General features: G+C 41.2%; 5 protein-coding genes across 6 annotated transcripts in view; 1 reads left to right on the forward strand and 4 right to left on the reverse strand.

Annotated features, from left to right (window-relative positions):
• Positions 1–2,824: 2,824 nt before the first annotated feature.
• Positions 2,825–71,583, forward strand: LOC124643513 (mucin-17-like). The gene is given in 24 exon segments (XM_047182514.1): positions 2,825–2,958; positions 39,863–40,062; positions 40,599–40,865; positions 41,372–41,638; positions 42,173–43,000; positions 43,695–53,120; positions 54,036–54,299; positions 54,971–55,186; positions 55,927–56,250; positions 57,406–58,365; positions 58,837–59,118; positions 59,553–59,768; positions 60,820–61,608; positions 62,067–62,381; positions 62,714–63,055; positions 63,314–63,589; positions 63,952–64,224; positions 64,715–65,449; positions 66,470–67,192; positions 67,278–68,114; positions 68,527–69,084; positions 69,657–69,932; positions 70,620–70,641; positions 70,644–71,583. Coding segments are annotated over 23 exon segments (18,429 nt in total). The 5' UTR covers positions 2,825–2,958; positions 39,863–39,864; the 3' UTR covers positions 70,679–71,583.
• Positions 25,845–26,763, reverse strand: LOC124643514. Its single transcript, XM_047182515.1, has one exon. It carries the CDS (start codon positions 26,676–26,678, stop codon positions 25,851–25,853), a length of 828 nt encoding a protein of 275 aa, XP_047038471.1. The 5' UTR covers positions 26,679–26,763; the 3' UTR covers positions 25,845–25,850.
• Positions 71,584–76,199: 4,616 nt separating the features above from the next.
• LOC124643198 (probable endochitinase) lies at positions 76,200–79,997 on the reverse strand. The gene is made up of 4 exons (XM_047182079.1): positions 79,929–79,997; positions 78,234–78,452; positions 77,536–77,772; positions 76,200–76,686 (listed from the first exon to the last, which is right to left on the reverse strand). The coding sequence occupies exons 1-4, from the start codon at positions 79,995–79,997 to the stop codon at positions 76,489–76,491; spliced, it is 723 nt and encodes a 240-aa protein (XP_047038035.1). The 3' UTR covers positions 76,200–76,488.
• Positions 79,998–112,185: 32,188 nt separating this feature from the next.
• On the reverse strand, positions 112,186–130,054 carry LOC124643199. Its single transcript, XM_047182080.1, has 11 exons — positions 130,051–130,054; positions 128,828–129,006; positions 127,046–127,309; positions 124,959–125,049; positions 123,633–123,805; positions 117,877–118,053; positions 116,594–116,815; positions 115,806–115,982; positions 114,464–114,703; positions 113,019–113,253; positions 112,186–112,502 (listed from the first exon to the last, which is right to left on the reverse strand). Exons 1-11 carry the CDS (start codon positions 130,052–130,054, stop codon positions 112,186–112,188), a joined length of 2,079 nt encoding a protein of 692 aa, XP_047038036.1.
• A 1,661-nt stretch (positions 130,055–131,715) lies between these two features.
• Positions 131,716–144,179, reverse strand: part of LOC124643255 (E3 ubiquitin-protein ligase RNF113A) — a 13,581-nt gene continuing 1,117 nt past the window's right edge. The window contains exons 3-8 of one of the 2 annotated variants that reach the window (XM_047182154.1): positions 143,275–143,427; positions 142,814–142,941; positions 142,618–142,679; positions 134,315–134,492; positions 132,580–132,603; positions 131,716–131,887 (exon numbers count right to left, since the gene is read on the reverse strand). In XM_047182154.1, coding sequence (XP_047038110.1) covers positions 131,740–131,887; positions 132,580–132,603; positions 134,315–134,492; positions 142,618–142,679; positions 142,814–142,941; positions 143,275–143,427 — 693 coding nt within the window. In that variant the 3' untranslated portion in view covers positions 131,716–131,739. Of the gene's footprint in view, positions 131,888–132,407; positions 132,604–134,314; positions 134,493–142,617; positions 142,680–142,813; positions 142,942–143,274; positions 143,428–144,179 lie in introns of those variants that run through there. The other variant, XM_047182153.1, reaches the window with a different exon arrangement.

Consider the following 144,179-nt stretch of genomic DNA (forward strand, 5'->3'; position numbering starts at 1 on the left):
CTCTCACAAACAAATAAAAACGTAGATAAAACACATTTGAAATTTGTATTACGTCACGTTTAGGTACAATTTTTACATAGACGTGACGTCACGAGCTGTCACTCTCAATCTTTGTTGCGTTATATCTTAGTAAATATTTGATGTATTGTTAAAATAAAAGAATACGTTTCCAATATTTTTTGTCAATCAAGAATGCGGACTAATTAGAATCCTTATTTTTTACCCTGACCATAATATTGTCAGTGATGTCGGAGGCAGTTGCTATTTAGTACCTACACCAATAAATGTAACCTAAGTATTTTTTACTTTCAACCCTGACTATGTTCCTTTTGGGGCCCTTCGTGTACCAGGGACAAGATAACTCTTTCAATCCCGTAGTCCTAGCAGCTTTACACTGGAGGCCGTTCCCAGTATTCCATAGAGATATAATTTCACATTAACCCTCCGAAACACTAAACAAAGTATCTAAAGTATGGAACATGAAGTCCACAATATATTTAGAAAGTACCTACATACAAAAGAAAAATTGCATTGATGCTTGCCTGACTTGGAATCGAACCCACAACACCGTCCGAACCTAAGAGGTTGGCTCTTCACCCACTAGCTCACCATAACTTAAACTGCGACTGTCAAAACCACAAAAAAAACACTTTGTATTGCCACTAGAAAATACATTTTTACACCAAGCAACACAAAAACAAGTGTGGAAATACTTCAAAATAGAAAGTCAAAATTCAAGATAAACGTGCCAATACCAAGAAAACATAATTAATAAAGATTTAGCGACAATTTAAGTCATAACTAAATCTGGATGAAATTCCTATAATCTATATCTTTATCGGTAGTATCGTAATAAATAGTTAATACCGCAATAAAAATGGATTAATGTTATCATGACTCTGAACCTTTATTTTTACGAATACTTTGACATTGTAACTGTTATAATTAAAGTATTAATACACACTTCTAAATGTGTTAAAATTCTGAGCAACTTAGCTTAGTCATACCTAAGAGCAAGTGGTATCAGGCACGATAAACTGTAGGTCCCGGCTGTCATTGAACATTTTATCATTGCAGTCGTTACGGGTAGTCAAAAGCCAGTAAGTCTGACAACCAGTCTTGCTTATAAGTCTTGGTTGGCTTGAGTAACTGGGTTTAGAAGATCAGATAGGCAGTCGCTCCTTGTGGCACACTGGTATTCAGCTGCATTCAGTTAGACAGGAAGCCTACCCCAACATAGTAAACAGACTGCAGATTGTGTTAAAACGCCATTCCTTCTTCTTCTTTTGTGTCGATGACACATGTCTTACAGTGAGACTAGACTACCCACACTTTGTCAGCCCAGTATGCCGCCACAGCGAGAGCACGGCCGGATGCGCTCATTAGCTCCACCTGCGAACAAGTTTCAGGGCACAGTGGACATGCGATGAGGTGGGACATGGTATGAACTTGATGACGCCAGCGCCATTCCTAAAAATAGTGGAGAGATCAACGCTTTTTACAAATCATGTCAAATAAGTTGGCCCTTCTGAGTTTAGCTACTAATGACTACTCAACGGCAGAAATATAATACATTACTGCGCATGTTCAAGCTTCATAGTGGTATAGTAATATGACAAGAACTATAAAAGCCGTTGACATTCGTTATCAGCCATATTAGTGTTCGCTAATATTATTTTTCCTGACCATTGATTAATTATTTTCGTAACAAACACATTGGCATAAGCTGTTAACACCAGTCTTAACGTAAGATAATATTTTATTGTATTTTTATAAATAGGTTGTGGTTTAAACTATGATTATCTTGTAAATTATATTAATTTTATGACGCCATAAATACATAAATATAAGTTTTACAAGCTGAAGAGATTGTTAGTTTGGTGGAACGGTCGTAATCTTAAGAACTACTGGTCCGATTTATAGAATTCTCTCAGTGTTAGATAGCCCATTTATCCAGAAAGGAGAGCATCTGCCTAGTTTTTTCACAACTGTGTTGGGGTCGGCTTCCAGTCTAATCGGATGCAGCTGAGTACCAGTGAGCCACAAGGAGCGACTGCTTATCTGACCTCCTCAACCCAGTCACCTGGGCAACCCGATACCCCTTGGTAAGACTATTTGTCAGTATAACTGGCTTCTGACTACCCGTAACGACTGCCAAGGATGTTCAATGACAGCAGAGACCTACAGTTTATCGTGCCCTCGAAAATACAGTAATTGGTGTCCAAGACGTGGGGTTCGTGGAGTCGTTCCGTTAGGTACGAAAGTGAAACTACGGGCAGAAGCTAGGTCTTAATAACATGACCATTACTTAGGAAAGCTGAAGTAAAACCCCAACTTCATAATACCTTTTTTATAGGAAATCATCAAATGACTCCTCTTGCTGTGGGTGCACTGTGAGGGAGTGTCAGACTCTTACTGACTAAAACCCACCATGTTCCTTTAAGCCTTTTATGTACCAGCGCCGCGGTAACTCGCGCGAACAACCCCACAGTTCCGACAGGGAACTACATAGTACCTTTTTTTTTTTTTTGTTGTTGTCGCTGGGTAAAAAATGCTATTACGCATGCCCTTCCCGTCGGGGGACGGGAGAGGGTATGTGGGGCTCCCCGGTACAGACGTTCCCGGTATAGCCACTAATAGTTAAGTCTAGATTCTAAACCACGTTACTGAAATAATCACCAAAACGAAATTCTAAATCAGCATCGTCATTACAGATACGAAATGACTTGAAAATTATCTTCGACGAAACCCAAACTCCCTGTATAACGCGATAATTAAAAACGCGCGTATCTGACAGCCAAATGTCGATTATTAAATAACATATGTATTAATTGATATCAGATGTATATATGATTAGCAAACGAGTATACATACCATAAGAAATAATGTACGTGAAAAAATATAAATAATATTAGTGAAAACAAGTGATTTTTGAGGACTAATTCAGTTTAGGAAGCGGTGAGTGCCATTTTTTGGTGTATTTTTATAGTGAGTGACATACTGACATATATCATCTATACCTATACATTTAGTGCCCTTAAGTGCCCAAAACAAAAGAAATCCAAATAGTGCTCTTAGCATAGAAAATTTGACTTTGAAACGAGAGTTACAAAAAGTCTTTTGGAGACAGTTTTGAAGAAAAAATAGTTTACTTTTCCTGATCATAAAGACTAATTTCGCGTGATTTGTGCTATCTTACTTCTTTTGTTTAGTGAAAATTCTGACGCAACGTAAAAACTAAAAGTGAGTACCTATTTAGAATTTAGAACATAATTATTTGTACCTACGCAGGTTTTGGGGTGTAATGCATTGAACAAAATCTTAGAAGTAATTATACTAATCTTACTTAATGGATTTATTGAAAAGGACGTAGCTGTCATTTTTTATTCACCAACAGTACACACGAGACTGGACACACCAGTGTCCAGAATTAGTACCACTAGTAATAATAGTAATCTGTTTTTTTTTTTACCTCACAAATAAACTAAAGAAAATCACATTTGTGCTTTACTTTGTAATACAATTTAAGCGATTACCTTCTGTTGATTTTTGCTATCCTGGTACTCTTAACAAATAATTATTCAATATTAATACCATTATTTTAAGGTAGAACAATAATGTTTGTTAACAATACAATGGGGAAGAACGGTTCTCAGTAGTTGTTCGTTCAGTGGCCGATGATGTTTGTGACACCAAGTCTATAGTTCGGCCATTCAGAGAATGCGTTCCTGACACGTCGCGATTGAACTGACGACGTAACTTTGCAATGGCGTTGCAGTTACGATAAAAATATTTTTGCTGGTTGTTTACCGTTTTAACAATTGAGGAGCATTAAAACAACATTATTATATCAATAATCAATGAATGTAGTTACGTCGTCAGTTCAATCGCGACGTGTCAGGAACGCATTCTCTGAATGGCCGAACTATAGTTGGCGAAACATAAAAGTGATAAAATTTAAGTTTTGCTAACAGATGTACAGATAACGAAATAATAAGGTAGTAATTTTGAGTTTCACCAACTGGTCACGTGTGTGTCCAGTCTCGAGTGTCCAGTTAGTGAATCAGTCCAGTTACATTATATAGTTGAAGATTATCCGTTCAATTGTGTATTTGTTTGTTGGGTTAAACTCAGGAATTATCTTGCTTAGATTAGCCCGTTCCAAATGCCTGTTGGACCTTTCAGCGTTATGGCCAATCAATCAATATTGTTTGTGAAAAAACATCTGTAGGTACATTATGTCGCGAGTCCAAAGGTTGCAGTGTCGCGGACATGTTAGTAATGTTCGCGCGCAATGTGTTACTGTTTGCTACAGCGAGTACACCGCGAGATACATACATGACCTGTGCCGAACAGTACCGCACCAAGGGGGAATCTCGCTTTAAGATAGCCCATTTGTCCAGGAAGGCTAGTCTTTTTTGTATAAAATTTTTGCTTTTGAATACTTTCAGCATTTATCTCTCTTTACTCTTAAGTAGTAATGCGATTTGGCAATCATAACACTCATTATCGGTCTACCGGCCTTCACTTTCATAATATTGAAGATATCGTTTGAGCGTTATTGTTGTACTAGCTTCCGCCCGCGGCTTCGCCCGCGTAGAGTTCGGTTATATCGAGTTTCCAAGAGAAGTCTTCAAAAATCCGGGATAAAAACTATCCTTTGTTCTTTCTCAACGTCAACTCTACTTCTGTACCAAATTTTATTAAAATCAGTTCAGTGGTTGAGACGTGAAAGCGTAACAGACAGACGGACAGAGTTACTTTCGCATTTATAATATTAGTAGGGATTGATAAATATTAGCTTTACATAGTACCTGGCATTTCTTTCACTCTCTGGTCGGTAGTACATAATCATCACCCTTTTTTGTCGTCCCACTGTTGGGCTGCGGCCTCCTCTCACACGGAGAAGGATTGAGCGTTAATCACCACGTCCGCTCAAAGTTGATTGCTGATTTCAGACTTTATAGTCGAGATTACCTCAAGGATACACTTAGAGATTGCATAAAACCTAGAAAAGGCTACATTGGTACTATACTGACCTGGAATTGATCATGCGAACTACTAGACCACCACGGCTTCTCTCACTCCTCATCCTCTCTTCCTAGAATAACGTAACTTTTTATCAGTAAGATAAATTTTAATAAAATGTTCATACGCAGAATTGTATAAGTATAGACATGAAAAATAATAAAAAAAATATTTAAATAAGAAAAACATATACTCGTTGTTAGGTTTTCAGTGTTATATGTTATATACTGACAATCCTGATTAAAATACTCTTTACTCTTCAGTGAATTATCACTAGAGTAACCCTAAGTTAACCCCAACTTTTTATTTTATGTATTTTAACAGAAACATATCATTTGAAAAAACAAATAACTTAGACAATTACGGATATGTGATACAGTCTAGTGACCGACGGATGTCAAGAGGCCAAAGTTCGTTAGTTCTAGTACTTATAGAGGGTTCCGTATTATCCTTTGGATACGGAACTCTAAAAAAAGTGATGATTCACAATTAAATCATTTCAAAGAATAAATTTCCCAGATCAAATAGCTCGATTCGGATTGATTGTTCTAGATCAATATCAATTTAATATAATTGTACAATTCGTTGTTATTTTAATTGACTTATCATAATTAGTTGTCCTATATTTCGTGTTTAATTATAAAAAAAATATATGTTTTTGAAATTGATTATGATCTGATGTGTATCTGTATGCGTAATTCGGCAGTTTTGAACTTTGAACATAATGCATTTTTTTTAATATGTAAGGGGATGTCCCTTTTAAGCAATCATCATCTCCCGAGCTTTGCCAACTATATTGGGGTCGGCTTCCATTGATTTCAGAACATAATAATGACATCTCTATAGATTAGCTTTCTTATGTGTCATTACATTTTCTTTTTAAATAAGTATAAAATTGCGTAAGACTGCAAAGAGTAATTTCATAATGGATTGCAAGCTTAGAACGTGAATTACGTCATCTGCCTAGCCTTTTCCCAACTATGATATGGTTGGCTTCCAGTGTAATCGGATGCAGTTGAGTACCAGTGTGCCACAAGGAGCGACTGCCTATCTAACCTCCTCAACCTAGCTTAAAAATGGTCTCTTGTTTAACTAACCTTAAACAGATATAGACCGTTTTACGATCTGGACGGCTATTGTCAAAAATCAGCCAGCTGCGCAGAATATATTACAGTGCACAAGCATTTGCTTGGACACAGGTGCACTCACTATTCCTTCAGTCTCATAGCGCGATGTGACGGCAATCCGACACCGGAGAGAGATCAGGCGCAGGACCGACATTATTAACGTGCTCTCCGATGCACGGGTGTATCAATCACCAACTTCCAGACTACAGGCTGCTATGCTATGTGCGAAAAAATCGAATACAACGTTATTCTGGAAAACAAAACCCGCGATTTTAAAGTCACGTTTCCAACCAGTATGCATTATAATATAAGCAAAAACAATTATAAAAGTACTAGCCTTTTTCACGCGGTTTCTCCCGCGTACCGTGTTAACTACTGCCCGTACCGGGATAAAATATAGCCTATGTTACTCGGGAAGAGTGTAGCTTTCCAACTGTGAAAGAATTTTTAAATCGGTTCAGTAGTTTCGGAGCTTTTAGGGGACAAACAAATAAGAAATGTTTCTTCTTTATTATATAGATAGATAAAAAATACTATTACTAGCTAACGCGTAGGTGTAGTAATTTTCCCTTCTAATCGCTACGCTATGAGTAATTAATATTTTATCTATGATAAAGATATTTTTATCTTTAGTACAATCTTTTCAAATGTTTTTACCGTATAGATCCGGATTGCAATAGTTTTTTTAAGAATTCCGGGGTTTTTATTATCATTTACGTTGCTATCTGAGGACAGTACCCGGAAAAGTAGCCTTTCTTTAACTGTCTAAAGAAAACAATCAATCCCTGTAGCCGTTTTCCTGTTTCATCAACAGTCGTTGAATCATTCAGAGTCGGGAAAATGACTATAGAGGTACTGACTTGTGTCACTGATCTCACTCGCTCCTTAAGGGATTAAAATTAGCCTATACATAGATTATTCTGTCATCTATATCAGCTATATTACTGTCAAGTTTCATCAAAATCCATTCGGTAGTTTTTGCGTGAAAGTTAAACAAACATCCATATACTAACTATCGCATCTATAATATTAGTAGGATTTTGTACCTACCTTTTAAAACATGCCAAATTACTGAATTATCACTATCCTTATCCCAATTTAATTTGTGTTTTCTCCTTTCATACTCTTCTATCTGCCGTCATCTCACAAGTAAATTCTTTCTAGCCATGTCGAATGTCACAAATACTCAATATGAGTACATAACAATACAAAGAACTCCCTGACACATGAAACTTATCTGATAAACTGTAGATAGTAATGATCTTGCTGATATCTAAATATGACTAATTAATTTAAATGTTAATTATGACATAATACTCAAAGGTATTTGTAGGAGGAACTAGCTGTTGATCGCGTTTCGATGAAAATATTTTCTGACGTAAAAAAAAGGAGCCTGTCTTAGGCTTTATACGGTGTATTAAAAAACAGTCAGCGCCACAGACAGACGGATATACTTTTGCATTCATAATTGTACCTAAGTATACTATGTGTTTTTGCCATACCAAAGAAAAAAGTAAATTGCTGGGAAGTTTCTACCCTACCGTTTTACCTTCTCAGCTATAACACTAGGAAGTGGTAAAAAGTAATTTTGTAATTTAATATCGCGAAAAACTGCTATTTTGAGTAACACACGTTCAATCTTCTCTCAATCTCAATGTTTAAATGATTTCGACAGCAATTTTGAAGTATATTTTAATCCCTTCAGCCATTTAATAGATACCATTTGAACATCTTTGGCAGTCATTTCTGATAGTCAGAAGCCAGAAATTATGACAACCTGTCTAACCAAGGGATATCGGGTTAACCCCGGTAACTGGGTTGAGGAGGTCAGGCTCTATGTAGCACAATGGTACTCAATTGCATCCAACATAGCTGGGAAAAGACTAGGCAGATGATGAGTTTTTATAGCATTTTATTCTTACATCATAAAATAAAACCGACTCCCAAAAACACTGAAAAGCAAAAAAAAACTATTCTTAGGTGCATCGGCCTAGAATTCGGTGTCTAGTGGATGATTATATGTTTATTTCGCCACCGACTTCTAGGCCGATGCACCTAAGAATAGTTTTTTTTTGCTTTTCAGTGTTTTTGGGAGTCGGTTTTATTTTTTTGTAAAAAGTTTTTTATTTTTGGCTTTTCAGTGACAAGTATATCCGCATTAGATTATTGGAAAGTTCTTATCAATACGAATAATATAAGCCCAAACACAAGGTAGTTTACACATTTAGTTGACGAGTTCCCTCGACCTTCTCTGGTCTCCGTCATCAGGTCAGCTCCAAACCTTCACTGTTACAAAGGTCTCGTCAATACAAAGAATATAAGCCCAAACACGAGGTAGTTTACATATTCAGTTGTCGAGTTCCCTCGACCTTCTGTCGTCTCCATCATCAGGTCAGCTCCAAACCTTCACTGTTGCACAGTGTTATCAGACGTACACCTCATTGTGAAGTTTTTAACCTATGCATGCCTACAATTTTCGAAAGTTGCTCTCGATTTCTCAGGGTTTCTGATGATTATGGGACCAAATGACAAGCATACCCTTTCAAATAAAAAAAATATTTTTGAAATCGGACCAGGCGTCATTGAGAAATCGAGTAACAAACATAAAAAAAAATACAGCCGAATTGAGAACCTCCTCCTTTTTTTGAAGTCGGTTGAAAATGAGTAACTATTACAAGTACAGTTAGCCACATAGATAAGTAGATAAGCTTCCACATAGTAATGTTGATGTGTATCTAATTACGGCGTAATCGGACAATCTAGCGTTTGGCTACAGGCTGATGTTTTTATATAGGCCGTGTATTTATTTTGTTATGTTTACTTTCACGTTTCATAGTATTTTTTTTACGCAAACCTAGTATATGTGTTTATAGGTACATGTCTCTATGTTAAAGGTAGCTGTTACCTTTTTTTACTCGCGTCCCGAGGTAGGTATAAACTTCCCAGACGTTGATATAAAGTGGATTATTTGCTTTCTGAGGCTTATACTTTTTTGAATCATTTTAATAGCTTTGGCTGATAGCCCGACAGACAGAGTTTCTTTCGCTTTTATAATATAAGTAAGGACTAGCCTTAAAAAAGGGGAAGAGATGAAAATAGTCTATTGATCAGCAGCAACCATTAGTTTTTTATTTTGTTCTATAACTTGTACATACTAAGTAAGACCCATTTTGTCAAAAAATACCTTAGCTTCATGCTGAATTTCAACTTTATTGTCTACGAAATCTTGCATAATAATATAAACTCATTACTTGATAGTACAAAGGTAATGCGATCGGCATTTTCTCAGAATCCAAGTTAATATAACATTGTCATCGGATTACAATTGACAAAGTACCTGAAATCACGGCAAAATACTTTTTAAATGCGCAATAATTTCTATAATACTGAAAAACCAACCTAACTTTGCGGGTGGCGAAAATTGGAACTAAATGAAAATGTACGCATTTCCACAACTCTAAACCGTTCTCCTTAGCAAGCAGCGCCACTGGTATGTGTAAAGGTATGTTTGTGTAACTTAGGGTATTAAATGAAATTTCTAAGAAAAACAGATTATTGTGATAAACGATTAGATTTTGTTGGATTTCGTAATTTTTTGGTAACGTGTGTACAGTCAGCGTGAAATGTGGACTTGGCTGTTACTTACCGAAAGATTATTGTTGAATTTTATTTATGGAATATGTAGCAATACATTAAATAGCTAAAACAATTTTTTTTTCTTTCTTCTATTGCTATCTTTTGGAACAAAACTAGTATGATACATATACAAATACCTACCTACAAACATTGTTCTGTTGTGTAGCGAATTTTCGATTTATTTTGAGAATAATTAATTAAGAGCACATTATAATAAGAATTTCATTAATTATAGCACAATAAGGTAGGCCATAAGAAAAGTGGTAAGTATACAACTTTTGTCACCGTCTGTACAGTAAATATAATCACAGCAGAACACTAACACATTACTGTCTGATAACACAAGGAAACCGTGATATGGCAGACTTGCTGACGACTTCACATACAGGGTGTTCACTATTTAACATCATCATTTATGCTATTCTACCCTTTTTACCGACTGTTTTGGGGTCGGCTTCCAGTGTAACCGGATGCAGCTGAGTGTTATATGTTATGTTGTATGTTACAGCCTTTTTATCGTCCCACTGCTGGGCACAGGCCTCCTCTCACATGGAGAAGGATTGAGCATTACCAGTATGATAAATGAAGCAACTGCTTTTGACTGCCTATATGTTAACCCGGTCACCTGGGTGACACCATATCCCTTGTGATATCTAGTTATCAGATTTTCTGGATTTGTTGCTTCTGCATTTGTTAGCCAGGAAGTATTTAATTTATCCTCATCATTATCAACCTAAGTATGTAGTACATGGCTAAGTAATAGGTGCACAAGTCGTCCGCTGACATACATTTCTGACCTTGTGTTCATGGAACATCGTTGTAGGTGTAACGCTCTGGAGTGACATACTCTTACTGACTAAAATCCATCATGTTCCTTCTTAAGCTCTTTATGCAACAATCCCGTAGCGCCGCCAGGTCTTGGCCCTGGTGGAACCCACTGGGGTTTAACGACACTCTGTGTGACTTTCCTGACCTGGAACCAAACCATACCTCGACAAATAAACAAACAAACAAAACACTAAACACTAATGGCCTTGCTACAAAAACTTAAACATCTGTTTTACACTTGTCTAAGAAAATTTTGGCTGCTAAATGAACCATAATATATGTCAACGTTATAATCTGTCATTTTTTTACACAAGTCTTAAACCGACGTTTAAAAGTTTTTTTGGAAAAACGGTATACCTCGTACGTAGGTATAAAGTGGTTTTAAGGTTAAAATAAGACCTTGCTTGATAACACATTTTTCCAAAAAGTCGTACAATGATAGGTATCTATTACGAAAATTTTATAATTTCCTAAACAGATAATTATTGAAGCATTATTCATTTTAACCGTGAATGTGCAATCCGATTACATTATCCTTTATAGTTTAATGATTCTTAATATATGTAAAAAAATATTTTTCTGTTGGTTTTAATAATAAGAATCGGTTTAAACAGCACTTTTTGAACGTCAAAAACAAAAGACAGCCCCCAAAACGCCCACCCTTCACCACTTCCTATGTGTTTGTGCTGGGAAGAAGAAGTGGCGCTATAAACACCCAGCTACTGTATTTACAAGTATATTAAATAATATATGTGCATATAGTTTATAATATTAAAAGCGAGCAAAATCGATGCCAAAAATGAGTAGATATCACTCAAAATCCTAAATCAGTTATATAAAAATACAAAGATAATATTTTATTGTTTTAATACCGCAATAAAATACTCGGGGAAAAACAATGTTTTATTTCAATATTGCTTATTAATTTCTTAGAAAATACTGATAAACGTTGCATTCGAAATTGTTGAATAATTTTCTTTCTTTGACTGTCAAAGTGGCTTACAAAATGGTTGACTGAAAACTTTTTTTGGATAGTTAATTTTTGAGTGACTTTATATCTCTTTCAGTTACTTAGAAGTAAAGAAAAAAGTAGAAGTAACTATTGTTTTAGTGATAAAATAAGTGTATAAGTGGGTGGTTTTTATAATTAATTAAATAGGTAGTTTGTGAGTTAGTTAGCTGACTACCAACTACTACAGAGAGCAAGGTAAGCAATATATAGACAGAAAGTGATAGGTATACTAGCAGTATGACACAGTTGCGCTCCCGTCCTGAGGGAACGACTTCCCGTACCAGGATAAAAATTGTAATATATCTCTTCTCAGGATATAAGGATATTTATGTGGGTATGATTATACCTATTTTTTTTTAACGACGTCAAAAATCATCAAATGATCCCTCCCGCTGTGGGTCAGCAGCGGTGAGGGAGTGTCAGACTCGTACTGACTAAAAACCGTCGTGTTCCGTCATAGGCCTTTTATGTACCAGGGCCGCGGTATCTCTTTCGGACAACCCGCAGCCCCGGCAAGCCTTGGCCCTACTGGGCCCCGCTGGGATTGCTGACATCTCTTTGAGGAGCGCGTGGAACAACGCGCGCCGTCGACACGGGTCTGTCGTCTAAGCAGACAGAGGGACGATGAGCCACCCGAACTCACCGCTCACAGACCCACGCCTGCGGCGGCCGGGAGTCATCTCGCGACACCCGGCGCCCATGGTGTCTACCTGGTCCAGCGCGGCGGCCGGGATGAGAGGTGCGAACTGTCTGGCGTTCCGCCTCCTCCTTCTCGAGCATGACAGCTTTGCAGAAGGAGGCGACGGCATCCCATTCCCTCTCGCCCCGGACCATGGCCTGAACCAGGGCCGAACGCGAGAGGTCGCCGCCGCCCAAAGCCTCGACGAGGACCCGGCGGTGCCCTTGCCACGCAGGGCACACCTGGACTGTGTGGTCCACCGTGTCCTCGGGGCTGTCCGCATAGTGGTGACACCCGGGCGCCTCCTCACGATCGATTCGATGCAGGTACCTCCCGAAACAACCGTGTCCGGTGAGGACCTGCGTCATGCGGTACGTGAGGGCGCCGTGACTCCTCCCGAGCCACTTCTCAAAGAGGGGACTTACCGCCACTATGGTGGCGTGCCCTGGTATGATTATACCTAAATCGTTGATTTGTGGAAGACTTATATTTGTTGGGGATTCTGGATTATTTGAACTAGGTACTTACAGAGTTACGTGATTTAGGTTTTAATCAATAAATATAAAGTGTAAGTAAATGTTGGCTGGCACGTGATGGTTGTAGGTTTGAAAGCTCCTGATGTTCTCAAATGGTGTTTGAGTCTAGTGCGGTCTAGGGTTCAATGAACCATAGACACAATCAAACGCCATCTCTTAAATTATATTTTTAACACGTTTATATTTCCGCTTATAATTACAAAACGGAAGCATTCACTTCAAAAATAAAAATGATACATCGTAAATAAAATTAACATATTTTATACCATTCCGATATGCATCAGTAATATTAAGATATCAATCATTTTATAAGCACTAAAAAACATTAATGTTTTTAGCCTTTTTCTAGATGCAATCGACCGATGTTAGTGATAAAGTATAATTTTATTAACGCACAAAGAAGCCGCTATTAGTACTATCTCATTTAATTTAATGTATGCTAATTGATATTTGTGTTTATTTAAATTATTTAGAGATGGGATATTTAAAAATTATTTTAATTATTAAATCGAAAATGTGCTTCGGAGGGCACGTTAAACTGTAGGTCCCGGCTGTCATTTGATGTCCTTGGCAGTCGTTACGGGTAGGTAATCAGAAGCCAGTAAGTCTGACACTAGTCTTAGCAAAGGGTATTAGGCTGCCCGGGTGACTGGGTTGAGGAGGTCAGATAGGCAGTCGCTCTTTGTAAACCACTGGTGCTCAGCTGCATCCGGTTAGACTGAAAGCCGACCACAACATAGTTGGGAAAAGGCTCGAGAGATAATGATGATGAAATTAAATTGAAAGAAAAAAAAAACCGTTCAACCCAATACCCAAACTTTCTGGCTTTTGAATACCCAGTAGCGACTACCAAAGTTGTTCAAATGACACCTAAGCCCACTAATCTATCATGCCTTTTGAAACACGAAGAAACTCTTTAAAATTATTAGGTTACGTTTTTTTTACATGAAATAAAACAGTCGCACCTCTATAGTTGTTATCAATTACGAAAAAGTCTTCTGAGAATCAATATAAACCATAGATAAGAATCTCTATGATAAGACAAATACATTTTGATTTTTACCTTATTATCTTATAGTCATCTTCTTTTAAAGGTAATTGGATTAATTGATTTTATCGCAGTTTACATACAATGAATTTCAATTAAAAATATTTTATGCATGATAATGCGTTGTCTGAATAGTATATTCAAGCTTGCTTTTTTGGAGGGATAGACAGACATCTTTTTTTTTTTAAATAATTATTTTTTTTCAAATTACCGGTTTTGCCATTCAAGAGCGATTGCCTCATTTGATTAAAATATCACCTCTGCTTACTATTTTAAAACTATGTAGGTACCTATGGAGAGTTTTCTTTTCAAAATGACTAGCATCTTAGTACGCTAAAGTGCCAAGATTGGATGTAAATGATTTTCCCAGTAGGTATTATAAATAAAACAAACATGAATTTGAATTTCTAGGGTGCACCACTTAATTTTAACGATAATACAAAACCGTCATCGTTATATTGTGGATTACCATAATCGATCCACCGTTTTATCCCGATTAATGAGTGAAGTTTGACATTAGCTAATGTCTGTTTCCAATGTCTAATCTAAAAACAATTGATGGATCGATTAATTTAGCTTTTAAGTTTTTAAATTTTATTGCTGCTTGTACACAACTGTCGCAAGAGATCCTTACTAATATTGTAAATACGAAAGTGACTCTTCTTGCATATCGCGCTCCCACTACAAAACTACTGGACTTATTTACACAGCTTAGTTTTTGGTACACGCAATGTAAGCTTGAGCCTTTTTCCAATCCGGGATCCGGATTTTTTTCTTTATAATGTCGGGACAATGTCGGGACACCTTTTCACACACGGTTGGATAGCCCCATGGTAAGTTATTAATTAACTTGTGTTATGGGTGCTAACACAACTGATAAACTACATATAGCTACACACATACATATTTATAAATACATATTGTAACACCCAGACCACGGCCAACAAGCATGCTCATCACACAAATGTCGACCGGCTTGGTGACCATTGCGCCATAGAGGTCGTCAATCGTTCTTGATCCGGGTGTGGGAAGTACTTTCCTTGGGATGGCAATATTAAGCTCAGGGAAATTATATTGGTTATTTAAAGACTTCCTTGTTATGCTCCGCTTCAGTGATGTCTGATATTTGGCAAGAAGCCAGACAACCAGTTTTGCCAAGGGGTATTGGGTTGAGGAGGTCAGATAGGCAGTCGCTCCATGTGACACACTGATACTCAGCTGCATCCGGTTACACTGGAAAACCCCAAGAGAAACGGCTAGGCAAATAATTGTTCTTGAGGTGTACACACACGTTTTTCCTATCAATTAAAAACCACGTTTAATTAGTATTATCTAAAGAAATGTTATATTTAAATGATTTCCTATAAACTATGAGTCACATCCGCTTCAGATGATCAAAATTGCCGAACCGTGTAACATACATTAATTTATAAAAGATACGTAATAATAAAATTAACTTAGACGCATAATTTCATAATGTTTTTAATTAATTATGTACTTAATGTATTTATCTTATATCTGATCTGATTTTCATTGACAAGGTTTTTATTGCATTTGTGAATTTGTGTAAAAAGATGTGGCGATTATAGAGTTAGAGTACCTAGGAACTAGATGTTTTCTGTGGTTCCACCTGACTCTTGAGGAAACTTCTTCCAGCGACCGGGTAAAAAGTAGCTTTTGTTCCTAGGTATTTTCTCAGGCTCTAGACTCTAGACTATGTACCAAATTGATGGGTTCAGTAGTTTGGATGTGAAAGCTGGACAGACAGACAGTTATTTTCGCATTTATAAGTAAAGATCTAAAATAAAAAGATCTTTATAATATAAACCTTCTGTGTAAACTGTATCAATCTGTATTTTTTTGGCTTATCCAACGTTATTTTATTTATTTACTATGAACATTTTGGAAATAGGTACTTAATGTTTTTGGGGAACTGGGGACGGACCAAAAAGTCAATCAATCCTGCGAGTCGGACTCGTGTGCTAGAGTTTCGTACTGTTTTTTAGTACCGGGTAAAAAAATACAAGTCACGTATAAAAATATAGTATGTATTTTAATTGTTATTTATTTATCTAAACGGCAGTAGTGGGACCCGAAAAATTTGACAAAAGTCTAGGCAAATGAAGTAATATAAAGTTTTAAACTTGCAACCCATTATGCAATTACTCTTTGCACTCTCACGCAATTTTATAATTTAAAAGAAATGCGATGAGTCATAAGAAAGCTAATCAATACGTCATCGTTATATTCTGAAATCAGTAGAATCAATGTTCTTACACGATCTTAGGCAAGGCTGTTTTTATTATTTTCCTTAAAGAAGAAATAGCTTTACGTGACAGATTTTACAAATTCTTTCAATTTTTTAACAGCGGATTTGTAGAACCAACCTATGTACATGCGTTTTTTTTGCGATAAGAGATGATAATAAGATATGAACTGAAACTCAAAAAAGTTTACTCAAATTAGGATGGTAAATCAACACTTTCGGAATAAAAAAACGTCCACCCTTAGCCACTTCCTATGTGGTTTTGCTGAAAAGAAGAAGTGGTGCAACAAACTCCCCAGCAACATAATTTGTAATACTTAGATGATATAAATCGAAATTGATGTGAATAAGAATGTGGAAGGCTGGAGAGGCAGAGGTAGACCGAGGAAAAGATGGATTGATTGCCTGAAAGAGGACATGCAGCGGAAGGGAGTGGATGGAAGTATGACGTCTGACAGAGAGGAATGGAAGAAAAAGACATGTTGCGCTGACCCCAACTGACTTGGGAAGATGATGATGATGTTGATGAAATCAAAATTACGTATATAATTGAAAACCAATGGACAGAAAACCCACCATAGACACGTGTTACATTATTGTTCATACTCATAGATAAAATGCAAATTTATACAAAAAACACTCGATAAAAATCACCAACAAGTGAATTATATTAACTGTTTATAATCTTAAATCTTTAACAAATAATATTCATTTAGTCAATAAGATTATCTATTCAAAGTTGTCTACCTAATTGCTTAGGTAGTCAATTGATAGTGTTGGCCGTGACAAAGAAAACTGACATTCATAATGTACCTTACGTTATATGTGATTATATAAAAATGAAACCCGTTTTTCGTTGTCACGACATAACATGAAAACGGCTTAACCGATTTGGCTGAAAATTAGAGGGGAGGTTAACATAGACCCGGGAGAACGTTTTAGGATAGTTTTTGTCACCATCCGGTTACGGGACGCGGGTGAAACCGCGGACGAAAGCTAGTATATGTGATATAAAAGTTGCATCAAATGTTGTTGCGTTATATATTTGTAAAACATAATAAGTTTTGTATGAAGTTTTTACAAAATATTTTCAAGTTTTACGAATTTTAGCGGTCCTTGTGATCCTTGTAAGCTGCCTCGATGGTCTAGTGGTCGCATAGGGCGACAGCTGTGCATGAGGTCCCGGGTTCGATTCACGAGTGGCTGAAACCCCTTGTGGGTTCTAAGAAACTTTCACTAAACAGGCTCTCTTTTGTTTTGCTTTTCCAAAACCGTCCAGTTTTACGAAAAGAGAGCCCTCAAAATGCTTACCTACGTATCTGCTGGGACTACCCTACCCTGGCAACACATGTATGTTTTTGGTGTAACACCCCCGTGCCTAGGTGGGTATATCAAGCCGGCATCCCCGAATGCTACTCAGTAGCAGATGTTGTTATAACCATGTCAGAGGCCGTCAGGTGGATTTGAGAAAACTCTGACATTAGGGCTAGTTAGGTGATTAAACCTGCAGCTCACTCGATAAGTAGTGGGTCATCATCAAATGACTCCTCCCGCTGTGGGTGTCAAACTTTTACCTTATCAAGTAAAAGTGCACTCAAACTCAAAAATATTTATTCAAGTAAGGGCTGATTTTTCAATCGCCAGATAACTCCTATCTGAGGAATATTTTTAACGTTTTGACAGCTTTTATATGGAAAATATGTCAAACCGCCATATTTATTCCTCAGATAGAAGTTAACTGATGGTTGAAAAATCAGCCCTAAGGCAGATAAATCAGCACTTTTCGAACGTCAAAAACAAAAGACAGTTCCCTTCACCACTTCCTATATAAGCCAACCGATTTTCCATGAAGACTTTTGCATATTTATTTATCAAGTATTTTCAAAATAAGGTCAAAAAAGCCTTTGCCTTGAATTTGCAATAAAAATACATAACAGATTATCATGACCACTGTCATTACCACATTATCTACATTGTTTCATATTAAATCAGAGCTATTGAGGACAGGAAACTTCTACTAATATACTTAATATCCCACTAATATTATAAATGCGAAAGTAACTCTGTCTGTCTGACTGTTACGTTAACATAGGATAGTTTTTATCCCGGACTTTTGAAGAGGTCTCTTGGAAACGCGATATAATCGAACTTGACGCGGACGAAACCGTGGGGAAGCTAGGATGTATTATAAATGCGAATGTTTGTATGGCTGGATGTTACGCCTTCTAACAAATATGGTAGCTGAAGAATATACATACATAGGGACCTATATCATCATCATCATCATCATCATCAGCCTTTGTATCGTCGCACTGCTGGGCTGCGGCCTCCTCTCACACAAAGAAGGCTTGAGCGTTAATCACCGCGCTACGCTGCTCATTGCGTGTTGCTGATTTCAGACTTCGTAGTCCAGGTTTCCTCGAGATGTTTTCCTTCACCTTTAATCAGTCATTGGTGTCTTATACTTTAGAAAGTACATACAAACTTATAAAAGTTGCATGGGCATTAGCATGACCTGAAATCGAACCCACGCTCTTACTTGAGAGGTTGTTTCTTTACTTAACCCAAGTGAGAAAATAGCAGACGAAATCACAGGCTAAAACTAGTATATTACTAAAATGTGACACCAAAAACGAGTAATCATTTATCTACCAAAGTTACTTAAAACAGTGAATTGTTTAATATATTATTATCTTATGATAAAGTTTCTAAGAAATGTTTTTCGTTTAGGCGGGCTATATTAGGTTTTATCGGATACCAAAGTTATTAAGGACGTGAAATTATTAATAGTTTAATACCGACATTCCATTAAAATTATATTCGTTACGGCGCGAGTCCACAGCTAGCATGTGTTCGCGCGGCGGTTGCAGTGTCGCGGACATGTTAGTAATGTTCGCGCGCAATGTGTTACTGTTTGTTAACAGCGAGTACACCGCGAGATACATTTGTGCGCACACCTCTGTAAATGTATGTGTCTGAAAATGCGAAATCTGTAACCTTGTCGTTAGAATTGCATGTTTTTCCATCATTGAATTAGGGTTCAAACAGACCGGCTCGGAGAGCATCGGCGCGCATTTTTCTTTTCACACAGACCGGAGCTGATCCGCTGCGCGAGCATTAAAGAGCATGCAACTGGAGCCAAACGTCAAGAAAAAGTACACGATCGGAGCCGGTCGGCTACTCTTATTATTTCACAAGCTCCTTCCGTTGTTATTTGCGTTGGTACCTATAACTTTCGCAACATTTAGTAAGTTTATGGCAAAATATCTACCCATATCAGCATCTCACAAGCCTTTTCCCAACTATGTTGGGGTCGGCTTCCAGTCTCACCGGATGCAGCTGAGTACTAGTGTTTTACAAGGAGCGACTGCCCTATCTGACCTCCTCAACCCAGTCAGACTTTCTGGCTTCAAACCACCTGTCTGTCATTAATGATCTTATCTCAAAGGTGGTAGAGACAGTCCACAAAGATATTCCTAATTAAGGAAAATCCAACAGTACCTTTGATTGTAACAGTCATTATGACAAGCAAAAATTTTCGCAAATAATCACGATTAATCACCATTGTATTTTCTAAATATTGAAATAATTAATTAAAGAAAGCGATAAAATACTCTAAAGCTCCCGAGAAAACAAGGTATAGGATACCCAGATTTTTTTAAAATCATCAAATGACCCCTCCCGCTGTGGGTTAGCAGCGGTGCCCTGGTACATAAAAGGCCTACGACGGAACACGACGGTTTTTAGTCAGTAAGAGTCTGACACTCCCTCACCGCTGCTAACCCACAGCGGGAGGCGTCATTTGATGATTTTTGACGTCTTAAAAAATGATGTATGTATACTTTTGTATGCACCTTTTGTTCCGCAGACAAAATTCTATGAAAGTCTGTATGCGGTTGGAATCGTGAATTAATTCGCCTTGCGTATTATCTGGTACTTGATAGTGGAAGAACCGTCTTATTGAAAGAGGTTTCGACTTGTCGACATACATGACAAAGCAAGAAACAAAGTAGATTATAATCACTACCAGCCCAAAGTTACTCAAATCTGTCTAACGATTCGTAATAAAATGTGTACGCTACGGCGCGAGTCCACAGTTCAAAATTCAAATAAAAAATGGAGAAGGTTTTGATTTCATGTAGACCTATTACATGTACTGAAGAAACGTCAATAGATTTGTGCACGGTTCCAAAGAGTGGGTCTTATGGAGAAGAACCGACAAGAAACTCCACAGACATAGACTTCTTTTTAAAAAAGTGTTCACAATATTTTATAGGTTCTCGCGACGGTTGCAGTGTCGCGGACATGTTAGTAATGTTCGCACGCAATGTGTTACTGTTTGCTACAGCGAGTACACCACGAGATACATGACCTGTGCCGAACAGTGATGCACCAAGGGGGAATCTGGCCTTAGTAACAACTGTTCCGAGTAGTATTAGGGGACGCCCCGGTATTACGCATTTCCCCAGATGAGATAAGTCTAGTTATTTAGTGATATTTAGTGATAGTCTGTATCTTTTTCGTATGACAATGAATTGCTATTCTGTCTCGCTAAAATGGCTTGATTGATTTGGTTTGAAGTTAAAGTATACCCACATATTGCAGACTAAACAGTCGGCGGCCGGAAAAAATACTTTTTAAAGAAGAAGAATTCAATCAAAGTTTTTAGTCGGTTTTTATACCGGCCGAATACCATCGTTGGTATTCATTCCAGTCGCCCCTTGTGGCACACTGGTACTCAGTTGCATCAGGTTAGACTGGAAGCCGACCCCAACATAGTTGGGAAAAGGCTCGGAGGATGATGATGACCATTCATTTCCATACTGATTTATGAGCCCAAACAATCTATCGGCCGACTAAAAGCTTGTCGTGTGCAAGCACTCGAAAGTTCCAAAGAAGATTTAAATGATACGAGCCTGCACGAAAGTACCAAATTAAGAGCTGCTGTTTTCTACATAAATTAATTCAGCTAAGTACTTTCTTATTAATATTGCTACAGCCTTTTTATCGTCCCACTGCTGGGCTGCGGCCTCCTCTCACACGGAGAAGGATTGGGCTTTAATCACCACGCTTGCTCAATGCGGGTTGGTGATTTTAAACTTATATATATTATTCATTGTTTATTGAAATCCGTGATATCATACACATACTCCCAATCATTATCGAGAAGGATTAAAGTCTCATTACAATGAAGTAGAACAATTATTTTAGTTTAAAGTACTTAGATTAAAATATTAAGAAAATCTACAAATTAGGTAGGTACGCTAAGACTTTTCAGGGGAAGTTTTTTAACGATAAAGAGTTAAGTAACAAAAAAAAATGTCTATAAAAGTTATATTATTTACCTACAACAACAGTCACTTGTTATTATTTGAATAGAAGAATCAATTATTCAGACTTGGCTACAAAACAGCACTTTTTGAACGTCAAATAAAAGACAAACCTCCAGACACCGACTTCTAGAGAGCGATGGAAAGATGACTATTGTACATATTTTAGAAGCCGGTTGTTTTTTTAATTCTTTTTACTATTTTTACAAATACCTAACTGTAAACTATAGACTTATAAATAAACAGAACTTACTGTATAATTTACCTATTATATGTTCTTAGCTATTTTTTTTACGATCAGTTGTTGATTTCCTTTCACAGTGATAGTAGTCTGAAAAAAGTTTATTTTCAGTGTTTTTCTCGCAGTGGGATTTCGCAAAAAATCGTAAGTTTTAGAGCCCTGCCTCATTAGGACGCCAATGGCGACGTCGCCGGCTACGTATCCAAGCAGTTAATATTGAAATGTATGGAACCTAACTCACTTGGCGACGGTTTGGCAACGTCGCCAAATTGGAAGCGTGGCCACGAGCTACAGGTCCCTACGTGGCTACTGGCTACTCTGGCAGCTTGGCGACGTTGCCACTAATATGTACACGGTAAAGTGCACCTCCCTCACTCAGTCGCCAGTGTGGTCGCCAGTCAGCGTGCGATTTCTTCAGCGACGACGTAAACAATTGACGGCAAAGACGCCATGGCCACTCGAATTGGCGACCTTTGGATGCCAAAAGCAGCCAGGCCTGCGCCGCTGGCGACGTCGCCATGGCGTCTTAGTGAGGCAGGACTCTTAGAGTTTTGGAGACCCTTCAAACTTTTGAGCTGATAGCATAGTTTGTTTAGGTTCATAAATTAGTATTAAGATGAATAGTAGTCGGCCGATAACATAGTTTGTTTGGGTTCAAAACTCAATATAGAAATGAATTAAATAGTAGTGTAGCAGCAATGCAGGTAAAGTTGATAAATAAAACAGCAATGATGGTGTAAAGTAGAAGAGTATAGTATGTCGTATATTTTGTAAATACAGAACGAGCTTAAGTCTAAAATAACAGGGGCCGAAGTAGTGTTAACGCTCAAGCGAGAGCGTCGCGCGATTGTCCAATAAGAACGCTCTGATAAGACTCTGTGAGTACCTAAAAGAAACGAGACAGATGCGCGCGCGAGCGAGATAGCACGAACGTAAATATAACGCGTTCGGCGCGAGCGGTCTTCAATCCCATGTTGTGGGTGGTGTAGCGAAGCGTACCTCACAGTACCCCCCCCTTAGCGAAGCGTACGTTTGGCTTGCATACTCTGCCGGTCCTGGTGACGTAGGGTTGCTGTGAAGGTACAGGATCCACGATGCTCGGTGTACTCGTAGGACAGATAGTGTTTGGCGAATCATTTTCGTTGCAGATGTATGCCGGTTTCAGTCTATCCAGCGATATAACTGTCTCTCGATTCGGTAGCTGTATCTTGAAGAATTTTTCGTGTCTCTGTAGCACAGGATACGGTCCATCGTAGGGTGGTGTCAGCGGCGCTCGAACGGTATCGTTCCTCACAAAGACGTGTATGCACGTACCGAGGTCCTTATGTATGAAGGGACTGGCTGATGTTCTCGCGGTAGTGCACGAAGGTGAGAGTGACGTCATCGTTTGTGTGAGGCAGCGTACGTAATCTTCGTCCGACATGTTAATTGTAGTAGTCGGCGCGAAGAAATCCGATGGCACACGTAGCGTAGAACCGTAGGTCATTAGCGCGGGACTTAGGTTGTTGTCTTCACGCAGCGCTGTTCGGAGGCCAAGTAGTACGGTGGGAAGTTCGTCACTCCAGTTGGTAGTTGCGCCTCTAGCCATTAACGCAGCTTTTAGCGTACGATGCCAGCGCTCTATTTGACCGTTTGACTGCGGATGGTATGCAGTTGTACGTATGCGTGTAATGCCGAGTTTCTTCATTAGCGCGCTGAACAACGACGATTCAAACTGCCTGCCTTGATCGGTTGATATACGTAGTGGGCAGCCGAATCTCGCAATCCAGTTTTCATACAGCGCTTTTGCGACGATCTCAGCTGTTATTTCGCGCACTGGTACAGCTTCTGGCCACTTTGTAAATCTGTCCATGATCGTAACACAATATCGATAATCGTAAGATAGTCGAAGTGGGCCGACTATATCGATATGTATGTGTTCGAAGCGTTGAGATGGCGGGAAACTTCCTAGCGGCGTGACGACGTGACGATGTACTTTTGCTCGCTGACAGCCGACGCAGTTTCTTGTCCACGTTGTTACGTCTTTGTTCATGGATGACCAGAAGAACTTCGATGTCACTTGCTTCCTAGTCGCCTTGATACCAGAGTGGCAGAGATCATGTTGCGCTTTGAATGCAGCAAAACGATGTGCCGGTGGTAAGTATGGGCGAAGCGTGGACGTTGACATCTCGCACGTGATTGGTCGTTGCGTGCCAGGCAAAGTAACTGAGATGAATTTTAAATTCGGCTGCAGCTTCAATTGTTTCAGCTCATCGTCTTGATCTTGATCACGTGATAACTTGTCGTAGTCGATGTTTGACGGGCATTGTATTTCGTCAATAAGAGATAAGGCGTCAGCGACTGAGTTTTCTTCTCCCTTTACGTACACGATGTTCTTGACGAATTGACTGATAAAGTGGAGTTGTCGCTCACGTCGCTGAGTGTCGCTGCTACTTTGCGGCCTTGAGAGCGCATAGGACAGCGGTTTGTGATCAGTGTAGACGGTGACGTCACAGCCTTCGATGAGTCTTCGAAAATGTTTCACAGCCGCGTAGATCGCTAGTAGTTCGCGATCATACGTGCTGTATCGTGATTGCGTAGCACTCAATGTTTTGGAAAAGAATGCTAGCGGTTTCCAGGCTGCGTTGTCACGTTGTTGTAGCACCGCTCCAATGCCGTGGTCAGAAGCGTCCGTCATGATGCAGAGTGGGGTGCCGGCGATAGGGTGCGATAGTGTTGCACATTCCAGTATGCTTTGGCGGCATTTTTGAAATGCTTGTTCGGCGGCCGGCGTCCACGTGATAGGCGTTTTGTCATTCTTTTTCCCATTGTGCAGATATTTGTTGAGTTCACTTTGCATGTCGGCTTGATTTGGTAAACAATCTCTGTAGAAGTTCAGCATGCCCAGGAAACGACGAAGCTCGATGATAGTTTTCGGTTGAGGATAACTGGATATGACTTTTATCCGTTCTTCGGTTGGTTTTATGCCGTCCGCTGTTACTTCATAGCCGAGAAAATTGATTTTCGCCTGTGCAAATTCACATTTGTTTACGTTGAGTGATACGCCGTATTTGTTCAAGCGGTCAAGAACTCGATGCAGTAATTCCTTGTGTTCTTGTTCGTTATCTGAGTACAACAAGATATCGTCGATGTATGAAAAACATCCCTCGATGCCGCGCAGAACCTCGTGCATGAATCGTTGGAAAGTTTGACTAGCGTTACGTAGGCCAAACGGCATGCAGGTGAATTCAAACAACCCGAAGGGTGTGATGATTGCCGTTTTCTGAGCGTCTTCTTTGTTTATTGGTATCTTGTAGTAGGCCATTTTCATGTCGAGTTTTGAAAAGATCTTCTTATTGTGTAGTTGATAGGTGAAGTCTTGTATGCGCGGAATCGGGTATTTATCTGGTAGCGTGACTGAATTTAGACGTCTGTAGTCGCCGCACACTCGTAGACTGCCATCTTTCTTCTTTACCACATGGAGTGGGCTGGCCCACGGGCTCTTGGAAGGTTGACATATGCCCATTTCCATCATGCGTTCGAATTCGTCCTTAGCCGCTTTGTATTTGTCGGGCGGCAGGGGGCGAGCACGGGCGAAGACAGGTTGTCCCGTAGTCTCGATGTGATGCACGACGTTGTGTTTAGCGGGCGTTTTCAAGGACATAGGTCGCAGTAGATCTGGATATTGCTTGAGTATGTCTTGATATGTCTGCTTGTTGCTAAGTACGTAAACGGCTTGTTGCATCGACGAGATTTCTACGGCGTTTATCGATAGTTGTGTCACCTTGTCGATTAGCTTCTTTTGATGCAAGTCGACGAGGAGTTTGAAGTGGCGAAGGAAGTCAGCTCCGAGTATCGATGTTTTGACATCTGCGACTACAAATGACCAGCGAAATCGTCTTCTGAGGCCTAGGTCGATTTGTAGATCTTTCTCGCCGTAGGTATTGATTGGTGAACTGTTCGCGGCGTATAGTTTGTATGATGTTGGCGAACATTTCTTCTTATGTATTGGGGTGGCGGCTAGGACGGAGATATCCGCACCGGTGTCAACGAGGAAACGGTGATTCGTGTTGCGATCGAAGACACATAGGCGGTTACTTGTCGTAGTTACACCGACGTCCGCCACGGTCGGTGCCTCTTCTAGTTTTCCGACTTCTTTTGATTTCGCCTAGCGCACGGTGACACGCAGCGTCTTGCCTGATCTCCAAATCGGTAGTGGTAGTAACATACTCGATTGGGATCGTGTTGATGCCTTGCAGTGGACTTTGATCTTGAGCGGGAACGCTGATAACGGCGATGGTTTGGTCTTCCACGGCTACGAAGTTCGGAGATCTCGAGTGTCAGATTCTCGAGTTGTTTTGAGAGAACTTGTATCTGCGCGGACATGATTTTCTGGTTTACTGCCGCAGAATCTGGTTGAGATGAAGAGACAGCTGCGATATTTGCCGACTCGGAATATTCCATCATCTTGTCTGCCATTGCCGCGAGCATATCGAGTGATGAATCTGTGTTCACAGACAGCACAACTCGCATTTGCGGCGGAAGGTGGTTCATCCACTCAATCTTGATGCCATCTTCGGTGATCATGTTGCCGCCGAGTTCGCGCATACGTCGTAGCAACTGAGACGGTTTTTGGTTGCCAAGTTCCAATCCGCTGATGAGGTTCTTAAAGTTTTTCACCTCGGACTGCTCGTACACGGAGAGAAGGCGTTGTTTGATGGCCTCGTACTTCTTAGTTTCTGGCGGCTTGATCACGATGTCTGTGACATGTTGAAGGTCGGTCGGTTGTAGTTGGCCCAGGACGTAACGATATTTGTTTTCGTCACTGGTCTTCTGCGGCTCGACGACGGCTTCGAATTGAATGAACCACATGCGAGGATATTCACGCCAGAAGGGAAGGAGACGCGACTGCACGGAGACGACAGCGAGTTCTGTAGGCTCGCTAACTTCTTGCTTGTGTTCCATCATTTATCACGTCGGGGTCACCAAAATGTAGCAGCAATGCAGGTAAAGTTGATAAATAAAACAGCAATGATGGTGTAAAGTAGAAGAGTATAGTATGTCGTATATTTTGTTTTTTTTTTTTTTTTTTTTTTTTTTTTTTTGGTATGGCATCTCGCAGTTCAGCCTAGGAGGCCGTGTACTGCTTAACCGGACTTTTCCCTGTGGATGCCTAGAATTTAAGGCCTCCAGCCAGGGGCGTAAAGCAACTTATAAACTAAGCGACTGCGCTAAGGGTACCCCCTGTGGGGTCGGACCTCGGCTTAGGGCGTCGCTGGGGAGGCAGCAAAGGGACAGGCTGGATCATATGATCATTATTATTAAATGGGGAATTTAAAGCTACTGGCTCAGCTCGCGGGCTGGCTCGATGAGCAAGGGTCGGGAGGACAGAGAACGGGACGTCGCGGCGGACCTCGGCGGCGAGGTTTGTACGAACGCGGTTTGTGTTTGTGTAGGGTGCTAGTGAGTTTACTACTCTCTTGGAGGACAGTTATCTCATCGTCAGGTTCTAGAAGGGCATGCCTAGGGCGGCGAATCCTACTGATGCGGGAGGGAGTATAATTACTGGCTGACACGATAAGTGAGTTATCGTGTTTCTCAGCGCGTTCGAAGTACCGTATGGCGGCACGCTTCATATACTGGCGGATGGTAGGGATTTTTAAGTCGAGATGAAGAATCTCATTTCGAACATAATAGGGAGCTCCTGTGATTTTCCGTAAAGCACGGTTTTGAAGGGCCTGCATTCTGTGAAGGCGGCGATGGCTTGCCTGTGCGAACACAGGGCAAGCATACATCATGACGGGGCGTATGCACGATACGTAGAGGCGTAACTTGCTTTTAAGAGATAATTTGCTCTTTGAGTTGAGCAAGAAGTGCAATCTGCCGTACACAAAGGCTGCTCTAGAGCGCACCTTACGTATGTGCTCGGCGAATGAGAGGCGCTGGTCTAAGATTACACCTAGATATTTGGCATGCTCCTTCCAAGGAATCGGCCTACCAAACATGGTGACTGACGGGGGCGCGGGAGGAAGCCTACGGCGAGGGCTCGAAAAGAGTATGGCCTGGCTTTTGTCGGGGTGGAGTTCGATTCTCCATAGCCTAGTCCAGACACCTAAGGTGTTGCAATAGGCTTGGAGATGTCTCACTATGGCGGCTGGGCTGCGGCCTGAGCAGTAGATTGCCGTGTCGTCGGCGAATAGGGCTAATTGAACATGCTTGTTCTTAGGAATATCGCTAGTGTATAGCGTGAAGAGGATGGGGGAGAGTACCGAGCCTTGTGGGACGCCAGCTTTTATAGGGTGGGCCGAAGAAAGAGTGCCGTCTATGCGATAGCGAAAGGTGCGATTCGACAAAAAGTCTCGTAAGATGACGACGAGACGGTCTGGGACACCGAGTTGGTAAAGCTTGTAAATCAAGCCTTTGTGCCAGACTTTGTCGAATGCCTTTGCTATATCGAAGAGAATCGTACCGGTGAGTTGGCCACGTTGGAATCCGTGGCTCACACCTTCCACGATGCGGTGGACTTGTTGGACACAAGAGTGATGGGTTCGAAAACCAAACTGTTCTAATGGGATAAGACTCTTTGCTTCGACGTAATCTTTGAGACGCTTATAGATAAGTATCTCGTAGATCTTGCCGAACACATTGAGTAAACTAATAGGGCGATAGCTGGACGGGTCTGATTTTGGTTTACCGGGTTTGGGAATACCGATTACGGTTGCCTCTTTCCATGCCTGTGGGAACAGGTTATGGGTCATGGCGCAATTGAAGATCGCGGTCATGAGCATTACGAGGGAAGCGGGTAGGATTTTGAAAACTTTATTGGTTATTCTATCTGGGCCCGGAGCTTTACGGGGTTTGAGACGTTTGATGATCTCTGCCACTTCGTCTGGAGTGACGGGAGGCAAGGGATCGTCGGGGTCTTCTTGCGGTGGTAGGGAGGATCTGCGCTCGACCTCGGCTTCGACCTTTAGTAGGTGAGCCGGGTCGACCGGTTGGGTACTAGGCGAGCATTGAGCCTCGAGGCTGTCGGCCAGACATTCCGCTTTTTCATCGTCCTCGAAGGCGAGGGAATTGTCGGGGCGTTTGATCGGCGGGGTGGAAGCTACTTCATCGGATTTGAGTTTCCTTTGAAGCTGCCAGAAGGCTTGATGAGTCGGCTCGAGTTCGCTCAGCGTCTTGTCCCAGCGCGTTTGACGCATCTCAGCAAGGCGTTCCTTTACAGCACGCTGTAAGTTACGCATGTGAGACTTGTTAGCGTCGCAGGGAAAAGTACTGTAGGCACGGACAGCCGCGTTCTTCTCGGTCACCAGAGCACGCACGTCATCCGGGAGCTTGAAGCGATGAAAGCTCGTCGCTTCAACTCTACGTGAACACTTGTCCACGGTGGATTGTACGTGCTCGGTGAACGAGCCGATCGCGCCCGTCATGTCAGCGACTGAGTTGATTTCATCGGGAATTGATTCTAACTGGGCGGAGGAGGATTTTAAGCTTTCGCTTAGCATTCTCCAGTCCGTGACAATCTGGGTGGGAGGAGGGCGATCCGGGTCGAGTGGGCCTGAGCGCGAGGCTAGTTCCACAAGAACCGGTCTGTGGTCGGAGGTGAGCTCGTGTAGTACCTCGATCGAATGTAAACGTAAGTTTACGTTCTTGAGGAGCGCTACATCGAGAACGTCGGGAAGGTGGTCGACTATATTAGGAAAGTGAGTGGGATGCATCGGAGCGATGACATCGAAGTTGAGGGATTCACACTGATTGAATAGCAACCTGCCTCTTGGAGAAGTAGTGTTGCTATTCCAGGCGGGATGTTTGGCGTTTAGATCGCCTGCTATTATTACAGAGTCGCTCAGGCCTAGTAAGGCTCTGAGATCGTTCGTGAAAAGGATCGGGTCGTAGGACTGAAAGGATGAGGACGTGGGAGGGCAGTAGGCCGATACGAGAGTGATCGACTGGTGCTGGGACATGGCTAGTCGACAGATCGAGGCTTCAATGCAGCTTAAGTCGGGGGGAGTGATCTCTACACAATGTAGCGATCTTTTATAATAGATAAGCGTGCCGCCTTTGTGGCGTGTGATCCTGTCATTTCTAATTAACTTATAGTTAGCTATATTAGGGCCGCGTACACGCGGCTTTAGGAAGGTCTCTTGTACGAGAAGAATGTCTATCTTATGGGATTGTAGGAAGGCGGAAATCTCGTCGCGTTGGCCGAGAATACCGTTGGCATTATAATAGCCAAGCCTAAGGGAATGGGGTTTAATTTTGGATGTATTATCCATTTCTATTTCCTAAAGTGAGGCAGGTTTTGAACTGCCTGGGCGACGTCTGAATACTCCTGCATAACGGAGTAGAGTTTGATAAGGTCGCCATTGCTGGCGACTATCTCCCTCGAAAGTTGTTGAGCTCTGTCGCTCGTGAATACACTGAACGTGCTCAGTATAACGTTCATAGAACTGAGCGCTGATACTGGGCTAGAAGAGGGCGCGATCGCTTGCGCTTGCGCGGGCTTGGCGGCTATAGGAGCCGCGGAGGGCGCGGAGGGCGCGGAGGGAAGGACGGGAGGGACGCGAGGTAAGCTCGCGGGCGCCGCGGTGGGATTATTCACCGGGGCGGGAGTTGGCTGGGGCTGAGTTGGCCTCGGGGTTGGAAAGGCTCTCTGATGGTTGAGAGGGTTCCATGGGGAGGGCCGTTGTGGGCTGAGACGCTCGGGAAGTTGAGCGGTAGGTAGCCTCGCTGATGGGCTTTCCCTTAGCTGGCGGGCGTTTGCACGCTTGGCCAGCTTGGGAGACGTTTTTGGGGCCTTTGGGCAGCCGCGGTAGTTGGCGGGATGACCTGAGGCGCCGCAGAGTACACAGCTCGGAGGCTCGGTGCACAGAGTGCGGTCCTTGGGTCGCGGGCAGTCGGAGGTGCCGTGTTGGCCTAGGCATTTCACGCACCTAGGCTGGGCGAAACAGTTGCGCTGTGAGTGACCCCACAGTTGGCAACGGTGGCATTGGGATACAATGCCAGATCTATTTGGCTTCTCGATTGAGATGCCGGTTAAATTACACACCGATTTGATGTTAAAAATCGGGTGGATTTTAGAAGGACACGGCTCGCATACTACGAGCACCATGTCGAAGGCGTGGCCGCTGCGGGCGCGGTGCATCCTATGGACTTGCGTCGCAGGGATGTTTTGTGACTTAAGGTCACTTAAAATGTCATCCGAAGGGATTTCCTTCGGAATACGGGTAATGACGACCCGGAGAGGTTTTTCCTCGGGGAGGGAGTATGTGTGGAACGAAATGTTCCTCGCTCTTAGCGCTTTAGTTATCTCCCTATAGTCGTCTGACGTAGGGAGGACGATTTTTATACCGTTGCCGGTATTGGAGGCCGATCTGTAGTTGATCTTACGATCAACACACAGCTTGGACACTTCGGTCCATTTTGCCTTGTCCTGTAAGTATACAGGCGGCGGAGGTTTGTTTTTTGGTGCGCTTTTGGGCTTAGCGGCACCTTGGGAGGAAGCGACCTGCGAGGTCGAGGGTGACGGGGCGGGGGATGCTGTAGACACAGCGGGCAGGCTAGGGAGAGGAGATGCGACAAGGGCGATGGTCTTGCGCGCCTTGTCGTTGTTTTTGTTCTTTTTCCTCTTACCTCCCTGTACGACGGTGAAGTCGTCGTCGGAGGAAGAGGAGTCAGAGGGCTCGGAGGGTTGAGCATCCTCTGGGACGGGTGAGGCAGAGCGGGAGGACGAGGTGTCCATGCATTCGGCGTCGGCGTTTGACGCAGGTGCACTCGCCTGAGTTATTTCCATTGTCTGTGAGACAATGGGATTAGGAACAATGGTCGAGTGCAGCTGGGCATCGACCATTGTATTGGGGATTACCGTTTCCGCTAATGCGGCGGTTTTCTCCGAAGAGACGATTATAGGCTCAACAATGGGGCGCGACACAGCTGCGCCGGCCTCCTTTGTTGAGCCGTTATCGGTGATAATACAATAGCGCGCTAGGCGCGGGTCCTTGATATCAAGGTTGTTGATCATGTCGCCATATTTGGCGACAATGTCTTGGTCCTTGAGGAGGACCTCGAAGAAGAATTTATAGACTTCGGTAGTCATTTTCCCGTGAGGGAAGAGGGCTACCGAGCTAAAAGAGATGGGGGCCTAATTATAAAAACCTAAGACCTATTTCCTATCTCCCCGGGTGGATGGGCCCGGGGATGTGTAACCCTCCCTGCCGGGTATAGGCAGGGAGGTGAGTACCTATTGGTGAGCCCTAAGCTTGTAAACCGTTCGCCAGTCTTATTGTGCGAACGGGCCCTAGCCAGTCTAGTGCGAAGGGTATAGAGATACCCAACCGACACCAGGTGTGTAGCTGTGAAAGCAAACCAGATGCAAGGCACGACTAGGAGATCCCCCAAGGCCGAAATCCGAGCTCCCGTCCAATTGACTGCCTTGCCCTGAAGGGGTTCGGCGGGTGTGATTGGGTCAACACCCTCTCGGCTTCGTTGGCACCGTATGGTTTCAACCGAGAACCACGAAACTGTGGCTTTTACCCAGAAGGGGTCAAGTGAATTTACTTGACACAAACGTTTTAGAAACAGGATAATCGTCCGCCGCTTTGAAAAAAGCAGCTTTGGATTGATATATTTGTAGTCGGCAGAGCGACTACGGTGAGCGTTACGTCGGGCGTAACAAAGACAAAAGTCGTAAACGGGCGAGCGCAGAGCGACACGTCCGTACACGACGAGAGTCAGAAGCGGAGATGTATATTTTGTAAATACAGAACGAGCTTAAGTCTAAAATAACAGGGGCCGAAGTAGTGTTAACGCTCAAGCGAGAGCGTCGCGCGATTGTCCAATAAGAACGCTCTGATAAGACTCTGTGAGTACCTAAAAGAAACGAGACAGATGCGCGCGCGAGCGAGATAGCACGAACGTAAATATAACGCGTTCGGCGCGAGCGGTCTTCAATCCCATGTTGTGGGTGGTGTAGCGAAGCGTACCTCACAGTAGCCACATAACAACGATCAGGTATTTGGCTGGTATTGAACCGACTAAAAAGTTTGATTGAATTCATTACGTATATTTTTGTCATTGAACATCCTTGGCAGTCGTTACGGGTAGTCAGAAGCCAGTAAGTCTGACACCATTCTAACCAAGAGGTATTGGGTTGCCTGGGTAACTGGGTTGAGGAGGTCAGATAGGCAGTCGCTTCTTGTAAAGCACTGGTACTCAGCTGCATCCGGTTACACTGGAAGCCGACCCTGGACCGACATAGTTGGGAAAAGGCTCGGAGGATGATGATTCTTAAAAAAATAATTACCTCCTTCCTTTATTTCTCTTTTGTGCAAATGGCTAGGCGCGTATTTAATATACGATTATTTTTCTATTTATTTTATCACAATATCAGCTGAAGCCAGATAGAGGTCAATAGCCGATTTGTGAACTAGATTTTGAATTTCATTATTTTGTGTAAGGTCATTCACTCCTATTGTATTTTTTTCTTGTCTCTTGAGATAAATTGTTATCATAAAAAATATGGAAATTAGATATCTTAAATTTTATCAAATGCAAATTCAGTTGGCTGTAAAAAATGTGAATAATTGTAAAATTGGTAGGTACTCTAACAGCGTATTCATACTAGTGGATTTTCCACTCGGTTTTTCCGAGCAAAATCGCTCGGATCGGTAGAGCAAATAATTTACAAGTATTGGTGCTCAGCTTAAAACCGAGCACGCGATTATTATTTGTACTTTCTAAGTATATCTTGGACACCAATGACTGGGGAAAGGTAAAGGAAATCATCTCCAGGAAACCAGAATTTAAAAACTTTACACTCACGAATATACCTACCTAGATTAACTCCACAATATCACATACGTTTTTTTTTTTTCTTTTTCAAATCATGAAATGAATGGTTAGCAGCGGTGAAGGAGTGTCAGACTCTTACTGACTAAAACCGTCGTGTTCCGTCGTAGGCCTTATTGTACCAGGGCCGCGGTAACTCTTTCGAATAATCCCGGAGCCCAATAACACATACCTACGCTATTTATTTATCCGGATACGGAAATTTCAACTAGAAACCTCATTCATTTGAAGCAGTAACAATAAAAATGTGAACTAAAATGAGCAATAACAATAGGATTTAAACACTCAGCGTGCGGAAAAGTAGGATTAAAGTTATAAAACTTAAATTCTAAATTAGGCAACTGTTCGATAGGGATATAAAACAATATTTAATCTACCAACAGTCGAGCCAATCAAAATCCACTCTAAAACAAAACGGACGAATCACAAATTAGCAGTTTACAATTGGTTGAAAAATGATTGATGTTACAACGTTCGTCATCGAAAATTACGTATTTTTCTATGAATTACTCGTTATCTGATTTATACGAAAAATTCTATAGATAAACGTACAATAGAAGAATATTATTTACGTGTTTTTTGAAGACAAGGAGTGGCCATAATCTTGATATTAATACCTACGGTCGTTGGTTTTTGTACTTGACATTCGTACGTCGACCTAGGCCTTGTAAATGGGCCCCGTTATGTTTTGAACTGAAATAATTAATATTGGTTCTTCAGTACGTCAGCAGGTTGGGGTAGCCATGTTTAAAGATAGTTGCGTCAAAAAACTCTACGTAAATAATCTTAATTAACAGGTATATTAGGCTACTCATACGATTGAAGTCTACTTTAAGGCGTCCGTTGCAGCAGTCCGGTTTCAATTTTTGTATTGATTCAAAATCGCTTTGTAGTCTGACAGTTGTGTAGAGTAGAGTAGAGTTCTACTACTCGTATATCACCTGGGCATTGAGCAAGCTTGCTTGGGATCCTTTGTTCTTTAAAGTCTTTGTGTCCGTTGAGGAACTAAAAGGCTGAATCTATCTTTAGAAGCATTACTTCTACATAGAAGTCGTGGTGGCTTAGTGGGTAAAGGACCAACCTCAAGTATGAGAGCACGGGTTCGATCCCAGGTCAGGCAAGTACCAATGCAACTTTTCTAAGTTTGTATGTACTTTCTAAGTATATCTTAGACACCATTGACTGTGTTTCGGATGGCACGTTAAACTGTAGGTCCCGGCTGTCAGTGAACATCCTTGGCAGTCGTTACGGGTAGTCAGAAGCCAGAAAGTCTGACACCAGTCTAACCAAGGGGTATCGGGTTGCCCGGGTAACTGGGTTGAGGAGGTCAGATAGGCAGTCGCTTCTTGTAAAGCACTGGTACTCAGCTGAATCCGGTTAGACTGGAAGCCGACCCCAACATGATTGGGAAAAGGCTCGGAGGATGATGATGACTTCTACATACATACAACCTACAGACTGACATGTGTTGCTGGGGAGTTTGTTGCGCCACTTCTCCTTCCCAGCACAAACACATAGGAAGTGGTGAAGGGTGGGCGTTTTGGGGGCCGTCTTTTGTAAACTGATGTTCAAAAAGTGCTGTTTTACAGCTAGATTTTTAAAACGATTTTTGATTTTGTTTTTCATTTCATACTTATTATACTACAAAAAATAAAGAGAAATCATTTCATTTCTTTGGTTCCTAAAGGCTCCGAGACCACTGAACCGATTTTTATTAAATAATAATTCTTTCACTGTTCGAAACCTACACTTTCCCCGAGTAACATAGTCTATATTTTATAGCGGTTCGGGAAGTAGTTTTCTCGGAATGAAACCGCAGTATATAGCTAATATAGAGATATTATATTACTAAATCGCTTGACCGTTGAGCAAGCGTGCTTTGACCGTCAGGGTATCAGAAGGCCTTTGTTCGTTGAGCCAATAGTGATAATGAATAAAAATATAATATGCGTTGTAATTTATTTGGTGTTGGCGCAGCATATGTTCATCATCATCATCTCAGCCATAGGACGTCCACTGCTGAACATAGGCCTCCCCCTTAGATCTTATATGTTCACTATCACATAATTTAAAACATCAATTAGCTCGTAGAATATGGAGGCAAATGTCTTCCTAGATAATAATGAATAGGTATTCTTACTCCTTTTGACTTATTGTATTTATTTATGACCTACTTGTAAGTTTAGTATACGATTTGAGTCTCGGGTCCAATTCCCGAATCAGGCTGAAATCGCTATATGGGTTGGGCTGGAAGTTGGTGATTGATACACTCGTGCATCGGAGAGCACGTTAATGTCGGTTCTACTTGTGACCTCTCTCTGGTGGTGTCGGATTGTCGTCCCATCGCGCTATGAGAGGGAAGGAATAGAGTGCATCTGTGTCCAAGCAAATGCTTGTGCACTTTAATATGTCCTGCGTAGCTGGCTGACCTCCATAGAGAAAACAGCCGCCATTATTATCTTTATGTACCTATCAATGAAGCTGGAACGAAATTGTCTTAATCGATGTAGTTAAAAATGAATACAAGTGAGTTTTGTGGCAGAAACGACATAGGACGTTGGTAACCATTTTTTTGAAAGAGCATCAAATTATTTTGAAAAACTGCATAGACTTTGTATCGTCCCACTGCTGGGCTGCGGCCTCCTCTCACACGGAGAAGGATTGAGCATTAATCACCACGCTTGCTCAATGCGGGTTGGTGATTTCAGACTATATAGTCCAGGTTTCCTCAAGATGTTTTCCTTCACCTTTAATCAGCAATTAAAAAAACATCCGAAAACGTAGTGTCTAATCAGCCTTAAAAGGTTTTTAATATAACATGCAAAATTCTGATATAAGTGACGCGATTTGATTTCACGATAGTACCAAGTAGCTACCTAGATATATTAACTGATATTGAACGCGAAAATTTAATTGATTTACATATACTGGTAAATAAACATCAATTATTTTATCAAGAAACAGTTTTTTTTTTAAGTGCTCTAGTGGCAAGAGTGATGAAACGAATTTGGATTTTATTTTGAAAATATAAGTGATCTGAAAAGTTTAGTGATTTTTTAAGGTGAGTTGAGGTAACATAATTATAAATTATAAAAATAATGACACTTTTCGTTGTAATTTTATAATTCGAGAACGGTCTCACCTATCCAAACCAAATGTTTAGGCTTTGTTCGGACTATTTAGTAGATGGCTTATGAGAAGTTTGCACGAAATTGGTCGAGCAGTTTTTTATTTATTTAAGCACTTACCGGCTTGCTAGTTATTATATTACATTTTTAGTTTATTTCGGTAATAATAATGATTAACTTGTGTTCGAATTGTAAAGGAGAATAAGTAATTTTAATCAAACTTACCACTGCAAATGATTTTTAACTAAATACATTAAATATGTACCGTTATGCTTTTAGTAGGAAACAATTAATTTACTAGGCGTTTAATTTAAATAACATCATTAATATTTAGTCACAGTAAATTACAATAATTTGTTAATTTCCACATTAGTGTAAAACTATAGTTGAGATGGCGTTGTTTTTATAAATATTGAAATTGTTACCTACTTATTAAATAATTTGAACATAATTTTCATAATTAATAATTTTAATAACAACAATAGGCGTGACAGTTTAAAAAAATAGTGATTCTAATTTGTCCGTATTTTAGATTGGCGAAAAATATTGGTCACGTATTTTTTTATTTTAATAAAACATTTAATATTTATTAAGATAATAATACAATGCAGTAAATATTGAGAGGGGGTCCATTATTTTAGGGTTATCTAAAAGACTAGATCTAGAAGAAGGACTAATTACTTTTTTTCATTCGCCATGCATATTGTTTTACGAGTGAAATAGAAAACAAGAAAGAATATATTCATTCAATGACATAAATTTCTAAGTTTTAATAAGTGTTGTGATACTTAGCAAGTGTGTACGAATGTTATCTATCTGAACTATACGGATAATAAGTCAAAATGATATTATAAGAAGAATTGTGGACTACGGATTTAATCATTCATCTTAAATGTATGTATACCTTTTTTTTGTATATATATCTAGCCTGTAGTGTCCCACTGCTGGGCAAAGGCCACCCCATCTCGCTTCCACCCTTCCCGATCTTTCGACCGTGTCCACCAATCCGGACGATAGGCGTCTAGTTTGTTTCACTTTTTTTTTGTTATCTTTACTTTTTTAAATACTTGTACGTTTATTTACATAGATATTTACAATTTAAATGTAAAAAAAAACACTATATCTAAAACGCGTCAAAAAATTCATCCCCATCTCTGTCAACTGGGAGCGTACACCTACCCAAGAGGCTGGCAGCATTACCTCGTTGGATGGCCATGCTGATTCTTTGTATACTTTAACTAGTTTCCACCCGCGATTTCACCTTCTCCTTCCCGCACGTGGATAAAAAGTAGCCTATATTTTTTTATGTAAAAAGGAAATTACATTATATAATTACAGGCGAGTTTCATTAAATTCCATCTAGTTGTTTTTGAGTACATAACTTTAGTGTTTATAATATTACAGGACATAAATATTCAAATACTATTCAAACTACGGCAATTATTTCTCTATTCTTTCCATTTTTCCGATACCTGTTGTGTATTCATTAATTTATTTTATATTGATTAATATTGGTAGTGTAATAGTGAGTGCCATAAAACTAACAGTGCTTCGCTACGTATTAAATTAAAAAAATGTTACAAATAATGTGATATATAAAAAACCGCTCGACAGATTTTGTGAAAACTTCACATAAACCATTTACTCAATAGTCCGAACAAAGCCTAAACATTTGCTTTGGATAGGTGAGCCCGTTCTTGAGTTATAAAATTACAACGAAAAGTGGCATTAATTTTTATATGTCCCTATAGATTGTGACGGCACAGGGCATATTGGACCCCGTTTAATTTTTTATTTCTTTCATGTGATATTAGATGTAAAATATATAAATATTTAGTGCTAATGTGACATATAAATAACTCTATATTTTCCTTGATTTGTGTGGCTTTCGAGTGACTGTTTGTAATATTAACGGATTTCCGACTGAGGGAGGGAGTTCTTTTCCACACACTTGGGTAAAAAGTAATGACATACACTACTACTTACTAAGTAAATTTTGTTGCAGTGATGTTTTATAATACTCAGTTCAGTAGCTAACTTTTAGCGTAAAGAATAGCATATTCATTCGTTCACGTTTATAAATCGAGTCTTCTTATACCTATAGTAAATATAGGTACATTCTTTCACGTTTATATTGACCCTTCTTATCCAAACTAATATTATAAATGCGAAAGTAACTCTGTCTGTCTGTCTGTCTGTCTGTCTGTCTTTTCTTCACGCCTAAACTACTGAACCGATTTGTGTGAAATTTGGTACAGACATAGTTTGAAACTTGAGAAAGGACATAGGATAGTTTATATTACAAAAAAAAAATAATAAAATTATTCCGGACATATAGCGCCATCTATTGGTCAAATCAAAAATCTGCTGGTAGTCACTATTCCACGCGAACGAAGTTGCGGGCAAGAGCTAGTACTTATATAATAATAACTTTTTTGTACCCTAAAGGCTCCAAAACTACTAAACCAATTTCCAAAATTCTTTCACTGTTAAGCTACACTCTTCCCGAGTAACATAGGCTGTATTTTATCCCCCGGTACAGGCAGTAGTTCCCATGGGACTCGGGTAAAACCGCGGTAAACGGCTAACATGTGAAGGAAATCTTGACTGATCATTTATCTCTGAAATCAGGTTTATGATGTCACATGCGCATTTGTTATCTAAACATTACTATTGATGTTTGGGCGTCGACGTTTGTTTCATGGAAATATGATAGCAACGTTTAAAACGTGTAAATGTGCCAGCTATTTTTTTTAAGTACAATTATTTTGTTTACATACAAAAGAAACTGAAAACTACTAAAGGGCGTCGATAAATTGGTCCTTTTTAAATGTACGTATTAATTTTTGCTGTGAGGGTATTAAAAAACTTTTTACGAACAGCCCGTAGACTGGAAATTGGTGATAGATACACCCGTGCATCGGAGAGCACGTAAATGTCGGTCCTGCGCCTGATCTCTCTCCGGTCGTGTCGGATTGCCGTCCCATCGGGTTATGAGAGTGAAGGAATAGAGAGTGCACCTGTGTCCAAGCAAATGCTCGTGCACTATAATATGTCCTGCGCAGCTGGCTGATCTCCTTACATAAAAGAACAGCCGCCATGGCTGAAATCGGCCTTAGACACCATTCAATTGTTTTTTAACTATTCTTTTGTTTATTTTCTTATCTTCTCCCACAGATATGTACAAAGCTATCATATTCCTGACATTGATAGCAGCGTCATCAGCCCAGTACCTGCCAAATGGCTGTCCTTCGAACTTCCACATACATCTCCTGCTGCCTCACGAGACGGACTGTTCGAAGTACTACAGTTGCAGCAATGGAAACAAAATAGAGATGACCTGCGGGCCGGGCACGTGGTTTGATGCTAATACACAAGTAAGTAGTGGATTTATTTGTTTCCTATTGTATGGGAAATCATCAAATGACGGCTCCCGCTGTGGGTGCAGCGTGAGGGAGTGTCAAACTCTTACTGACTAAACCATTATGTTTCTTCTTAAGCTCTTTATGTGCCAGGGTCGCGGTGACTTGCGCGAACAATCCCGCAGGAATTTGTTTGTACCTTCGAGAAAAGAGCGTACACTTTTGAAAAGCCAGCAATGAATGTATTTGAGATTACGGTCTTAAGGAAGTCTCGTCATCTCCCGAGCCTTTTCCTAACTATGTTTTGGTCGGCTTCCAGTCTAACTGGATGCAGCTGAGTATTTTACATGGAGCGACTACCTATCTAATCTCCTCAAACCAGTTAACCGGGCAACCCAATATCCCTTAGCAAGACTGAATCTCGCTTCTGACTACCCGTAACGACTGCTAAATAATAATAATTTTCAAGTGATAGCCGAGACTAACCAATTTAAAGTGCCAACCGGATCCACGGACTGAATTCATTTTATTTAATTACATATCATTTTTAGGTGTGCAACTGGCCATTCGCAGTACAATGTTCAACGCCATCAACAACAACTACAACAGCGTCATCAACAACATCAACAACACCGCCATCAACAACAACAACAACAGAAGCAACAACAGAGTTCTTACCGAACGGCTGTCCGGCTAACTTTGGCATTCATCATTTGTTACCACATGAAACTGATTGTTCTAAATATTATAGCTGTAGTAATGGAGTTAAGATTGAAATGCCTTGTGGGCCTGGGACGCTGTTTGACTTTGCGTCACAGGTTAGTAATACATGTATTTTTTTTTATTTTAGCTATATACAAGCTGTTGATTTGAAGGACGTAAATATTCAAATCATTAGCATTATGCTAATGATTCTCAACCCAAATCAACAAAAAAATGGATACGAATTTTTTTTTTCGGAAATCATTCGATGTCACCTGTGTGCCCTTAAAACCGTTGTACGCCCTCACACAAACACAAAGCATACGCAACGATCACTCATAAATTTCATTCATAAAATTGGGTTACTTCTGAAAATATTGCACATATGCAAATTAACACCTTGTAAATGATATCAATTTACTGTAGTGATATTATAAAGAGTAATGATATTATCTTGTTTGTACCCTAAAAGATAGGAAAGTATTGAACTGATTTGAAAAATATTATACTTTTTTAAAGCTACACTATCCCCGGGCCATATAAGCGTTATTTTATCCGGGTACGGGTGGTACTCTCAAAAACTTTCATCAGACCAACATTCACATACCACATCACATTTCAGACATGCGACTGGCCACACGCAGTAACCTGTTACCCAGGCGCTACAACATCAGCCCCAACAACAACATCAACAACAACAACAACAACAACAGCTCCGTCAACAACACCGCCATCAACAGAGTTCTTACCTAACGGTTGTCCAGCAGACTTTAGCGTACATCTCTTACTGCCTCATGAGACAAATTGTGCTAAGTTCTATAGCTGCAGCAGTGGAAGGAAGGTCCTTATGTCGTGTCCACCTGGGACACTCTTTGATTTTAAAGGACAGGTGTGTATTTAAATCATCCTCCGAATTTTCCAACTATGTTGGGGTCGGCTTCCAGTCTAACCGGTTGTAGCTGAGTACCAGTGTGCCACAAGGAGCGACTGCCCTATCTGACCTCCTCAACCCAGTTACCCGGGCAACCTGATACCTAGTTAGACTTGTGTCAGACTTACTGGCTTCTGACTACCCGTAACGACTGCCAAGAATGTTCAATGACAGCCGGGACCTACAGTTTAAGGTGCCATCCGAAACACAGTCATTGGTGTCTAAGATATACTTAGAACGTACATGCAAACTTAGAAAAGTTGAATTGGTACTTGCCTGAACTGGAATCTTTATCTTAAATCTCTACAAATACTGTAGCTAAATATTTTATAGGTGAAGAGTTTGCTTGCTTGATCCAGCTTATCTCAGTAATTAGAAATGTCCACTTAGAAACATTTTTTCAATGTCAGATGTTCTGGGTTCGATTCCAGGATCCATTAAATATGTACATTGAAAGTAATTACACTTACTAACACCTACTGTCACTCTTAGGGTTGCGACTTACCATTCTTGGTTGAATGCGAACCGGGAGCCACTACGGGAGCACCTTCGACAACAACTGAATCGGTAACAACAACAACTAGTACTCAAGCCCCTACTACAACAACGACTGACGCGCCAACAACAACTACGACTCAAGTGCCATCAACGACAACACAAGCGCCATCAACGACTACACAAGCGCCAACAACGACTGAAGCGCCAACAACAACTAGTGAAATTCCAACAACAACAACTACTACTACTCAGGCCCCAATTACAACTACTGCAGAGCCAACAACGACTACAGAAGCTTCAACAACCACACAAGCGCCGACAACAACAACAACTGAATTGCCAACAACTACTCAGGCGCCATCAACAAGTACCCAAGCGCCAACAACAACATCTAGCACTCAGGTGCCAACAACTACTGAACCGCCAACCACGACTGAGGTTCCAACTACAACAACATCTACAACAATAACTCAAGCCCCAACAACAACAACGGAATCCCCAACAACAACAACGACTGAACTTCCATCAACAACAACATCTGAAGCGCCAACAACAACAGATTCCCCAGCGCCAACAACAACACAAGCGCCAACAACAACAGAATCCCCAACAACAACAACAATATCCCCAATAACAACATCAACAACAGTTCCAACTACAACAACAGAGCCTGATCTGCTACCCAACGGTTGTCCGTCAGATTTTAGCATACATCATTTATTGCCACATGAGTCTGACTGCGCTAAGTACTATTCTTGTGTTAATGGGAACAAAGTTGAGCAGGATTGTGCTCCCGGCACCTGGTTTGATTTTAATTTGCAGGTGAGAATTATTTTTTTTAGAAGTATAGAAATTAGGAGTTCGGAGCCCTGGGATATTTATAACTGTCAGTTTTTTCTTAAAAAAACGATTTACATAATCTTAATAATACAATTATATACATCTATTATATTCTATTCTAACTTATTACGTACTATGTACAATTACTATAAATATTTTTAAAAAATTGCATCAAAAATATTTTTTTACTTTTAATTATTTATTTTTTAAAATATAAGTAGAGTATTTACTTTAAAAATTCTACATAAAAAATCATAATAAACAGTTGTTGGGATTAAAAATTAGAATGTACTTAACTACCGCCTCTAGCGTTCTTAAAATTACATGACGGGTACAAGTAAAATTGCAAAATCAAAGATTTCATTTATTTTATGAAGATTATCTTTATATTCATGTGTAAATCAGGCTTGTAAATAGCTATTTGTTAATATTACAGTCATCATATATTTTCTTTCTGTTAACTGTAAGCCTTCTTTAGAATGAAATAAATCAATAAATAAGATTAAATTTTCATATTGACAAAACAGTGTTTAGTTTTTCAAGTCGTATTTTTGTTATTCATTAAAAAATACAAGAACCAGTTGTTTAAAAATGCTCAAATATATAAAATAGTCATTCTAAACTTGCTCAATTATAATCTAAATAAATGATTAACTATCAAACATTTGTCTTTCAGCACTGCAGCTGGCCGTTCATGGTGGATTGTACGACATCCACTACTGCAGCACCGTCAACAACAGCGGCAACAACAACAACTCCTACTGAGGTACCAACAACAACTGAGGAGGTTACAATAACACAAGTACCGAGTACAACAACACAAGTTCCCATTACAACAACGACACAAGAGCCTGTAACAACTACAGAGGTACCAACAACAACTGAGGAGGTTACAACAACACAACTACCAAGTACAACAACACAAGTTCCTATTACAACAACGACACAAGAGCCTGTAACAACTACTGAGGTACCAACAACAACTGAGGAGGTTACAACAACACAACTACCAAGTACAACAACACAAGTTCCTATTACAACAACGACACAAGAGCCTGTAACAACTACTGAGGTACCAACAACAACTGAGGAGGTTACAACAACACAAGTACCGAGTACAACAACACAAGTTCCTATTACAACAACGACACAAGAGCCTGTAACAACTACTGAGGTACCAACAACAACTGAGGAGGTTACAACAACACAAGTACCGAGTACAACAACACAAGCTCCCATCACAACAACGACACAAGAACCTGTACCAACAACAACTGAAGAGGTTACAACAACACAAGTACCAAGTACAACAACACAAGCTCCCATCACAACAACAGAAGGATCTACAAACACAACCACTGAAGTTCCTATTACATCAACAACAACACAGGTACCAATTACAACTGCAGTACCAACAACATATGAGCCAACAACTGAATGGGAACAGACAACAACTGATGTTCCTTCTTCAACAACCACAGATCTCCCAACAACTCAGACACAGTCGCCTATTACAACTACAGAAATTCCTACGACAACAACACAGGTTCCAACAACTTACGAGCCAACAACAGAATGGGATCAAACAACCACTGATGTTCCTATTTCAACAACAACCACACAAGCACCTATTACTACAACTGCAGTACCAACAACATATGAGCCAACAACAGAACAAAGTACAAGTGTTCCTTCTTCAACAACACAGGAACCCAGTACAACAACAGAATGGGAACAAAGTACTACTGAAGTACCTAACATATCAACAACAGTACAGGTACCTACAACAACGACACAGGTACCTAGTACCACAACAACAGATGTTCCATCAACAACAACATCTTGGGACACTACCATTGATGACTCAACTTCAACTGATGGACCTACAACTATTGTGATACCTACTACATCAACACAGGTACCTATAACAACAACTGTTGAGCCAACAACTGAATGGGATTCGACAACAACAGATATACCTGTATCCACAACAACAGTTACTGAAGAGGTGTCTACAACAACACAGGGTTCAATAACAAATGTGCCCACAACAACACAAGGTCCGATTACATCAACACAAGCTCCAACAACATCTGAGGTACCAACAACAGTAACTGAAGAGGTATCTACAACAACACAGGGTTCAACAACAAATGTGCCAACAACAACGCAAGGTCCGATTACATCAGTACCTACTACTTATGAACCTTCTACTTATGAACCAACAACAACAGAGGGTCTCTCAACAACGCAAGGTCCAATCACAACAACAGTTCCTACAACTTTTGAGCCCACAACCGATTGGGTTCCAACAACAACTACGTTTACAACTCAAGGTCCAATCACAACAACTGAGGTACCTACAACAACAGATGTTCCTTCTTCAACAACAGTTCAAGTACCAACAACTTCATTTGAACCTACAACCATTGATGATTTAACTTCAACTGATGGACCAACAACTGTTGTGATACCTACTACATCAACACAAGGTCCTATTTCAACAACAACTCAAGAACCCAGTACTGTAACAGTACCTGAGTCAACAACAGAATGGTTACCAACAACAACAACATCGGATGTGCCTTCTGTAACAACAGAGGTACCTAGTACATTTGAGCCAACAACAGAGTGGGTTTCAACCACAAATGTTCCTTCAACAACAACTTACTTGCCAACAACACATATTCCTACTACTACTGAGGGATCAACTGAAACTGATATACCAACAACAGTATGGCCATCTACTTCAGAGGTGCCAACAACTTACATACCAACAACACAGTCTTCTACAACGACACAAGGTCCAACAGAGACTGATGTGCCAACAACAGCATGGCCATCTACTTCAGACGTGCCAACAACAACTTATATACCAACAACACAGTCTTCCACAACAACAGAGGGTTCAACTGAAACTGATGTACCAACAACAACTTATGTACCAACAACTCAGGAACCCACAGAGACTGATGTGCCAACAACATCTTGGCCATCTACTTCAGAGGTTCCCTCAACAACATATGTGCCAACAACACAGGGATCAACTGAAACTGATGCACCAACAACAGCATGGCCGTCTACTTCAGAGGTGCCAACAACAACAAATGTACCAACAACACAGTCTTCCACAACTACACAGGGATCAACTGAAACTGATGCACCAACAACAGCATGGCCGTCTACTTCAGAGGTTCCCTCGACAACATATGTACCAACAACACAGTCTTCTACAACAACTCAGGGTTCGACAGAGACTGATGTGCCAACAACAGCATGGCCATCTACTTCAGATGTGCCAACAACAACATGGCCATCTACTTCAGACGTGCCAACAACAACGTATAGACCAACAACACAGTCTTCTTCAACAACCCAGGGATCAACTGAAACTGATGTGCCAACGTCTTGGCCATCTACTTCAGAAGTACCAACAACAACACAGGGACCTACCGTCACTGACGTTCCAACATCAACAACAAATGTACCTTCAACATTTGAGCCAACAACGGAATGGGTACCTACTACTTCAGATATTCCTTTGTCAACAACTTCTGAGGTACCAACAACAGTTACTGAAGAGGTACCCACCACTTATGAGCCAACAACGATCGTTGTACCTACTACTACAACAACACAGGGTCCTATTACAACAACACAGTTACCTATAACAACAACTAATGAACCTTCTACTACTGAAGAATCTACTTCAACACATGATCCAACAACGATTGTTGTTCCTACATCAACAACACAAACTGCAATACCTACTAATGAACCTTCGACAACTTGGCAACCTACTACTACAGATGAATCTCCAACAACTGAAAACGATGTGCCAACAACAACATACATACCAACAACACAGTCTTCTACAACAACGCAGGGATCTACTGAAACTGATGTGCCAACAACAGCATGGCCATCTACTTCAGATGTGCCAACAACACAGTCTTCTACAACAACGCAGGGATCAACTGAAGCTGATCTGCCAACAACAGCATGGCCGTCTACTTCAGATGTGCCAACAACAACATACATACCAACAACACAGTCATCTACAACAACCCAGGGATCAACTGAAACTAATGCACCAACAACAGTATGGCCATCTACTACAGAGGTGCCAACAACAACATATGTACCAACAACACAAGGATCAACTGAGACTGATGTACCAACAACAACATATATACCAACAACACAGTCTTCCACAACAACTCAGGCTTCGACAGAGACTGATGTACCAACAACAGCATGGCCATCTACTTCAGATGTGCCAACAACAACATATATTCCAACGACACAGTCCTCTCCAACACCTGACGGATCAACTGAAACTGATGTGCCAACAACAACATATATACCAACAACACAGTCATCTACAACACCACAAGGATCAACTGAAACTGATGTCCCAACAACAGCATGGCCATCTACTTCAGACGTGCCAACAACACAAGGTTCTACAGAGACTGATGTACCAACAACACAGTCTTCTACAACAACGCAGGGATCAACTGAAACTGATGTCCCAACAACAGCATGGCCACCTTCAACAACGAATGTACCTACAACTTACGACCCCACTACTATAATTATTCCTTCTACTACCACTGAAGATCCAATCACAAGTACTCAGGTACCTTCTACCTACGAGCCAACAACAGAATGGGAATCTACAACAACAGACGTTCCCAGCTCAACAACGAATGAACCTATCACATCAACTAGTACTACAGATGTGCCTTCTTCAACAACAGTTGAGCCTATAACAACAGAGATCCCAACAACTTGGGAAACTCCTATCATACCTAGTTCAACATCCACATATGAACCTACGACTATTGTTGTACCTACAACAGTAACTACTAATGTACCTACAACAGGTATAACAGAAGAATCAACACAAACTACATCTGAATTACCAACTACTGTTGAACCTTCAACAACACAGGGTCCCACTTCAATAGTGACTACAGAATCACCTACAACAACAGATATACCTACTGTGCCATCAACAACATCGGTACCTACAACTTACGAGCCTACAACTTCTGATACTACAGCTTGGCCAACAACAACATACATCCCAACAACAGAAGGTCCTACTGTAACTGATATTCCAACAACTAATTGGCCTTCTACTTCTGACGTACCAACAACAACTTATGTTCCAACGACACAGGTGCCAATATCTACCCAGGGACCAACTGAAACTGATGTCCCAACAACAGCTTGGCCATCAACTTCAGAAGTGCCAACAACAACTTATATTCCATCAACACAGTCTCCCACAACAACAGAAGGATCTTCAACAACACAAGGACCCACTGTTACTGACATTCCAACAACAGTATGGCCATCTACTTCTGACGTACCAACAACAACATCTCAGGATACAACATACATACCGACAACAACAGATGAACCCACAGTCACTGATGGTCCAACGACAATAAGGCCTAGTACAACTGATGTGCCTACAACAACGCCACAAGGTACTACATATGTACCAACAACACAGGCTCCTAGCAGTACTGATGTTCCAACAACGACATACATCCCAACAACAAAGGTTCCTACAACAACGGAGGGACCTACTGTAACTGATGCCCCCACAACAACCGAGGGATCGTCAACAACACAAGGACCTAGTGTTACTGATATTCCAACAACTAATTGGCCTTCTACTTCAGATGTGTCAACAACAACTTACATTCCAACAACACAGGTTCCCACAACAACCCAGGGACCAACTGAAACTGATATACCAACAACAGCTTGGCCATCTACATCAGATGTGCCAACAACAACTAATATTCCAACAACACAGGCTCCTACATCTACCCAAGGACCAACTGAAACTGATGCTCCAACAACAGCTTGGCCTACTACTTCTGACGTACCAACAACAACATTCTTCCCAACTACACAGGTTCCCACAACAACCGAGGGATCAACTGAAACTGATTTACCAACAACAAATTGGCCATCCACTTCAGATGTGCCAACAACAACTTATATTCCAACAACACAGGCGCCCACAACAACAGAAGGATCTTCAACAACACAGGGACCAACTGAAACTGATGTACCAACAACGAATTGGCCTTCTACTTCAGATGTGCCAACAACAACGTCTCAGGATACAACATACAATCCAACAACAACAGATGTACCCACAGTCACTGATGGTCCAACAACAATATGGCCTAGTACAACTGACGTGCCATCAACAACATCACAAGATACTACATATATACCAACTACATCTGAAATACCAACAACATCTCAGGATACAACATACATCCCAACAACTTCGGGACCTACAGTTACTGATGATCCTTCGACTGTAGAGCCTATAACGACTGACGGACCAACAACAACTTATGTTCCCAGTCCAACAACACAGGCTCCTTCAACAACGGATAGACCCACTGTCACTGATGGACCAACAACATCTGAAGGACCGACTGAAACTGATGTGCCAACAACGGTATGGCCATCTACTTCGGACTTGCCAACCACAACTTACATTCCATCAACACAGGCTCCCACTAGCACCCAGGGACCTACTGAAACTGACATACCAACAACAAATTGGCCTACTACTTCAGATGTACCAACATCTCAAGAAACTACTTACAGCCCAACAACTCAGGAACCTACAGTTACTGACGGACCTTCAACTATAGGGCCCATAACTACAGACTTGCCAACAACTACGCCAGATGATACTACAGACTTCCCAACAACAACACAGGGGCCAACTGAAACTGATGTGCCTACAACAGCATGGCCATCTACTTCAGATGTACCAACAACAACTTACATTCCAACAACACAGGGACCTTCTACCACAGGGCCAACTACGTCTGAAATACCAACAACATCACAAGATACTACATATGTTCCAACAACACAGCCACCGTCGTCAACTCAGGGACCCACAGAGACTGATGTACCAACAACAACATCTCAAGATACAACATACTTACCAACAACATCGGGACCTACAGTTACTGATGATCCTTCGACTGTGGAGCCTATAACGACTGACGGGCCAACAACAACTTACATTCCAACGACACAAGCGCCTACAACAACGCAAGGACCCACAGTCACTGATGGGCCAACAACAAATTGGCCTACTACTTCAGATGTTCCAACAACAGTATGGCCATCTACTTCTGATATACCAACAACAATACCTCAAGATACTACATATGTCCCAACAACACAAGTTCCCACAAGCACCGAGGAACCAACTGAAACTGATGTGCCAACAACAATATGGCCGTCTACTCCAGATGTGCCAACAACAACTTACATTCCAACAACATCAGGACCAACAGAAACTGATGTGCCAACAACAAATTGGCCGTCTACTTCTGAGGTCCCAACAACAACTTATATTCCAACAACAGAGAGTCCCACAATAACACCGGGACCCACAGTCCCCGATGATCCTTCGACTGAAGGGCCTGTAACGACTGATTTACCAACAACAACATCACAAGATACAACATATGTACCAACAACTCAGACTCCTACAACAACTCAGGGACCAACTGCTACTGATGGGCCAACAACATCTGAAATACCAACAACATTCTTCCCAACAACACAGGTACCGTCATCAACTGAAACTGATGTACCAACAACAAATTGGCCATCTACTTCTGAGGACCCAACAACAACTTATATTCCAACAACACAGGCTCCCATAACAACACAAGGACCCATAGTCACTGATGGGCCAACAACAAATTGGCCGTCTACTTCTGATATACCAACAACAACACCTCAAGATACTACATATATACCAACTACTCAGGTACCGTCATCAACACAGGGACCAACAGAGACTGATATCCCAACAACAATTTGGCCTACTACTTCAGATGCTCCAACATCTCAGGAAACTACTTACAGCCCAACAACTCAGGCTCCTACATCAACACAGGGACCAACTGAAACTGATGTGCCGACAACAGCTTGGCCATCAACTTCAGATGTGCCAACAACACAGGCTCCCATATCTACCCAGGGGCCAACAGAAACTGATGGTCCAACGACAATATGGCCTAGTACAACTGACGTGCCAATAACAACGCCACAAGATACTACATATGTGCCAACAACACAGGCTCCTAGCAGTACTGATGTTCCAACAACTACTTACATTCCAACAACACAGGGACCAACTGAAACTGATGGACCAACAACAAATGTTCCAACAACGCAGGGTCCTATTACCACTGACGAGCCAACAACGACGTATGTACCAACAACACAGGGACCTACAGAGACTGATGCACCAACAACGGTACGGCCATCTACTTCAGACGTACCAACAACAACATATGTACCCACAGTTACTGATGGTCCAACGACAATATGGCCTAGTACAACTGACGTGCCAACAACAACGCCACAAGATACTACGTATGTACCAACAACACAAGCTCCCACAACTACCCAGGGACCAACTGAAACTGACGTGCCAACAACAAATTGGCCTACTTCCTCAGATGCTCCAACATCTCAGGAAACTACTTACATCCCAACAACTCAGGGACCGACAGTCACTGATGTTCCGACTACAGTATGGCCATCGACTTCTGATGTACCAACAACTACATCTCAGGATACAACATATATACCAACAACACAGGGACCCACAGTCACTGATGATCCTTCCACTGAAGAGCCTGTATCAACTAACACACCAACAACACAACCTCCCTCAACAACTCGGGGACCAACAGAAACTGATGCACCAACAACACAACCTCCCTCAACAACTCAGGGACCAACTGAAACTGATGTGCCAACAACACAACCTCCCTCAACAACTCAGGGACCATCTGAAACTGATGTGCCAACAACACAGGGACCCACAGTCACAGATGGCCCAACAACGACATACGTACCATCAACACAGGGACCTACAGAGACTGAAGTGCCTACAACAACATCACAAGATACAACACAGGGACCGTCATCAACTCAGGGATCAACTGAAACTAATGTGCCAACAACGAATTGGCCATCTACTTCTGATATACCAACAACTACATCTCAGGATACAACATATATACCAACAACACAGGGGCCCACAGTCACTGATGATCCTTCCACTGAAGGACCTGTAACAACTGACACACCAACAACACAAGCTCCCTCAACAACTCAGGGACCAACAGAAACTGATGCACCAACAACATATATACCGACAACACAGCCTCCCACTAGTACCCAGGGACCAACTGAAATTGACGTACCAACAACATATGTCCCAACAACACAGGGACCTACAGAAACTGATGGACCAACAACACAGGGACCTACAGTCACAGATGGCCCAACAACGACATATATACCAACAACGACATATATACCAACAACGCAGGGACCTACAGAGACTGATGCACCAACAACAACATCACAAGATACTACATATGTACCAACAACACAGGCGCCGTCATCAACTCAGGGATCAACTGAAACTGATGTGCCTACAACACAGGGTTCCACTGTCACTGATGATCCTTCCACAGAAGAACCAGTAACAACTGACGCACCAACAACACAAGCTCCCACAACAACCCAAGGACCAACTGAAACTGATGCACCAACAACACAGGGACCTACAGAGACTGACGCACCAACAACACAGGGACCTACAGAGTCTGACGCACCAACAACACAAGGTCCTACAGAGACTGATGTACCAACAACAAATTGGCCATCTAGTACAGACGTACCAACATCAACTTCTCAAGACCCAACATACATACCAACAACACCGTCTGAAACACCAACAACAGAATGGACAACCACAGAGGTTCCAACAACAGAAATAACAGAGCCATCTTCTACACAGGCTTCAACAACAAACAACCCAGACGCAACTGATGTGACAACAACAGTGACCACTGATTATCCGACAACGGAAGAGTATGATCCATGTCCATTAGGCACTTATGGCAATGTGCCCCATCCAGAACTTTGCAATGCTTTCTATCTGTGTGTCAGTGGGGTAGCTGTACAACTTTTGTGTCCAAATGGTCATGAATTTGATAGAGAAACTAAGGTGAGTGAATTTCTTTTTTCATCATCTGCCTAGCCTTTTCTCAACTATGTTGGGGTTGGCTTCCAGTCTTATATGCAGCTGAGTACCAGTGCGCTATATGGAGCGACTGCCTATCTGATCTCGTCAACCCAGTTCCACAATATAAGATTGTATCAGACTTTTTGGCTTCTGACTATCGTTAACGACTGCCAAAGATGACAGCCGGGAGTCACCAATTCAATGAGCTTTTCAAAACATGAAAGCAACTCTATCACGCACCAAGCATTGCTTAACCATATAATCTTTTTTTTTTCACTTATTATTTTTTATCAAAATCAATCAAATTGTTTTTATTTCAAATAGGCCTTTGCAGGCTCTTATGAAACGTTACATGAATTCCACGGTTCCAAAAAGTTGGTCTCATGGAGAAGGAAGAGCCGCAAGAAATTCGATAGATACTCTTTTAAAAAGTAATATTTTCACAAACATTCTATTACATAACAATCCAACTGATCTCAATAGTTTTAAGATTTTTATTTCGGCGAAGGGTAAGCCTGGTGTTTTGTAATTCAGGACTACCTACCTACTTTAGGCATCAGACACCAGTCATTATGTTTAAAGTAACTTGTATCCAACAAATTCATGTATTTTGATAATGAGAAATAAATAAATTGATTGATTGTCTTACCCCACTCACTCATTCACTTAAATTTTTCCCAAAAATTTTGCACAATACACTGTTCGTCTGTCCACTGACAAGATGGACAGACGACCTTATAAAGGTCGCCGGAAGACGTTGGAAGCAGGTCGCCTCGAACAGGTATCTGTGGAGATCTAAGGGGGAGGCCTATGTTCAGCAGTGGACGTCCTATGGCTGAGATGATGATGATGATGATGATGATGATGACACTGTTCTATATACTCCGATCTTTTCAGGTCTGCGTCCCAATAGCCCCAGGCGGTTGCACCTTAGGACCTATAACTACTACAACCGATGCAACAGACACGACATCAGATGCACATATAACAACCCCTGGTATCCCCACTACCACGGTCTCTGAAACTGAGGAGATTTGCGCAGAAGGCGTTTGGGGTAACATTCCTCATCCGACCCGTTGTGATTCGTTTTATATGTGTGCTGCGGGCAATGCTATACAGTTGTATTGTAGTGAAGGTTTTGAATTCGATCCGGAAGTTAGGGTAAGTTTCCATAATATTATATACAAATAACCTGATTATGTATCTTAGAAGTTGTAATGAATTACGGCTTTCTATTAAAATTAATTGGATAGAAATTATGGCATTTAAGGCCGATTTTTAAATTATCAGTTACGTGATTTCTAACTGAGGAATATGTATAGCGGTTCTATTCAAAATCTGTCAAAACCTTAAATATATTCTGCAGACAAAAGTTATAAGGCTATTGAAAAATTGGCTCTTATAAAAGTTTTGTGTGACAAATGCGCGTGAGTCATACTAGTGTTTGTAAATTTTCATTAATTGTCTTTGTATGTCACATACTTCTAAAGACAATGTACATGTAGTAAATACATTTACACACACAACTGCTTTCGTGAGTTTGAAAGTGTATACCTACTCGGGAGACCTCAATAAGTGGTCATATGAAGACATTTACAAACATAGTATGGCTCACAGTCTTTCGTGAAATAAAACATATATGTAATCATCGGCAAGGATATTGAGCCCTGACTTTCACCTGCGCAGAAGTGATTTATTGGTTTATTGCCTTAAGTGTACAGTGCGCAAAGCGATCCCCACTCTTCCGCCGAGAGCTCATTATCCGTGCCGATAACTATATCTTCCTCATACATAACTAATTTTCATTATATTTTAATATTCAATTTTTCCAGCAATGCGTCCTCATCGCCGAAGGAGGCTGTACCATGGGATCTACAACAACGACCCCCGTTCCCACTACCCAGGACCCCGTCAGTGCTCTCTGCCCTATCGGCTCCTGGGGCAATGTACCCCACCCTGAGCTGTGCAACTCCTTCTATCTGTGCACTGGGGGTCAAGCCATACAGTTGTTCTGTAGCGATGGCTTTGAGTTCGATCCTGAGTTACGGGTAAGATATTCTTAACTATTTTTTACTATCCGATTTCCCACAGTTTCACCCTGAGAGAAATACTGCCCGTGCCGAGATAAAACTCAAACAAAAACTCAATTTTTTTTATTTCAAATAGGCCTATGAAAGCTCTTTCGAAACGTCAAAGTTAGGTGCACGGTTCCAAAGAGTTGGTCTCATGGAGAAGAACCGGCAAGAAACTCCATGGACACTCTTTTTAAAAGAAAATAAAATTAATTACAAACATACAGTTTTCTATCTAGTCCTGAGAATGTTATACAATCCAAGTTGAGCTAAAATGTATTAATAAATTATACACAATAATTGTAGTGCAATCGTTGCTAAAGTATAGCTTATGTTACTCGTGAAGAGTGTAGCTTTCTAACAGTGAAAGAATTTTTCTAATCAGTTTAGTACCTAGTTTCGGAGTCTTTAGGATACAAACAAAAAAATGTGTCCTCTTTTGAAATAAGAGTAGACGTATACTATCTGTGGATGTGCTTACTAGAGATTAATATCATCAACCTCATACTCTTATCGAAAATGTGTGGTAGGCGAAGCATATTTTATTTTTCCACACTCTCCTATCTGCAATCATCTCACAAGCATTCTCTTTAGCTATATTGCTTACAAGAGACAAATTTTGATCCTTAACTCCAGTCAAGTAATGTCAACTACAATCTTTGAAGATTGATAGGTTATTAAATTCCGTCTTCAATTAATTTAACGTAATATTTCAGACTTGCGTCCTAATAGCCGAAGGGGGTTGCACTTATGGCTTGAGCACAACTTCATCAGGAACAGAAACGACTTCCGAAGGCTTCCAATCGACTACGACTAACGTGCAGACGACTACGGACAGCGAGACACCGACTTCTATACCAACGACTTCAGAGTCGCCGACTTCAGAGCCAACGACTACGGAAGCTTATGATCCATGTCCTATAGGAGTAATAGGCAATGTTCCTCATCCGACACAGTGTAATTTGTATTATATGTGTATGAATGGAGTTTCTATGGAACTCAGTTGTCCTGAAGGATTTGAATTTGATGATATAAGCAAGGTTAGTATTTCTGTCTTAACTAATAATATTATTATGGTCAATATTATTTGACTGCCTCGTTGGTCTAGTGGTCGCAAGCGCGGCTGCTGTGCTCGAGGTCCCAGGTTCGATTCCCGGGTCGGGCCGAATCGCTTTGTGGGTTTTCTTAAATTTTCACAAAGCAGCCCGTACTCGGGAAGTTGGTGATTGATTCACCCGTGCATCGGAGAGCACGTTGATGTCGGTCCTGCGCCTGATCTCTCTCCGGTCGTGTCGGATTGCCGTCCCATCGGGCTATGAGAGTGAAGGAATAGGGAGTGCACCTGTGTCCAAGCAAATGCTCGTGCACTATAATAATTATGTCCTGCGCAGTTGGCTGATCTCCTTAAAATGGGAACAGCCGCCGTGGTCGAAATCGGCCATAAATGGACGCCATTATTATTATTGTCAATGTTGCACATGGATTGACTGTCTATCTGAACCCCACAACACAGCTAGCGGGTAACACGACACAAATTGGTAGGCGATGACTGACTTTCTAATCTCTCTCACGCTAAAACTAATAAAATTCACACAACTCTATATACATATGTGACGTTCTTAATTTTTTTGATCTGCCTTACAGAGAAAACTTATTTACACCCATATTCATCTTCTTCATCAAACGCATCATCTGCCAAGCCTTCTCCCAACTGTGGTCGGCTTCTAGACACACTACCCATTTAACATATACACCACTATTTTTTAATTAGTACACAAAAAAAATGGGGCTCTGTCGGTACCCGTTACTGATCATATTTGTGTAATCAAAACTAAAAAAAACGAAATAAAAAATTGGCCAGGAAAATTTGTCTTATTTGGTTAATTCACAATTGAATCAAGGGGGCAAGTTCGAGCGAGAGCACGCGAATGCGAGAGCGACAGAATATGATTAATGAATACTACTATGAATGACTTGGAATTACCTGTACAATGTTTCCATGAATTGAGTGACATTTTTGGATATAACTTATCGCTAATAACTTTGCTGATTATGAATATTAGTTTTTGAAACTTTGCATAGATAATACTAAGAACTTTTTAAATAAGCCCTCTAAGTATGTGCACTAATTAAAAAATAGTGGTGTATGTAATACTATGTATGTAAAAAGAAACTTACATTCATAACATTTTTAGGGTTGTATCGAAATAGCCCCCGGTGGCTGCACCCTCGGATCTGGCACTACGATTGGTAACACTGAAACAACTTCAGAATCCTCATCAACAACGTCAGAAAGTTCTGAAGTTACATCAACACCTACACAGAATACTGAGACAACGACTTCGGCATACGATACCACTACAATAGCAGGTTCTTCAACAACGTCTGACAATTCTGAGGAGACTACTGAATCTTCATCAACAACACAAAATGTTGACACAACAACTTCAGACAATGTTGGAACAACTACGTTAGCTTCAACAACATCTGAAGATTCTGAAATCACTACAATTGCTTCATCAACAACTACAGAAAGTTCTGATACGACCTCAGAACCTTCATCAACAACACAAAATGTCGATACAACAACTACAGACATTGTTGGCACAACGACAGAAGGTTCACTAACGACATCAGAAAGTTCTGACACAACAACAGAACTTTCATCGACAACTTCACAAATTGTTGAGACGACAACGTCAGACAATTTAGACACAACTACAGAAACTTTATCAACGTCAGAAAGTTCTGACACAACAACAGAACTTTCATCAACGACATCACCAAGTGTTGGCACAACTACAGAAGCTTCATCAACAACTTCAGAAGGTTCTGACACAACAACAGACCTTTCATCAACAACACAAAATGTTGACACAACAACATCAGAAAGTGTTGGCACAACAACAACATCAGACAATTCTGATTCAACAGAGCCTTCATCAACAACTTCTGACACATCAGACACTACAACATCTACAACAACAGTTGTTGATGACATAGAAACAACAACAGAACCTTACGACCCTTGTCCTATAGGGGTATTTGGTAACGTCCCACATCCGACGGAGTGTACTTTATATTACATGTGTCTGAATGGCGTTCCTGTACAGTTAACTTGTCCGAGTGGATTTGAGTTCGATCCTACAAGCAGGGTAGGTGTTGTTTTTGATATTACAAGTTTAAATCTTAGGCTTTTATATGGGATATTTAGGATTGAGAAGTAATTTTTGTTTTTTTTTTTAATTTACCATGCAAAGAGAGGAGTGTTATAACTTTAGTTTGTCGAAAGCTATGTGTGTTTTTGTCTGGCACCGTGGCTTAAATAGATGAACCTATTTAGATGGAGCCGTTTAGGTGAAAGCTGGTGTTCCAGCGGTGTTTTTTGAACATGTTTCATCAAAATCAGATCAGCTGTTATAAAGTTACTTTTTTTGTAGGCAGTAGCAGGCGTAAAACTTGGCGCTTGTACTTCACTGAAATTAAACCCTAGTCTAAATTAAATAAAAATAAGATTAGCAAAATTAAGATCTACTCGATAGCTTGACAGATTTATCACTGTTTAACCTTCCAAGAAAACTGATGAGGATGAAAAACTAACACTAAAAATACCATCTTCTTTACAGACATGCGTAGCCATAGCTGAAGGTGGATGCACCCTAGGAACCATCACCACAACTCCTGGCTTGGAAGTCAAGGACCCAGAAGACACGACTCCCGATCACCCCGTCTCCGTAGACCCCACGGATATAACTACAGTAGTGACGGAAGCGCCATTCGTTTGTCCTGCAGGGGTGTTCGGCAATGTGGCACATCCAGAAATTTGTGATGCTTTCTATGTATGTACGGGTAGTTCTGTGATACAGTTATACTGCAGTGCTGGGTTTGAATTTGATCCGGAGACTAGTGTAAGTATTTATGATATGATGTGTTTCAATAACTATATTTTTGCTTGTATTGTAAATTGGAAAATGACTTTCTTTGTTTGGTTTTAATGCTATAACGGTTGAACCGATTGAGATACAACTTGGCATGGAGATAGGTATAATTTGTAGACACTACTACCATGTGTATACATGTATGTTTGTTTCTTTTACACGCGTAAACCAACTTAACGGATGTTTACGAAACTTTGCAGTAATATAGTTCGTACATCAGAAACGCAATGCTACTTTTTATCCGATGTAGGAAGATGTTCCATTAGAACACGAAAATCAAATGTTTTTATAGACACGTTGAAATCTACTCATTCATTAGTCTAGCTCACTGATACCCCAAAAAACCTAGCCTTAGCTAACATTCCAAAATTCAACAAAGCCCTAACACTTCCCATTTATTTCAGGTCTGCGTCCCAATAGCTGAAGGTGGTTGTACCCTCGGCTCTGGTACCACCACGACTCTCGCTCCCACTACCACCACGGAAGCACCACTATGCCCCATAGGACAATGGGGGAATATACCCCACCCGGAGCTGTGTAACTCATTCTATACGTGTGTTGGGGGAACTGCTATTCAATTGTTCTGCAGTGATGGATTTGAATATGATCCGGAGTTGAGGGTGAGTTTTCATTTTATCCCTACTAATATTATAAATGCGAAAGTAACTCTGTCTGTCTGTCTGTTACGCTTTCACGTCTAAACCACTGAACTGATTTGAATAAAATTTGGTACAGAGATAGAGTTGACCTTGAGAAAGAACATAGGATAGTTTTTATCCCGGACTTTTGAAGAATTCTCTTGGAAACGCGATATAACCGAACTCTACGCGGGCGAAGCCGCGGGTGGGAGCTAGTATTAAATAGTTTTGTTGGCTTATAAGTCAACATCGTTTATTAAAAATACGATTATGTTGTACCTATATTAAGATTATTGGTGAATAGGAGCTTACTATCCGTAGCGTAGAGTACTATACGAAGTCGTGGTGGCCTAGTGGGTAAAGGACAAACCTCTCAAGTAAGAGGGCGCGGGTTCGATCCCAGGTCAGGCAAGTACCAATGCAACTTTTCTAAATTTGTATGTACTTTCTAAGTATATCTTAGACACCACTGACTGTGTTTCGGATGGCACGTTAAACTGTAGGTCCCGGCTGTCATTGAACATCCTTGGCAGTCGTTACGGGTAGTCAGAAGCCAGTAAGTCTGACACCAGTCTAACCAAGGGGTATCGGGTTGCCCGGGTAACTGGGTTGAGGAGGTCAGATAGGCAATCGCTTCTTGTAAAGCACTGGTACTCAGCTGAATCCGGTTAGACTGGAAGCCGACCCCAACATGATTGGGAAAAGGCTCGGAGGATGATGAGGAGCTTACTATCTTATAAGCATATTTTCAATTAACTACTATATACTTTAAAGAGTTTGTTTGTATTTTTGAAGTATTTAGTTTTTACACTCATGGTTTTTACACATATGGGTTGTTAAATACCTCATTAAATTAGAGAAAATGAAACAATTGCTTTATGTTAAAAAACTTAAAAGAAGATACAACTAACTCAGAACTTTTTTTTTCAAAAATTTTCGTCTTAAGCATCTTGTATTCCATAGGCAAAAGTATAATGATATAGTTTTAAAAAATTACAATAATTATAACACTGTCAACTCTTTCGAATTTCAGACTTGTGTAGCCATAGCTGAAGGAGGATGTACACTTGGATCACAAACAACACCATCTACTGAAACAACAACAACTGCTGTAACAACAGAAAGTTCAGAAACATCAACAGACAGTGATCAAGTTTCTGATGAAGAATCTGACGATCTGACCCCTGGTGACGCAGTAACCACTCAACGTCCTGACAATTCTAAAGAGGATTCTGATGAAATAACAACTACTACAGAAGCGGCGACTACTGAATCAGGGACTACTGAATCATCAACTACTGAATCAGTTAATGAAACAACTATATTTGACTACGATTCAATTAATGTGACTGAATCGTCAACTACCTATTCTACTGAAAGCACTACCTCATATGTAACAACGGAGTCATCAACAACTGTTGATGATTTGACTACAGAAGCTGATCTAACAACTGCTGCATCTACAGAATATCCTGAATCAACGACTGACAGTACAACTGATTACAGTTCTACATCTACTACGCTAGATTATACAGATACTACATTAGATTACACAGATACTACAGAAGAATACAATACTACTACAGAAGATTACACTAGTACTACAGAAGAGTACAATTCTACTACAGAATCATCTACAGGAACAGATGCAACGACAACAACAGAAGCTTCAGATGCAACAACCGTCGCACCTATATGTCCCATGGGTGTGTTCGGTAATGTACCGAATCCAGAGAGATGTGATGGGTACTACATGTGTAGTGGAGGTCTTGCTATACCGTTGTTCTGTCCTGAAGGATTTGAATATGACCCTGAAGCTAGGGTAAGTTTATTATAGGCAATTCTATTTTAATAGGTTCGATAACTAAGCTTTAAGTATCATAATAATATCTGCCTTGCTTTGCAAATCCCCTTTTTGCTACTTTGGTAGACAACATCTGCCTAGCCTTTTCTCAACTATGTTGGGGTCGGCTTCCAGTCTAACCGAAGCAGCTAAGTACTGGTGTTTTGCATAGGTCATCCTGCCTATCTTACCTACTCAATCAGCTTATTGGGTAACATGATATCCTTTTAGAAGACTGTCTTGGTTCTGACTACCCGTAACGACTTTTATAATGCTGAAAATCACTCCACGCTCTTTCAGGGCCAAGAAAAAACAATGAATGTTTTTAACAGCCCATCTATGCAACAACCGCGATAAGTGTTCCTTAACTTTTAATCAGCCTGAGTCTAGAATCTTGACTAAGTATATTAAATTATGTGTATTTGTTTTTCTTCTAGACCTGTGTATTAATAGCTGAAGGTGGTTGTACTCTTGGACCAAGCACGGAAACAAACACCGATATACCTAGTACGACCGAAGAAACGACTTCGTCACCAGTAGAAACAACTTCGGTCCCAGTAGAAACGACTTCGCAAAGTGTAGAAACAACTTCGGAAAGTGTAGAAACTACTACAGCGGCGCCAATCTGTCCTGTTGGTGTGTTCGGAAACGTGCCTCATCCAGATAGATGCGATGCCTTCTACACTTGTGCAGGTGGAAATGCAATACTCTTGGTCTGCAGTCAAGGTCATGAATTTGACCCTGAGACTAGGGTAAGTTGTTTATCATTTTAAATTATTTTGCAATGATGTTTTAAATGTGGTACGGAGGAATGAGGATCATGTTGTGAGGAAGGTGATGGGTATGAATGTGGATGGATATAGTGAAAGGGGACCGAAGAGACGATGGGAAAAGGGCAGAATGATAATGATGATTCGCTTACTAAATGAATGTGTCATATTGGCTTACTGTTTTATTGCGTATGTTTATCTAACTCACACTTTTCATTCATAACATTTAAGTCAATGATGACTCTGGAAACAAAACTATAGCTCAAAATCAAGTGATTCCCAGCAAATTATAATAATTAATTACGTCTTTTCAGACTTGCGTTGTAATTGCCGAAGGAGGATGCACACTTGGGTCAGGTACCACGCAAGCTGACACAACTTCAAAGCCAAGCTCAACCACGGAAGCAAGCGAGACGACTCCCACTTCGTCCCCAGTAGAAACGACTTCGGAAAATGTACAGACAACTACGAACAGTGTAGAAACAACTACAAACAATGTACAGACTACTACACAAAATGAGGAACCTTTGTGTCCACCTAACTTCTGGGGCAATGTGGCCCATCCGGAGATTTGCTCTTCCTTCTATTTGTGCACCAATGGCATGGCTATACAGTTGCACTGTAGTTCTGGGTTCGAGTTCGATCCCGTTGCAAGGGTAAGTTATTTCTACAACATACATATTAGGATTTATTCAAAAATAATAGTAAATAAGGTAACAGTCTGCCCGTATGTTGAGCTGTTATGCCCAAACTGCTCAACAAATGTAAGTGAAATTTAGCACACAGTTAGTCAAGTGAAGAAAGGGCGTAGGTTCTTTTTTATCCGGATGCTGAAAGTAGTTCTCTTGTAACACCTTTTGTCATGTGTAATATGGATCGTGCTAAAAAATAGTATATTTAACCTATCTTTTCAGGAATGCGTCGCAATAGCGGAAGGCGGTTGCACCCTTGGTTCAGCCACAGAAACCACTTCCCACCAACCGACAGCAACTTCGGAATATATTCCTACAACTTCGGAATATGTTCCCACAACTACGGAAGATGGGGCTACACCGCCCCCACTATGTCCTGTAGACTACTGGGGCAATGTGGCACACCCAGACATCTGCTCGTCTTTCTATCTGTGCACTAATGGCATAGCTATACAGTTGCATTGTAGCTCTGGATTTGAGTTTGATCCTGTGTCTAAGGTAAGCAAAAAAGTAATTTGTTTGTAGAGATGAACCGATAAAGTTGGAATTTATGTACTGTGATCCCGTAGATGAAAGCTTATTTAATCAATTTAATGTATTTTTGTATAGGAATTTAACACTATATGAAAATACTCCCAACAGAAAAATCTAAAGGTCCTGTCTATTTTGAGTACCAGTGTTTTACATAGATGCCTATTTGACCTCAACCCAATTACCCTGGCAATAAAATACATCTTGGTTAGACTGGTGTCAGACTTACTGGCGTCTGACCACCCGTGACTACTGCCGAAGATGTTCAATGACACTAAAACTTGTTAGGTGATGAAACCAACTAAGCTAAAATCTTCTTTTCTTCACAGTCCTGCGTTGAAATCGCACCAGGAGGCTGTACCCTCGGCAACGTACCAACCCCAACGGGAACCGAACCTACAGCCACCCCAGCGCCTACCACCACCACGACTGCTAAACCCACGACAGAATACATAAAGACTACCACCACCTTCCTGTGTCCTTCAGAGTTTATTGGTAACTTGCCTGACCCTGAAAACTGTAACAGTTTCTACAGTTGTATTGATGGGGTCCCAGTGAAGTTATACTGTGCTGAAGGATATGAATTTGATGCTGAAAAACTTGTAAGTATTAGTTATGGAACCTAGTAGCAAAAATTCAAATAACCTACGGGTACAATTTTTTTTTATTAGTGTCTCAAACGTTCAAATATAACGTACCTACGGACATGATTGGAATCTTTAATAATCAGTCTCGAACGAATTCTGTAAAATCACTCAATTTAAAGTACTGCTCAAATACCATTCTATTTCTACAGAAACAGAAACATTTTTAAGTAGAATTTAAAGTTAGGTCACTTTTGCGTATTTAGAGACTAGAAATACCTATAGAATTTTGACCTCATTTACTGACCAAATGAAAAGAATACATATTTAAGTTTTCTAGTAAGAATTAAATCTCATGCTTGTTTCTAGGATAGAAGTGAGAAATTATGAACAAATTATACAATAATTAAGACATTATAATCATTATCTGTAAATAAATAAATGACTTTAGCTTTAACCATGATTAACCAACAAATTCCAATTTTAACAGTATCTTACTTTTTCACAGACTTGTGTAGTAATTGCTGAAGGAGGCTGTACTCTTGGGAATTCACAAACTCCACCTTCAGACGAAAACGTTCAAACAACAGTTTCTGATTCAACAACAACAAACCTACCAACAACACTGCCTTCAGAACCAACAACAGGTGTTGATGAGAATGAAACACCAGCACCAGCTGATTCAGAAGAGGTCACTTTTGAACCTACAACTGAAGATATAGAGACGGAAACTACTTTAAAACCAACCACTATTGAAGTACCAGTTTCTACAGTACCAACAACTGTTACTCAAGGTCCTACATCATCTGAAGCAGTTGGTACGACTTCAGAAGAACCTATAACTACTACAACTTCGGAAGTTCCTACTACGACTTCTGAAGCGACTAGTACAACTCCAGAAGTCACCACCACTCCGGTAGCCATTACTACCACTCCAGAAGCAGTTACTACTACTCCGGGCGCCATTACTACAACTCCAGACGTAATTACTACCACTCCAGAACAGACTACTACAACTCCGGAAGCTATTACTACCACTCCGCAAGCCACTACTATAACTCCGCAACTAACTACAACTACGGAACAAGTAGAAACGACTACAGCAAGAGTAATATGTCCTCCTGGAGTATTCGGTACAGTACCAGACCCTGACAGATGTGATGCCTTCTATAGATGCATGGGGGCAATACCACCGTTGCATCTAACATGTTCTGCTGGATTTGAATATGACCATTCCGTTATGGTAAGTGGTTAATTTTATATTATTGTTTAACATTCCATGGCACATAAATTCAGCGGTCATACTAAATCCAAAATCCTGACTTCTTCTTTCTCCTGCCCTGTTCCCAAATTTTACTTGGGGTCGGCGCAATATGTCATTTTCTTCCATTTTCCCCTGTCACTCGTCATACTGACACTCACTCCCTTCCTATTCATATCATCTTTCAGGCAATCCATCCATCTTTTCTTAGGTCTTCCTCTTCCTCTCCATCCATCTACATTCATACCTAGCACACAATCCAAAATCCTGACTAATTCTAAAAAATATATTCATATGAATTCATATTCATTTTTATTTGCATACCATAATGTTACAATGATGTCAGGGGCTTAAAGCTAGGTACATATTGATGGACCCTGTTAGGGCACAGCAAAAGAACGCTAGGAAGCTTAATTACATAATTAGGTAGATACAACAGTAGATTAATGTTTTTTTTTTTCATATTTATATTGCAGTAACAATTATAAATCCTTTAATTCTTAAAAAAAATGAGTGCATGTTAAGGTTACACCCAAAAAGGATTGAAACGATTTGGACATTTGCCATAGAGATAGTATATCCTAACTAATATTATAAATGTGAAAGTAACTCTGTCTGTCTGTCTGTCTGTCTGTCTTTTCTTCACGCCTAAACTACTGAACCGATTTGTGTGAAATTTGGTGCAGACATAGTTTGGAACTTGAGAAAGGACATAGGATAGTTTTTATTTCAAAAAAAAAAATAAAAATAAAAAATAAAATTTATTCCGGACATATAGCGCCATCTATTGGTCAAACCAAAAATATGCCGGAAGTCACTATTCCATGCGAACGAAGTCGCGGGTAAAAGCTAGTTGTATATAACGTTAGAGACGGAGATAGACATATTTATTATTCGGATGCGGGACGTGGTTCTCTCAGGACGCTAATAAAGTCACGGTCTAAATCTACATAGTTAAGGTCTTTTAAGCTACTAGTGCAATAATACATTATATTTTTACAGAACTGTGTGGCAATAGCCGAAGGAGGTTGTACACTTGGAAATGGTTCTCAAGATGTAACCACTACATCGATTCCGACTACTGTAGCTCCAGAAGTTACTACAACTTCCGAACAAACAACTGCACCATCGGAGCCAACTACAGTATCGGAATTAACAACTTTGACTCCGGAAGATTCAACTTCAAATGAGAATCCAACAACAATCCAAGATGATGTCAAGACAACATATGAACCTACTATTGGAGATGCAATACCAACAACAACGGTTAAACCAACTACAGAAGAGCAATCTACATCTGAATCAATTACTACAACAGAACTACCGACAAGTCCTACTCCGGAAGCTACTACCACTTCGGAACAGTCACCTACATTACCAGGATTAACAACTCTTCCTTCTGATGAAATAACTGCTACCGAACAAGCTCCAACGACATTAAGTCCGACAACTGTAACCGCAGAAGTTACTACGACTTCCGAAGCAGTTACTACGACTCCCGAAGCAGCTACTACGACTCCTGAAGCAGCTACTACGACTCCGGATATAACTACTACTACTACGGAAGCAGTACAGACAACTACAGCCCCCGTAATATGTCCTCCCGGAGTATTCGGTACTTTGCCAGACCCTGAAAGGTGTGATAGGTTCTATAGATGCATGGGGGCTGTCCCACCATTGCATCTGACATGCTCAGCTGGACTAGAATATGACCATTCGGCTATGGTAAGTATTTTAGAAATAAGTCTGTAAGCTGCAATTATTAAAATTGAAAGATATCTGTATTATTAATATATTTTTTCTATTACAGGGTTGTGTGGAAATAGCTGAAGGTGGTTGCACGCTAGGAAATAACCCTGGAACCAGACCAGAAGAAACAACCACAGGTGCAGCGATAACCACGACATCAATCCCTACTACTCTAGAAGATACTACATCTCCGGAAGCCAGTACTACAACTCAAGAGGCAATAACCACCACTCCGGAAGCAACTACTGCCCCTCCGGAAGCAATTACCACCACTCCAGAAGCAATTTCTACCACCCCGGAAGCAATAACTACCACTCCGGAAACAATCACCACCACTCCGGAAGCGATTACTACCACTCCGGAAGCAATCACTACCACTCCGGAAGCAACTACTACCACTCCGGAAGCAATTACCACCACTCCGGAAACAATAACTATCACTCCGGAAGCAGTTACCACCACTCCGGAATTAATTACCACCACTCCGGAAACCGTTACCACCACTCCGGAAGCAATTACCACCACTCCAGAATCGATTACTACCACTCCGGAAGCAATTACCACCACTCCGGAAACAATAACTACCACTCCGGAAGCAGTTACCACCACTCCGGAATTAATTACCACCACTCCGGAAGCCGTTACCACCACTCCGGAAGCAATTACCACCACTCCAGAATCGATTACTACCACTCCGGTAGCAGTTACTACTCCGCAACCGGTTACTACAACTACGGAAGCAGTAGAAACAACTACAGCCCCCGTAATATGTCCTCCCGGAGTATTCGGTACTTTGCCAGACCCTGAGAGGTGTGATAGGTTCTATAGATGCATGGGGGCTGTCCCACCATTGCATCTGACATGCTCAGCTGGATTAGAATATGACCATTCGGCCATGGTAAGTATCTTATAATACATTTCAGACTATTAGCTGCAAAAAATCTATGTTAAGAATATCTATGAGAAAGAAACATATATTTGCATAGATAGAACATAGGTGTGGTACTAGTTTTTACAGAGTTTGAAAATTCTAGCTATATTCTGCCTAACATGGCATTCCAATATTTATTTACATAACAATTTGATTTGTTATATTTTTCATATAATATAATTTATATAATTATATGTAAGTATGACGTCTGACAGAGAGGAATGGAAGAAAAAGACATGTTGCGCCGACCCCAAATGACTTGGGAACAGGGCAGGAAGATGATGATGATGAATTATATGTACTAGTATTTTATATATTTTACTGGTGCTTATATTTTCTGTTTGAAAACAGATATCTAAACTTACTCTTTCAATTACAGGGTTGTGTGGAAATAGCTGAAGGTGGTTGCACACTAGGAAATAACGGTGAAAACAGACCAGACGAAACAACCACAACTCCGGAATTAGCTACCACAACTCCGGAAGCAACCACTAACACTCCGGAACTAACTACTACCACTCCGGAACTAACTACCACAACACCGGAACTAACTACTACCACTCCGGAACTAACTACCACAACTCCGGAACTAACTACTACCACTCTGGAACTAACTACCACAACTCCGGAATTAACTACCACAACTCCGGAGCTAACTACCACAACTCCGGAATTAACCACCACAACTCCGGAGCTAACTACCACCACTCCGGAATTAACCACCACAACTCCGGAATTAACTTCCACAACTCCGGAATTAACTACAACTCCGGAAACGACTACAACTACGACTACAGCTCCACAATTATGTCCTCCCGGTGTATTCGGGACTGTCCCGGACCCTGAAAGATGCGATGCCTTCTATAGATGCATGGGAGCGGTGCCGCCGTTGCATCTAACTTGTCCAACTGGTTTTGAGTACGATCCGTCAGTGCAGGTAAGGAAATGTAGAAAAAATTATGTACGGTAGACTGCACATCAGTGGTAACTGTTATGCACCTTAACTCAATAGTAATAAGTACGATTTTCCTATAAAACTGTTACCATTGACCTGAAGTACCACCTAATCTATTTTCTATCTTTCTTTTATGAAAGAAGGTCGTGTTAGTTACACATTTTATAACTCAAGAATGGCTGAACCTTTTAAGCTAAAAATTAGAGGGGAGATAGCTCAGACCCGGGAGAAGGACATATTCTATGTCTCTGTCTATCTGACCTTCTCTACACAGTTACTTAAGCGCTAACTCTTAGTTTATCGAGTGAGTTGCAGCTTAAATCACCTAACAAGCCCAAGTCTCTAGAGTTTTTTCAAATCCATCTGACGGCCTCTGACGTGGAATTGTAACAACAACTGCTACTGAGTACCATTCGGGGTTACTGGCTTTACGTGCCCTCCCACGCAAAGGGGGTTTTACATCGCCAACTTCCAGACTTTGGGCTGCTTTATGAAAGGTTTATAACCCACAAAGCAATTTCGGCACACTTACAATAAAATTATTTCTTTCACAGAATAATTGCGTCCTCATAGCCGAAGGGGGTTGTACTCTTCGCAAATCTGCTCAAGCATCGTCATTTCTCAATCAAAATGGGACTTCGGAAACCCTGAATGCTCAAGACATTGATGTAGAAGAGTCTACTAAACTCTTGGCGGATATAATGTGTCCTGTAGGTACTTATGGCAATGTGAAGGACCCGGCTGGATGTGAATCGTACTATTTCTGTGGAGGCGATACTGTTATGAAAATGTATTGCAGCCAAGGATTTGAGTTTGATGATATTACGAAGGTGAGTTGAGACTGTAGATCCTTTATCCATTCTTCTGGAAGTGAGTAGCTGGTAGAACTTACCTGTCGAGCCTTTTCCCAACTATGTTGGGGTCGGCTTCCAGTCTAACCGGATGTAGTTGAGTACCAGTGCTTTACAAGGACCGACTGCCCTGTCTGGCCTCCGCAACCCAGTTACCCGGCAACCCAATACCCCTTGGTTAGACTGGTGTCAGTAACGACTGCCAAGGATGTTCAATGACAGCAATGACAGCAGTTAAGATTGTACCTCTAGATCCTAATTTCCATTCTTCTGGAAGTGAGTAGCTGGTAGAACCTATCTGTCGAGCCTTTTACCAACTATGTTGGGGTCGGCTTTCAGTCTAATCGAATGCAGCTGAGTATCAGTGTGCCATATGGAGAGACAGCCTATCTGATCTCTTAAACCCAGTTACCTGGGCAATCCGATACCTCATGGTAAGACTGGTTTGCAGAGCTTTTGGCCTTTAACTTACTGTAACGATTTCTAAAGGTGCTCAAATCCGCGTGCCTTCCGAAACACGGAGGAACTCGTCATGACAATATGGTCACCAATCCACGGAATGACCGCGCCAAGAGTTGCTTAACCTTATGATCAATCCCTATTAACCAACTTATATTTTACATTTCATTACTGCTACTTACTAATAAAATGTTTTTTCTTTCACAGTCTTGCTCTCCAATGTCACAAAATGCTGCACGGCAAAATTAAAAGGAAAACTGGTCTGATTGCTAAACACTTTGACAGCTGAACAAAATGGATAACGGCGTACTTTGACATTTTGCTGAACAATCTCTTATAAAATAATTTCACATACATTTTCCTAATTTACGCGGCTTCTAAAAGTTCTAGAGATATGTTAAATAACTTAAAATCTTCCTCAAGAATTGGACTTTTTAATGTTGAAAGAATTTTTCTTATCTGACTTGTAGTTTCGGAGTTACACGCGTTGAAATAAACATGCAAGTTTTTAAGTTGTCAGAGTCTATGACAAAATTGTTGTATGTGCCAAAAAACTAATAATAAATAACTTAAGTATATTGATTTTAATTAAATTATTTTGTAATAGATTGTTCAATAAATAAATAATTGTTTGTATATAAATAAATGCATTACTTAGTAATGAAACTTTGAGATCTACAACTTATAGTGATTGATAATATTGATTGATAGATTGAGATGGAGTGAGAAATCTGCTAGAAGAAATAAATAGACAGAAATATGAGATTATTTAAGTGAAGATGATATAGAATTTTTCAATGCAATTTTTCTAGTAGGGCAGTTCACATTTTTGATTTTTGGGGTTATATATTTTTTTCAAAATGTGAACATAAGTCCCAAGATTGCTCGATTCATCAGATGTAATCAATCAATTTCTATCAATCAATCAATCAATAAAAAGAATCTGATTTTCAAATATTTATTTTTATTTTACATATATTTTTGAAATTAATATTTGAAATAACTTTCGCACTGTGACCAATGTATTTTGTATAGAAATAGGATTAATAATTATTTATTGTATTTTTAATATTTTTAAGGAAGAATTTGTATTAAAAGTAAACCAAAGGTCCACCAAAAAATAAATGAAGGTGCGAAAAAATAGTTGTAAATAAAAAGTTTCATGTTTTAATATTGTCTTTAATTTCCAACTTTAACTGTTACAGCCTTTTTGTCGTCCCACTGGGCTGCGGCCTCCTCTCACACGGAGAAGGATTGAGCGTTAAACACGCACATTACAAAGATCGGGTATTTAGCTGGTATTATACCGACTAAAAATAGATTTCCAAGCATATAATATCTTTCAGTGTTAGATAGCCTATTTATCGATGAAGGCTACATGCTATTTACCCGGGTGCGCGGAGTAGTTCCCAAGGGACGCAGATGAAACCGCTGACTAGCACAAAGCTACAGGATAAATAAAAAACCATTGAAGAATAACAATTTATCAACAAACAATTATATTAACATACTTAAACAATTTGTTAACAAACTCTTTCGTATCCCCATGTAACAACTGCAATTGTAATTTCAAAAGGAATAGCACACAAAATACTTCTAGAGAACCCATATCTATTACACCTTATGGTATACTATATACTATACGGTACAAAATTGCATTATTACTATTAAGTACTTGTTCTAGAACAAGGTCCATTTGTGGTTTTATCAATTTTGAACTTGGACAGGCTTTATAATCTTCAGAGACTCAATTACGATTCAAAATGACTTTTAAACATCTTCCACATCGTTTTTATCTTTTTTAAGACCTTTACAGAATCTAGCTTTGCATACAGGGTGTGTCGTACATAATCACATTAAATCCTATCACATATATTTTATGATATTCTATGGTGAATTGTAAAAAAAATAACCTAATCCATTCAGTAGTTTAGCCACAGGAGTCATTTTTCGTTTTCATAATTTACAACATCATGTGTAAAGCAGAGATTTAATGTGATTAGGTACGACACATCCGATATACAATAATGGTAGACCAATAGTCAGTTTTGTTTTGATCAAGACTAATCGTATTTCATTTAAATCTATTGAAAATGTTGGCTGCTGTGCCAAAAATATTATCTACTGGTATTGTAGGTAAATTAAAGTCTAACAGTGGTCCAGGCAAAAGATTGCTTAAAAGGCTTTTATTATTATTTGTTTTTTCAGTTATATGTAATATGTTATTTGTATCTTTGTCAATAGTTTCTGGGTTATTATCTTCAGATCCAAATCTTATATCAATAGGAGGATCATCAGTTGGGAGTATTATTTTGTGTTTATTTACTTTATTTTTGTTTATATTAGAATTTTCTGATATTCTACTATGAGTAGTATTTATAGGAATATTAGAACTGTTACCGGGATTTAAAAACAAAAATATATTTTTCGTGTTTGACTGTAGTAAGTTTGAAATAATATCGTTTGGGATTTTTGTCAAGTTCATGAGTTTGCTTAATAATATGGAGTCAGAAACCTTGAGGTTTATAAGTATGTCTGCTTTTATTTGTAGACCATTTGAGTCGAAAGTTATATTATCAACGTTTTCACCATTTACTATCAAGAATATATTAGGATCGTCACTGCCTGTGTTATTAGAAGATTCATCACTATTCTTAGCATGTTCACCTCTTAGAGAAACTGGTGGATCTTGAGAACGCCTTTCTTTTGATAATTTTTTCTTATCCCGTTTATCTGATCTCCAAGATAATAAAGTATTGTTAACTTCTTCAGTACTTTTCGTATTATTACTAATGCTTGCTGTATTTATATTATTTAAATCAACATCATTAGCGACTTTAATGTTTTCAGTATTAGGGTCATTATCTATGACGACGTCACTTATTTTATTTATTAATTGTTCTTGATTTTCTTTAACATCTATTTGTTGTATTATTTCAGTTACTTTCAATGTTTTTTCAGTTATATCTTCTAGTTTATTTGCTTCTGTAGTTTCAATGCTTGATGCCTGAAAATAACAATAAACGATTAGGTTATTACAATGTAACTGTTATGGGGAGATTCCATCAAAATTGTGTACTAGGTGTCTTGAGTCTACAGCTAGCATGTGTTCGCGCGGCGGTTGCAGTGTCGCGGACCTGTTAGTAATGTTCGCGCGCAATGTGTTACTGTTTGGTACAGCGGGTACACCACGAGATTCATGCCCGAACAGTGCCGCACACCGGGGGAATCATACTTAGACTAGCAAAAAATCTAACTCAAAATGTAACAAATAATAGAAATATATGATAGTTTTATGCCTTAGATATTATGTCGAAGGTTGTGGTACCATTATATTGATGATCTATTGGTTGTAACAATGCTTGTTGGCAGTACAGCATTAATGAAAATAAAACTGAAAAATAAATAATATTTCACTTTACATTTAGCTTTTGGGACTCGTGGTGGCCTATTAGGTAAAGAACGAACCTATCAACTGCAGGTCCCGGCTGTCATTGAACATCTTTGGCAGTCGTTACAGGTATTCAGTAGTCAGAAGACAGTAAGCCTGAAATCCAGTGTTACCTATCGGGTATTGGATTGATCGGGTAACTGGGTTGAGGAGGTCAGATAGGCAGTTACTCCTTGTGGCACACTGGTACTCAGCTGCATCCGGTTAGACTGGAATCCGACCTCTACATAGTTGGAAAAAGGCTAGGCCTTTGATAAATCCGACAATCTTCGAAAAATAACAAAATTGAAGTACTTACATAAGTGTATTTTTCCAAACATTTTGCTGCATTGTGTTTCTCTTGACAAATTATATTAAAAAATGCAAATATTATCTGTATAATTTTTGAACTAATTACTTCAAATCGAATTGCGGAAATTTAGCGTAAAATTGGCAATTACGAATATTTTATAGTGTTTTAACTAATTATTCGTTGCGGTTATGAGTCATGATTAGAATTAAACTAAGTAATCAAAATGATAATATTCTTAATACAACGGTTTACTATAATTTATCGTTCAACTGGCTGCCTCGTTGGTCTAGTGGTCGCAAGCGCGGCTGCTGTGCTCGAGGTATCGGGTTCGATTCCCGGGTCAGGCCGAAATTGCTTTGTACGTTTTTTTCAAAACTTTCACAAAGCGGCCCGTAGTCTGAAAGTTAGTGATTGATTCACCCGTGCATCGGAGAGCACGTAAATGTCGGTCCTGCGCCTGATCTCTTTCCGGTCGTGTCGGATTGCCGTCCCATCGGGTTATAAGAGTGAAGAAATAGGGAGTGCACCTGTGTCTGCGCAAATGCTCGTGCACTATAATATGTCCTGGGTACAGGTACAGGTGTTAGGTTTTTAAAAGTTCTCCATATTCTACCGTCACATGGGCATGCAAATTATATAAAACAGTTTCAGAATTAATAGGAGAAAAAAAAATAGAAATATATCTATAAAAATTAATATAGTGATAAATAATTGACAACATAATGCAGAAATAATAATAAAAAGAGAAATAATTACAAATCATAATGTCAAATGGAATTAAATGTCAATATATAGGTAACGTTAATTAGTCAATGATTTATCATTCAGGAAGTCGTCGTTTAGTTTTCAAAGTGAACAGTTGTTTTAAGAAAACTGACGTCTATTTTGTCGGTGAACTTAAGCCTACTACTACTAGGCCCATTTTACAAACAAAGTAATATTCAAATATAAGGGATAGGTATATATGTAGGTGGCTGCGGGATAGTTCGCGCGAGTTACCGCGGCCCTGGTACATAAAAGGCCTACGAAGGAACACGACGGTTTTTAGTCAGTAAGCGCCTGACACTCCCTCACCGCTGCTAACCCACAGCGGGAGGGGTCATTTGATGATTTTTGACGTCGTTAAAAAAAGAAAAAAACGGGATATATAGGTATACTAGCTTCCACCAGCGGCTTCGCCCGCGTGGTGTGTTGATAAAAAGTAGCCTATGTGTTAATCCAGGGTATCACATATCTACATACTAAATTTCAATCAAATCGGTCCAGCCGTTTTTGCGTGATTGAATAACAAACATACATCCATACATTCTCACAAACTTTCACATTTATAATATAAGTAGGATTTATAATATAAGTAGGATAAGTGGAGTACATAAGGAAGTATGTAGAGGGACCTATAGCGTTAGTATATAAGTGGGTATGTAAGTGGAGTACGTGGGGAAGTATAAAGCAGAGTATCTACATAATTTAGTATATAACACATTTAGTATATAGAACAAAAGAGAATATATATAGGGAATACATTCATCCATCTGCAGAGTCTTTGACCTATGTTGGGGTCGGCTTCCAGTCTAACCAGATGTAGCTGAGTACCAGTGTGCCACAAGGAGCGACTGCCGATCTAACCTCCACCACTCAGTTACTCGGGCAATCTGATACATAGGGAGAGTAAATAGGGTTGGTACATAAGGGGGTAGGTACATAGTGATAGTAAATAAAGGAGTGTTCATACATAAGGTACATAAGTTGCATTGTATAATTTTATCAGCTGTGAAAATGAATGTTTGTGAAAATATTACTTTTTAAAAGAGTGTCTATGGAGTTTCTTGCAGCAATTTCATAGGCATATTGCATAAAGGACTTTATAGCCGAAATAGTTAAGGGACTATGTATGAATTCATTATAGTTTCGACATCCATCAGGGATTTTAGTCAGTAACTGACTGACGGGCGTGTCAGTCAGTTCCCGCAGTAGGTAAAAAACTCAATAAAAAAAGATTAAACTATTAACTAAATTTTATTATTTCTTATATCTAATGCACTGATATACAAAAAACCCAAGATGCACACTCAACGTCTCAAAAACGTCCTCACCAAATGAGCGCAACATTCAAAATTGTGCGCTCATTTTCTTTGTCCTAGCCGACCACTTGGGTCGTAAAATTTTATTGCTTTAACTACAGTGCGTTGTAATAACGACTTTAAGCAAGTTGAACTTGAACGTATGCTTGTACCTTATAGAAAGAGACAGAATTAGTGTTCGGGGACACTTTCGAGCGATACTTTTATTCGAAACTGTGCATCTTGGGTTTTTGTATATCAATGATCTAATGCTTATTTAATTTTCTTCTTTTCTTTAACACATATTAATACATCGGGATCGAACTTGTAGTCAGCTGGGCATATTTGAGGTAAGGGTATGCCATTGAAACATATGTAGTACCGTGTCTTGTCGTAGGGGTCTGACACGAATTGTGAGACGTCGTTTGGACACAAATTCTTGCACTGTACTTGGTGGGAGGGTAGACATATCTGAAAAGAGAAATACAGGAATTATTATTGGATTTAGAAATAAGGGTTCCAAGAATAATAGTAGAAGTTATAATTAGGGTCTAACTAGTCCAGCGGGGCCAAGGCCTGCCGGGGCTGCGGGATTGTTCGAAAGAGTTACATAGGCCCTGGTACATAAAAGGCCTACGACGGAACACGACGGTTTTTAGTCAGTAAAAGTCTGACACTCCCTCACCGCTGCTAACCCACAGCGGGAGGGGTCATGTGATGATTTTAGACGTCGTTAAAAAAAAAGATGAGGCCTAACTATTCCATGCTTGAGGTTCCAAATTTTTGCGAATGTCGTTTTTTTAAAAGATTATGAGATTTTGTGTGCTCTATTTCATGCATACGGATAAAATTCTTACTTGTAGGTATAACCTTCCATGATAAATGGGCTGTATCTAACACTGAAAGATTTATTCTGGCTAAAAAATTGTCTGTTTGGTTGAACGAAATTATCTAAGGAAGAACTAGTTCGATTTGAAAAAATATTTCATTGATAGACACTTCATATAGGTACTGATGCTATTTTTATTCGGGGGTGCGATGTAGTTCCGCTTTTTAAGTATTAATGTTTTACATTTTGCGTTTTCATGATGCAGGATAATAGTAGTGTAGATTGAACTTTCTTCATCATCATCATCATCTCAGCCATAGACGTCAACTGCTAAACATAGGCCTCCCCCTTAGATCTCCACAGATACCTGTTGGAGGCGACCTGCATCCAGCGTCTTCCGGCGAGCTTTATTAGGTCGTCTGTCCACCTTGTTGGTAGACGTCCTACGCTGCGCTTGCTAGTCCGTGGTCTCAACTCCAGAACTTTCTTACCTGTCTTCTATCACTGAAGAAGAATCCATCAGGACAAGTCTGCAAGACCGCATTTCCCGAAGAACAGATGTAATATCGTCTACAATCGTTCGGGTCTTCTATGAAATACACAGGCGTTTCGGCAGAACCTGTGCAGTTGACCTCAGGGTCCTCTTTGAAGCGAGAGAGGATCATGGGCAGAGCTTGAGTGGTTTTGGACTTTATGGTGCAACCAGCCTCCGATTTTGGTAGGCATTTCTGTAAGCAATGATGTAAAATTAATATGAGGGTTGATGGTAATCATGATTGACTGTGATTTCTATAACTTAGCTATCGTTTGAATTGCGATAGGAGATTGCATTTTGATGTTTGCTCCATAGTAGATTGTGTTGAATTTCAATCTTTCATCGCAAAACAATTGATATATGGATAGAAGTTCTTAATAGAAATGTAAAACAATATATCGGTCGATAGTGAAATCTGAAGTGTGCTTGTATAAAAAAATACTTTATCGTGCGCGCGGTTTTACCCGCGTCCTGAGGGAACTACTTCTCGCATATAGATAAGAAGTAGTTTTAAAGTTATTCTGATATAGCAACTATATTAATTCCAACTTTCATCAAAATCCATCTAGTAGTTTCTGCATGAAAGAGGAAAAATCATCCATACACACACAATTTCGCGTTCCTAATATTACTAAGATTCAGAAATATACTTACAGACTCCGTAGCACTAAACTCAAGTCCATCTGGGCATTTCTTATGTATCATTCTTCCATGAATACAAAGCTCAAAATGTTCACAACTGGTAGTATCTGGTTTCGACCATGAGTCATCGGCAGAACACCCAGTAGTCGAAGTAATAGGTGGGACTACTGTAGTTGTAGTTGTCGTAGTTGAAGGGGTAAGGCAACCAGGTTCTTCAGAGGCAAGGCAACGCTGAAAATTGAAAAATAAACGGTAATAATGACGATTTGAGCCTTGGCAGCTGTTCTTGTATAAGAAGATCAGCCAGCTGTGCAGGACATATTATAGTGCACGCACATTTGCTTGGACACAGGTGCACTCACTATTCCTTCACTCTCATAGTGCGATGGGACGGCAATCCGACACGACCGGAGAGAGATCAGGCGCAGGACCGACATTTACGTGCCTCAATTACCAACATCCAGACTACGGGCTGCTTTGTGAAATTTCTAAAACCCACAAAGGCGACTTCGGCCTAACCTGGGAATCGAACCCAAGACCAGCGAGGCAGTCATCCACTATGTTTCGTGTTAGACCTAAAACTACATATAAATATCCGCAACATAGATTTATCAAAATCATATTGCTGTTGTTAACAGGACAGCTTATAACTTTAAATTGGCTTCACCGATTTTTAACCGACTTCCCAAAAAGGAGGAGGTTCTCAATTTGGCCGGTATGTTTTTTTTTTTTTTTTTATTTTTATTTACATCGATTACTCCGAGGTTTATAGACCGATTTACGTGATTACTTTTTTGTTCGACGCGGAATAGTTGCCAGCTGGTCCCATAGTCATCAGGTCACGGATCTGATGATGGAAACCCTGAGAAATCGAGGGCAAACTTCGAAAGTTGTAGGCATACATAGGGTAAAAACTTGACACTCAGGTGTATGCCTGAAAGCACTATTCAACAGTGAAGGTTTGGAGCTGACCTGATGATGGAGACCAGAGAGGGTCGAGGGAACTCGACAACTGAATATGTAAACTACCTCGTGTTTGGGCTTATATTATTTGTATTGACGAGACCTTTGCAACTGTGAAGGTTTAGAGCTGATCTGATGATGGAGACCAGAGAAGGTCGAGGGAACTCGACAACTTTGTATTGATGAGAACTTTCGACTTATATGGATAGTGACAACTATTCGTATCACTGAAAAGCTGTAAATAAAAAACTTTTATACAAAAAAATTAAACCGACTTCCAATAACACTAAAAAGCAAAAAAAATACTAATTTTAGGTGCATCGGCCTAGAAGCCGGTGGCAAAATTAGCTTAGTAACATCCATTAGACCATTTCTAGGCCGATGCACCTAAAATTAGTTTTTTTTGCTTCTTAGTGTTTTTGGAAGTCGGTTTAATTTTTTTGTAAAAAAGTTTTTTATTTAAACATGGTTACAAACACTTGGGTTAAAATCATCTGCCTAGCCTTTTCCCAATACTGTAATAATAAGTCTAACCAAGGGGTATTGGTTTGCTGGGGTAACTGGGTTGAGGGGGTCAGACAGGGCAGTCACTCCTTGTAAAGCACTGGTACTCAGCTACATCCGGTTAGACTGGAAGCCGACCCCAACATAGTTGGGAAAAAGGCTCGGAGGATGTTAGAGTTAGCTTAAAAAAATATTTTAGTAGCGAAATTAACCTACGAAAGAACTAAATAAAATACTTACTTCAATAGTCTCATTGTAATGCCATCCTTTAGGACAAGTTTCATGATAGAAGTCACCGTAGACACACATATAGAATCTCGAACAAGTCTGAACATCAGATTTGAAGTAAAAGTCATGTTCATTACACACGAAAGGCTGTTCGGTTGTTGTTGTTGGAGGAGTCACTGTTGTCGGGCCTGTTGTTGTTGGAGAAGTCACTGTTGTAGGCCCTGTTGGTGGTGCCTTCGTTGTAGGCCCTGTTGGTGGTGCCTTCGTTGTAGGAACTGTTGGTGGTGCCTTCGTTGTAGGCCCTGTTGGTGGTGCCTTCGTTGTAGGCCCTGTTGGTGGTGCCTTCGTTGTAGGAACTGTTGGTGGTGCCTTCGTTGTAGGCCCTGTTGGTGGGGCCTTCGTTGTAGGCCCTGTTGGTGGTGCCTTCGTTGTAGGAACTATTGGTGGGGCCTTCGTTGTAGGCCCTGTTGGTGGTGCCTTCGTTGTAGGCCCTGTTGGTGGTGCCTTCGTTGTAGGCCCTGTTGGTGGTGCCTTCGTTGTAGGCCCTGTTGGTGGTGCCTTCGTTGTAGGCCCTGTTGGTGGTGCCTTCGTTGTTGGTCCTGTTGGTGGTGCCTTCGTTGTAGGCCCTGTTGGTGGTGCCTTCGTTGTTGGGCTTGTTGGTGGTGCCTTCGTTGTAGGCCCTGTTGGTGGTGCCTTCGTTGTAGGCCCTGTTGGTGGGCCTGTTGGTGGTGCCTTCGTTGTAGGCCCTGTTGGTGGTGCCTTCGTTGTAGGCCCTGTTGGTGGGGCCTTCGTTGTAGGCCCTGTTGGTGGTGCCTTCGTTGTAGGTCCTGTTGGTGGTGCCTTCGTTGTAGGCCCTGTTGTTGGGCCTGTTGGTGGTGCCTTCGTTGTAGGCCCTGTTGGTGGTGCCTTCGTTGTTGGTCCTGTTGGTGGTGCCTTCGTTGTAGGCCCTGTTGGTGGTGCCTTCGTTGTTGGGCTTGTTGGTGGTGCCTTCGTTGTAGGCCCTGTTGGTGGTGCCTTCGTTGTAGGCCCTGTTGGTGGGCCTGTTGGTGGTGCCCTCGTTGTAGGCCCTGTTGGTGGGCCTGTTGGTGGTGCCCTCGTTGTAGGCCCTGTTGGTGGGCCTGTTGGTGGTGCCTTCGTTGTAGGCCCTGTTGGTGGGGCCTTCGTTGTAGGCCCTGTTGGTGGTGCCTTCGTTGTAGGTCCTGTTGGTGGTGCCTTCGTTGTAGGCCCTGTTGTTGGGCCTGTTGGTGGTGCCTTCGTTGTAGGCCCTGTTGGTGGTGCCTTCGTTGTTGGTCCTGTTGGTGGTGCCTTCGTTGTAGGCCCTGTTGGTGGTGCCTTCGTTGTAGGCCCTGTTGGTGGTGCCTTCGTTGTAGGCCCTGTTGGTGGGCCTGTTGGTGGTGCCTTCGTTGTAGGCCCTGTTAGTGGTGCCTTCGTTGTAGGCCCTGTTGGTGGTGCCTTCGTTGTAGGCCCTGTTGGTGGTGTCTTCGTTGTAGGCCCTGTTGGTGGTGCCTTCGTTGTAGGCCCTGTTGGTGGTGCCTTCGTTGTAGGCCCTGTTGGTGGGCCTGTTGGTGGTGCCTTCGTTGTAGGCCCTGTTGGTGGGCCTGTTGGTGGTGCCTTTGTTGTAGGCCCTGTTGGTGGTGCCTTCGTTGTAGGCCCTGTTGGTGGGGCCTTCGTTGTAGGGCCTGTTGGTGGGGCATTAGAAGATGGTGTTACTGTTGTTGGGCCACTTGGTGTTGGAGAAGTCACTGTTGTTGGGCCTGTTCAAAAATAAAAAATCTGAATCAAAATGAAAAGTCATTCAAATTAGGCTGCAAAACAGCACTTTTCGAACGTCGGATATTTACATAAGACAGCCCCCAAAACGCCCACCCTTCACCACTTCCTATGTGTTTTTGCTGGGAAGAAGTGGCGCAACAAACTCCCCAGCAACACATGTCTGTCTGTAGGTTAGAAGAGGTTCTTCTAACTTAGAAGAACCTTTTAACAATTTGTAATACATAATTTTGAATATCGCAGTAGTGTATATTGCGGTATACGTATACAATATGCAACCGTATACAATATACGTATACATATGGTGTTCGTTGACCTTGACAAGGCATATGACCGGGTACCTCGTGAGGTTTTGTGGTGGGCCCTTAAGGAGAAAGGTATGCCAGGGAATTATGTGCAGTTGATCCGGGCGATGTACGGCAGACGCAGTACACAAGTCCGGTCTACAGCCGGCACTATCGCCAGTTTCAGTGTAGGCGTTGGCTTACATTAGGGGTCGGCGCTCAGTCTTACCTCTTCCTGTTATTAATGGACGCCCTTACAGCGGACATACAGGCGGAGGTCCTCTGGTGTATGCTTTTCGCCGATGACATTGTTCTGGTGGGGGAGAGTGGGCCAGAGGTCCAGAGCAGATTGGAGGAAGGGCGGCTAAGACTCGAGACGGTAGGTTTAAAGGTCAGCAAGAGCAAAACAGAGTACCTACATTGCAATTTTGGCGGTTTATCAAGACCCATGACCATAACCCTAGCCGGCATGCCCCTACCAGTCTGCTCCGACTTCTGGTACCTTGGTTCACTCGTCCAAAGTGACGGTGAGGTGGACAGGGACGTTACGCATCGGATCAATTCTGGATGGATGAAGTGGCGACAGGTAACTAGCACCATTTGTGACCCACGGATGTCCCTCAAACTGAAGGGCAAAATTTACAAATCCGTAATAAGACCTGTCGTCATGTATGGCTCAGAGTGTTGGGCATTGAAAAAGAAGGATGAGAAAAGAGTGCATGTCGCAGAGATGAGAATGCTGAGATGGATGTGTGGGGTTACCAGAATGGACAAAGTCAGGAATGAGTATATCAGAGGAAACCTGAAAGTAGCCAGTGACAGAAAAAATTAGAGGTCAGCGTTTGTCGTGGTATGGGCATGTGATGAGACGGTGTGAAACGCATGCTACAAAGAGTGTGCTAAGTATGAATGTGGAAGGCTGGAGAGGCAGAGGTAGACCGAGGAAAAGATGGATTGATTGCCTGAAAGAGGACATGCAGCGGAAGGGAGTGGATGTAAGTATGACGTCTGACAGAGAGGAATGGAAGAAAAAGACATGTTGCACCGACCCCAAATGACTTGGGAACAGGGCAAGAAGATGATGATGATGTATTAAATCGTTTACATATAAAAGAACCTAAAAGAATTTACTGTCAAACATAGAACCCTACTAAATTGCAGACGACAGATACTGCGAAAATGTGACGGTTTGTCATAGGTCGGGTTATACCCGCCATCTTCTTGAAAAAGTCTCATTCTTTGTTTACCTGTTGGTTCATGGCTCCATGAATAAGGTAAAGTATTACTACTAACAATTATCCGTAGATACATTACATACATTAAATAGACTTACTTGAGTCAGTTGTTGTTGTAGGACCTGTTGGTGGTGCCTTCGTTGTAGGCCCTGTTGGTGGTGCCTTCGTTGTAGGCCCTGTTGGTGGGGCCTTCGTTGTAGGCCCTGTTGGTGGAGCCTTCGTTGTTGGGCCTGTTGGTGGTGCCTTCGTTGTTGGGCCTGTTGGTGGGCCTGTTGGTGGTGCCTTCGTTGTAGGCCCTGTTGGTGGTGCCTTTGTTGTAGGCCCTGTTGGTGGTGCCTTTGTTGTAGGCCCTGTTGGTGGTGCCTTCGTTGTAGGCCCTGTTGGGGGTGCCTTCGTTGTAGGCCCTGTTGGTGGGGCCATAGATGATGGTGTCACTGTTGTAGGGCCAGTCGTTGTTGGAGTAGTTACTGTTGTTGGGCCTGTTGGTGGTGCCTTCGTTGTAGGGCCTGTTGGAACACTTGTTGTTGTAGGCCCTGTTGGTGGTGCCTTCGTTGTAGGCCCTGTTGGTGGTGCCTTCGTTGTAGGCCCTGTTGGTGGTGCCTGCGTTGTAGGCCCTGTTGGTGGTGCCTTCGTTGTAGGCCCTGTTGGTGGTGCCTTCGTTGTAGGCCCTGTTGGTGGTGCCTTCGTTGTAGGCTCTGTTGGTGGTGCCTTCGTTGTAGGCCCTGTTGGTGGGGCCTTAGATGACGGTGTTGGAGCAGTCACTGTTGTTGAGCCTGTTCAAAAATATAAAAACCAAAATCAAAAGTCATTTATTCAAGGTAGGCTGCAAAACACCAGTTTTCGAACGTCGGATATTTACAAAAGACAGTCCCCAAAACGCCCACCCTTTACGACTTCCTATGTGTTTGTGCTGGGAAGAAGAAGTGGCGCAACAAACTCCCCAGCAACACATGTCTGTCTGTAGGTTAGAAGAACCTTTGATCAATTTAGTATATGGTATGTAGATAGGTGATACCCTGGATTAACACATAGGCTATTTTTTATCAACACACCACGCGGGCGATGCCGTGAGCTGAAACTAGTAACATCAAAGGTCTATCGTAATGAACCCATTGGTTAATATTTAATTGCTGACGATTCTGTTTTTTTTTTTTTTTATATGAAAAAGCCATCTCCTTTGAAAACAAAACCAAAGACCGCCTCGAATAGCATTCTTTGATACAAAAGTACTGTGTTTCAACTACTGGGCGTATAAATAACTAGCCTCTGCCAGCGGTTTCACCCGCATCCCGTGGGAACTACTTCCCGTACCGGGATAAAAAGTAGCCTATAGCCTTCCTCGATAAATGGGCTATCTAACCCTGAAAGAAATTTTCAAATCGGACCAGTAGTTCTTGAGATTAGCGCGTTCAAACAAACAAACAAACAAACTCTTCAGCTTTATAATATTATATTAGTATAGATAGATTATGTTATACCCTATTCACGGAGGCATGAGCTAAAAGGTAAACAAACCATAAAAAGGGTTATTTATTAGTCAAAGTCAAAGTCAAAGTCAAATTTAATAAAATTTGGTACAGAGATAGAGTTGACCTTGAGAAAGAACATAGGATAGTTTTTATCCCTGACTTTTGAAGAATTCTTTTGGAAACGCGATATAACAGAACTCTACGCGAAGCTAGTATTTAAAAAAAATAACTACGGAAGTAATAAACTGACAACATTAGAATTAATGATATTTTAGAACGATGACCGTCAAACTTATGTAATCCTTTTAGACCAGTGGCAGCGTAACATCGGGTGGCACCAGGGGCGGACTATTGAGCAGTCCCAAAAAAAAACGACAAAATAAAATCACGTAGTAAAAAAATCGTGTAAAAATCATTCACGGTGCTTTTAGCTAGGTTTAACATGAAGAAACCGGAGACAGATCACTGCTAAGTTATAAAGCGCTAGCGAAGGGAGCCCGACATTTTTGAATTTTGGAACACAACAGTACTCAAATAACTTTGAAAGAAAAACCACCGAAAAGTAGAGAAAACGCGAGCGCAGCGAGCGCGAAATTTTTGAGTTTTGGAACACATAAGTACCCAAACAAGTCTGAAAGAATCACTGCAAAGTGAAGAAGCCGCGAGCGTAGCGAGCGCGAAATTTTAGATTTTTGCGACGCTAAGATACCTAAAGCAATGAGAAAATAATCTTTGCAAAGTGAAAGGCGCGAGCACAGCGAGCGCGATATTTTTGAGTTTTGGAATTGTTGGTTTGAGGACTCTCAAATTTAACTCAGAATTAAGCACAAATAAAAAGAAACCGTGCCTGAAGCGAGCGTCAGTTGTTTTTGCTACTTCTGTGCTTGAACTAATTGTTAGATTGAGGACTCAAAAAATAAGCTCAGAATAAATTAGAAATTAATGAAAATATTTTTTTTCAACGTTAAGGAATTAATTTAAGTAATCAGGTAAAAGCAAAAATACAAGAGAGGGGTGACAGCTGGACTGAGAGGGGTGACAGTCCCACCTTGATCATCCTGGTCATGCAGATATGTGCCCACCGAGATGGCATCCCCCCAGATGTGATACCCGGGGCGGACCGCCCCCTCGCCCCCCCTTACGCCACTGCGCCGCTACTGTTTCAGACTTATTTGAAATCAAATAATATAATAAATGCCGTAAATTATTTTCTTAATTTTAATTAAATAATATGTATTAAATCGTTTAAATATAAAAGAACCTAAAGGAATTGACTGTCAAACATAGAACCCTACTAAATTGCAGACGACAGATTCTGCGAAAATGTGACGGTTTGTCATAGGTCGGGTTATACCCGCCACCATCTTGAAAAAGTGTCATTCTTTGTTTACCTGTTGGTTCATGGCTGCTTGAATAAGGTATAGTATTACTACTAACAATATCCGTAGATACATTACATAGACTTACCTGAGTTAGTTGTTGTTGTTGGCCCTGTCGTTGTTGGAGTAGTTACTGTTGAAGGCCCTGTTGGTGGTGCCTTCGTTGTAGGCCCTGTTGGTGGGGCCATCGTTGTAGGCCCTGTTGGGGGGGCCTTCGTTGTAGGCCCTGTTGGTGGTGCCTTCGTTGTAGGCCCTGTTGGTGGGGCCTTCGTTGTAGGCCCTGTTGGTGGGGCCATCGTTGTAGGCCCTGTTGGTGGTGCCTTCGTTGTAGGGCCTGTTGTTGGTTCCTTCGTTGTAGGCCCTGTTGGTGGGGCCTTCGTTGTAGGCCCTGTTGTTGGTTCTTTTGTTGTAGGCCCTGTTGTTGGTTCCTTCGTTGTAGGCCCTGTTGGTGGGGCCTTCGTTGTAGGCCCTGTTGGTGGGGCCATCGTTGTAGGCCCTGTTGGTGGTGCCTTCGTTGTAGGGCCTGTTGATGGTGCCTTCGTTGTAGGCCCTGTTGGTGGTGCCTTCGTTGTAGGCCCTGTTGTTGGTTCTTTTGTTGTAGGCCCTGTTGTTGGTTCCTTCGTTGTAGGCCCTGTTGGTGGTGCCTTCGTTGTAGGGCCTGTTTGTGGTGCCTTCGTTGTAGGCCCTGTTGGTGGTGCCTTCGTTGTAGGCCCTGTTGGTGGGGCCTTAGATGATGGTGTCACTGTTGTTGGGCCAGTCGTTGTTGGAGTAGTTACTGTTGTTGGGCCTGTTGGTGGTGCCTTCGTTGTAGGGCCTGTTGGTGGTGCCTTCGTTGTAGGCCCTGTTGGTGGTGCCTTCGTTGTAGGCCCTGTTGGTGGTGCCTTCGTTGTAGGCCCTGTTGGTGGTGCCTTCGTTGTAGGCCCTGTTGGTGGGGCCTTAGATGATGTCGTAACTGTTGTTGGGCCAGTCGTTGTTGGAGCAGTTACTGTTGTTGGGCCTGTTGGTGGTGCCTTCGTTGTAGGGCCTGTGGGTGGTGCCTTCGTTGTAGGCCCTGTTGGTGGGGCCTTCGTTGTAGGCCCTGTTGGTGGGGCCTTCGTTGTAGGCCCTGTTGGTGGGGCCATTGTTGTAGGCTCTGTTGGTGGTGCCTTCGTTGTAGGGCCTGTTGGTGGGGCCTTTGTTGTAGGCCCTGTTGTTGGTTCTTTTGTTGTAGGCCCTGTTGTTGGTTCCTTCGTTGTAGGCCCTGTTGGTGGGGCCTTCGTTGTAGGCCCTGTTGGTGGGGCCATCGTTGTAGGCCCTGTTGGTGGTGCCTTCGTTGTAGGGCCTGTTGGTGGTGCCTTCGTTGTAGGCCCTGTTGGTGGTGCCTTCGTTGTAGGCCCTGTTGTTGGTTCTTTTGTAGTAGGCCCTGTTGTTGGTTCCTTCGTTGTAGGGCCTGTTTGTGGTGCCTTCGTTGTAGGCCCTGTTGGTGGTGCCTTCGTTGTAGGCCCTGTTGGTGGGGCCTTCGTTGTAGGCCCTGTTGGTGGGGCCTTCGTTGTAGGCCCTGTTGGTGGGGCCATTGTTGTAGGCTCTGTTGGTGGTGCCTTCGTTGTAGGGCCTGTTGGTGGGGCCTTCGTTGTAGGCCCTGTTGTTGGTTCTTTTGTTGTAGGCCCTGTTGTTGGTTCCTTCGTTGTAGGCCCTGTTGGTGGGGCCTTCGTTGTAGGCCCTGTTGGTGGGGCCATCGTTGTAGGCCCTGTTGGTGGTGCCTTCGTTGTAGGGCCTGTTGGTGGTGCCTTCGTTGTAGGCCCTGTTGGTAGTGCCTTCGTTGTAGGCCCTGTTGTTGGTTCTTTAGTAGTAGGCCCTGTTGTTGGTTCCTTCGTTGTAGGGCCTGTTTGTGGTGCCTTCGTTGTAGGCCCTGTTGGTGGTGCCTTCGTTGTAGGCCCTGTTGGTGGGGCTTTAGATGATGGTGTCACTGTTGTTGGGCCAGTCGTTGTTGGAGTAGTTACTGTTGTAGGCCCTGTTGGTGGTGCCTTCGTTGTAGGCCCTGTTGGTGGTGCCTTCGTTGTAGGCCCTGTTGGTGGGGCCTTGGATGATGGTGTCACTGTTGTTGGGCCAGTCGTTGTTGGAGTAGTTACTGTTGTTGGGCCTGTTGGTGGTGCCTTCGTTGTAGGGCCTGTTGGTGGTGCCTTCGTTGTAGGCCCTGTTGGTGGTGCCTTCGTTGTAGGCCCTGTTGGTGGTGCCTTCGTTGTAGGCCCTGTTGGTGGTGCCTTCGTTGTAGGCTCTGTTGGTGGTGCCTTCGTTGTAGGCCCTGTTGGTGGTGCCTTCGTTGTAGGCCCTGTTGGTGGTGCCTTCGTTGTAGGCCCTGTTGGTGGTGCCTTCGTTGTAGGCCCTGTTGGTGGTGCCTTCGTTGTAGGCCCTGTTGGTGGTGCCTTCGTTGTAGGCCCTGTTGGTGGTGCCTTCGTTGTAGGCCCTGTTGGTGGTGCCTTCGTTGTAGGCCCTGTTGGTGGTGCCTTCGTTGTTGGGCCTGTTGGTGGGGCCTTAGATGATGGTGTTACTGTTGTTGGAGAAGTCACTGTTGTTGGGCCTGAAATCAGAAATCAGAAATTTTATTTGCTAGAAACATGGTATGGTATATTTAAACTGTGGTATGGTATTACAAGATGTTACAGAAGGTATGTGTTTCATATGTCTCGCCTTTTAACCGGCATGCAAATATTATTATGACCATTATCATAATGTGGAATTACAATTTAAAACATCTAAAATACAATTGAATATTAAAACAAAGTCTCTAGGCATGTTGACAAACCAAATTATATGTATAAATGCGATTTAACAAAAAAAAATACAAATAACTTTCTATATTTCTCGACGTACAAGACGTGAATTCAGCTATTGAATAAAATATTTGTCAATTAGCCATTTATTTTTTAAATTTTGCAAGTGTCATCTCTCGGAAACGCCTGTGAATTTTATTATAAATATGAACTGCCATGCAACTGCAATTTTTTTACCCACGACGGAACGGAGCAGGTATATGCATTTAGGGTGAGAGATGTGCGTTTGTGTGTGCGTTTGTGCAAAGTAATGTTCCCACGTATCTTCTAAACTAATGATCTGATTTTGATGCGGTTTTCAATAACCTATTTGTGTTCGATGAGTTTGTTAGATTATTGTATATTTCTTGATTTAAACTATCTCTGTAAACGAACTTTGAATGACAAATTATTGAATATTTTTACTGTCTCTGTAAACGCACATGAAAACGAGGGTACCTTTATGTAATTGTTTTATGTTCATTTTTGATATCTAAAATCTTACATGTTTAATGATTAAAATAAATATTAAAATTATCGTTATAAGTTTTAAATAAGATTTGGTGTGTTTAAATTAGTTTATTTCAATTGTGAATTTAGTTATTTGTGTATAAAGCTTACTTGTCTGTGATTGGTCAATTGTGGCGGGATAGTATGACTGTTCGAAATAATGTTTTAAAATAGTCATGGCACTTTTCTGGTGGACGTTGAGGTGTAGACAACACACGAAAGTTAAGTATTCTTCCTGATTTATATTTTCTTACTGTGGTGAGATTATTGTAATTATTGTTTTATGTATTATTGTGCTGATGTTTAAAATGTATAGTGATCTATCGCTTTATACATGTCTTTAAGATATATTTATGCTGTACTGTGTATTACATTGGGTACCATATCGACTGCAAGCAAGCAATACCTCCTATCTGACTCCGGGTGGATTTTAAAGGGGAACAATAAAACTTAATAAAATCCTTATTCCGAGGTAGGTATAATGAGATACTGAAAATCCAAGTTTTCTTTATTTACGCATAGTATTGATTAATAAAGTTTTTTTGTTTTTATTTTGAATCTTATGCTACCTTAAACCTTTTTGGTAGATACAAGTTTTTTGAAACAAAAATGTCAGATAGGAGGTATTGCTTGCTTGCAGTCGATATGGAATTATTTCTTTATGATTTATAATATGATTTATGTTCTAATGGTTTATAACCATACAGACAGAATTGTGTTGCTGGGGAGTTTGTTCCACCACTTCTTCTTCCCAGCAAAAACACATAGGAAGTGGTGAAGGGTGGGCGTTTTGGGGGCTGTCTATTGTAAATTCCTGACGTTCAAAAACTGCTGTTTTGCAGCCAAGTTTGAATAAATGATTTTTCATTTCGGTTTGATTTTTGATTTTGATCATAGAAAATGTTTTTTTTTTATACCTTTATGTTTTATTCCTTGCTTTCTACACTTATTCTTGAGAGTTCAGTAATTAAATAATAAATTAAATTGCTCTATTATGTATCAAATCTAACAAGTTCATGTTCTTAGATAGGTGTCATGGCTGTAACTCACTAGGGGGCGCCATAATATTAGTGAAAAACAGCAATGTTCCCACCTACCTTCTAAACTAATGATCCGATTTTGATGCGGTTTTCAATGACGGGTTTGTGTTCGATGAGTTCATGTTCTTAGATAGGTATCATGGCTATAACTCACCAGGGGGCGCCACAATATTAGTGCAAAACAATGTTGCAATAATTTTGAAAAAACCCACGACGGTAAAAATCTTATTGAAAAATAATAAAATAACTCAAAAACCACCTGCAGAGACCATCAAGCGGCGCAAGTATAGTAACCTTATTGGGAACTATACTTTTGAGCCGCTTGGGGTCGAAACGCTCGGACCGTGGGGCCCGAGTTCGCGGTTACTTTATAAGGACATCGCGAAAAGGCTTGTCGACGCTTCGCGTGACCAGAGGGCTGGCTTATTCTTCGGACAAAGAATTAGCATTGCCATTCAACGTGGCAATGCAGCCAGTCTTCTGGGCACGTTTCCGGAGGACAGTGATGCGGAGGAATACTTCGACGCCTGATCGATGCTCTTTTAAATTTTATGTTTTATGTTTATATATATTTTGTATATAGTATTTTATTTTTAGTTTTGTATAAAGATAAGTAGTTTAAGTTTGTATATATGTATAGTGTGTACATTGTAGAAATAGGTTATAAAAATAAAAATAAACTCAAAAACCCCGACTTAACCAGTTATACCATACCCCAGACTTACCATGATACATAACCGAGGAATAACAACAACAAATCAATCAACAGTCAGGGGCCATCTGAAAATCAGTGCTGTGCATTAGCACAGCATATACTGAGATGGAACCCTTGCTACGCTGTATTTTTTTGTAAATGTATATTTTTTTGTGTTCATGTGTGTGTAGCAAAATAAATGGTTTAAATGGTTTAAATGGTTTATAACCGTCGGGGGCTGCCTTTTCTATGAAATATCAACAATTAATCATACTCATGAGTGTATTTTATGTCATCGTTAAACATCTACAATCCTTCAGTAAATGTATTCACGACACTAGAAATCCTTTAGCTGGTTTAATGGCAGCCCCCGACGGATATTCCTATATAATTGGGTTAAGTCGGGGGTTTTGAGTTATTTTATTATTTTTCAATAAGATTTTTACCGTCGTGGGTTTTTTTTTGAACAGAGTTGTGGATTTACCAGTCGTTGTTAGAGGAGTCACTGTTGTTGGGCCAGTCGTTGTTGGAGTAGTTACTGTTGTTGGCCCCGTTGGTGGTGCCTTCGTTGTAGGGCCTGTTGGTGGTGCCTTCGTTGTAGGGCCTGTTGGTGGTGCCTTCGTTGTAGGCCCTGTTGGTGGGGCCTTAGATGATGGTGTTACAGTTGTTGGGCCTGTCGTTGTTGGAGAAGTCACTGTTGTTGAGCCTGTTCAAAAATCAGAATCAAAATCAATAGGCTGCAAAACAGCACTTTTCGAATGTCAGAAATTTACAAAAGACAGCTCCCAAAACGCCCGCCCTTTACCACTTCCTATGTGTTTGTGCTGGGAAGAAGTGGCGCAACATACTTCCCACCAACACACGTCTGTTTGTAGGTTAGAAGAACCTTTGAACAATTTATTAAATTTCTACATAAAGGAGATAGCGAAAAAGACATCCAGAGTGGACAGAAACTTCATATGTATGATTGGATCCAGTATAATATGAGGATAAAAAAAATATTTCATATCACCCAAAAACCATGTGGTTCTCTTTCTTATAACGTTTTTTCGATCATGATGTTCACAGAAAAGTTTTTTTTTACAAGCTTTTATTTAGCTTGCAATGTATGTATGTGACGGCGCCACCGTCGATGTGTCAACCGTCGATCTGTCAACGGTGGACCTTATACAAAGCGGCGCGCGCGCACGACTCGGGTCATTCGTTCACCGACCGTTGCGGAGTGCACACCTCTCGCGTGATAATTTATTTCGTTAATATTAATGGACTAATATTGTGTTAATTGGAATAAACCAAGTGATTGTGTGAGAACCCTTTTGTTTTATTTAACGAAGTGTGTTCGGGTGGAATTTACAACTCAATTTTAAGGCACTTGCCCTCAACCGATTGAGCTGAAATTTTGCATACATGTTTAGTTTGGATGATAATGCATGTTAAGCTATGTGACGTCATCCTAAATCCAACAAGGCTGAATATACAAGATGGCGGACTAGTTGTTTTTAAGGTACCTATACAATACGGGTATTAAATGAAAGGGATTGACAAGTACAACACATCGCATTTTACGAAATAAAAATCCAAGATGGCCGCCGCTACAAAATGGTGAATAATCGATTTGTTTTTCAATCCCATCCATATGGGTATCCAATGACAAGTACATGGCTTGACAAAAAGAATAAAGTGCACTTTACCTAATCAAAATCTAAGATGGCCGCCGCTACAGAATTGAAGGTAACCTATTTTTTTCAATATCATCATTATGGGTATTAAATGAAAGGGTTTGACAAGTAGAATAAAATGCACTAGGTATACATACAAAATTAAAATCTAAGATCGTCGTCGTCGTAAGACGTACCTGAATCAGTTGGTGTTGTTGGTACCGTTGTTGGGCCTGTTGGTGGGGCCTTCGTTGTAGGCCCTGTTGGTGGGGCCTTCGTTGTAGGCCCTGTTGGTGGTGCCTTCGTTGTAGGCCCTGTTGGTGGTGCCTTCGTTGTAGGCCCTGTTGGTGGTGCCTTCGTTGTAGGCCCTGTTGGTGGTGCCTTCGTTGTAGGCCCTGTTGGTGGTGCCTTCGTTGTAGGCCCTGTTGGTGGTGCCTTCGTTGTTGGCCCTGTTGGTGGGGCCTTAGATGATGGTGTTACTGTTGTTGGGCCTGTCGTTGTTGGAGGAGTCACTGTTGTTGGGCCTGTTCAAAAATAAAAATCTGAATCAAAAGACTTTATTCAAATGATGCTGCAAAACAGCACAAAGTATATCTTCGAGAAACAAATACGTTAGGAAAAGCTGTTAACATCGATATTCATTGTTTAAGTAAGTAGTTAAGTATGAACTACTTACTTAAACAATGAATACCGATTTCTCGAGATGTCAACTCTTTTAGAAAGTATTTTTACGTCTGTACCTATGAAATTGCCGTATTGTATGAAAAAATTAAGTTTTTTTTTTCATGTATTTATCAAAGTAATTCCCATGCAATCAATGCTTCTTTGCCAACGCAGTGGCAGTGAATTGATGCCCTTCTTAAAGAATTTTGCTGGACGGGAGGCAACCATTTGTTCAAAAGCATTTTTTACTGCCTCTCGGGTACTGAATTTTTTACCCGACAAAAACTTATCCAAATTCTGGAAAAGTTGTAGTGTGTGGGGCAAGGTCTGGTGACTGGCGGACGACGGGAAAAATCATTTATTTGTGTGTCTGTTAAACAGAGCAAGGCACGTCTCGACGTGTACTTCGCGCTAGCGTTCATTGAGTACGTGGGACACCCATTTGTTAAGCTTTTTTACCTTGCAAATTTGACGCAAATGGATCAATATTGTTTTGACGCTAACGTCGAAAGCTTTAGCTGTAGATTGTGTATCATCAGCAACATCAGATTGTGTATCATCAGCAACAATCGCCTTTAATTCATCGTTGTCGACCAGAGTCTTCGGTTCAACTTTCAGGTCGAAATTTCCAAAACGGAAGCGAGCACACCAATAACAGGCGGTGCGTTGGTTAGCAGTGCTAGCTCCGTAAACGTCGTTGATGTTACGTGCCGCTTGTGCCGCGTTGCTACACCACGGAAGTTATATTCCATAGTTACTTGATTTTTAATGTATCCATGATAAATAAGAAGATTGAAATGCGATGACAATGTAGCACTAATCAATTAACTAATTACTACTTTTAGAAGATGAATTCTATGTTTTTTAAATAAAATCAATTTGAAATTACAATTCTTAGCCAAACAAAAAATATTATGATTCGAAGTAGTCATTACCGCAGAACGGCAATTTCATAGGTAAAAACCTAATATTATAGTTAGTGCACGAGCATTTGCGCTGTCACAGGTGCACTCTCTATTCCTTCACTCTTATAACCCGATATAGGACGGTCATCCGACACCACCGGAGAGAGATCAAGCCAGGACCGACATTTACGTGCTCTCCGATGCACGGGTGAATCCGGGCTGCTTTGTGAGAGTTTAAGAAAACCCACAAAGCGATTTCGGCCCGACCGGGGAATCGAACTAGACCAACGAGTAAGTATATACTAACTATAATAATAATAAATAATAAGCCCCGCAGGGCATCTGAGGCGGATGACGGGGAGTAGCGATCCCGCGGGGCTATATATCCGAGTGCTCCAGGGAGAGTATACTGTCCCCCATCTCCGGCCTGCCGGAGTGAAGCATGACGGGGGATAGATCTCCCGCCTCTTGGCTTGCCTTCATCGGCCGGTCAGGGTGGAGTCGCTAGAGTAGGGTTAGCAGCCCGCTCGGAGGGTAGGTGCCTCGTGGTAAGTGGCGAGTGGGCCGGTGATGCTGGACCCACAGGGAGCGCGTGATCTGCGTTTAAAGTCCGCCGAGGTATTCTCACCCTTCAGCCGCTCATGTACCTGTTGCCCTCTTGTTGCTATTCAGTGACTGATTCCCGGGGGCCCAGTAAGTGAGCTGGCGAGTCTCCACCTGCCATTTTTACGTGTGCAATCATTGTTATCGGCAGGTGCCATAGTTCCCATAGTTATCCCCATTCCCAGTCCATTAGCATCCCATCCCAATAGCCCTAGTAGTTTTATTCCATATTTAGCAATAGTTTAGCACAGAACCGGGGATTGTCCTTGTGTGTGTGTGTGTCCTTGGGTACGTTTCTATAGTGTATACAGGGATAATCGTCGGTTTTGTGTCGCCATTTCATTAAAGTTGTCTCAAAAGGGCTTCAGCGTGTTGGCTTCGGCCCCACGTTCGCCTTCCAAAAATCCGGGACTCTGTAGTCCCGTGGTCGGTTAGAGACATAAGATAATAATAAGCCCTTTATTCCGAACTAAGATACAATACTTTCTACTTAAAACTATTCATGCAACACTCATAACATTTACAGTATGTCTCTTCGCTCGGTGTGCCTTTCGACATAGGCCTCCTCCAACTCCTTCCACTGTTTTCTATCCTCCGCCACTCTCATCCAAAGAGGACCCAGGGTCGTTCTTAGCTCATCCTCCCATCTTCTCACTTGGCGACCTCGCTTCCTAAGCCCGTCTCTTGGGTACCAGACTGTTACCTGTTTACTCCATTTTTCCTTCTTGCATCGGATCATATGTCCGGTCCATCTCCATTTTAATTGATCGATGCGTAAGAGGATGTCTGTAAGTTTGGTTTTGAGTCTGATATCTATGGTTCTAACTTTGTCTTTTAATTTGATCCCTAGAATACTCCGTTCCATAGCTCTCTGGCACTTGGCAAGTTTGTTCCTGTGGCTTTCAGTCAGAGCCCAAGTCTCACAACCGTAAGTTATACTTGGGAGAATACACATATCGAAAGTCTTTTTCTTCGTTTTCATACCAATTTTTTTGTTTTTCATTATCTCTTTCATAGCCCAAAAATTTTTCCACCCTGTGGCAATTCTTTTGTTGATTTCTTTGGACATTTGATCAGTTGGTGATATTATTTGACCTAGGTAAACATACTCTTTCACGTATTCAAGTTTTTGTCCACTGATGATTATGTCTGTGGCCAATGAGTTGGTCATCATCTTGGTCTTGCTAGAGTTCATTTCCAGACCTACTTCTCTACTTTTGTCTGCTAGGGTTTGTATCATGGACTCCAATATTCTTGGGTTCTCCTCTGCTATAACTAGATCGTCAGCGAATCTTAGGTGGTTTAGTCGCACCCCGTTTATATTCAGCCCCAGATGATCCCACTCCATTTTCCTGAACATATGCTCCAGTACTGCTGAGAATAATTTCGGTGAAAGTGGGTCACCCTGCCTGACACCTCTGTTAATCGGAAAAGTGTCTCCCAAAGATTCCAACTTGATGCAAGCTTTACTCTCCCTGTAAATGTTTTTAATGACATTGACATAGACGTTATGTACTCCCTGTTCTGTAAGACTTTGCCACACCACCTCATGTTTAAGACTATCGAAGGCTTTAGAATAGTCTATAAATGCAAGATATATGGTTTTCCTGAACATATGCTCCAGTACTGCTGAGAATAATTTCGGTGAAAGTGGGTCACCCTGCCTGACACCTCTGTTAATCGGAAAAGTGTCTCCCAAAGATTCCAACTTGATGCAAGCTTTACTCTCCCTGTAAATGTTTTTAATGACATTGACATAGACGTTATGTACTCCCTGTTCTGTAAGACTTTGCCACACCACCTCATGTTTAAGACTATCGAAGGCTTTAGAATAGTCTATAAATGCAAGATATATGGTTTTATTGTACTCGTTGTATTTCTGTAACAATTGTTTGATGGTGTGTATGTGATCTATTGTACTAAAGTCCTTCCTGAATCCAGCCTGTTCTATCGGTTGATTTTCGTCGAGCGTTTTAGATATTCGAGCCAGTATGACTTTCGCAAAAACCTTATATACATTTGAGATAAGAGATATGGGTCTGTAGTTTCCAATGTCTTCCTTTGAGCCTTTCTTGTATAGGAGGATAATGTGGGATTCTGCCCATTGACTCGGGATGATGCCAGTGAATAATATTTCGTTGAAAACCTTTGTAAGTATCGGGCTTAGTTCTTCCACTGTTCCTCGCATAAGCTCGTTCGGAATTCTGTCTGGGCCCGGTGATTTTTCCAGTTTTTGGCTGTTAATGGCTACTTCTACTTCCCGTTTTAATATTTCTGGTACTTCTTCCATATCTCTTATATTCACTGTCAGCCTTGGTCTTCTCTCAGGGGACAATTGGTTTGACTGCTTTGAATATAACAGGCGATAGTAATCTGTAGCTATGTTCTGTATTGAGCTACGTTTAGTGATCGGCTGTCCATTGTTTTTTAACTTAGGGATCCATTCTTTTTCTTTTTCGCGAAGTTCCTTCAAAGCTTTGCGAGTGCCCCCCGTTTGGATAATTTGGTTTTCCAAGGTTTCAGTTCTTCTTTTATTCTTGTCTTTTGTCATATTTTCTCTAATTCTTTTGCTTAAACTCGAAATTTCCTTTAGATTTTCTTTCCTGTTCTTTCTTGATATTATGTTTTTTCTATCTTCAATAAGTTGTATAGTTCCTGGGCTTAGGTAGGACTCCTTTACTTTGTTTGGTATCATTCTAGTTTGTTCCTTTAGCTTGGTTTCTACTCTAGCATATTTTTCTTTCAGGTTCTTGTTGGAAGTAACAACTTCCATTAGATTTTCCATTAGATTTTCCGTGGACTCGCTTGGAGCTCCCATTTTTCTATTCAAACGTAGGTAGTTGACTTGTACTGCTTTAGGCCTGGCTTTTTTTGTACCCTGTTCTGAAAGACAGCATCTTACCATGCGGTGATCAGTGTTGAAGTTTAAGTTCTGTATTACACTCGTGTCGCTGAACAACCTTGGTTTGTTAGTGATGATGTAGTCAATTTCATTTTTGATCTTTCCGTCTGGCGATATCCAGGTCCATTTAGATTTTTTACGAAACATGGAATTTAGCGTCATCAAATTATGTTCTAGCAGAAATTCTACCAGCTTTTCTCCGTTTTTACTTCTTTCGCCGCTTCCAAAATTGCCTATTACATGTTCTTCTCCAGCTGTTCGAGCACCCACTTGAGCATTAAAATCTCCCATGACTACTATATTGTTTCGTGAGTATTTTTCTATGACCATACTAAGGCTATTGTAAAACTCTTCTATATCTGTTTTGTTGGCTTGTTCAGTCGGTGAATAGACTTGAATAATAGTCCAATCTTTTTTATATGTTGGCATGTTGATATGAATCATTGCTATTCTGTCAGATATACCTTCGAACCCGATAATCCGATTTTTGAGTTTCGATTTTATTAGAAATCCTACTCCTATTTGTTGTCTATTTCACCTTTGTGGTACATGACATATTGACTTCGTTCTTCTATTGCTTCTCCTATTCTACGCATTTCGCTTATGCCCAAGATATCCCACTTTATGTTTTCAGTAGCTAGCTAGTTAGAGACATACAAGATAATAAATAATAATAAATTTTATTTTCTCTCCACAAAAGTAACAAATTATAACAAGTACGAGTCTTATGTATATGCCAGGAAAACAATGAATTGATATTGTTAACTTTGTGAGAGACTGGTGCCTGACGTAGGTTTGTGCAACAGCACAACCTGTATTACAGGGTACCAGGGCCCTCCCGCAGTCAAAATAAAATTACAGTATCCTTTAGAATGCCGATGATACTACAACAAGGAGAAAAACAAACGAGATACAATATAAATATTAGCAAATTAGGAAAAAAGATAAACATCAAGATAAAAAATTAATTTAAAGAAGTGCAAGCTTTTGGAACATACGGGAATTATACCCGGAAACACCAGTTAGAGAAAAGGTTGTGTAATGTGTGAGTGTTTTCTAATTTGTGTAAAAGCGTGCGAGTGTTTACTAAAATATTTTAAGGTGTGAGCAATGTGCAAATGTAGTAAGAGGGAATGTGAGCAAGAGAGGGAGTTGTAATGCGTTGAGTAATGTAAAATTAGACGATATACGACTTTCAAGTACGGAGAACTAGGAGTGTTTAGGTGACAGAAAACCGTTAGACAAAAGAGTTTCTATTTAGGAGGGGTTAAGAAGCTTTTAGTAGATTCATAATCCATATTAATCAGGTATTGGGTTACCATATCTTTACATTTTGTTTTGGTTTGTGGATAGATATTTAATTTTAATCTTGTTATAAATGAAGGGACCAGCAAAGCAGAAGAAGTTGTGAGATATTTTTGTCTTAAAGTTCGCTTTAACACATACGTTTCCTTTTCGTCGTTTGTCACTTAGTAGATCCGGGTCATATGGGAGCAGAGTGTGTTGTTTAAGGATGGTTTGCAGGATGTAGCACTGCCTTACCGAAAGTATTTCCCACTTCTTGTAAAGGTCACACGTGGGGAATCGATATGGCAGACTAGCACTCACTTTAAGAATTGCTCTCTGTGCCCGTTCAACGTCAATAATATGGGTTTTAGCAGCTCCACCCCATGATGTGATGCAGTAGATGATCAGTGAATGGCATAGTGCAAAATACACCATTTTAACGGTAGCTCGGTTTGCAGTCTCTCGCAAGTTTTTAAATATGTATATCAATTTACGCAGACGAGCAGTCAAAGTATCGATATGAGGTTTAAAAGAGAGGGCTTGATCAATAGTTACTCCAAGGTATTTTATAGAGTCTGTTCTTTGAAGAGGAGACCACGTGCAAGAGACTAGACCAGGCGATTCACACTGATGCGCCGTTATGACGTTTGAGTTTGGAGGAAGGAAATTTTTTTTTAAAGCGAAAGTCACAAGTTTTGTTTTGGAGACGTTCAAGGTCAAAACATTGTTTTGCAGCCAGGCACAGACCCTGTTTAACCCTTGCTGAGCCTTCTGGAAAGCTTCTTCCCAGTTGAAGCCAACTGAACAGTAAGGCCGTATCATCCGCAAAGGTTATTATATTACCATTTTCAAGAGGGAGTTGGCATAGGTTATTGATATAAATCAGAAACAAGGTAGGCCCGAGTATACTGCCTTGAGAAACACCGTATTTAATAGGAAGGACATCGCTGGTTCTGTTATCTATCCGGACTTTCTGTTTTCTCTCGGACAAGTAGTCTTGCAGTAGACTCAGTGGAACGCCCCTAATTCCTAAGGATTCAAGCTTCTCCAACAAGAGCGGGACAGAGACCGTATCGAAAGCTTTCGCCAAATCTAAGAACACCGCTAAGGATTTCCTTTTTCGTTCATAATTAATAATTAAAGTGTTCAAGAGTTCTTGTACGGCATCATTAGTGGATCTAGACCGACGAAAACCATATTGGTTTGTAGAAAGGAGTTGGTGTGTTTCGAGGTAGTTGGTTAGGCGACTATTGATTAGTCTCTCTAGAATTTTAGATAGCGTCGTCAATATCGAAATCGGTCGATAGTTGTCAACGCAATCCCTATCACCACTCTTGTGGATCGGCTTGACTAAAGCTAATTTGAATGCCCTTGGAAAAACACCAGAAGATAAAGCAAGATTACAAATGTACGTAATGGCCGGGATAAGAAGGGTTGCATAACGCTTCAAAATTTTTGCAGAAATTTGATCCCAGCCCACAGCACAGTTTGTCTTCAGTCCCATGATAAGTTGATGAATTTCGAATTCATCAGTAGGAAGCAGTACCAGAGAATTGGGGGGGTGGCGCTGTAGGGCTCTTTTAATGTGTGCTGGCTTGGATATTTGAACCGCTCAGCAAGCGTTCTGCCGACATTAGCAAAGAATTAGTTAACGGTGTTAATGCCATGTAATGGATCATCAGGTGAAATAAGGCATGTTGAGTGGTCGATTCTATTTTTAGTTCCACAAATATTTCTGATAACCTTCCATAGTTGTCTTTTATTATTCCCCGTTCTTTCTATCTCTAGCTTTTCAAATGATTTTGTTGCTTTCTTTAACTGATAGCTGCAGTAATTTCTATATCGCTTGTAAGTAACTCTCAAAATTTCGTTGTTTGGATCACGTTTTAGTTTTTTATAGAGGTTATCTCTGTTCTTGATGCAGCGTAATAAACCTGGGGTAATCAACTGTTTGCTTACGCGTTTTCTTTTTGGGATACTGGTCACTTTAGAGTTTTTTTTAATTGCTTTAGACAGACAGTTTATAAGGTTATCTGCTGCAAGATTAGCATCGCGACTCTCAAAGATGGGCTGAAAATTGATATTTTGAATGTCAATATTGAGGTGCTTATAATCAATACATGTGGTTGAGGAGTTGCGATACTTAAGGCAAGAACGCATAGAGAAACTCACAGCTACACACTCGTGATCAGTGATTGATGACTCGAATACCAGGCAAGTAGCATCCAGCATGGTTTTTATCATGATGTGGTCTAAACACGTGCTACGATTTTTACTAAATCTGGTTGGTAATTCATGCCCAGGAAGGATGCCATGGCTAGCCAGTAGGCTATGCTATGTCACAAACAATTGATTTAGCGATTTTAATAGAATCCAGATCCATGTTTAATGATCTTGCATTTATTATAGATCAAAGTATATATTGATCCTGGCCGATTTCGGCCACAGCGACTTGGATCTGCGCTTAATTTTGAGAGCTTCGCTGGTGTGCTCTCCAGTGACTGACAAAGCCAATTTTTGCAGTGAATGTTCGTCCACATTCACTGCAAGTCAGCACTCCTCCGATATAGATGTATTGGATGGCCGCGGGTGGTCGGGCCTTCAGCTCATCTCGCTTAGCGTCGAGCTGTTCTCTCCGCCGGCTCTCAAACTCGCACACCTTGTCCTCAATAGTCCGCCTCCATTTGGTCCTATCTGCCGCCATAGCCTCCCAGTGTGACGGATCTAAGTCACATCTCTTCATGTGGCGTTTCAGCACATCTTTGTACCGCAGACGTTGACCACCCTGCTTACGCTTGCCAGTCTCCAGTTCTGAGTAGAAGACGCGCTTTGCTACTCTGGCATCTGACATCCGGGAGACATGACCAGCCCAGCGCAGCTGTCGACGCATTAGATAGGCCTCAATACCGCTGACATTAGCGCGTCTTAGTACTTCCGTGTTACGAACACGGTCCGACCACTGGATGCACATAATGTCACGTAGGCATTTTAGATGGAATCTATCTAATGTCCGAATATGCTCGCGGTATAGACACCAAGTCTCAGAGGCATATAGGAGATTTGGCAGAACTATTGCCATGTACACAGCTACTTTTGTAGAGAGCTTTATGTCATGTGAGCGGAACACCTTGGCACGAAGTCTACCAAAAGCTGCAGCAGCTGCTCCTATTCGGCTGTTGACTTCGTTATCAAGGAGACACCTGGATGTTATGGTGCTGCCAAGATATTTGATGAATTGGTTTACTTGCTTAAGCGAGACATCTCCGAGTCTAATGTCAACTGAGGCATTGTTCACAGTATCAAGTGCCATGACTTCGGTTTTCTTGACATTTATCTTCAGGCCAAATCTGCTGCATGCCTGCAGTAGTGTCGACATAAGCCTCTGCAGCCCATCTGGGGAATCCGCCACAAAACATAAGTCATCTGCATACATCATCTCAGTGATAGTCGCGTGAGACACTCTTGTGCGAGCCTTGAGTCTATTTAGGTTGAAGACACCACCGCCATCGGTACGAAAACAAATACGGATACCTTCGGACAGAGTCTGCAAGGCTTCCCGAACGACAACTGCAAAGTACTGGGCAAAGAGAGTTGGAGCGAGCACGCAGCCCTGTTTCACACCGCAGCTCACTTTAAAGAACTCCGAGTCTTCGCCCTGCACACTGACACAACAGCGCATGTCATCATGCAGAAGTCGTATCATTCTTATAAACTTGTCCGTGCATCCAAGTTTCGCTAGTACCACCCATAAGGCTTTGCGCGGCACCGAGTCGAAAGCTTTCTCCAAGTCAACAAAGCAAAGAAACAATGGTTGACTCTGCTCACGACTCTTCTCTAGAAGTTGACGGATAGAGAAGATGGCTTCACACGTACATAGATCAAAGTATGCTTTAAGTGACGACTAAAGCGTGACATGATAAAGTATAAGGATTTACATGGATCTGGATAACTATATGCCGAATAGCCAAAATGAGGAAGAAAGCTAAGCAGAAGCTGCTTTTAATAGAGATATGTAGGATTAAAAGTCGCGCATCGAGGACGGAATGACGGAGTGAGTGTGTAAAGAGTGAGTGTGGGTGATTGCGTATAAGAGATATATATATACTAACTGCCTGCATCGTTGGTCTAGTGGTCGCAAGCGTGGCTGCTGTGCTCGAGGTCTCGGGTCGATTCCCGGGTCGGGCCGAAATCGCTTTGTGGGTTTTCTTAAACTTTCACAAAGCAGCCCGTAGTCTGGAAGTTGGTGATTGATTCACCCGTGTATCGGAGAGCACGTAAATGTCGGTCCTGCGCCTGATCTCTTTCCGGTCGTGTCGGATTGCCGTCCCATCGGGTTATGAGAGTGAACGAATAGTGAGTGCACCTGTGTCAGCGCAAATGCTCGTGCACTATAATATGTCCTGCGCAGCTGGCTGATTTCCTTAAATGAGAACAGTCGCCGTGGCCGACATCGGTCGTGGATGCCATTATTATAACATAAGAGGAGAACATAAGAGAGTACATAAGAGAAGTAGGTACATAAGAGGTGCATATAAGAGGAGTATATAAGATAAAATATAATTTATAATAAATGAAACTTGATGTTCTTTTAACCAATGTTCAGTTAAATATAGAACATGAAAATCATGGTTCTCCGAAAATAAACTTAATTTTAATTCTTTGCCCGACAAGCCTTGCGTATTTTGATGTACAACATTCAATGAATGCGGCCCATCCTTTGTCGCGCCGAATAGTTTGAACTACTGGCATAGTAATGGCGTCCGGCCGATTTTGAGCCACGGTGGCTGTTCTCATTTAAGGAAATCAGCCAGCTAAGCAGGACATATTATAGTGCACAAGCATTTGCGCATACACAGGTGCACTCACTATTCCCTCACTCTCATAACCCGATGGGACGGCAATCCGACACCACCGGAGAGAGATCAGCGTGCTCTCCGATGCATGGGTGTATCCGGTCTGCTTTGTGAAAGTTTGAGAAAACCCACAAAGCGATTTCGGCCCGATCCGGGAATCGAATTAGACCAACGAGTAAGTATATACTAACAATATCCGTAGGTACATTAGACGTACCTGTGTCAGTTGTTGTACGCGGAGCCTGAGATGACGGTGTTGGAGGAGTCACTGTAGTAGGCCCTGTTGTTGGTGCCTTCGTTGTAGGCCCTGTTGGTGGGGCCTTCGTTGTAGGCCCTGTTGGTGGTGCCTTCGTTGTAGGCCCTGTTGGTGGTGCCTTCGTTGTAGGCCCTGTTGGTGGGCCTGTTGGTGGTGCCTTCGTTGTAGGCCCTGTTGGTGGTGCCTTTGTTGTAGGCCCTGTTGGTGGAGCCTTCGTTGTAGGCCCTGTTGGTGGTGCCTTCGTTGTAGGCCCTGTTGGTGGTGCCTTCGTTGTAGGCCCTGTTGGTGGGGCCTTCGTTGTAGGCCCTGTTGGTGGGCCTGTTGGTGGTGCCTTCGTTGTAGGCCCTGTTGGTGGTGCCTTTGTTGTAGGCCCTGTTGGTGGTGCCTTCGTTGTAGGCCCTGTTGGTGGTGCCTTCGTTGTAGGCCCTGTTGGTGGTGCCTTTGTTGTAGGCCCTGTTGGTGGTGCCTTCGTTGTAGGCCCTGTTGGTGGTGCCTTCGTTGTTGGGCCTGTTGGCGGGGCCATAGTTGTAGGGCCTGTTGGTGGTGCCTTCGTTGTAGGCCCTGTTGGTGGGGCCTTCGTTGTAGGCCCTGTTGGTGGTGCCATCGTTGTAGGCCCTGTTGGTGGTGCCTTCGTTGTAGGCCCTGTTGGAACACTTGTTGTTGTAGGCCCTGTTGGTGGGGCCTTAGATGATGGTGTTACTGTTAATGGGCCAGTCGTTGTTGGAGAAGTCACTGTTGTTGAGCCTGTTCAAAAATAAAAAATCAGAATCAAAATCAAAAGACATACTGGTGTATTCAAATTAGGCTGCAAAACAGCACTTGCCGAAACTCGGCTATGTAGTTTCGAAATACACGAGCGAAGCGAGCGCGAAATTTTTATCGGACTCAAAACGAAAATTACGTAAAATTTAGCCCAAACGTACTTAACAGTTTGTTTGTTGACAAATGTAAAAATAAGGGTATAAAGTTTCTGAATACGCGAGCGAAGCGAGCGCGAAATTTTAATTATTTCTTAAGACTCGAAACCAAAATTACGTAAAATGTAGCCCAAACATACATTTTCATGAATGGGGGACTAGGTACAACACACCCGATATACGCCCATGCGAAAACCCCCGCTCGCATAGAAAAGTCGATAAAAATAAAGTTAGATATACGTATAGCAACGTCCCGCAGCTAAGCGGACCACTTGGAATGCCTCCAGGGACCACCAGTGGTCCGCGGACCGCCGGTTAAGAACTACTGTTCTACATGATGAGAAACTTCATATGTATTATTGGATTCAGTGTAATACGAGGATAAAAAAAATATTTCATATCTCCCAAAAAACCATGGGGTTCTCTTTTTGATAACGTTTTTTCGATCATTATGTTAGTTCACGGAAAAGTTTATTTTTACAAGCTTTTATTTAACTTGCAATGTATGTATGTATGTATGAAACTATGTGTGTTCGGGTGGAATTTTACAACTCAATTTTAACGCACTTGCCCTCAACCGATTGAGCTGAATGTTTGGATTACAATGCATGTGAAGTTATGTGACGTCATCCTAAATCCAACATGGCTGAATATACAAGATGGCGGACTAGTTATTTTTAAGGTACCTATACAATACGGGTATCAAATGAAAGGGATTGACAAGTACAACACATCGCACTTTACGAAATAAAAATCCAACATGGCCGCCGCTACAAAATGAATAATCGATTTTTTTTTCAAGCCCATCCATCTGGGTATCCAATGACAAGTACAGGGCTTGACAAAGAGAATAAAGTGCACTTTACCAAAACAAAATATAAGATGGCCGCCGCTACAGAATTGCGGATAACCAATTTTATTCAACATCATCATTATGGGTATTAAATGAAAGGGTTTGACAAGTAGAATAAAATAGGTATACATACAAAATCAAAATCTAAGATCGTCGTCGTCGTAAGACGTACCTGAGTCAGTTGGTGTTGTTGGAACCTTAGATGTCGTTGTTGGAGGAGTCACTGTTGTTGGGCTAGTCGTTGTTGGAGTAGTTACTGTTGTAGGCCCTGTTGGTGGTGCCTTCGTTGTAGGCCCTGTTGGTGGTGCCTTCGTTGTAGGCCCTGTTGGTGGTGCCTTCGTTGTAGGCCCTGTTGGTGGTGCCTTCGTTGTAGGCCCTGTTGGTGGTGCCTTCGTTGTAGGGCCTGTTGGTGGTGCCTTCGTTGTAGGCCCTGTTGGTGGTGCCTTCGTTGTAGATCCTGTTGGAACACTTGTTGTTGTAGGCCCTGTTGGAACACTTGTTGTTGTAGGCCCTGTTGGTGGTGCCTTCGTTGTAGGCCCTGTTGGTGGTGCCTTCGTTGTAGGCCCTGTTGTTGGGGCCTTCGTTGTAGGCCCTGTTGGTGGGGCCTTGGATGATGGTGTTACTGTTGTTGGGCCTGTCGTTGTTGGAGGTGTCACTGTTGTTGGGCCAGTCGTTGTTGGAGAAGTCACTGTAGTTGGGCCTGTTTAAATATACAAAAATCAAAATCAAAAAATATTTATTGAAAATTAAATTAGGCTGCAAAACAGCACTTTCTGAACGTCGGATATTTACAATAGACTGCCCCCAAAACGCCCACCTTTCACCACTTCCTATGTGTTGTTGCTGGGAAGAAGTGGCGCAACAAACTCCCCAGCAACACATGTCTGTCTTTTAGGTTTGAAGAATCTTTGAACAATTTATTATATTTCTACATAAATGAGATAGCGAAAAAGACATCCAGAGTCGACAGAAACTTCATATGTATTATTGGATTCAGTATAATGTGAGGATTAAAAAAAAATCATATCACTTAAAAACCATGGGGTTCTCTTTTCTGTTACGATTTTTCGATCATGATGTTAGTTCACAGAAAAGTTTATTTTTACAAGCTTGTAGCACCACCGAAGGCACGCCGCGCACACTCACACTGTGTCGGGACGGGACACAGACGCACACTAGCTCGCCGTGCCACCTTTATAAGGGGCCATCGATCGGCACCCTCGCCGCCGAGGTCTGCCGCGACGTCCCGTTCTTTGTCCTCCCGACCCTTGCTCATCGAGCCAGCCCGCGAGCTGAGCCAGTAGCTTTAAATTCCCCATTTAATAATAATGATCATATAATCCAGCCTGTCCTCTTGCTGCCTCCCCAGCGACGCCCTAAGCCGAGGTCCGACCCCACAGGGGGTACCCTTAGTGCAGTCGCTTAGTTTATAAGTTGTTTTACGCCCCTCGCTGGAGGCTTTAAATTCTAGGCATCCACAGGGAAAAGTCCGGTTACGCAGTACACGGCCTCCTAGGCTAAACTGCGAGTTGCCATACCAAAAAAAAAATCGATCGGCAGTCTCTGCGCTAGCGCGCCGCTGTACCCACGCATTGGAAGAGCCCGCCTAGCCTGAGCCGCCCATGCCCGCTCGCCCCATGGTGACGTATCCTGCTTGTTTCGTGACGTCACGACACGAACTGGCCGGGACCGTACCGCGCGTCGATCCGTATAGAGTAGTGTAGTCATACAATATAGTATTAACGTTTACACATTTGTAAGCAAATAAATTGCCTTGAAGTTCACCCCAAGTTTCATTGAAGACCTTTTATTTAACTTTTATTTAACTTGCAATGCTCAGATCAAAGAAATGTATGTATGTAACTATGTGTGTTTGGGTGGAATTTTACAACTCAATTTTAAGGCACTTGCCCTCAACCGATTGAGCTGAAATTCCGCATACATGTTTAGTTTGGATTACAATGCATATGAAGTTATGTGACGTCATCCTAAATCCAACATGGCTGAATATACAAGATGGAGGACTAGTTATTTTTAAGGTACCTATACAATACGGGTATCAAATGAAAGGGATTGACAAGTAAAACACAGTGCACTTTACGAAATAAAAATCCAAGATGGCCGCCGCTACAAAATGGTGAATAACCGATTTTTTTTTTAATCCCATCCATATGGGTATTCAATCACAAGTAAAGGGCTTGACAAAAAGAATAAAGTGCACTTTACCAAATCAAAATCTAAGATGGCCGCCGCTACAGAATTGCGGATAACCAATTGTTTTCAATATCATCATTATGGGTATTTAATGAAAGGGTTTGACAAGTAGAATAAAACGCACTAGGTACACATACTTGAGTCAGTTGTACGTGGGGCCTTAGATGACGTTGTTGGAGGAGTCACTGTTGTTGGGCCTGTTGGTGGTGCCTTCGTTGTAGGCCCTGTTGGTGGTGCCTTCGTTGTAGGCCCTGTTGGTGGGGCCTTAGATGATGGTGTTACTGTTGTTGGGCCTGTCGTTGTTGCAGGAGTCACTGTTGTAGGCCCTGTTGGTGGTGCCTTCGTTGTAGGCCCTGTTGGTGGGGCCTTCGTTGTTGGGCCTGTTGGTGGTGCCTTCGTTGTAGGCCCTGTTGGTGGTGCCTTCGTTGTAGGCCCTGTTGGTGGGGCCTTAGATGATGGTGTTACTGTTGTTGGGCCTGTCGTTGTTGGAGGAGTCACTGTTGTAGGCCCTGTTGGTGGTGCCTTCGTTGTAGGCCCTGTTGGTGGTGCCTTCGTTGTAGGCCCTGTTGGTGGTCCCATCGTTGTAGGCCCTGTTGGTGGTGCCTTCGTTGTAGGCCCTGTTGGTGGTGCCTGCGTTGTAGGCCCTGTTGGTGGTGCCTTCGTTGTAGGCCCTGTTGGTGGTGCCTTCGTTGTAGGCTCTGTTGGTGGTGCCTTCGTTGTAGGCCCTGTTGGTGGTGCCTTCGTTGTAGGCCCTGTTGGTGGTGCCTTCGTTGTAGGGCCTGTTGGTGGGGCCTTAGATGACGGTGTTGGAGAAGTCACTGTTGTTGGGCCTGTTATAAATATAAAAAACCAGAATCAAAATAAAAAAAAGGGTAGCAATAAAACGAGTGACTGTAAATTACAATTTTAAGTGTCAAAGTTAATTAATTAGGGTTATATAATTACTAAGTGAGCGACTGATTTAAAGTGACGAAAAATCAACAGAATAATACAAAATGAGCGACAGACGTAAACCTCATTGTCAAGTTTTAATCTACGCACGCCTACAATTTTCGAAAGTTGCCCTCGATTTCTCAGGGTTTCCATCATCAGATCCTGAGCTAGTGATTATGGGACTACCTGGAAGGTATACCCTATCAAACAAAAAAATTTACAATGTAGTCCAGGCGTCTTCGAGTAATCGGTGAACATAAAAAAAAGATCCCGACGAATTGAGAAACTCCACCTTTTTGTTATACCCACCATCTTGAAAAAGTGTCATTCTTTGTTTACCTGTTGGTTCATGGCTGCATGAATAAGGTATAGTATTATTCCTAACAATATCCGTAGATACATTACATAGACTTACCTGAGTCAGTTGTCGTTGTAGGGCCTGTTGGTGGTGCCTTCGTTGTAGGCCCTGTTGGTGGTGCCTTCGTTGTAGGGCCTGTTGCTGGGGCCTTAGATGATGGTGTTACTGTTGTTGGGCCAGTCGTTGTTGGAGTAGTTACTGTTGAAGGCCCTGTTGATGGTGCCTTCGTTGTAGGGCCTGTTGGTGGTGCCTTCGTTGTGGGCCCTGTTGGTGGGGCGATCGTTGTAGGCCCTGTTGGTGGGGCCTTAGATGATGGTGTCACTGTTGTTGGGCCAGTCGTTGTTGGAGCAGTCACTGTGGTTGGGCCTGTCGGTGGTGCCTTCGTTGTTGGGCCTGTTGGTGGGGCCTTAGATGACGGTGTCGGAGAAGTCACTGTTGTTGAGCCTGTTTAAAAATAAAAAATCAAAAAACATTTATTGAAATTAGGCTGCAAAACAGCACTTTTCGAACGTCAGGAATTTACAAAAGACAGCCCCCAAAACGGCCACCCTTCATCACTTCCTATGTGTTTGTGCTGGAAAGAAGAAGTGGCGCACAAACTCCCCAGCAACACATGTCTGTCTGTAGGTTAGAAGCACCTTTCCACAATTTATTAAAGGACATGATTCATTTTGTACCCAAAATTGAAGTGCCAGAGTAAAAAAATAGTAGATTCTCGTAGAGAATAAAAAATCCTATAATGTTTGAACATCACTACGGCCCCAAACTGGAGGAGTCAGGCGCTGCTTCTGCAACTCCTGCCCAACCTGAGGGGCCCAAACTTTTTTTTTTTGTTAGGAAATCATCAAATGACCCCTCCCGCTGTGGGTTAGCAGCGTGAGGGAGTGTCAGACTCTTACTGACTAAAACCCATCATGTTCCTTCTTAAGCCCTTTACATACCAGGGCCGCGGTAACTCTTTAGAACAATCCCCGGCAGGCCTTGGCCCTGGTGGGCGCCGCTGGGGTTTTGCTGACGCCAGAGTAACAATATCGCAGATTCTCGACGAGAACAATATCCTGAAAATTTTTTACTAGTATAAGGAACGTCTTCGTTTAACCCCCAGAATGCTATTTGAGTTTAAAGTGTGAGTACCGTGAATACAAAATCTATACTGGAATGTTACGAGAAATAACGTCTACAGTATTTTTTTAATTGATCGTCTACGATTATCGCTACCCCTCCCCCTTCCCCCCCTGCTACACCGAGGAGACTTACTGGTTGAAACCCATCATGTTCCTTCTGAACATGAATCCGGGCTGCGTAACTCTTTCGAATAATCCCGAAGCTCCGTCAGGATTTCGCCCTGGTGGGCCCAAGGTGGTTGTCTCCAAGGAGATAGAGGGACGATGAGCCACCCAAAACTATAGGGCCGGGTGGGAATGGGATGCTATCGTCTCCTTCTGCGGATCATTTATTCTAGAGGCGGTGGAACAACTGAGAGCTCGCGCCTCTCATTCCAGCAGATGCGGTGAACTTGGAGACAACATGCCCATGTCAGCGGCGAGCGTTTTTCAATGCCCTCCTCAGAGAGTCAGCAAAAACACCAGTGGGTCCCACAAGGACCAAAACCTGCCGGGGCATGGGATTGTCCGAAAGAGTTACAGCTGGGTCTAGTTTGGGTCATGTTTGGGTACACGGGTTTAAATCAGTAAGAGCCTTCTCGGTGTAGCAGGGGGAGGGGGGGGGGGTAATCGTAGATGTTCGCTCAGTTAAAAAAATACTGTAGACGTTATTTCCAGTAACATTCACTTCGACTTCGATTTTTTTATTCACGGTACTCAAACTTTAAACTCAAATAGCATTCTGGGGGTTAAACGAAGACGTTCCTTATACTAGTAAAAAATCTTCAGGATATTATTCTCGTCGAGAATCTGCGATATTGTTACTCTGGCGTCAGCAAAATCCCAGCGGTGGTCAGTTGGCCACCAGGGCCAATTCCTGCCGGGGCTGCGTTATTGTTCGGAAGAGTTACCGCAGCCCTTGGATTTAAAGGGCTTAAGAAGGAACATGATGGGCTTTAATCAGTAAGAGTCTGATACTCCCTCACGCTGCTAACCTACAGCGGGAGGGGTTCAATTGATTTCCCATCAAAGAAAAAAAAGGAAAGCGTTTTTGCCCCTCAGGTTGGGCAGGAGTTACTTGAAGGCAGCGCCTGCCTCCTCCAGTTTGGGGCCGTAATGTTCAAACATTGTGGGATTTTTTTGTATTTTCAAAGTCCAATAGCAGCCTGGGGGTTAATTGTAGACGATTTTTGTAATAGTAAAAAATCTTCAGGGCATTATTCTCAACGAGAATCTACAATTTTTTTTCTCTGGCCGGCACTTTCATTTTTGGGTACAAAATGTTCGAGACTTGAATGAAATACTATGTACCTGTTTTGTCTAATAGTTCATTAAAGTAAATAATTAAGAATTACTCTTTTTTTTATTTCTAAAATCAACATCTACCAGCTGACAGTGGTAAAACCTAGCATATACTGAACTCGAATGGTAAAAGCTCGAAAAAATCGTCGTATTTTTAGAAATACTCACATTTACCAACCCATGTCGGTAAATCCTAAGACTTAAATACTCAAATCTTAAGATAACCGTTGTTCGAGGTTTTACAGTAACAGATACATTAGACGTACCTGTGTCAGTTGTTGTACGTGGGGCCTTAGATGACGGTGTTGCTGTTGTTGGGCCACTTGGTGTTGGAGTAGTCACTGTTGTTGGACCTGTTGGTGGTGCCTTCGTTGTAGGCCCTGTTGGTGGCGCCTTCGTTGTTGGGCCTGTTGGTGGTGCCTTCGTTGTAGGCCCTGTTGGAACACTTGTTGTTGTAGGCCCTGTTGGTGGTGCCTTTGTTGTAGGCCCTGTTGGAACACTTGTTGTTGTAGGCCCTGTTGGTGGTGCCTTTGTTGTAGGCCCTGTTGGAACACTTGTTGTTGTAGGCCCTGTTGGTGGGGCTTTCGTTGTTGGGCCTGTTGGTGGTGCCTTCGTTGTAGGCCCTGTTGGTGGTGCTTTCGTTGTAGGCCCTGTTGGTGGTGCCTTCGTTGTAGGCCCTGTTGGTGGTGCCTTCGTTGTAGGCCCTGTTGGTGGTGCCTTCGTTGTAGGCCCTGTTGGTGGTGCCTTCGTTGTAGGCCCTGTTGGTGGTGCCTTCGTTGTAGGCCCTGTTGGTGGTGCCTTCGTTGTAGGCCCTGTTGGTGGTGCCTTCGTTGTAGGCCCTGTTGGTGGTGCCTTCGTTGTAGGCCCTGTTGGTGGTGCCTTCGTTGTAGGCCCTGTTGGTGGTGCCTTCGTTGTAGGCCCTGTTGGTGGGGCCTTCGTTGTAGGCCCTGTTGGAACACTTGTTGTTGTAGGCCCTGTTGGTGGTGCCTTCGTTGTAGGCACTGTTGGTGGTGCCTTCGTTGTAGGGCCTGTTGGTGGGCCTGTTGGTGGTGCCTTCGTTGTGGGCCCTGTTGGTGGGGCGATCGTTGTAGGCCCTGTTGGTGGGGCCTTAGATGATGGTGTCACTGTTGTTGGGCCTGTTGTTGTTGGGGGAGTCACTGTTGTTGAACTTGTTGTTGTTGGAGAAGTCACTGTTGTTGAACTTGTTGTTGTTGGAGCAGTCACTGTTGTTGAACTTGTTGTTGTTGGAGGAGTCACTGTTGTTGAACTTGTTGTTGTTGGAGTCACTGTTGTAGAACTTGTTATTGTTGGAGTCACTGTTGTTGAACTTGTTGTTGTTGGAGGAGTCACTGTTGTTGAACTTGTTGTTGGCAAGTCTGTAGTAGTTGTCTTACTACATCCAGCTTGTTCGGCAGGCTCACAAACCTATGAAAACAAAGTGACAATATTGTTTTAATGAACAGAAAGATATCTCATTTTTTATATGTACAAGAAAAGGTACACAGAAAATTGTGACTATCACTACATACTATAAAACAAAGTCGCTTTATCTGTCCCTATGTCCCTTTGTAAGCTTAAATCTTCAAAACTACGCAACCGATTCACATGCGGTTTTTTTAATAGATAGAGTGATTAAAGAGGAAGGCTTATATGTATAAAAACATACAATAAATAGTAGGGAAATACTGTTATCCCGTGCGAAGCCGGGGCGGGTCGCTAGTTTGAAATAAAAAGGGATTTCAAAACGACATTCCGTTTCTACTGTTGACATGCACCAGTTTGTTTTTGCTTGAAAACGTGACAGATAGCACAGAATTACTTTCAAAACTAAAGTAAAGGAATGTAAGATTTAGGTACCCGTTTATGTACTTCCTAAGTATATCGCGGACACCAATGACTGCGTTTCGGATGGCATGTTAAACTGTAGGTCCCGGCTGTCATTGAACATCCTTGACAGTCGTTACGGGTAGTCAGAAGCCAGTAAGTCCGACACCAGTCTAACCAGTCTGTTATTGGGTTGCCCGGGTAACTGGGTTGAGGAGGTCAATTAGGCAGTCGCTCCTTGTAAAGCACTGGTACTCAGCTGCATACGGTTAGACTGGAAGCCGACCCCAACATAGTTGGGAAAAGGCTCGGGAGATGATGAATTTGCAGCAAAGATTAAATGTATTACTTACATGGTGTATAGGATTGAATTCCATATTATTTGCGCATATTTCTCTTGACATTTTTCCATACAAACAAAGTATAAAGTGCCTACAGTCTGTTTCATCTTTTATTAACCGGATTTCGTAACTGTTGCAAACAATCGGTGTTGTTGTTGGAGAAACTGATGTTGTTGTTGGAGAAACTGTTGTAGTTGTTGGAGAAACTGTTGTTGTTGTTGGGGAAGGTGTCGTAACTGTTGTTGCAGGTGTTTTTGTGCTGACGTGGCAATTGACTTGTTCTTGTGGTCGACATTCCTAAAAAACATTTTAAAAATCCTATTGAGTAGTTAGTAAGTTAGTAGACTGGAAGCCGACCCCAACATAGTTGGGACAAGGCTCGGAGGATGATGATGACAAACTTACCATTGATACCGGATCAAATAAACTAGTTTCGCTACATTTTTCAATAGTTAATACTCCGTATAAACACATTAAGTAAAGTTGACAGTTCTCCGGGTGTGGATGCATCCATACACTTGTGTTTGTGCATGTAGAGTCCGGATCAACAGTTGTTGTTGCGACTGTTGTTGATACAACTGTTGTCCTAGTAACCGGGGGTTTTGTTGTTGGAGAACATCCTGCAATTTCTTTTGGCAGACATTCCTGAAATTATTTTGGAATTTTAGTTTTTTGAATAATTATACAAGGGATAAATTAAGTGATAAATAGATTAGGTATAATCGTCGATTCCTATTTGTTCACAAAAAATAACCATTAGAATAAATATTACATTAATGAGGTGAACAAACACTATAAACTAAAATTACATTTATAATTATTAACTACTAGCTGTTTTACGCAACTTGAATTGTATAACTTTCTCAGAGTCAACCCAGAAACTATTGTAAATACTTCTTTTTTAGGTTATTATCGTATGTATGTATCAATACATACAAATTGTAACACCTACTATGTTTTAAAAAGAGTAACCATGGAGTTTCTTGCCCGTTCTTCTCCACAAGAAGCTACTTTTGGAATGGGCAACTAGAATCAAACTTATTTATAAATTTTGACGTTCATAAGTGCTAGTAAAGGCCTAAATGAAATAAATTATTTGACTTTGACTCGCGTTCCGAGGGAACTACTTCCCGCACGGGGATAAAAAGTAATTTACATATATTCATATATATGTATGTTTAAAGTTTAAACTATACTACTGTCAAATGCAAGTACCCATTACTTAGTATCAAAATCTTCCTTAGTTTTAGCGTGGAAGAGTAACAATCATACAAACACGCAGACATAGGTACACACCAGAAACCTGTCGCATTTATTATACACAACTATTTTTTAATTAGTGCAAATACTTTAAGGGCTAATTTAAAAAGTTCTTAGTATTATCTATGCAAAGTTTCAAAAACTAATATTCATAATCAGCAAAGTTATTAGCGATAAGTTATATCCAAAAATGTCACTCAATTCATGGAAACATTGTACAGGTAATTCCAAGTCATTCATAGTAGTATTCATTAATCATATTCTGTCGCTCTCGCATTCGCGTGCTCTCGCTCGAACTTGCCCCCTTGATTCAATTATGAATTTACCAAATAAGACAAATTTTCCTGGACAATTTTGGGATTTCGTTTTTTTTAGTTTTGATTACACAAATATGATCAGTAACGGGTACAGACAGAGCCCCATTTTTTTGTGTACTAATTAAAAAATAGTGGTGTATTAGTAGGAATAAAATAAACACGGTACTTACAAGCGCTGAGGGACTGAATTCATAATGATAGGGGCACGTTACGGTGACAATTTGACCTTGATTGCACAGGTAGAAATCTGCGCAAGAGTCTGGGCTTGGCAGTGCCCAGTTGTCATCGTAACCACATGCAGGATATGGTAATCCACTGCACCCAGCCTGCTCTTTGGGTATACATACCTGGAAATTCCAAAATGTGTTTAAAAGAAGAGTATTTGAGCGTCAAAAATATATAAGTAACTCCCCAAAAGGTCCGCCTAACACCACTTCATATGTGTTTTTGCTGGGAAGAAGAAGTGGTGCAACAAACTCCCTAGCAACACATGTCTGTCTATTAGGTTTGAAGAACCTTGAAAGAGTTTTACTAGGAGCAACTGCCTATCTGATCTCCTCAACTCAGTTACCCGGGCAACCCGATACCCCTTCACAACTGGTGTCTCATTCAATGGCTTCTGACTACCTTCTTACAGCCTTTTTTTATCGTCCTGCTGGGCTGCGGCCTCCTCTCACACGGAGAAGGATTGAGCATCAATCACCACGCTTGCTCAATGCGGATTGGTGATTTCAGACTTTATAGTCCAGGTTTCCTCAAGATGTTTTCCTTCCCCTTTTTATCAGCCATAGGAGTCCAAGATATACTTAGAAAGTACATACAAACTTAGAAAAGTTGCATTGGTACTTGCCTGACCTGGAATCGAACCCACACCCTCATACTCGAGAGGTTGGTTCTTTACCCACTAGGCCACCACGACTATCACCAAATATTAAATATGTCAATAAAATATACTCACCATCTGTATAGGACTAAATTCGTACCCACAACAGCATTCATACTTCTCAATTTTTCCCTGACTGCAGATCAAGTACTTCGAACAGTCGCTGGGGTCACCTTGGACCCAGTAATCGTAGATGCCGCAAGAGGGTATCGTAGAAGGCGTCCAAGTTCTTGGTATATCCGGGTGTCGGGTCGTGGGGGTAATACTACAACCAGCTTGGTCTTTTGGTAAGCATTCCTGTGAAATAAATCTATACTTATAATAAATCTGTAGAGAGGTCAATTCTGTACATTAAATATATTTCCAAAATATCTATAAGGGGGTGATTAGTGATCGATACTGTTGCCAAAAATGCAATCAGTAAAATTTTTGTCTGTCTTTCTGTCTGTCTGTTTGTCTGTCTGTATGTTCGTTATGGAAACAAAAACTACTCGACGGATTTTAATGAAACTTGGCACAAACATTCTTCATACTCTTGGGCAGGTTATAGGATACATTTAATCACGCTACGACCAATAGAAGCAGAGCAGTGATGGGAAATGTTGGAAAAACGGGAGAAGTCACTCCATTTTTTAAGCTTCCGTCGCGTGTGTAGCTTTATTTGTTAAAGCTAAGTAGTAATAGGCTAGGTACGCATAGATTTGGATAATTGGATAGGCTGGTGATCATTATTTCTTCCTCTCTTTGCACAAGTCCGAATCTAACGCGGACGAAGTCGCTGGCAGAAACTAGTTAATAATAATTTTGTCGTTGACACTTCTCGTGACGAAAACGCTGGCTATTACCTCGGACAAAGGATTAGCATGGCGATCCAACGAGGTAATGCTGTCAGCCTCTTGGGCACGCTCCCAGTCGACAGCGATGGGGCTAACATTTTTTATGCTTTTTAGTTTTAGTTATTTGTGTTTTTTAGGACAGATTTTTTTTTATAATGGCGTCCACGGCCGATTTCGGCCACGGGCGGCGGCTGTTCTCATTTAAGGAGATCAGCCAGCTGCGCAGGACACATTATAGTGCACGAGCATTTGCGCATTCCTTCACTCTCATAACCCGATGGGACGGCAATCCGACACGACCGGAAAGAGATCAGGTGCAGGACCGACATTTACATGCTCTCCGATGCACGGGTGAATCAATCACCAACTTCCAGACTACGGGCTGCTTTGTGAGAGTTTAAGAAAACCCACAAAGCGATTTCGGCTCGACCCGGGAATCGAACCCGAGACCTCGAACACAGCAGCAGCGCTTGCGACCACTAGACCAAAACGAGGCAGAGATATTATAAAGGTATTACTCACAAGTTCTGTAGGACTGAACTCGTTAAGGTACGGGCAGTTGACTTTAATAACTTGTCCCTTATTGCACCAGTAGAAGTTAGTGCAAGATGATGGGTTGGGCAGAGACCAAACATCATACTCTTGACATTCGGGAAAATACGAGGTTCTGCATCTAGCCTGCTCTTTGGGTAAACATACCTGTGAAATAAAAATATGGGTCAGTGGGTCGTCTTAGGTGCAATGTAACGTTAAGAAAGGTAAGTTTAAAGTAATGAATGGGTAAGGTAAGGTTAAGGTAAAATAAGGTAAGACTAAGGTAACGATGGTAAGGTAAGGTTAAGGTTGCAAATGGGTAATGTAAGTTTAAAGTAACGAGTGGGTATGGTTAAGGTAACGGACGGGTAAGGTAAGGTTAAAGTAGCAAATGAGTAAGATAAGTTTAAGGTAACGAAAGTGTAAAGTAAGAATAAGGTCCTGTAAGGTAAGGTCCGCCGGGGCTGTGGGATTGTTCGAGAGTTACCGTGGGCCTGGTACATAAAAAGCCTACGGCGGAACATAGTGGACGTTTAGTCAGTAAAAGTCTGAAACTCCCTCACCACTGCTAAACCACAGCGCGAGGCGTTATTTGATGATTTTTGCCATCATTAAAAAAAAGAAAAACAAAGGTAAGACTAAGGTAACGAAAGTGTAAGGTGAGACTAAGGTAACGATGGGTAGGTAAGGTAAAGTAGAGATAACAAATAGGTAAAGGTAAAGGACGGGTAAGTGTATATTACATATATCTTTATACTTACAAGTTGTTCAGGACTAAATTCGTAACCACAGCAGCAACTGACAGAATCGATTTGTCCACTAATACAGTAGTAATAACTCGAACAGTCCCTTGGGTCTGGTAGTAACCAAACGTCATCGGTACCACAATTGGGTAAATTAATGGGTTTCTTGGGTAAATTAACGAGGGATTTCATTCTGGACCCCATGACTGGACCTTTTGCAACGCATCCGGACTCCGAACTTGGTACGCATTCCTGGGAATAGTTGCTTTATTTATACAAGCCGTAAGGGGATAAAATATATCCTATGTTACTCGGGAAGATTGTAGCTTTCCATCAGTGAAAGATTTTTTCACATCGGTTCTGAGTCTCAAGAGTACAAACAAACAAAAAATAATTCCTCTTTGTACATAGTTATATATATCGGGTGTGTCGTTCATAATCACATTAACCCCTCTGCTCGACAAGATTTTGACATATGACTTTACCGTTGATTCGGCGGGATATTTTGAATCGCGACATGGAAGTCAAAAATTTGTACTAACTTTCAACACATGAATTCTAAGTCCGTAATGCCTGATCAGAAGTATTTTAACTATAACTTTAGAGCTCACTTATTTGACAACAACGTGCAAAGGTCAAATGGGGTCAGTTAATTCAGAAAAAGATAATAATTACGGTGTTTTTAAGTCTATCGAAAAGTTAGGCATTTCAAATTTGGTGAAAACTTACCAATAAGTAATCGCATCACTTTCTCAAACACAACACAAACGTCATATTTATAACATTTTCAATCCGTTGCAATACATTTCGTGCACTTATTTATGTTCAATAACTAAAAAATCAGCACATAAAATACACAATAAAAATGAACAATTTACAAGATCAGTCAAGTCACAGACAAGTAGAGTTTGGAATGGAGTATTTTTTTTTTTCAATCAGCGGTGTGCATTCGATACCTAAATCGGAAATCTATTATAAATAATCGAATACCAATTTTATATATACCTATTTTTTAATAGCAACTTATTTCAATTTTATTTATTAATTTTAAATTATAGGTTCAATTTGTTTTTGTTGTTAAGAAAAAAGATATTTAAGTTTTTAGCATTAAATTTTTATATGTATTATTTATTTTGGTGTTGCGTCATTCGTAATAATTTTTAACTTTAATTGAATTTTTATTACCTATTACGGAATTTTAATTTATTCTTATATTATTTCTCAACAATTCTAACATTTTTGTTTCGGCGGAGGGTATGCGGGTGTTCTGAAATATAATGCAATTTGTAACTACCAAAGGTATGTACTTATTTGATGATGAGAAACAATAATAATAATTGATTGATTTGCCCCGCAGGGCATCTGAGGCGGATGACGGGGAGTAGCGACCCCGCGGGGCTATATATCCGAGTGCTCCAGGGAGAGTATACTGTCCCCCATCTCCGGCTTGCCGGAGTGAAGCATGACGGGGGAGAGGTCTCCCGCCTCTTGGCTTGCCTTCACCGGCCGGTCAGAGTGGAGTCGCTAGAGTAGGGTTAGCAGCCCGCTCGGAGGGTAGGTGCCTCGTGGTAAGTGGCGAGTGGGCCGGTGATGCTGGACCCACAGGGAGCGCGTGATCTGCGTTTAAAGTCCGCCGAGGTATCCTCACCCTTCAGCCGCTCATGTACCTGTTGCCCTCTTGTTGCGATTTAGCGACTGATTCCCGGGGGCCCAGTAAGTGAGTTGCCGAGTCTCCACCTGCCATTTTTACGTGTATTTATTACATTGTTATCGGCAGGTGCCATAGTTCCCGTAGTTTCCCCATTCCTAGTCCACTAGCATCCCATCACAATAGCCCAAGTAGTTTTCATCCATAGTTAGCAATAGTTTAGCACAGAACCGGGCATTGTCCTTGGGTACATTTCTATAGTGTATACAGGGATAATCGTCGGTTTTGTGTCACCATTTCATTAAAGTTGTCTCAAAAGGGCTTCAGCGTGTTGGCTTCGGCCCCACGTTCGCCTTCCAAAAATCCGGGACTCTGTAGTCCCGTGGTCGGTTAGAGACATAATAATTGATTGATTTTAAAGTCACCAAATATTTTTAACCGAATCCCAAAAAGGAGGTGGTTCTCAATTTGGATGTTTGTTTTTGGTCGAAAGGGTATATTCCCCATATTTGTTATTAGGTCCAGGATCTGATGATGGAAACCTTGAGAAATCGAGGGCAGCTCTCGAAAATTGTAAGCATAGATAAGGTTATAACTTGACACTCAGATGTATATCTGATAACACTATGAGACAGTAAAGGTTTGGAGCTGACCTGATGATGGAGACCAGAGAAGGTCAAGGGAACTCGACAACCGTACTTCTCTCGTCTCCATCTCCTTCACTGTTGCAGAGGCCTCGTAAATACGAATAATATAAGCACAAACACGAGAAAGTTTAAATATTCAGTTGTCGAGTTCCCTCGACCTTCACTGGTCTCCATCATCAGGTCAGCTCAAAGCCTTCACTGTTGATGCCTGTAGCACACCTCCGCTGCGAAACCCAAAGGGCGAAACCGCCATAGTTTCGCTGTGAGTTGTGAGTTGTTGGGCGGCGAAACAATAGCGAAATTCCCTGCTCTAACGTACAAAACTGACTATGACGTTGTCTCTTTCTAACATGATTTCGCTCATTTGCTTAGGCGCCGTCTACATCTCCGCTCGTTGTCCGCCAGTTGTCCGCCAGGGCGGAGATGTAGACGGCGCCTAAGCAAATGAGCGAAATCATGTTAGAAAGAGACAACGTCATAGTCAGTTTTGTACGTTAGAGCAGGGAATTTCGCTATTGTTTCGCCGCCCAACAACTCACAACTCACAGCGAAACTATGGCGGTTTCGCCCTTTGGGTTTCGCAGCGGAGGTGTGCTACAGGCATTAATAGTGCTACCAGGCAAACACCTGAGTGATAAGATTTCAACCTATGTATTTCTGCAACTTTCGAAAGTCGCCCTCGATTTCTCAAGGTTCCATCATCAGATCCTGACCTAATGATAATGGGACCACCTCGGAAGTACACGCTATCAAACAAAAAAAGAATCATCAAAATCGATAAATAAATGGCTGAGTAATCGCGTAACAAACATACAAAAAAAAACGGTCGAATTGAGAACCTCCGCTTTTTGGGAAGTCGGTTAAAAATAAGTCGGCGGCGGCCATCTTTCCATCTTGGACCAGCTTTCGATGAACAGCGAACTATTTGCCCCTTCAAACAATAAAATCGTCATAAAATTTTGCGATAACTACACCTAACTACGGCTCTCGTCAAATAGCTTTGCCGCTCAGTTAAAAAGTTGGAAGTAACGAATCGCCATTAAGTTTGGCAGATCTACAGGAATCCTGCACATAAAACACCCGAAGAATAAGTCTTCATTTGCCGTCTTCAGAAACCCTAAAAACCGAAGATTTTTTTTATTCCGGCTACAACGTATTTTCTACCACTGATTTTCTAGCATTTTTTTCAAAATAAATTAAGTAATTTTACTTTTCCTAATTTATTTTCAGATTATGGTAAGTATACAAAAGTACAATTTAGTAATATTATAATATCAAATAATATAAAATTATTAAATCGATTCTTTATTTTAACGAATCGGATCATTCGATGCAAAACTTCTATCACCGTCGCACTCTTGTCTATGCGTCTTCAAATTTAAAAAAACAACTAATGTAAACAAACATGGCGAGTTCGATCAGAATTCCCGGTAATTAAGATTGGATTTTAAAAAGGTATATTTCTAACGGGATGCTAAATATGAAAGGTTTGAATGCGTAATAATAATTTAAATTTATTTAGTTATTTTATTTAGTACTCACAAATGTGGTTTGATTGGAAAGAAAATAAATATGAGCGTAAATAATTAGGAAAGTGTATGACTGATTCACAGACCCCAATTGGGGTCTAAACCGAGCTTACGGTGACATTGATGTTCAGACCCCGATTGGGGTCCGCTACGGATTTGACGGTTAAATGAAATGCGTTAATATACTGGTTAATATATGTCCATTAACAAAAAGAAAAAAGAAAAAAACTTAAAAATAAAAAAATGAATTTTTCAAACAAAGTAAATAGAATAAAAATGTGCGAAAATTAGAACACCATATAAAAGTCAGTCATTACAAACCACTGTAATTCTCCCTTGAAAACTGACAGCTGTCAACTGATCAAAACATTCGATACTCCTAACTTTATCTCTGCTTTGCACATGATGTTGTAAATTATAAAAACGAAAAATTACTCCTGTGGCTAAACCACTGAATGGATTAGGTTATTTTTTTTATAATTCGCCATAGAATATCATAAAGTATATGTGATAGAATTTAATGTGATTGTGAACGACACACCCGATGTATAGATTAGTATAGATACATAGATTATAATTGATGATGATATCCTCTAGCCGTTTCTCGGCTACGGCTGTTCTCATGAAGGAGATCAGCCAACTGCGCAGGACATGTTATAGTGCACGCACATTTGCTTGGACACAGGAGCACTCCCTATTCCTTCAATCTTATAGCGCGATGGGACGGCAATCCGACACGACCGGAGAGAGATCAGGGGCGCGATTCTCCTAATTTTACTTAAGCGACATACGATTCACGTTCGACTCGATTCGAATGAGATCCAATCCCGACTCGATTACGATTGAAGCGTATGTGGCATTCCGCTATTTCTTCTTTAAAATAATCGTTTTTTCCTATTCTGTCATTCAATAATGTATCATTTTGTCTGCAAATGATTTACGATTGCAAAATGATTGTACAGCAAACTACCGTATAGACCAAAATCACTAAAATGGCAGACCAATCGCAAACCAATCGAATGTCGTTGGAATACGATTGGACTTTTATTAGTAGCAGAATGCCCGATATGGTTAAAACTGCTATTGCGATCATATTGCGATTCGATTTCTATTCAATTTTGACATTATTAACTTTCAGGCCCTAGATTATAATTAACAGTATCTTCAATATACTTACAAGTTTCGTAGGACTGAACTCATTATAGCCATCACAGTGCACAGTTATAACTTGACCGTTTAGACACTTGTAGTACTGAGTACATGACGCCGGGTCTGGTCGTTCCCAATCGTCGGAGTAACCGCATGGGGGCAGTAGTTCTTCTGTCGTAGTCTTAGTTTTTGTTGTAGTTGCTGTAGACAAAATAATTTAATACTACTTTCATGTCGATGACATGATATATAGTGTATCTAGACTTTGTCAGCTCAATATGCCAATATGACAAAAACAATTAATACTACTAAGAGCCGATTTTCCAATAAAAGATAAGATAAAAAAGGTAAAAGCCATTTAATCAAAGAAAGTTGGAAATTAGCAAATTATACAAAAGACAGCCCATTTTCTGTGTTTTTACTGGTAAGAAGAAGCGATGGAACAAACTCCCCAGCAAATTTTATAGTTTATTTCTATCCGATAAATAAATATGGCGGTTTGACATATTTTCTATACAAAAGCTGTCAAAACGTCAAACTTATTGTTCAGATAACCTCGATGGCGCAATGGTCACCATGCCGGACTGCCGAACCTGAGGTCCCGGGTTCGATTCTCGGTTCGGTCGACATTTGTGTGATGAGCATGCTTGTTGGCCGTGGTCTGGGTGTTACAATATGTATTTATAAATATGTATATATGTAGCTATATGTAGTTTATCAGTTGTGTTAGCACCCATAACACAAGTTAATTAATAACTTACCGTGGGGCTAACCGACCGTGTGTAAAAAATGTTCCAGCATTATTTATTTTATTTATATTATTTATTATTTATTTATAAGATAAAAGTTCTGGCGATAGAAAAAGACGGCCCTAATAAAACTATTGTCAATACGAAAGTTTTTAGATATTACAGTGCCTATGCATTATCACAGCTTAAATAGGTATATTATCTTGGAAACAGGCGAGAAGCTCGTCAATGCACAGCGTGTGTGAGTGACATATTTACGACCTTAAGCTGCGTCTACGCTAGGAGAGCCGAGCACGAGCGGAGCACGAGCCGAACCCAATTCGTCTAGTGTGGACCAACTTACAAGCCTCTAACGAGCGCTCTGCGAGCATTTCGGCTGCGTTCCGCCTGTTGTCGGTTTTTGACGAACACAAAGGGATTTGCTAACAGTGATCGTTGTAGGTTCGTTGTACGTCCACACTTGAAGTCGCGAACGACAAGCCGAGAGCGGCTCCGCTGGTGCTTCGCTCGTGCTCGGTTCGTCGTTCCTTTAGTAAGTAGGTAACTTCACAACTGTACATGTTTATTCTGTGGCATTAGTAGTTTCTGTAAATGTTGTTACTTACGTGATTTTTTAAGAGTTGTTGTTGTAGTTGTACTTGTGCTCGTTGTTGTTGTACTGGTAATACAATTGTAGTGTGTTGGGGGTACGCAAAACTGAAAAAGAGTTGGGTGAAATAACATTCTTGAAAAAATAAAACCGCTTGCAATATAATAATATACGTAAAACTTGATGATAAAAAAATATTCGAATGAATAACTTAAAAAAATATGTTTTCCTAGCATCGAATAAAAAAAATATAATATCTACTATTGTATTAACCTAATATGCAATTAAACTACGTAATGCCTACTTTTGCTGTGCCCTAACAGGGTCCATAATATGTACCTAGCTTTAAGCCTTTAGCTTTTATGAATATGAATATGAAAAATACTATGCTGAGCAGAATCGGTTGAGCCAAACGTGAGATAATCGCTCACAAAGATATGTTGACATTAGTTACATATGTAGGTAGTCATGGGCGTAGCCACACTGGGGCAAGCTGGGGCACTTGCCCCACCCTGGGCCCTGGTGTCTGATTAAACAATGTTTTTTTTACTAACTCTAACTAACAACATCAACAATCATATATTATGTACTATCCTTAAGTTATTACACAAAAAAAATTGTCGACTTTGAAAAGAGCGCGATCAAAACAAAAATCGAGGTCCCGAACGCGGTGCGCGCGTTATTTGAAAGCGAGCCGTATTCCCTAAAAGAATAGGTGCTATGTGGCGTAGCGAGCCGAGCCGTCCATCTAATCCAAAAAATAATGCATTGAAGGAGATGGAAAGAACTGGTAGATGTGATCAAAATTTCGGAAATGCAATTTTATCCTAGTGTAAAAACCGCGCTCGCTATTTTGCTTGCCCAGCCATGTACGACCTGTACAATAGAACGATCGTTTAGCACAGTGGTTCTTAACCGGTGGTCCGCGGACCACTGGTGGTCCCTGGAGGCATTCCAAGTGGTCCGCGAAGCTTAGCTGCGCGACGTTGCTATACGTTATCTAACTTTATTTTTATCGACTTATCTATGCTAGCGAGGAGGTTTTCGCATGGACGTATACGTATTCATGAAAATGTATATTTGGGCGACATTTTACGTAGTTTTTGGTTTTGAGTCTTAAAAAATAATTAAAATTTCGCGCTCGCTTCGCTCGCATATTCAAAAACTATATACTTGTATTTGTCAAGAAACAAAAAGTTAAGTACGTCTGGGCAAAATTTTACGTAATATTTGGTTCTCTCTCTCTTCTTAGTCGTTTCCCTCACTGCTGAGGATCGTGACTCCTTCTGATCTTGTCCACTAGATGTCGCCATTTATTGCGTGTTGTTTAGGAGACCGAGAGGCCGAAGTCCCATACGGTGGTCTGACCAAGTAACTAAAGAGCTGGAGATGCCTATGAATGTTGCAATGCATCAAGCAACAGAACGCAACAAATATTTGGTTCAAGTCCGATAAAAATTTCACGCTCGCTTCGCTCGCGTATTCAGAAACTATATACCCTTATTTTAGCATTTGTCAACAAACAAAAAGTTAAGTAGGTACGTTTGGGCAAAATTTTACGTAATATTTGGTTTAAGTCCGATAAAAATTACGCGCTCGCTTCGCTCGCGTATTCAGAAACTATGTACCCTTATTTTTGCATTTGTCAACAAACAAAAAGTTAAGTACGTTTGGGCTAAGTTTTACGTAATATTTGGTTTAAGTCCGATAAAAATTTCGCGCTCGCTTCGCTCGCGTATTCAGAAACTATATGCCTTTACTTTGGCTTTTGTCATAAACTTCTCAAATTAAGAGATTAACGGCTCAAGATACAAAAAATCGGAGAGCTCCCGCCCTCCCCCGGGGATAGGTTGACTGCTGCCCCACCCTGAGCCCAAAGCTGGCTACGCCCATGTAGGTAGTTACCTACATACAGATCAAACCTCTTGCATTTTTGGGATTCTGCGATAAATACTTGACTTTCAAAGAGTTTGTTGGTTTATTTGTAGGTAATTGAAAAACATTCACTGGGCCATTGCTTGAAGTTTATAAGCTAGTAAAAATTAGACTCTCTTAGAAACTCACTGCGAATCTAGGGCCAATATTGGTGAAGATACAACTTACCTTTTTCGAAGGATCAAACACAAAATCGTAAGGGCAATCCACTCGGCTGATTTCACCTATAACACACAGGTAGAAATGCCTACAGTCTTCCGGGTCGCCCTCAATCCATGTACTCTTTTCATGACATTCCGGTAACGCTAGTTTACGTCGACGGATGTCAATTTGTGATGTTTCTTCAGCAGCCCGCTTTTTGATGTTGTTAGGCGTAGGAGAATTTCCTAGGAGTTTGGGGTCACATTTTCCTATGTTTTTTGGTAGGCATTTCTGGAATTAAGGTTTGTTTAGTTGTTTTAGAATTTACGTGATTTTTTGAGTTCCGTACAAAAAGGGTAAAACGGGACCCTATTGTTTTCGCTCCTCTGTCTGTCACCAGGCTGTATCTCTTGAACCGTATTAGTTAGAGAGTTGAAATTTTCACAGATGGTGTATTTCTGTTGCCGCTATAACAACAAATACTGAAAACTAGAAAAAATAAATATTTTGAGGGGCTCCCATACAATAAACGTGATTGTTTTGCTAATTTTTGCTCGATAACGGCAACAGGTAAGTAGATGCGGTTTTCTAAATAATGATACGGAACCTTTCGTGTGCGAGTCCACCTCGCACTTAGCCGGTTTTTTTGTTTGATTTGGATGCTTTTCGCCAAAATAATGTTTCTTTGGTGATTTAGAGCAAACCAAAGAAATTGGCGTTTGTTAACACGTTATGTCAATGTTTTTCTTTGCAAGTAAAACGTGACTTTAATTTATTCGTTCGTGCAAATCAGATGAAACCATCCAAATCGATTCTCTCCCATTTTACCATGAAATGGTCACACAAACAAATTACGTAGTTTTACTTTTTCTTGTATTAAAAACTAGCCGTTTTCCCGCGGTTTCACCCGCGTCCCGTGGGAGCTGCTGCCCGCACCGGGATAAGAAAGAAAGAAAGAAAAACCATTTATTTAACACACAAATGACGCAGAAAACAAACACACACAAATACAAACAAATAAAACAATGGACAAAACAAACAGTGAAACAAAAAAGAAAAGCGCTGCAGCTGCGTCACTTATGCGTGAAAAGGGGCAGCGCTCAGCATAATGCTGTGTCTCGCACACGCAGGCACGAGACAACAGCGCTGGTTTTCAGCGCTGACCCACACATAAAATATAGCCTATGTTACTCGCAGATAATATAGCTTTCTAATGGTGAAAGAATATTTAAAATCGGTCCATTAGTTTTTGAGTTTATCCGTTACAACCAAACAAACAAACAAAGTTTTCCTCTTTATTATATTAGTATAGATAAAACTAGCTGATATTCATAGTTTTACTCGCGTTCCAAACTGAAACTAAGATTGCATCTACACGGTGCATGTAGCTGGAGCAAGTTAACATGCGCAAATGACAAGAGCACGCGGGTGGGTATTTTGCTTTGGTACATGCGCGAGTCGCGGGACCCGCACGGTTTTAAAATGCATGTAACCTGCGCATGTGCCTCAATATGCGCAAGCTACTTGCACCGTGTAGATGCACTCCAAGCTGTTGTTGGCCTCCAGGGCCAAGGCTGCCGGGGCTGCGGGATTGTTCGCGCGAGTTACCGCGGCCCTGGTACATAAAAGGCCTACGACGGAACACGATGGTTTTTGGTCAGTAAGAGTCTGACACTCCCTCACCGCTGCTAACCCACAGCGGGAGGGGTCATTTGATGATTTTTGACGTCTTAAAAAAAAAGCTGTAGTTGCAGTGAGCTTACAAATAACATTTTAACGAAGTTTTAAAGCATGAAAATAAAAACTTACATTTTCCACGACATCGAAGACCTGTCCTTGTGGGCACTGTCCCACAGTTGGTACACCTCGCTTGCAATATGTGTACTTGTCACAATCAGTTTCGTGTGGAAAGGCACTTTTTTGACGGTTCAAACATGGATTCCCGAAGACACACACTGAATATAACAGCAGGAATATTAGGTGGGAATCTGTGAATAAATAGATATATCTTAATAATTATAATGCTGAAGAGTTTGTTTGTTCGTTTGCTTACCTACTTTTTATCCAGAGTCGTGCAGAAGATCCCACTGGATCCTGGTAAACCGTTGGCAGAAGCTAGTAAAATATATGATGATAATGAAACCCTCCTACCTGATTATCGGCCATGGCGCCTGTTCTCATATAAGGAGATCAGCCAGCTGCGCATGACATATTATAGTGCAAAAGCATTTGCGCAGACACAGGTGCTCTCACTATTCCTTCACTCTCATAGCGTGATGGGTCGGCAATCCGACACCACCGGAAAGAGATCAGGCGCAGGACCGATATTTACGTGCTCTCCGATGCACGGGTGTATTTACCACCTACTTCCAGGCTCTGTGCTACTGTGAACCCCTAAAGCTACGTAACTACGAAGTTTCACTAAATTCTTTCTGTAGTTTTGCGTGAAAGAGGAACAAACTTCCTTATATACCTACTTACAAACTTTTGCTTTTATGTATAACATTAAGTAAGTCTGACACCAGTCTAACCGAGGGGTATTAGGTTGCCCGGGTAACTGGGTTGGGGAGGTCAGATAGGCAGTCGCTCCTTGTAAAGCACTGGTACTGAGCTACATTCGGTTAGACTGGAAGCCGACCACAACGTAGTTGGGAAAAAGGCTCGGAGGATGATGATGATGCTTTTATGTATAAAATTAGTATAGGAGGCATTTTAAGGATTGTCAAACAAAAAGGGATCATTATTTTCTAACGAGATCACAGCTAGGTAAGTATAGGAATCCTAACATTAAGTACTTTAGAAAATATCTTGCTACACAATTTATTTATTTTCATGAAAATCTACGATTACGTAATTCGTAAATAAATAAGTTAATCTTGATAAATATAACATTTCACGCTTTCAAACTCCAATTACTTTTTAAAACTAATTGCACGACCTCCATTTTAGAAAAATTTGGGCTTCATATATTTTTTTAAGCAAAGTTTTCGTCATTTAAACTCAAAAAAAATATAATTTACATAACTACTCACCCATTTCATATGTGCCAATCGGTTTGCTGGTCTCCTAACAATGCAGAAACAACAATAAACCTTTACAATCTTATTATAAATAATTACCGAAGAAAATCGATTAAAAACTAAATCGTAAGATTAATGATTTTAGCATACATATTATATATTTATTTTGTGACGTAATGTGCATCAATTGGGACGAAGAAAGAATTTGTTTTATTTTGAACTAAATCGCGACTTTCGTCAATTAGTTCGCGGGCTGTCATTTGAACATCTTTGGCAGTCGTTACGGGTAGTCAGAAGCCAGTAAGTCTAACAACCAGTCTTTTTTAGGTATTGGATTAGCCGGATAACTGGGTTGAGGAACTCAGATAGGGCAGTCGCCCCTTGTAAAGCACTGGTACTCAGCTGCATCCAGTTTGACTGGAAGCCGACCCCAACGTAGTAGGGAAAAGGCTAGGCAGACGATGGGTCTCGTGTGAATTTCTGAATCTGTTAGGTATCCCATATTTGGGAAGAGGTGTTCTAATATTTCGTCAGCATGAAGTAAAGCATTGATTATCACGCGCTTCATATTCATACTATGAGGTACTGTGACGCACACAAATGAATCTCGTGTTTCGGAGAGGCACGTAAACTTGGTGAGTCTCGGCTGTCATTTGAACATCTTTGGCAGTCGTTACGGGTAGAAAAGTCAGTAAGTCTGACAACCAGTCTTGACTAGGGGTATTGGGTTGCCCGGGTAACTGGGTTGAGGAGGTCAGATAGGCAGTCGCCCCTTGTAAAGCACTCAGCTGCATCCAGTTAGACTGGAAGTTGACCCCAATATACTTGGTAAAAAGCTAGGCAGATGATGACTTCTGAAAACGATTTTCTTTTGTTACAAAATTAACTTAGGGAACTTGACCAACTGTTTTTATTATATTTGAAAGTACAACTTCATACTACTTAGGCGTTTTAAATTCCTATGCAATTAGTTAATGACTACTTTTGTATTAGGTGATATTACATGTATATTTCAACACTAAACTAGGTATGTTTTATCTTAAACTATATAGTGGCTTCTAGACCGATTGACGGTCACGTCTACTGTTCTCTGAAGATCAGCCAGCTGCGCAGGACATACCTACTATAGTGCACGAGCATTTGCTTGGACACAGGTGCACTCACTATTCCTTCACTCTCATAGCGCGATGGGACGACAATCCGACACCACCGGAGAGAGATCAGGCGCAGGACCGACATTAACGTGCTCACTGATGCACGGGTGTATCAATCACCAACTTCTGCTTTGTGAAATCCACTAAGCTATTTCGACCCGACTAAAATATTGAGGCTTGCAGTTGAACCATCTTTTACGCAGTTTCAGCAGTGTTTGCCACACTCAGGATTAAGTTTAGGGTAAGGGTATTTGAAGTCATTTTATTTTTGTAGCATTAATATCTTGCATGATATCCTTGGCAGTCGTTACGGGTAGTCAGAAGCCAGTAAGTCTGACACCAAGGGGTATTGGGTTGCCCGAGTAACTGGGTTGAGGGGGTCAGATAGGGCAGTCGCTCCTTGTAAAGCTCTGGTACTCAGCAACATCCGGTTAGACTGGAAGCCGACCCCAACATAGTTGGGAAAAGGCTCGGGAGATGATGTAGTGTTTCTTATAATAAACTCACTAATAAAAACATCATATTTCTTTTGAAATCTCTTTATTAATCAATCATCGCCGCTGTCATCATCATCATCATCAGCGAGGCGCCTCGGCAGCTTGGCTTCCAACTCCTTGGCCGGGTTGAACATGCCACTAGTCTGCGCGTTACAAATGAAGCAACGACTCGACTTCTTGTAGTTTTCTAAAGCGCATTTCGCGTAAAAAATTGCTGTGACATATCTTGATCGCTACATAAATAAAAATTCTACCATTTCTACCATATAAATCTACCATGTATGACGTCACTACTTACCAAAAGAACTTACAATTACTACTAAGCTGCAAATGTGTCAAAAACTACCATTATCATACTACCATACCTACCATTAAAAACTATTAAATACCCCACTGCCAATATCAGAAAAACTATCAATCCTACCAACAGTAAAAACTACCATACCTACCATTAAAAAAGTGCCTACCAAATATCACACTGCTAATATTAGAAAAAAAAACTACCATTCTTACCATTATAAGACTTCTATACCTTACTTACGATTAAAATACAATACCTTTCAAATACCCCACTGCCAATATCAGAAAAATTACCATTTCTACCACCATGATCATAAACTCCACACACGAATGATACTTATAGACACAGCTCAATAGAATGTTGTGTGTTTCTAAGCTGTAACTAAATGGACAAATAATAAAAAAAACACCACACATATTTCTTTTGAAATCTCTTTATTAATCAATCATCGCCGCTGTCATCATCATCATCATCAGCGAGGCGCCTCGGCAGCTTGGCTTCCAACTCCTTGGCCGGGTTGAACATGCCACTAGTCTGCGCGTTACATATGAAGCAACGACTCGACTTCTTGTAGTTTTCTAAAGCGCATTTCTCGCAGAAATAGTGTTTGCATCTGGAAAAACATAAAAAATCTGTGTATATGTTAGATAGCTTCCCGTATGTGGAATAAAAGCGGTCTATATGTTATTCTGATTCACAATCAAAGTTTCTTCAGAATCCATTTCGTCGTGACAATTAATTTCATGAGAATAACACTGCCTGTCAAATATCTAACTGATATATCCAATATTATAAAAAAAAACTACCATTTCTACTACAATGACATAACTACGGTAGGATAAAACTACTAATATCACCGTATTTAAAAATGAAACGCTAGAGAAGCGAATATGGGACGAAAAGGACAATGCTCATGAAGTATGAGAAAAAAACCCAGGCCCGGCGCAAAAGAAATGTAACTCAAAATATAGGTAAAAATAAGTAATTAAATATTACATAGGGGGCATCATCGAAATCAGTGGCTATATGTGTGAAATTGCTATTCGAATTTTAACATCTGCGGTACATTGCTACTCAAGATTTTAGAGAATTATAGTGTTTTATGTCAATAGAATTTAGAGGGTACGATGGGGTTGATATATCCATGTGGATAAAACCCCGAATTAAATAAAGAAATGAAAAAAAAAAAGATTTTAGAGGTAACATAATGTATTAGTAAAAAAGGAACAGCAAACAGATACAGTTGTGGTTTAAGAGTGTACATAATGACATGTTTATAGCAACTTCTCCACTATTCTACCTACTTTTACTAGATAATAGGATGATAGAACTAAAACAGGATATGAATGTACTTTTCATTTTAATAATAACGCTTAAAAGTCATCGATTCTTTATTTCTAAAATGTTGCGGGATGCGCGAACTGTTCCTCATGTCTAGCCCACCCTAAGTAATGTAAAACGCTCATGACGCGATGACGTGGGCGCTGCAGCCTGTACTTCGGTATTGATTTATCTTTTTGGAGAAGCTTATTACTTGCCATATTACTTATTTGTTGTTTCAGATAACACTTTAATTAAACTATAAGCCCCAGCTGCTCATGTCACCCCTTTAAAAAATCAAATAGCAATTTCATACATTTAGCCATTGATTTCGATGATGCCTCCTATGCAGTATTTCATTACTTATTATTAGCTATAATTTGAGTTACTTTTCGTTTGCGCCGGGCTTGGGTTTTTTTTTGAGCATTGTCCTTTATACAATAATCTGATGACGATGAAGAGAAACACCACCCTCTTGGTGACGAAAGTACAGTAGCCTATGATACTACTAGACGCAGCTCCATAGGAACACCCATTCACTTATATAATTTCTACCATATCAATAAAATAATTTCTAACAGTTCTGCCATTTCTACTACCGAATTACTACCAATATAAACTAATTTTTACTTTATATATATTACAGCATAATTTCTCCATTTATGAATTTCTACCATATTAGAAAAAAAAACCGGCCAGGTGCGACTCGGAATCGCGCACGAAGGGTTCCGTACCATTATTTAGAAAATTAGCAAAAAAAAATCACGTTTGTTGTATGGGAGACCCCCAAAATATTTTTATATTCTAGTTTTCAGTATTGGTTGTTAAAGCGGCAACAGAAATACATCATCTGTGAAAATTTCAACTCTCTATCACGGTTCATAAGATACAGACAGACGGACGGACGAACAAAGGAGCGAAAACAATAGGGTCCCGTTTTACCCTTTGGGTACGGAACCCTAAAAAATCATGAGATTAAAAGGATAGTGATAAACCCCACTCACTTGGTAACCACAGGATCTGTGAAGCTATTCCTGCAGATGAAGCAACGGAAAGGTAACTCCTCATCGCTGGACACCTCGTAGTCGGAGTCGCCGGCAGCAGTACCACCTTCTGTCTCTTCGCGTTCCAGCTGCCAGCCATGCTTGTAGTCTGACCGGTCGTGGAGGAACTTGCACGAGTCTGGAATGGTCGAAAGGCTTTTAGGAATCCTTCAAGCATGATGTAGACAGATATAATCTCCATGTACACCAATTTTACATTTTCGATCTGAAATCTAGTTAAAGTAGGGGTCCGTTCAAACAGACCGGCTCGGAGAGCATCGGCGCGCATTTTTCTTTTCACACAGACCGGAGCCGATCGGCTGCGCGAACATTAAAGAGCATGCAATCGGAGTCAAACGTCAAGAAAAAGTATACAATCGGAGCCGGTCGGCTCCTCTTATTATTTCACACCGAGCTCCTTCGAGCATTCTTAATGACAAAAGCAGTGCACATCCAAAAATAAACCTTACTACAAATACTAAGTAATCGATTTTCAACGTGTTAAGAATTTGCTCTCCTCTCCGAGCCGGTCTGTCGGAACGGACCCTAGGTGACATAATGGGCGGTCTTCTCGCACACGGATAAAAAATAGCCTATCTTCCTTCATAGGCTTTTTATCTATGTGCCAAAGACTGTGCTGTGAAATGCTGTGTCCTTTCTTATCTGTCAAATAGACAGCAAGTAGTGGACGTAAGTGGCTCAACTTCATCTGGGTCATTAGTAAAAATGGGCGTGCCGCAGGGCTCAATTTTAGGTCCCTTTTTATTCTTAGCTTATATAAATGATCTCCCGTATATGATGTCTGTGATCTCTGATATTATTTTATTTGCTGATGACACTTCCCTTGTCTTCAAAATTAACAGAAAGGAATCTAGTCCTATAGACGTAAACGATAGCTTGGTTACTCTGAGCAAGTGGTTTGCCGCGAATAACTTGCTTCTTAATTCTTCCAAAACGAAATGCATTAAATTCTCTTTACCTAATGTAACACCAGTAGGGCTCAATATCGTTCTGGACGATAATAAATTAGATGTTATTAATCAAACCGTCTTCCTGGGCATCACCATTGACTCTAAATTGCAATGGGGTGCCCACATCTCAGCACTGTCAAAGAGGCTGAGTTCCGCAGCTTATGCAGTCAGAAAAATAAGACAGATTACTGACGTTGCTACTGCTAGGCTCGTGTATTTCGCTTACTTCCATTATATTATGTCCTATGGTATTTTACTGTGGGGGGCAGCGGCTGACGTAAACTCAATCTTCGTTCTCCAGAAAAGGGCAGTTCGTGCAATTTATGGCCTCGGCCCTCGCGAGTCATTAAGAGAATTATTTAAAGAAATTGACATACTGACACTACCTTCTCTTTATATACTAGAAAATATCATGTTCGTACGCAAAAACTTAAATCAATTTAGTGTTAAAAGCGATATACATTCCATTAATACAAGAAACAAACACAAGCTAGTAGTTCCGAGATACAGATTAACGAAATCAAATAAATCGTTTTTAGGGAATAGGCATGATGACAAATTTTTAAATTCCTTTGTATGATGTAGGTATACGTCTATTTTATATGAAAAATTATTAATTTTAAGAAAATGCGAAGTTTTTTTATCAAATAATTGCATTTTTCTCTGTCCACTTTGAATCCGGCGCGAAAACGCTTGTCAGTGTCATGTCGTCACTTGTGACGTCACGACTGAAATTACAAGACGCAAGTAAACAACGCTCGTGCAATAATTAAGTTTTTTGTGTTATTAAATATGAATTCGAAAGGGCATAGGTGTTGTGGGGTCCCCCAGTGTAAGAACACATCCAAAACAACTCCGGATAAGTTATTTGTATACGTTCCTCACAATAAAAAAATACGAAATAAGTGGCTTAAACTTGCAAGGCGAGATTCAAAAGCAATATTGCCCAGGGTACAACTTTATTTTTGTGAAGATCACCTTGATGTAAGTTATTACATAGTTCTCTAGATTCTAGCATAGTTTATAATGTAAATAACTATTTCGAGGTTAGGTTTCATCTCTCATTGTTTTTTAATTAAACTAGTATACTTACATGGAAGTTTTAACATTTCTAAATTCAGCTGAACAAAAATCTTTATTTGATGCCAAAAACTTTCCCAGCATTATGATATCAATTCTAGGCAAATTAGCGCTGTTTGCCTTGATAAATCCGGGCTCCATAACTCGTGTTATAAACAATTAATTAATTAAAAACAAAGATCGCAGTGGAAGTTCACAATAACGAAATGTGACGTTCGCGCGCTTTCGCGCGAGTTGTTTTGAGAAATGACGTCACGAGCTCTGATTGGTGTTCAAGATATCATGGCGGATTGCCTTATTTCGTAATTTTATTTTATAAAAATACATATTAATCACATTATTAATAAAGAAAACAATGCGCGTTTTATATTCCAAGCTTCAAGTTTAATTTAATAAATGTAGCTCTCTTCGTGCCGGGGATCGATGACTTTGAAATAAAATCCCGTTTTAAACACTTATTACAACTTTTATTTCAACAACTTTGGCTCGTTCGTTACACTCAGTACCGCGTGGTTGCCTCTAACACCGTTCATTCAGTCCCTCTCTCTCACTCCTTCGCTCACTCGCTCACGCCTCCCTCATATTCTGTCACGTTCCATTCCACTCGACATTCATTCCCACATTCGGCCGTCCTGCACTCATGTCTGTCCTCAGACATACACCAAATCTTATGTACTAACTAGACTAAAACATCATAATAACCACTACATAATTGAGTTAAATAAAATAAACTGGAACCATACTCTACAACAACCTAATACACATAACTACTTCCTACAAGACAATCTTGTTTCTGAATTTAAAACATACAACTCTACATTGGCAAAAACATTTAAATGTTACTTCGAACTTAATACAATTTATAGGTTTAGAAAACAAAATGTTTAGTTTTACATAGAAAAATAACATAGTAAATACTCTGGTACAGATAGCCCTACGCCATGGCACTGTGATAATGAACGAAAGTTAACCCCTCCTGAAATAAGAACTGCAATAATAACCTGCGGAGTAAGGTGACTGCTACTCCTCCAGCATCTCGGCGTCACCGTGTTGAGGCCATCTCTTCATTTGGTCAGCTGAACTGGATGAACGCTGGGGACCCTCTACAGAACTATCAAGTTTCTCTACGTCATAGCGATCCTTACGCTTGCATTTCACCACTCTATAAGGGCCTAGGTATTTAGGTTTCAGCTTCAACCCTGGACCGAACTGTGTTCTTTTAATCGCCACTAAATCACCTTCCTTATACTTTGAACTTTCCTTTCTCTTTCTATCATATTGTTTTTTATTTTCCTCTTGTATCTTTAGAATCTGTTCTTTGGCTTGCTGCCTTATCTTCTCTCTATTTTCATCATATTGTAGTGTATTTTCTTCCTGTAATAGTTGTAGAATTTCCAAATCTTCCTTACCCTTCATTTTTACTCCCATCAGTAGTTCAAATGGTGTTGTGTTTATGCTTCTCTGGAAAGTAGAGTTGAGTGCCCTCTGCACTTTGCTTACATGCTTGTACCATACTGCAGGATTCTCCAAACATAGTTTTGTTAAAACTGGAATAAGTATTCGATGTACTCTCTCCACTTGGCCATTACCACGTGGCACACCAGTAGTAATCTTTACATGAGATATCTTTTCTTCTTCACAATAACTCTTAAACTCATTACTTGTAAATGCCGTTCCCCGGTCTGTTATGAACCGCCGGGGGTTCCCAAATATTTGCTGATGAATCTGAATTTTCCTTAATGTCTCTGATGATGAAGTAGTTTTCGTGGGGAACAGCCATACGAACTTCGTAAACCCATCTATCACCGTGAGTATGTAGTTGTATTGCTTTCTTGTCTCTGTAAGTGGACCAATATGGTCTAAATGCAGGGTATCAAATGGAACACCTTCTTTCTCTATCGGATTCAAGAATCCTTCCTGTTTTCCTTCCTTCCTTGTTGCTAGTAGGCAAGGAATGCAACTCAATAAAAAATCCTGCATCTTCTTGTCCACATCTCTAATGTAATATTCCTTATTCAGTAACTCTTTCATCTTAGACTTTCCAAAGTGACCTTTGCTGTGTACTCTGTTAATAATTTCTTTCTCCAAACTTCTTGGCACTACAAACAGCTTCTGCTCAGTCTTATACAACACACCATTTTCTAACCAATAATCGTCGTATGGACTTCCTCCTCTCAAAATTTCCTTTATGGCTTTTATGCCATCATCTTGATCTTGTGCTTGGCGTAAACTCTCCTGCAGAGTAGTAACCACTGCCACTGTTGGTATGCGGCTCAAAGCATCTGCATGCTGCATCCTGGAGCCCGCTCTGTGCTCCACTTCGAAATCATATTCACTGAGCATGAGGACCCACCTGGCTACCTTGGCTGACAAGTCTTTCTTCTTAAGTGTTAATTCAAAAGCCTTACAGTCTGTGACTATTTTAAATGGAATACCATAAAGGTAGTGCCTGAACTTCCTGATACCTTCTATGATGGCTAGTGCTTCCAATTCGTAGCTTGAGTACCGGCTCTGAATGTCAGTTGTCTTCTTACTCATGTAATGTACTGGGTGTAAGCCTGACCCTGGATGGTGTTGCATGAGTATTGCAGCCAATGCTACACCTGAGGCATCGGTGTGCAATTCAGTCTTCAACTTCGGATTGAAAATCTTCAGAACAGGTCCGCTAGCTAATTTATTCTTCAGTGTCTCAAAAGCTTTTCTTTCCTTATCCTCAAATATGAACTCTGTATTCTTCTTTAATAAATCAGTCAATGGCTTCGCCACAGAAGCATAATTTTCAATGTACTTCCTGAAATAGCTTGTCAATCCAACAAAACTGTGCAAGTGCTTGAGGGTTCTTGGCTCAGGGTACCTTATGACTGCATCCACCTTATCTGTACTCGGCCGTACTTCTCCATCCTTCACCCTGTGGCCCAAGTACTCAACTTCACGCTGCAGTAGGTTCGCTTTTTTCCAATTAATCTCCAAGCCATAATGTGCTGCGACTTCTAGCACTTGCTTCAACCTCGATACAGCCTGAACTTCATCCAAGGCTGGAATTATAATGTCATCGATAAATATGATTAACACTCCTTGGGAAATCAAATTTCTAAAGATTATACTCACAAATCTCATAAAAGTTTTGGGACAGGTGGACAAACCAAACGGGGCACGGAGAAATTCAAACTGCCCGTGGTGAGTGACAAATGATGTGTACTTAATAGACTCCTCGCTGACCTTCAAATGAAAGAACCCACTTTTCAAATCAAGTACACTGAATACCTTAGCTTCCTGCAATTTGTCAATCAGATCATGGATTACGGGAAGTGGAAATTCATCCTTAACTATTTTCTTGTTGACCTGCCTATAGTCCACACAGACCCTAGTCGAACCATCTTTCTTCTTTACCAGCACTAAAGGACTGGAGTAATCTGAGAAACTCACCCTCACGATGCCTTTATCAAGCCATTCCTCGATTTGATCTTCCACTACCTGTTGCTCCATAAGTGACAGTCGTCTGGGTCGCTGTCGCACTGGGATGTCATCCTTCAATACAATTTGAAGTTGGATCGGGGCCTCTTCCTTATACAATGGCTTATACTCCTCAACACATTGCATAACCTCACTCCTTACTGCTGGATCTTGAATGTGATCAACATTGACTGCTACACATCCTGGAAAACAATCAATTTGACCAACCCATTCACAACAACCAATGGGAAAAAACCTAATACCCCCTTCATTCATTACCACAGTAACACGACCCAGGAACTCTTGACCTATTATTACGTCGTAGGGCATCACCTCTGGTGGAACTAAATGAAAAACTACACCATTAAAACACTGATTATCAATCTCAAGTCCAACAGAGACGCTGCCCCTTGATTGTATTTCACTACGGCCTAATCCAGACATCGTTAACGTTTCACTCGCCACTTCGGCGTTCAACATAGGTAAATACAACAAAGATAATAGGTTCACATCACTACCTGAATCTACGAGAGCATTTAAAACTGTATTATTAATTTTAATGTCTTTTACCGGCTTCCGAACACATTTGTTTACATGCGTGATGTTAACGTTTCGATCTTCGTAACTCGTAGCTGTCACATTTACAGTGTTGACATCTGTCAATGTCAGTGACGTTTCATTGTCTATGACCGCGCGGACAGCCTCGTTTCCGCTTACTTCGTTCACCGTTCCGAACATAGCCGCGGGTCGCTTGGGTCCCAACTTTCCGGCCTCCCCGGAACCGGAAGCCCCGCCTCCTCGGCCGCCGTGAGCGCCGCTGCCGCCTGCGCCCGCCATCTTGGCGCCTGAATGACCCGATGCCGATGCTGTAGCCGTAGATCTCATCGGATTTACGGGACACTGGTTACGAATGTGACCGAACTGATTACACCCAAAACACTTCAATCCGTTTTTACACACACCCGCTTCATGTCCCATGTCACCACAGCTATAGCACCGCCTCGCCGATCCCGATGCTGCCGAGGACGCCTCCGCCGACCTCGCATGACCTTTTAACCTCTCGGTTCTCTTTTCTCGCTCCCTGGTTTTGGACTTCATTTTCTCATAGAAAGCCAGCTTTTCCTTCAATGCTGGAAACGTGGTCACGCCGTACAGAATCACCTTATTGCTCTCGTAATCGTCGATGCCATCCACGATGTACTGTATCGCGATGTAGTCGGGAAATTTCGCACGCCGCGCTAGCTCTTTCATATGCAACATGTACTGATAATACGTCTCGCCTTTTAATTTCTTGCGTGCCGCCATTAGCTCGTGCATTTCCTTGACGTTCGCGGTGTCTGGAAATTCCTTCACAAGCGCAGCCTTGAGATCGCCGTAGGTTTTGAATGCCTTCTCGGATTTTAACCATAGCTCAGCCGTCCCGGTGAGTGACCGGCGAGCTACGATCAAAGTTTGTTGCGGCGTCCACTGAAATATCTCAGCGTTATCCTCGATGTCTTGAGCCCACTTACTCGACGAGTAAGATTTGTCGTCTCCGCTGAACTTCTCGATGAGCCCCTCTGTGAGCCCGAACGCCACCGGCGCCGCTGCAGTCGTAATCGTCGTTGATTTCGATTCCATCGTGCTCCGTAACTTCGTAATTCAAATTTAATGGCCGCCGCGTCGCGCCGGCCGGTGCGTCGTAGAAAACTTCGTGGAAATTCGTCGTTGATCGATCCCGGACGAGCCCCCAAAATCTGTAGCTCTCTTCGTGCCGGGGATCGATGACTTTGAAATAAAATCCCGTTTTAAACACTTATTACAACTTTTATTTCAACAACTTTGGCTCGTTCGTTACACTCAGTACCGCGTGGTTGCCTCTAACACCGTTCATTCAGTCCCTCTCTCTCACTCCTTCGCTCACTCGCTCACGCCTCCCTCATATTCTGTCACGTTCCATTCCACTCGACATTCATTCCCACATAAATATATTATTTTAATGATTTTTGATTACTGTCATCATGCCTATTGTGTCCGTTTTTACAACAAGCTGCCTAAGTGTATAACCGATCTCACGGATATAAAATTTAAGAACACTGTAAAATCCACCCTAATTAAAAAAGCTTATTATAAAATTCAAGACTTTGTTGACGATAAAGATATTATATGGCGATAACTCATCTCTCCATGTGTGTCTTCCCTGGCAATTAAACGACTTTTCTTCTCCCTTTGCATTGTATAGATTTACAGTTTAACTTTCTTGCATTGTATAATTCTGTGAGCTTACTATTGTTATGTAATAGACTGTTTGTACTGTGACTATATTACTTTTTAAAAAGAGTGTCTATGGAGTTTCTTGCCAGCTCTTCTCCATGAGACCAACTTTTTGGAACCGTGCAACTAATGTGACGTTTCATAGGTGCCTGCAAAGGCCTATGTGAAATAAAAAGATTTTGATTTTGATTTTTGATTTTGCTACAAATTGAGACACGACTCGTTAAGTTGCTTTGACATGAAAGCGCGAGAGACATAACAGAGATGCTTCTATCATCATCATCAGCCTATCGCAGTCCACTGCTGGACATAGGCCTCTCTAAGTGCACGCCACTGAGATCGATTTTCGGCTGCTCGCATCCAGCTCCTGCCAGCCGTCTTGCGCAAGTCATCACTCCACCGTGCCTGAGGACGTCCTACACTACGTTTGCCGAGGCGTGGTCTCCACTCTAGAACTCGTTTACCCCAACGGTTATCGATGCTATATTTGTAATTAATCGCACCGACCTCCAAAACCACAGAATCCAGTTTCTTTGTAATCTTTGCAAATGTCTGGTTGATAGTCCCATCTGTGGAAAAAAACAAAATATATAATGTTACTTTTTACCCACGTGCTGGTGAAACCGTGGCCGGAAGCTATTCGTTCATACATTAGCTAATAACTTATCTAAAACATTGTAGAAAGGCAGAAATACTTCCATACCTGACGGTAGCCCTAAGATTGGCCGGAGCTCTGATGGGCCCCTTCCTCACGAGTCCTGAGCTCGCGTTACCGGCTGCCGTGTCACGCTTCTTGTAATACTGAGCGTAGTTATTCATGCCGCGGTATACCTGCAATTTTATAAACAAATTGTATTAATTATTTCAAATCAAATCAATGTATATCTAAGCATTTCTTAGACACCAATGACTGTGTTTCGGACGGCACGTTACACTGTAGGTACCGGCTGTTATTGAACATCCTTGACAATCGTTACGGGTAGTCAGAAGCCAGTAGGTCTGACACCAGTCTAACCAAGGGGTATTGGGTTGTCCGGGTAACTGGGTTGGGGGGTCAGATCGGGCAGTCGCTCCTTGTAAAGCACTGGTACTCAGCTGAATCCGGTTAGACTGGAAGTCAACCCCAACATAGTTGGGAAAAAGGCTCGGAGGATGGTGACATACCTTATCATCAGCCTGTCCTTGTAATTCTTCGTTAATCTTCTGTGCCTTCTCGAATATAGCCTGTGCATCTCGATCGCGTTCCGTGTCTAGCTCGTAGGTAGCTGTGGCGTTCTCTCTCTGCTGTTGTACCGATAGTGTTGTCCTTTGTTTTGTCTGAAAAACATTAGAGAAAGAAACTTAAGAACAACTTCAAACTAGTATTGTAACTAGTAGTAATGTCATCAGATCTATGAATTAAACAAGGTATACAAAGGGTTTCAGTTGTCAATTTTGAGTATTTATATCGGGTGTGTCGTTCACAATCACATTAAATGAAATGCGTTACTATACTGGTTAATATATGTCGATTAACACAAATAAAAAAGAAAAATACATAAAAATAATAAATAAAATTTTTCAAACAAAGTAAATAGGATAAAAATGTGCGAAAATTAGAACACCATATAAAACTCAGTCATAATAAACAACTGAAATTCTCCCTAGAAAACTGACAGCTGTCAACTGATCAAAACATTGGATGCTCCTAACTTTATCTCTGCTTTACACATGATGTTGTAAATTATAAAAACGAAAAATTACTCCCGTGGTTAAACCACTGAATGGATTAGATTATTTTTTTTACAATTCGCCACAGAATATCATAAAGTATATATGATAGGATTTAATGTGATTGTGAACGACACACCCGTTATAATGATTATGTTTGATGGCTGGGGCCTACTTCAAATTTAAGCATCATTTGATATAAATATTTTCTATTTAAGTTAATATGTACTTAATATACACAATATACTATATATATTTCAAACTCCTACAAACAAAAACAACCAAAAAATTGTGTTTGTTATACTTATTATTATTTTTAATACTGGAAACTATGTCAGTAACAATAATACATCATGTGC

This window comes from Helicoverpa zea, chromosome 27 (assembly GCF_022581195.2).
Source record: "Helicoverpa zea isolate HzStark_Cry1AcR chromosome 27, ilHelZeax1.1, whole genome shotgun sequence".
Classification (NCBI taxonomy): domain Eukaryota; kingdom Metazoa; phylum Arthropoda; class Insecta; order Lepidoptera; family Noctuidae; genus Helicoverpa; species Helicoverpa zea.

Bases quoted from the DNA above. Each gene is read 5' to 3' on its own strand.
- LOC124643514 (XM_047182515.1), bottom strand. From the start codon at position 26,678: ATGATGGAACACAAGCAAGAAGTTAGCGAGCCTACAGAACTCGCTGTC.
- LOC124643198 (XM_047182079.1), bottom strand. From the start codon at position 79,997: ATGTGTGTCTACGGTGACTTCTATCATGAAACTTGTCCTAAAGGATGG. The intron at 78,453-79,928 runs GTAAGTATTTTA...TTCAATTTTCAG, and splicing joins ATTACAATGAGACTATTGAA to CGTTGCCTTGCCTCTGAAGA. The intron at 77,773-78,233 runs GTAAGTATATTT...CATTGCTTACAG, and splicing joins AGTTTAGTGCTACGGAGTCT to AAATGCCTACCAAAATCGGA.
- LOC124643199 (XM_047182080.1), bottom strand. The intron at 127,310-128,827 runs GTAAGTTTTTAT...CCTTAATTCCAG, and splicing joins TCTTCGATGTCGTGGAAAAT to AAATGCCTACCAAAAAACAT. The intron at 112,503-113,018 runs GTGACACCATCA...CCTACAACGAAG, and splicing joins CAACAACAGGCCCAACAACA to GCACCACCAACAGGCCCAAC.